At 49.4% G+C, this 127,055-nt stretch overlaps 5 protein-coding genes and 1 long non-coding RNA gene across 15 annotated transcripts; 3 read left to right on the forward strand and 3 right to left on the reverse strand.

Moving 5' to 3' along the window:
• Positions 1-492: 492 nt before the first annotated feature.
• On the forward strand, positions 493-15,770 carry Selenon (selenoprotein N). The gene is made up of 12 exons (XM_041652748.1): positions 493-719; positions 1,125-1,242; positions 4,365-4,498; positions 6,723-6,932; positions 7,115-7,239; positions 7,700-7,837; positions 9,394-9,475; positions 9,624-9,812; positions 10,136-10,241; positions 11,644-11,756; positions 11,844-11,945; positions 13,447-15,770. The coding sequence occupies exons 1-12, from the start codon at positions 537-539 to the stop codon at positions 13,615-13,617; spliced, it is 1,671 nt and encodes a 556-aa protein (XP_041508682.1). The 5' UTR covers positions 493-536; the 3' UTR covers positions 13,618-15,770.
• A 3,395-nt stretch (positions 15,771-19,165) lies between these two features.
• On the forward strand, positions 19,166-30,471 carry Mtfr1l (mitochondrial fission regulator 1 like). 5 transcript variants are annotated; one of them, XM_041652962.1, is made up of 7 exons: positions 19,166-19,249; positions 21,995-22,126; positions 22,508-22,612; positions 24,250-24,359; positions 24,567-24,778; positions 26,022-26,343; positions 29,306-30,471. In XM_041652962.1, exons 2-7 carry the CDS (start codon positions 22,112-22,114, stop codon positions 29,409-29,411), a joined length of 870 nt encoding a protein of 289 aa, XP_041508896.1. In that variant the 5' UTR covers positions 19,166-19,249; positions 21,995-22,111; the 3' UTR covers positions 29,412-30,471. The 5 variants fall into 5 exon arrangements, with proteins under 5 accessions (XP_041508896.1, XP_041508899.1, XP_041508898.1 ...); XM_041652965.1 differs by having other exon boundaries at positions 26,058-26,343; XM_041652964.1 differs by having other exon boundaries at positions 19,207-19,225.
• Positions 30,472-32,011: 1,540 nt separating this feature from the next.
• Positions 32,012-47,064, reverse strand: LOC121448410 (aurora kinase A and ninein interacting protein). Of its 3 annotated transcripts, none has more exons than XM_041652420.1 (3): positions 46,947-47,064; positions 35,064-35,193; positions 32,012-33,918 (listed from the first exon to the last, which is right to left on the reverse strand). In XM_041652420.1, the coding sequence occupies exons 1-3, from the start codon at positions 47,031-47,033 to the stop codon at positions 33,110-33,112; spliced, it is 1,026 nt and encodes a 341-aa protein (XP_041508354.1). In that variant the 5' UTR covers positions 47,034-47,064; the 3' UTR covers positions 32,012-33,109. The 3 variants fall into 3 exon arrangements, with proteins under 3 accessions (XP_041508354.1, XP_041508356.1, XP_041508357.1); XM_041652422.1 differs by having other exon boundaries at positions 33,550-33,634; XM_041652423.1 differs by having other exon boundaries at positions 33,636-33,751.
• A 1,834-nt stretch (positions 47,065-48,898) lies between these two features.
• Paqr7 (progestin and adipoQ receptor family member 7) lies at positions 48,899-59,943 on the reverse strand. 4 transcript variants are annotated; one of them, XM_041653146.1, is made up of 3 exons: positions 59,553-59,943; positions 58,283-58,320; positions 48,899-50,877 (listed from the first exon to the last, which is right to left on the reverse strand). In XM_041653146.1, the coding sequence occupies exon 3, from the start codon at positions 50,854-50,856 to the stop codon at positions 49,819-49,821; it is 1,038 nt and encodes a 345-aa protein (XP_041509080.1). In that variant the 5' UTR covers positions 50,857-50,877; positions 58,283-58,320; positions 59,553-59,943; the 3' UTR covers positions 48,899-49,818. The 4 variants fall into 4 exon arrangements, with proteins under 4 accessions (XP_041509080.1, XP_041509079.1, XP_041509082.1 ...); XM_041653145.1 differs by lacking the exon at positions 58,283-58,320 and having other exon boundaries at positions 59,553-59,935; XM_041653148.1 differs by lacking the exons at positions 58,283-58,320; positions 59,553-59,943 and adding an exon at positions 59,121-59,139.
• A 12,508-nt stretch (positions 59,944-72,451) lies between these two features.
• On the forward strand, positions 72,452-74,310 carry LOC121448887. Its single transcript, XR_005974396.1, has 3 exons — positions 72,452-72,583; positions 73,236-73,378; positions 73,995-74,310. It is a non-coding gene; the product is annotated as an uncharacterized LOC121448887 (long non-coding RNA).
• Positions 74,311-83,891: 9,581 nt separating this feature from the next.
• Stmn1 (stathmin 1) lies at positions 83,892-90,174 on the reverse strand. Its single transcript, XM_041652608.1, has 5 exons — positions 90,083-90,174; positions 88,356-88,421; positions 87,726-87,898; positions 84,724-84,915; positions 83,892-84,394 (listed from the first exon to the last, which is right to left on the reverse strand). Exons 2-5 carry the CDS (start codon positions 88,366-88,368, stop codon positions 84,323-84,325), a joined length of 450 nt encoding a protein of 149 aa, XP_041508542.1. The 5' UTR covers positions 88,369-88,421; positions 90,083-90,174; the 3' UTR covers positions 83,892-84,322.
• Between the last annotated feature and the right edge of the window lie 36,881 nt (positions 90,175-127,055).

The following is a 127,055-nucleotide window of genomic DNA, read 5'->3' on the forward strand; positions in this document are numbered from 1 at the left end:
CAACCTTAAGCTTGTGCCATCTCCCCAGTCCCCGTGAGTCCTCTTGAGCCCCAACGGGTATTTTAGATCATGATTTCAACAGCAGTCTTCAAAAATGGCATCCACGTTTTGCAAAAGTAACGGAAACCTAGATGGAAGGGAGGAAGGAAGGGAAAGACGACCGGGTGTTTGTGCAGGGGTGAGGGTGATCATATTGAAGGCTCGGGAGACAGGAGGACCAATGCAAGTTTAAGGCCAGCTTGAACAGCACAGCAAGTTCCAGGCTAGGCTGAGCTACAGAGTGGAAAGGATATCTAAAATAATTTAATTGTTTTTCCTCCTTTTTTTTTTGTAATGAGAGGTGAGGTAAGGACATAGGGCCCGTGGGCCGGCTGAAACGGCGCCGCGCCCTCCCTCGGGGCCTTCCTCTTCCCCTGGGCAGAGCCCGGCCGGCAGAGTGGGCCCGGCTGACGCCCTCCCTCCCGGCTCCGCCCCGCGCCGTCCGCGCCGCGCGTTCCCCGGTCCCCGCAGCCGCCGAGAGCCCGGGAGCCGCCGCCATGGGCCGGGCCCGCCCCGCGGCGCAGCGCTCGCACAGCCCGGACCCCGCAGCGCAGCCCGCGCCTCCCCGCAGCCGCGCCCGCACCCTGGCGCTGCTCGGAGCCCTGGTGGCCGCTGTGGCCGCCGCCGCCGCTGCCCGGGCCTGCGCGCTCCTAGCCGACGCCCAGGCGGCCGCGCGGCAGGTCGGTGGGGACCGGAGGGGGACGGTGCACGGGGCTGCCTGGGACAGTGGCTGCAGACTGAGGCTGAGAGTGAAGCTCTGCCCCGGACCTGGGAAGGGGGACTGGGAAGGCTGGAGGGGACAGTGGCCGGGACAGGGTAAAGTAGGACCGGGCCTTTGAAAGGGGAGCGAGGGCACCCAGAGTAGACAATGGATGAAGGCGTAGATGTGAGGCAGGGGCCAGCCAGCAGCGACTGGAAAGGGGACAAGGAACTCTGGGGCTGTTGAGCTGGTATTTGGACAAATGAGCTGGCAAGTACGGAGGGGACTCTGGAAGAGGATGGCAGGAGTTCAGGAAGCAGCTGCCTGCTGGGGACTGGGATGGGGAGATTGGGGCCTGTCATCTCAGCCCTTTCCTCCCAAACAGGAATCGGCACTGAAGGTTCTGGGGACAGATGGCCTCTTTCTCTTTTCCTCGCTGGACACGGACCAGGATATGTACATCAGCCCAGAGGAGTTCAAACCCATTGCAGAGAAACTGACAGGTAGCAGAGATGCTCGGCACTCACGGGACGCATACCAGGTCGGGTCCCCCTACAACCTTCCCCACACACACTACTTTGGGTGCACGGGCTGCTTTGGCACCCAAGCCCATTTCGGTCATGATTGTGAATGGTAACACTGGCATTCCTCCACCACTTCCCCGCCACATCATTGGCTTGAAGCACTCTGTGGAGGTTCAGCCTTTACCTCTGGCACAGGCCTGGGGAGATGGACACTGTCCTGCTAGCTCTACTTCAGAAGATGGAGACACCCACTTGCCGGGCTAGAAGGAAGAGAACCAGGTTAGACCTGGCCATCTGATTGTGGGGCCCTGCCCTGGCTTCCGGGGTTGAAGATTCAGAGGGGTTGTGAGCAATGGCCAACGTGCAGATAGTCACAGACAGGACCCACAGCTGTGTCTGCTGCGCTCTTGACTCCCAGATGCCGTGTGATTCCCAGCTCCTGCTAGCCAGGCCTGCCCAGGTGCAACTGTTAATTTTCGTAAAATAAGAGCAGAATAACCTGGATCTCAAGTAAATATAAAGTGCTTGGCCCCTCCCACCCAGGCTGGGGTCGGAGGATAACCTTGGTGCTCCGGCACCTCCCACCTTTTGTTTGAAGCAGACTCTCTCATTAGCACCGGACTCCTCCACTTATGCTAGGCTGGTGGCCAGCAAGTGGCCAGGGGTCCTCTTGTTTCCACCTCCCCTCTCATAGTGCTGGGATTGCAGGCGTGCATGACTCTGCCTGACTTTGCTTGTGAGTCAAGTGCTCTAGTGAGCCTTCTCCCCAGCACACTCCGACACTCGCCCTCCTTCCCCCAGCTTTTGGAGACAGTGGACAGTGAACACACAGCTCTGTTTATATTACTCAATGTTTTACCACTGAACTAAGCAGTATACCCCAGGCAAGCCTCTGGCTTGCAGGCCTCCTGTCTCAGTGTCCCCAGTGCCCTCTTCTATTCTCAAACCTACGATCTTAGGCACCCTGTTGGGCACCAGCTGGTTGTGGAAGCCTGTCAGTGGGCGAGAGTCAGGGGAGGAAGAAACCAATTATTCTCAGGGTCGGGTACCATAGTGCCATCATGGGCCAGATTTTGAGAATGGGTTTGAAGGATGGTCACTTGCTGGTCCAGGGTCCTGGGGTCACTGCTAGAGGAGGACAGTTGGGTGAAAATAAAAATTTTTAAAATTTATTTATGTGTTTGCATGTATGTCTGCATGTATATGCACCATTAGAGTGAAGTACCCTCAGAGGCCAGAAGAGGGCATAAGATCACCAGAAGCTGCAGTTACAGTTGTAAGCCACCATGTGGGTGCTGGGGTTGAACCCAGGTCTTCTGGAAGAGCAGCCAGTTGTTCCTAACCAGCAAGTCATCTCTCCAGCCCCATCTTTTAATTTTGAAATACGATCTCACAAAATTGCCCAGGCTAGTCTTGAACTCTGGATTCTTCTGCCTTAGCTTTCCACATAGCTGGGATTATGGCTGCACCACCATGTCTGGTTATTTTTGTTGTTTTATTTTGAGACAGGATCTCTATAACAGCAACAACAAAGGCTTGAGGTACCAAAGCCCAGTTATTCTTAATAATTACCACTGAAATCGTTGAGTTTGCAAGGCTAATAATAACTAATAATAACCCTACATAGTCCTCCCTTCCTTTCTCTGATGTTCAGAATGCTGTTCTAAATTTCTGCTGGCCAGAAGTGATGGTACACACCCAAAATCCCTGCATTCAGGAGGCAGAGAGGTAACAATACCACAAATTTAAGGCCAGCCTGATCTACATAGCAAGGTCCAGGTCAGCCTAAGACTTTGTCTCAAATTAAAAAAAAAAGTAAGTAAAGGTTTTTCCTGCATTGACTTGCAGATAGAGAAATATCAACAATCATATAAAAAATGTTTATTATTAGTGTGTATATGCACAATCACACGTGTGTGCCACAATACACACCTGGAGGCCAGAGGACAAGTTTTGGATGTCAGTTCTCTTCCCTCCACCTGATTGAGGTAGAGACTCTTTTTTTTTTTTCCTTTTTATGTTTTTTGTTTGTTTGTTTGTGTTTGTTTTTAGAGACAGAGTTTCCCTGTGTAGCCCTGGCTGTCCTGGAACTCACTCTGTAGACCAGGCTGGCCTCTAACTCCCAGAGCTCCACCTGCCTCTGCCTCCCGAGTGCTGGGATTAAAGGTGTGTGTTACCACTGCCTGGCTGAGACCCAGCCCCTCTAGTTTCTGTTGTATAGCACATGTTGCAGGGATAGAGCTCAGGTCAGGCTTATGTGGCCATCTCGCCAGCCCACAAGCCACCTTCTGAACAGGGCTGCTGTGGACTGGGCAGTTTCTTGAGTAACCCCTGGAGGGTCCACTTGGTAGGCAGAGGTGGGCCCTGAGCAGCTGCAATGTGAAGAGGGAGTCTGGATACTTCTGATGACTGTGGTTGCGAGGTACCTAGGCTGTGCCCCATTCAGCCTGGCTAGTCACCAGTGCCACCACTAAGTGCCAGGCATGGTCTCTGTGCCTTCATCCATCCTGGGAGCCTGGAGGATAGAGCTAGCATGCTTCATTCTGTCATTGCTTTGGAAGTCGCTTCCTCCCCTAAACCCTGCATTGTGGCTCCATCCACATGGGGAATATGAGGAGCTTTGCATCTCCTTATGGGAGAGCTGCTCCTCATACAGGGAGGCCAAGCCAGCCAGAAGAGCAGGGAGAGACAGGTCAAGCCTCTGCCCACGGGTTCTCATCCAATGACGTCATACGTCATAGTCTATAGCATGATGGCTTGCTTTTCTTTTGCTAAGATTCCCTTGAATGAGTCCCTCACAGTCCCCTAAGATCCAGAAGAGGGTCATAACTAATCATGAATTCGGAGTGACACAGGCCTGGCTTTGAGTCCTGACTCCCTCCAAAGTGGCGTCATCTCCACGTGCTTGTGGAATGGAATTGCTAATGATAACATCTGCTCCCGGGCTATGCTGGAAATAGGATCCCTGCATGGTGTTTGTCACTTCGGTGACTGTTAGTTCTTAGCCCTGTCCCAAGCCTAGCTCCCTCATCACAGGCATCCTGGGAGAAGTGAGGCCTGGAGCCCTGGGCAAGGTCTCTCTAGTCACCTCTGTCCCATAGGGTCAGTTCCTGTGGCCAGCTATGAGGAGGAGGAGCTGCACCATGATCCCAGCGAGGAGACTCTCACCATAGAAGCCCGATTCCAGCCTCTGCTCACAGAGACCATGACGAAGAGCAAAGATGGCTTCCTAGGGGTGAGTAGGGGCAAGGGAGGGACCCCGGATGTCAAAACTGCCCGTGTGCACTTGCTCCCGAGGACAGGCCTGTGCCCTCTTCCTCACCCTTGCCAGTGTCCCTCAGGGTGCCCATGGCATCCAAAAAGCTGAGCTTGCTTCCCAGCTAGGTCTGGTGGGAGAGCCAGAGGAAGCTGCAGGAGCCCTTCTGTACACAGGGAAGTCTGGGAGAGCTTCCTGGCAAGAATGACATCTGACAGGCTGTGCCCAGGGACAAATGGTGGGCTGGAACAAAGAGTTAGTCACAGAGTCCTGATGATGGGCACTTTCTGTCTGTTCCAACTCCTGGAATGTGGCAGGTTCTCTATCAATGGTGACCTGGATGCACAGTGCAGCATCTGGCGGGGACTGTGGTGAGGACGAGCCCCTGGGGGAGAGAAGGGAGGAGACAGGCACCAGCTCCTTCCCAGCTCCAGGCCCTGAGGACACAGTGAGCTTATTGCAGGGCCATGCCCCGTCCCCACCCCTGCTGGCTGTCACCTGTCTCCTACTAGATCCTCTGGGTTTCCTTCTTAATCATGAGGTGGGGGGGGGGGGTTTGCTTCCCATCTCCCCGTCTGCTGCTCCCTCTGCCAGGAGCAAAGCAACCACCCTCTGTGCCCAGCCCATACCTGCTCAGCAAAGCCCCACTTCTGCATGAGCAAGAGCCTGTGGCAAAAGGTGGCAGGCAGGCAAGAGGGCAGGTGCGGCTGACCCAGGGCCAGTGAGAGGCATGCTCGCTAGTGGGGCAGCAAGAGAAGAAGCTAGATTGCTGAGGGTCTCTGTTTGACCTTTAACCTTTGTTCTGCAGAAACAAAAAACGCTTCAGTGGGTTGGTTGTGAAATCAGGCTGGGGGTGGGGGTGCCAGCAGACCAGTTCCTGGAGTTGGTAGAGGCAGGGGGATGGATGGGGGGTACAGCCTGGAGGGTACAGAAGAGGAAAGAGCATGGTGTGGCTGCTGATGGAAAGTGGGGGACAGAGCAGATGACCGAAACTCCTGGCTGGGGACCAGTGCTCGCTGTGCTCTTTGCCCAAATGGGAGCTGTAAGAAGAGGGAGAATATCACCTCGTGGGACACAGCACACTGAGGTGGCTGGGGCACGTCAGGGGGAGTTCTGTTGGTGGAAACATGGATTCAGCTTTGCTTGGGAGAACGGGAGTGGAGGAGGGATTGGCAGTGATGGCGCTGCTCAGCCGATAGCTCCCAGAGAATGCTGGGAATGGTGGTGGGATAAGAACCAGGGAGACCTCAATACTCAGGGAGGCAGGGCAGTGCCCAACCCTGCCACAGCACAGGACCTTTCCTCTGTCAGTGCCCTGCAGGGTTGGGCAGCCGTGAGCAGGACCAGCGGGCAGGCAACTCAACCCTGGCCCTCCTTTGAGAACCGGCCTGTTAGGTTCCAAGCCTGGCTCTTAACACTGGAGGTAGAGAGGGAGGGAGGGGCCTGCTGCCCAGCAAGGATTGGTAATTTCCCAGTGGTCCAGATCCCCTCTGCGAGAAGGTATGGTGGTCCTCCTGCCCTGGTAATGGTGCCAGAAGGGTAAGACCGTAGACAAGGGGCCACATACCTCCAGGGTCCTGCCTCTGAACTCTGGGCCATGTGTAGATAGCCCTCTGACTGCTGGCTAACCGATTCTGCCCACACATACTCTTCAAGGGGAGGAAACCGGTGAGGAAAGACCTTGTCAGGCTCCGAACATGATGGGTAGGTGACTTGAGGCAGGGCCTTTTTGGGGGGACCCTCCTACTTTCCCAGGGTTCTGCTCTTTAACTCTGGAGTTTTCTGGCGTTTTCTTCACTTCCCTCCATCATCAGACTCAACAGCAAACCCAACCTCTTGTAAGATGTGGTTTGGGCAAAGCAAGGCAGCCTGGGGCAGGGCCTGGCACCCGGGACTGGTTGAAGGCTTATGCAGGGGATCGGGGTCAGACCTGTGTGTGAAGCCAGAACTCAGCCACCTTGGTCAAGGCCAGGTGGCCCCTCCAGCTACTCAGTGGCCCGGCCTGAGTAAGCTGCCCTGGTGTGGCTGGACCTGGAAAACCACTGAAGCCCAGGCAGGGTATGTGTGAGACTCTGGCAAGACAGTGCTAAGATTGTGGCCGTGGCTGAGGTGTGACATTCTGCTCCCTCTGCTGCCCCAGTTGTCTGACTGGGCTTGAGGGACATAGACAGGGCATCCCAGAACGCTGCTCTCCCTGTCCCAGGTCTCCCGCCTCGCTCTGTCCGGCCTCCGCAACTGGACGACTGCAGCCTCCCCAACGGCAGTGTTTGCTGCCCGCCACTTCCGGCCCTTTCTGCCCCCTCCGGGTCAGGAGCTGGGCCAGCCCTGGTGGATTATCCCTGGCGAGCTGAGTGTCTTCACCGGCTATTTGTCCAACAACCGCTTTTACCCACCGCCGCCCAAGGACAAGGAGGTAAGGGTAGTACCAGGAGAGGCAGGCCCTGCCGGCCGAGCTCAGGGGTGGCCCTTCCTCTCTGAACCTGGACCCAAGTACCAGGCATCCCACTCCTTCAGTGCCCCGCCCTCTGGGCGTCAGCTTACAGACCCAGGCGTTAGGGTCCAACAAGCCAGCCAGGGTCTCACTGCCGCCCCCAGGTCATCATCCATCGGCTGTTGAGCATGTTTCACCCACGCCCCTTCGTGAAGACCCGCTTTGCCCCTCAGGGCACCGTGGCCTGCCTAACTGCCATCAGCGACTCCTACTACACAGTGATGTTCCGGTGAGTGTCCCAAAGCTTGGGAGGGTAGGGGAAGGCCCATCCATTGACCACCCCCCAACGTTACTGCCTCCCTCCTTTGTGGACTCAGACTCTCTGAACCTCAGTTTCCTCCTTGGTGGGTCAGGGGAGTAATGACTTTCTCAGAGGGCACACAATTTTGGTAAGAGGTGTCTGGAACTTGCCTAGCCCTGAACTGGACCTGGGTGGTGGCCAGGATGGTATCATCCACACAGAGGGGCACATACACATGCATGCATGCGCACACCTTGGATAAGGAGGAGGGGGAGATGGGGCAAGGCTTCCAGGGAAGGCAGCACAGAGATTGCGTCTTCAAGAACAGCTCCATTTGAAGTGTCTCCCGGTGTCTCCCTATCCCGACCCCACAGGAGTCTGGGCAAGGCTCCCTAGGTTCCGGGCGAGATTGGGGAGGGGTCCAGGCTTAGTAAACCCATTCCCACAGGATCCATGCTGAGTTCCAGCTTAGTGAGCCTCCTGATTTCCCCTTCTGGTTCTCGCCGGGCCAGTTCACCGGCCATATCATCCTGTCCAAAGATGCTACACACATCCGTGACTTCCGGCTGTTCGTGCCCAATCACAGGTAGGAGCTGCCCCCAGCACAGCCTCAGCGCCCTGCTACTACATTCTACCACTACTCCTCTTACCCTGTCCCCTGAGCCCAGACATCAGGGGGCCCAGGGACCCTTGAATCTCGGCCCTTTCCCCTGCCCCCCAGTACCATCGCTTGGGGGACCTGGTTGCTGACTAAGAGGAGGCAGCATGAGGTAGTGAAGTGGTCTTCCTGTCTACTCACAGACATCTCCAGGCATCCCCTCCACCTCTGTGGGAAGCCAGCAGTTTACAGAGCAAGGTCCTAGAGCCCAACAAGACACCTCAAGCCTTCACTGCTGCCCCATAGCCACCAGCAGGCCCTCCCCAGAGCTGGTACTCTCCTAAGACAGCCCAGCCAGCCTATGTATGCCACTGAGGGGAATGCCAGCAGCTGCACAGGGCCCGTGGGAGTCTAGGAAGGCTTCCCAGAGAGGTGACATCTAGTTCAGCCCTATGCCAGCTATTTGCCTGTTCGGGTCAGCCCCATCAGCAGATCAGGGGACTGAGGGGGTGTGTGGAGGGTGGGGGTGGCTTCCAGAGAGTCTTCCCTGATAGCGGGTGGACTATTAACAGGCTCATGAGGACCTGTGCCAGGCTGGGACCTGAGCTGGGAGCCCTGAGGCCCTGATTCAAAACTTGCTTTTGGTAGCAATGGGCTGTGTGGCTGTGAGCAAGGCCCTGGCCCTCTCTGGGCCCATCTCCTCGCCTTCCAGGTAGAAGACTGACTTCTGCCCTGTTTCACCCATGGGGCAGGGGTAACCATGGTTGGGAGAGCCTGAACCCACTGAGAGAAAGAGACAGGACAGAGACATGGTTGTACACCTGCCCTTATGAGTTTTGCCAGGTGGGGCGGAGGCTGGCCTCAGTGTGCCCGTTTTGAGGTCCTGAATAACACAGGAGGTAAATGACCAGGCAGATCCTATTGCTTCTGGGCCTGTGTCTAAGAACCTGGCCACAGGGACAGCCCTGATGGTATTCAGTCACTGCCACAGAAACTATTGCGCGGCAGTCCTGGGGCTCCCCCATGTGGCCGATCTTCAGAATGCATGGACCAAGCCAAACTTCTGATGTCTTCTTGCAGGCAAGAGCCAGCCTGGAAGGTTCTTCCAGGGGCCTCTGCACCAACAGGGTTCTTGACCTGCAGCCTCATCCTGGGTCCTGCAGCGAGACACTGGCCACCTCTCTGCCGCAGATGGGTCATGTGATGAGAGTCCTTTAAACTGTCGAGGCCTGGCTCAGGCTCTACTGTCAAAATCCCAGTGACAGCTCTGGAGTCTCAGTGTCTCCATCTGTTAATAGGACAACTGCGTGCATTAAATTAGATGGCACCAGCCGCACGGTGGTGGCTCATGCTTTTAATCCCAGCACTCAGGAAGCAGAGGCAGGGGATCTCTGTGAGTTCGAGGCCACCCTGGTCTACTGAGCAAGTTCCAGAACAGGCTCCAAAGTTACACAGAGAAACCCTGTCTCAATAAAAGTAGATGGCATCTGATGTGTGACTAACAGGCTGTGGTGGTGATGTTGTTTTACCCTGGCCATCCTCAGGTCCCTGAATGTTGACATGGAGTGGCTGTATGGGGCCAGTGAGACCAGCAACATGGAGGTGGACATCGGCTACATACCCCAGGTGAACACTCAGGTGCCCCTACCCAGATGTGTCCAGCTGCAAGGCTTTGCCCTGAGCCCCGTCTCCCCGCCTCTGCAGAGTAGACCATCCCTGAAGGTTTCTCAGGGCCCCTCTCTGAGACACCCCTCACCACTGACTTCTGGCCCAGATGGAGCTGGAGGCCACGGGCCCCTCGGTGCCCTCTGTGATCCTGGATGAGGATGGCAAGATGATTGACAGCCGCCTGCCCTCGGGAGAACCCCTCCAGTTCGTGTTCGAGGACATCAAGTGGCACCAGGAGCTGAGCTGGGAGGAAGCTGCCCGGCGCCTAGAGGTGGCCATGTACCCTTTCAAGAAGGTGAGACTGGGCGTAAAGGCCAGGGTAAGGCTCCGTGCGGCCAAGGCTGGGAGCTGTAGTCTGGTTAAAGGCACTGTGCTGGAACTGGGGCTCAGGGCCAGCTTGGACGTGGGATTCCTGGGATTCCTGTCTGCTTCTCTAAACTTGAAGAAGGGGTCATGTGACTCAGACACGCCCCTTCACACGCACACACACACATGCACGCGCACACACACGCACACACTCTCCATGTACTCCCCCCACACATGAAAAAATACCTACTTCACAATCACAACCCCAAACAGGACCCCAACCACTCAGTTTCTTTCTTGGTTTGACCACAGGTCAACTACCTGCCATTCACGGAGGCCTTTGACAGGGCCAAGGCTGAGAACAAACTTGTGCATTCCATCTTGCTGTGGGGAGCCCTGGACGACCAGTCCTGCTGAGGTGAGGTAACACCCTGGTCAGCTCTAAGAGAAAGTGGGGGACCTTCGTACCCTGTGGATGGGGCACAAGAGGCTCTGGGACAAACAGATCTTGAAGCCGTAAGGACCTGGGCCACCTAGGAACTGACTCCCAGGGGAGGTTTGCTGTGCTCGGGCTGAGCTTAGAACATGACGCCAAGTGTAGAAGAAAAGGCCAGACAGACGTGTTCATATTCAGCCATTTTAGTTTGGTGACCTTGACCAAGCAACTTCCCCTCCGAGCCCGTTTTCGTCATTGGGTGTTAATGTATCTTATCCTCTGTAAAGTCAAGTCTCCAAGTGAGAGAAAAACAGTGCCAGAAGCTGGGCTTGGGTTTCTTTTCTTTCTTTTTTTAAGATTTTATTTATTTATTTATTATTATTATTATTATTATTTTTTGTTTGTTTGTCAAGACAGGGTTTCTCTGTAGCTTTGGTGCCTGTCCCGGAACTAGCTCTTGTAGACCAGGCTGGCCTCGAACTCACAGAGATCCGCCTGCCTCTGCCTCCCGAGTGCTGGGATTAAAGGCATGCGCCACCACCGCCCAGCCTTATTATGTTTTTTTTAAAATATTTATTTATTATGTATACAATATTCTGTCTGTGTGTATGCCTGCAGGCCAGAAGAGGGCACCAGACCTCATTACAAATGGTTGTGAGCCACCATGTGGTTGCTGGGAATTGAACTCAGGACCTCTGGATGAGTAGCCAGTTTTCTCAAATACTGAGCCATCTCTCCAGCCCAGGTCTTGGGTTTCTTATCCAGAATGTTCACCAAAGACCTTCTGGAAAGTTCTCTGGGTGTCCAACAGTGAGTTCAAAGTGGATTCACAGAAGCGAAGCTGGCGGGGAGGGGGAGTGGTGGTCAGAAGGTTTCCTGGAGAAAGTGACTTTTAAAGTCAGAGACTAGAGGTTTGTCACCTGGCAGGAGGAAGAGGGTTTGGGGTAGAAGGTGTCTGTGTAAAGGCCCTAGAGACAGAACTAAGTGGATTGAGAGGCTTTTGCTGCTAAGAAGATCCCGGCCACCCCAGCCTCAACCCGGGATGCCAGTCTGTTCATGTTAATCCCACCATCCCTTCACTCAGCAACTACTCCTTGGGGGTCTGCTGTTGGCTTTTTATCATTTCTTGAGACAGTAGCCCAAGCTAGCCTATAACTCACTCCTCATGTAGCACAGGCTGGCCTTCAATTCATAGCAATCCTCCTGCCTCAGCGTCCTGTGTGCTAGACTGCAGATATATGCCACCACTCCTGGATAGTATATACTCCTCTAACCTGTTATTTCGTCTGGGTGCAGAGACATTCTGCAGCCCACAGGACTTACCCAAACTGAGATCATTGCTGTAGAAATTAGAGCTGCTCACCCTTGGCCTTACCCCAAACAGGTTCGGGGCGGACTCTCCGGGAGACTGTCCTGGAAAGCCCGCCCATCCTCACGCTCCTCAACGAGAGCTTCATCAGTACCTGGTCCCTGGTAAAGGAACTGGAAGACCTGCAGGTGAACACGGGGTCAGGGGGAGCAGCCTGTGGCGTCCCCAAGACAGCATGAGGCCCAGGTACCAGGAAATAACATTGTTCCCCACAGGTCCAGCAGGAGAACGCACTCCACAGGCAGCTAGCAGGCTTGCACCTGGAGAAGTACAGCTTCCCTGTAGAGATGATGATCTGCCTGCCCAACGGCACTGTGGTGGGTCCCAGGGGACGGAGCAGGGGACAGCGAGCATGGGGGTGGTCTTTTCCTGAGCTCGTCTCAGCTGGTCTGAGGCGATCATCTCCATCACTGGCATAGGGATCCTGGGGTGGGGGTGGGCACATACACAAGGCATTTAATATAGCAATAGAGTCAAGATGTCCCCAAGGGAACCTCGCTGGAGCCAGGGAGGGAGGGTAGAGAGGAATAGAGGAAGGCCTGGCCTGAGCTGACATTCCAGGTCCCCCTCTCCTGTCGGGCTGCTTAGAGGGCCTGGCATCAGGTCACAGCAGCATTGAAAAACTTGTCCATTTTCAGAATAGTAGAGCAAGGCTCCAGCTCTGAGAGCCGCTGTGTTCAGTCTCAGTGCGGCCAGAATGGGAAGACAGGGCTATGGGAGGGTGGTGAGCTGGCCAGCTCTAGGGAGGGTCGTCAGGAGCAGGAGCTGGCTGGATGAAGGGGAAGGACAGTGTGCTTGAGGCTTCTGCTGGTCCAGGCTCAGGTGAGAAGCCCCTGGCAGTGTTGGGGAGCCAGGGAGGAAAGGCCCAGAGGGACAGTTGGGAGCCTACCCTGGGGTCCTGAAGACAAGGAGACAGGATTTTGGGAGACTCTTGACTGACATGCATCTCACACCTCCACTGCTTCGTTTCCTCGTGGCTCACCCGTCTGCTCATTCACTGCACACCCACCCCACCAAGCTCCTCAAAAAGGCATAGACACTGTGGTTGAGGCAGAGAGAATCTAGGGAGGCACACTGAGCACGGAGCACACTGAGCACGGGGCACACTGAGCACGGGGCACACTGAGCATGGGGCACACTAAACACGGGCACACTGAGCATGGGGCACACTAAACACGGGTACTCTGAGCACCAGGCACACTAAACACGGGTACTCTGAGCACCAGGCACACTAAACACGGGCACTCTGAGCACCAGGCACACTAAACACGGGCACTCTGAGCACCAGGCACACTAAACACGGGTACTCTGAGCACCAGGCACACTAAACACGGGTACTCTGAGCACCAGGCACACTAAACACGGGCACTCTGAGCACCAGGCACACTAAACATGGGCACTCTGAGCACCAGGCACACTAAACACGGGCACTCTGAGCACCAGGCACACTAAACACGGGCACACTGAGCACCAGGCACACTAAACACGGGCACACTGAGCACTGAGCACTTGGATAGGTGTTCGGGGTCATGAGGACTGAAGAGAGGCCATTTGTGAGGCATAGTAGAGGAAAGGTGGTATTGGAAGGTGGGTTTTCTGCTTAGTGGGTGAGGTAGGGGGGCACTCCCTCAGTAGAGGGCTACATGTGAGCTGAGGAAAAGGGGAGCAGCCTGGCCTGGGCAGCTCTAGCCAGTGTGATCATCCTCAGTGTGCTAGCCTGTCTGATCTCACCCCAGCGTGAAGCTGGCAGAGGCTGCGATGGCCTGAGCAGATGTGGCCTCGGCCTCTCCAGTCCTCCTCACCCAGCCCTTCCCCCAGGTCCACCACATCAATGCCAACTACTTCCTGGATATCACCTCCATGAAGCCAGAAGACATGGAAAACAACGTCTTCAGCTTCTCCTCGACCTTTGAGGACCCATCCACAGCCACCTACATGCAGTTCCTGAGGGAGGGACTCCGGCGTGGCCTGCCCCTCCTCCAGCCCTAGGGAGCCTAGAGTCCTAGAGAAACTGGACCTGGTGAGAACCCGGCGGACAGATTCCACACACCCTGGAGCCACAATGCCCTCCATCCACTTCACACTGGAAATGGCCTCCTTCACTCCCAGGCTGCCTAGTGAGGTCAAAGGCCAAATGAGGCTGCTCCCTTCACTCAGCCTGAATGAAGGTGGATAGGCAAAGGGCCTGACTGAAGTGTGTAAATGAGCCAAAGGCCTGCTACCACTACCAGTTCTTCCGTTCTCATCGGGATCCCAAAGCTTCAAGTCCCCTAAAACAGGGTCTGGGGTGATCTCCGTGGCCCTTCCACACAGCGATGTAGGTCAGGGCCTTGGTGCTGGGAAGACAGACTGCCCGTTCTTTCTTGGCTCCCCTCTCAAGTCGAAGGAATTCAAGAGGTTGGCCCTGGGTGCCAGGCTGCCAGCCCCATGCCTGTTTGGCGCCTTCTCTCTTGGCCATCCCCCAGGCAACTTTCTGTGCCCAGTGCCCCCAGCTTGGAGTCGTCAGCCGGAGACGGCTGTGGAAGCCTATGTGCAGGGCCCTTCTACAGAAGCAGAGACCATATTGTCACACTGCCCCTTTTCAGAGCGCTTCATGGACCCGATGGCCCGAGCCCAGTCCTCTTTGGGGAGTTGAAGTTCACTGTGAAGTAGGTTGTACGTCATCAATGGGTTCTGGAGTGTGGGGTCCTACTGCCTGCACCTAGCACGGGTTCATGACAGGACCATTGGAGTCCCCATGACACCTCCCACCCTGACCCCTACTCCGTAGAAGTGTAGCCCAGCCAAAGACCACAGCCAGCACCGTCTAGCCCTCAGGGTCCTGCAGACAGACTCATTTGCCATTGGGTGATCACCAGTTCCCCCCAGCTACTCTTAGGGACTCAGTCCACATCCTGAACCACTGACCATGGCCAGTCTTTTTTATACACACAGAAAAGTGTTTTTATATGAATGGTCTCATTTTATATGAACTTTCTCACAGTTTATATTTTTTAAAAATCTGAATGCTGAGGAGAAAGGGGGCAGTGGCTTCCCCCAGCAGCAGCCGCATGATGGCTGGGTCTGAAATCCTGGATGGGTCCAGCCTGATGTCCTCGCAGTTGCACGTGGGGGTGGGAATACACCCATCTTCCTTCTCTTCTACCTTTTTTATAAGTAGTCCTCCCGAGGGTCAGCCTTTCACCAGCTCTGTCCTGCACTGAACACTTGATCTTAATCTCATTAAGGCTTTCTTGACTTCACCCTCTTCCCTGTGTGCCCAGTTCTTTTTCCTGCCCCACCAGGGGCTCAGCCTTCAGCTTGGCAGAGGAGGAAGGCTGGTAGCCGTTCCCTGAGCCCAGACCCCCTGTCTGCTGCTGGAGTCACCCACGGCACCCACCTCAGAGTCTCTGGGATGCCCTGCAGCAACCGCCCCCGCTTTCTCATTTAGTTCTCACAACAGTGAATTAGAAAATCACCCCCATTTTCAGACCAACGTGCTCGCATCTTGGGGAAGCCAAGTGGCTTCTCAGGGTCACTCAGAGCTCTGGAGTTGTGATTTAAATCCATGTGACTCCAGTGGCTGTGTGTTGGTTTGGGGGTGCTTTGTTTGATACCCCTACTCCCCCCCCCCGTGGTGGGAAGGAACTCCTCTAAAATCATGACTCCTGCAGGCGATGGTGGCGCAGGCCTTTAATCCCAGTACTCGGGAGGCAGAGGCAGGCAGATCTCTGTGAGTTCAAGGCTAGCCTAGTCTACAGAGTGAGTTCCAGGACAGGCTCCAAAGCTACACAGAGAAACCCTGTCTCAAAGAAACAAAGAAAATCATGATTCATGATAGGACTGAACAGGGCAGGTGCCAATAGCTCTGCCAGGTTCTGTGTGTGTGTGGGGGGGGGGGGAGTAGGTTCCTCCATAAACCCTCCAGAAAAGGAGGGCACCTGAGTGCTTCACAGTGCCTCTGCCATCTTGTGGGCATGGTGCATGTGTGCCACCCAGCCTCAGAAGGGGCCAGAGTGGATTCCATCCACACTGACTGCTGGGGCTTTCTGGGTCTTCAGCTGATGCCACTGCACATCCCCAGCTGCCTGCGTGTCACCCCTCTGTCTCTCTCTTGCCCCATCCCTAGCATGTCCTGTAATAAAATTGCAGAGTTGAAGGGATCTTGGTGCTTTTCCTTTGAGCAGGATGCTTGCTTTCGACCTTGTGCCGTCTGACTGTTGTTGCCTCTGTCGGGAGATGGGCAAGGATGGGCACATTTGAGCTGGTCTGACTTTGGAGTTCTGTCTGTCAGCAGAGGTCTTGAGCGACTTGCCTAAGGTAAGTCTGTAATAGACAGAATGATCTAAAATATACCAAAGAATCTGGAACTTTGTGTAGAGAGTGGTCCTGAGGTTAAACCCATTGTCTAGAAGCTGAGCCTACGGCAGGCATTAGGTAATTATGGGAGAAAGTGTGCCAGTAGGGGTGGTGGGATAGCTCACTGGGTAAAGCAACCTGAGTTCAGTCTCTGAATCCCACGTGGTGGAAAGAATCAGTTCCTAGTTGTCTTTTGACATCCACATGGGCACCATAGTGCACACACATGGTGGGGAGGGTGTCAGGAGGGGGAGACCTGTAAGAAGGGTTGAGTCAGAAGAGGGCAAGGAAAAAACGCAGAACCAGAGAGTGTCAACACCTAGCCGTCCACAGAGGAGGGCTCTGGGGCAAACCACACTGCAGAGCCAAAGCCGCCTTTTGTGCTTCTGTCACTGACTAGCGCGGCCAAGCGAAGTCAGTGTCCAGATTAGGGTTCGAAAACAGCCACTGACATCTTATGGGGACCAGTGCAAAATGAAGTGCAAGGAAAATGCTAGAAGCATTTAGTTAGATGCTACGCAGTGGTGGCTTTGTCACTAAGAGGCTGTGTGACAGTAATATCTTACAATCAAAGGAACTGAGGAATTCCTGTTACCTGGGACTTGAGTGGTGCCCCATCTGTGTTTTTTTTAATTGATATTTATTGAGCTCTACATTTTTCTCTGCTCCCCTCCCTGCTTCTCCCCTCCCCCACTTCAATTCTCCCCCAAGTTCCCCATGCTCCCAATTTACTCAGGAGATCTTGTCTTTTTCTACTTTTTACTTCCCATGTAAATTATATCTATGTAAGTCTCTCTTCGTGTCCATATTTTTGTCTAAATTCTCTGGGATTGTGGTTTGTATGCTGGTTTTCTTTGCTTTATGTTTAAAAACCACCTATGACTGAGTACATGTGATAATTGTCTTTCTGTGTCTGGGTTACCTCATTCAAAATGTTTTCTAGTTCCATCCATTTTCTTGCAAAATTCAAGCTATTTTTTTCTGCTGTGTAGTACTCCATTGTGTAAATGTACTACATTTTTCTAATCCATTCTTTGATCGAGGGGCATTTAGGTTGTTTCCAGGTTCTGGCTATGACAAACAAAGCTGCTGTGAACATGGTTGAACACATGTCCTTGTCGCACGATTGAGCATCCTTTGGTTATATACCCAAAAGTGGTATTACTGGATCTTGAGAAAGGTTGTTTCCTAATTTTCTGAGAAATCGCCACACTGACATCCAAAGGTGTTGTACCAGCTTGCATTCCCACCAGCAATGCAGAAGTGTTCCCTTTTCCCCACAACCTCTCCAGCGTAAGTTGTCATCAGTGTTTTTGATTTTGGCCATTCTTTCAGGTGTAAGATGGAATCTCAGAGTTGTTTTGATTTGCATTTCTCTGCTGACTAAGGATGTTGAACATTTCCTTAAGAGTCTTTCAGCCATTTTAAATTCTTCTGTTGAGAGTTCTCTGTTTAGGTCTGTACTCCATTTTTATATTGGATTATGTGATCTTTTGGTGTCCAATTTTTTGAGTTCTTTGTATATTTTGGAGATCAGACTTTTGTCTGATGTGGGTTTAGTGAAGATCTTTTCCCATTCTGTAGGCTGTCATTTTGTCTTGTTGACTGTGTCCTTTGCTTTACAGAAGCTTTTCAGTTTCAGGAGGACCCATTTATTGTTTCTCTCAGTGTCTGTGCTGCTGGGGTTATATTTAGGAAGTGGTTCCCTGTGCCAATGTGTTCAAGTGTGGCTTCCCACTTCCTCTTCTATAAGGTTCAGTGTGGCTGGCTTTTTGTTGAGGTCTTTGATCCATTTGGACTTGAGTTTTGTGCATGGTGATAGATATGGGTCTATTTTCATTTTTCTACATATTGATATCCAGTTATGCCAGCACCACTTGTTAAATATGCTTTCTTTTTTCCATTTGATATTTTTTGCTTCTTTATCAAAGATCAGGTGTTCGAAGATGTGTGGATTGATATCCTGGTCTTCTATTGGGTTCCTTTGGTCTTCTTGTCTGTTCTTATGCCAGTACCAGGCTGTTTTCTGTACTGTAGCTCTGTAGTAGAGTTTGAAGTCAGGGATTGTAATGCCTCCAGAAGTTCTTTTATTGCCCAGGATTGTTTTGGCTATCCTGGGTTTTTTGCTTTTCCAAATGAAGTTGAGTACCATTTTTTTGAGGTCTTTGAAGAATTTTGCTGGGCCCCATCTGTGTTTCGATGTAAATGTTTACAGTTGTGCTACAGCTGCCCTGGGATTCGGCACCGCAGCCGAACAGGCTTGCAGCCTGGAGCAATAGGGCTACACCAGTTCCCTTAGGTGTCACACACTACATTACGTAGGTGTGTGAGTACACTCAATAACTCAGTCACCTAAGGACACGTTGCTTGGAGAGTACCCTTTCTTCGGCAACCCATAACTAATTTCAAGAGAACAATAGAGAAACCATGCACGGGCATAGTCAGGCAGGTCTGGGCGTAGTGCCCATTGTGACTGCATCGGACTGTCCGCCCACGAAGCCAACAGATTTGTCCCTGGCAGATGGGGATGGCAGGCTTTGGGACCAAGGGAATGCAACTGGTGAGTCAGGCAAAGCCTTGTACCAACGGCAGAAACTGCAATGTGTCCCGTTAACTGGATGCCATGGAGACCAGAGGAATGAGCTTGTGAGCTTGGAAGAGTCTCATGGTGTCATCAATCCACTCATCTAACCCACAAACTGAATCATGCTGCACGCGTGTGTATGTGTATGCATATGTGTGAGATGCCGAGCTTTTAAACAGAAGAAAGCTACTCCGGAGTCCTGGAGGGCTTGCGTCAAGGGAGAAAGCCATTTTTGATGGGAGCCTGTGTCAGGCAACTACAGAACGGGACGAAGAGCCCAGACTAGTCAGGAATGCCAGAAATGCCAAGACGAGACTTGCAGCAGGAGTAGGCGCGCCACCAACTATTTTAAGTGTTGAGCTGCTACACAGACTACCACTGTCCAGCAGTTGAAACTAAATGTAGAGAGCAACAAGAAAGCAAAGCCCCGCCCCGCGGCTAAAGCTCAGGCTCCGAGCCCTCGGAGCAACCCGCACATGGGGGCGGGCCCTGCAGAGGGGCGTGGCTTCCCGGGTTGCTGTCCACTCAAGAGACTGCATCCGCTCCGGCCCCTTGTTAAGCCCGCCTCTCCAGAGCGTGCGGCATGCTGCGCGGCTGCAAACGATTGCTTCCGGAGGCGGGTCAGCGGAAGTGACGTCTGAGGCTCGGCCGCCTGCTATAGTAGGAGGGGCTGAGGTGAGTCCGGATCCTGAGTCTGAGGTGAGCCCGACGTGGGGCAGCGCCGAAGGGAGGCGGGCGCGGTGGGCGCCGCGGGTCCGCTGCCAGCGCCTCCGTCCGGGCGCAGGGGCAGCGCGTGATTCCTAGTCCCGTGCGCGTTCTCGCGGGAGGCGCCGCTGTCTGCCCCTCCTTGGCGGGGACACTGGTCCCGAGGCGTAGTTGCCGGCCAAGTCCCCCAGCCGTGGGGGTCGACCCCGCCGTTAGCGTGCGACCCCAGGCTTCGCGCCCAGGCCGCGTGGCGTTTCTGGAATCCACACCGGCCCGGAGGCTCCGGCCCGTGGGTCCAAGGGCCACCGGGACGCGCAGTGAGGACTTGGCCGACCTTGGCCTGGGCCGGGCTGCCTTCGCGGGGGGCGGGGGGCGGGGGGCGCGTCGCTGAGGGCGCGAGGCCTTCCCTCCGGCTGGCGTGACACCCTCGCGCACTTGGCCCGGGCGTCCGCTGGGCACCGCTGGACAAAGTTTCTGTCTGACCCGGGAGTACCGGGCCAAGGCCCTCCGTGGAGCAGAGCGGGTCTGCCGAGAGAGGCCGCGCGTCGGGGCGCGTACACTGCCCCTGCGGAAGGGGCTGCGGTGGCGCCAAGGTGCGAAGACCCGGGGCTGTGGAGCGGGCGAGCGGCTAGCGGGCACGCGGGGGGCGGGGCCTCGGAGCTAAGTTGGTGTCGCCGACAACGGTTTCCTAAAGCTGAGCGCTTGCGGTGCCTGGCAGAGGCCGCCCCGGGGGCCGATTGGTTACTTCATTTCTGGTTTGAGCGGCCACGGCGTGCCCTGAGGACCCGCGTGATGCATGAGCACAGCGCTGAGGGACTGGGATGACCTGGATAAGGGTTCTGCCGGGTCCCACGGAGGCAATGGTATGGACCAGGGCTCAGAGAGGGCGTGTTGGGAGCTGATGACTCAAGAGCAGAGGACTAGGAAGGAAGGGTGGCCGCAAAGCATGCACTGGCCAGTGTCAGAGCTTGGTTTGGGGAGCCGGAAGATGGGGTCTGGCTGTTTGGTAGGTCCTGCTGGCAGGAGGGCTGTAGAGTCCAGGAGAGTCAATTTAAACACCAGAGCAATAGAATGAGCAGTTTATTAAAATCTGCCTTCACCTAAGGATTAGATTCAGCTGGAGTCTTTGGAGATGGAGCAAGACATGAGTAGCACAGTTAGATGACATTCAGCAAGAAGTCTGGCACACAGGGACTTTGTGAGCGTCAACAGGGCTGCACATACCAGAACTTAGACCAGAGACTTTGGGCACTGTCTACTGTACAGCCACTGACTGGCCAGACAAGTCCTTTCCTTTCTCTGTGTATATCATGACAGCTGTCCTGGTAGAAGAGGAACTCCAGATCTCCCTTAAGAGATACTTCCCGTCAAGTTCAGCCCATCCCAGTTCAGCACCAGACCTCATTCCCCAGTGACTCCTCACCCAGGCATTGCAAACCCTCATGACAAGACTCCTGTCTGCCTTCTGCAGTGTCTTAGGCTACTCTGTTGTCTTTTACAAGTCCCTCTCTTTCCTACTCTCTCCAAACTCAACATGGGGTCTTGGGCTGTAGTCAACTCAGATACCCACCTGCCTGATGCCCAGCCTTCTTTAGAAAAATGTATATTCTTGGTGTTCGCTAGACATAAAGCTCACTGAACCTCCATGCCAAGGTAGCTGTGAAGAATGCAGTCAGGAGTATTGCTTTGTTTCTTAGAAATGAGTTTTTACAATAAAACTCAGGAGTAACGGTCTTGTTTTAAATTTCAGTAAGCAGTTCACCCACCTACCCCAATTTCACTGACCTTTAGGGTAGCCTAGAATGGCAGTTTTTTTCTCTCTCGCTCGCTCTCTTTTTTTTTTTTTTTTTTTTTTTTGAGACACACTTTCTCTGTAACATCTCTGTCTGTGCTGGAACTCAATCAGTAGACCAGGCTGGCCTTGAACTCAGATCCTCTGCCTCCAGTGCTGAGATTAAAGGCGTGTGCCACTACTGCCCAGCAAGTGGCAGATTTTCTTTTCCCCATTTTACAGATGAAGAAACCAGCGTTAAGAGACAGAGCCATAGAAGACTAAGCTAAAATTTAAAAAAAAAAAAAAAAAAGGCTCGTGAGGCTGGAGGTGTGGTTCTGTGATAGAATGTTTGCAGCTGGGGATAGGGTGCAGCCTTACGGCCACTTTCATCTTCCCCCACAGCCCAGTAGACTGAAATTAGCCTGAGTTGGCTATTGACTCTTTCTTTCCCACTTGCGTTTTCAGGAATAAATTCCTGGGCTTGGATCATACCCAGCTTTTGCTTTCCTTTGAGCTATGTAACTACCGAAGGGTTCTATCTGCATCTTTGAGGCTTTGCTTCAGTTAACCTTAGAGCCTGGAAATTTCCCTGGGTTGGCCAAGCTTTCTCAGCAAACCTGAAACATAACCTGTAAGGATCGGGGTTTAGAAAAGCCAGTGACAAGGCCGGGCGATGGTGGCACACGCCTTTAATCCCAGCACTTGGGAGGCAGAGGCAGGCGGATCTCTGGGAGTTCGAGACCAGCCTGGTCTACAGAGCTAGTTCCAGGACAGGCTCCAAAGCTACAGAGAAGCCCTGTCTCGAAAAACCAAAAAAAAAAAAAAAAGGAAAAGCCAGTGACGAGTAAGGGTAGCCTCCTCTTGGGCTAGTTTTCTTTCTTTAAACATTGGAGGTGGTTTTAGCAGTGACTTTGTAGAGGCTTATTTTGTGACTACCAAGTCCCTACTCTGGGTTTGTTTCACAGGAAAGATCTCATGCTCCCAGGAATGGCCTGATATGAAGGAGTCATACCTCCAGCTTTCCCAAGCTGCCTTGTGGGTGCCTTGTCCTTCAAGTGCAGGAGCTGGCTGAGCTGTCAGGAATGGAAGCCAATGTGGTAAGGAGTCTCAAGGCAGGGGAAGAGCTGAGTACTGAACTTGCTGAAGAACTATACAAGGCCCTGAGAGACCAGTTCATTTTTGCTTTTCACTGAGGACCTAGATTTTGAGGAAGCTGCAGTCCTACTTCCTTTTTGGTACATTTCATGAATCCATGTTTTTACTTTTTGTGCAGAGAAAGGAACATGAGGGAACCAGAACAGTCCATACCCAGAGCTAATTCTGGTTCCTTCTTTGGACCCTCCCAACCACTGACTAACAGCACCAGGTGTAGAAACTGGCCCTTATAATTGACTTGACTCACTTCCAGAAGAGAAAGGAAGGCAAGAACAGTAGTTACTCACTCTGAGGCCTTTGGGTTGTCCGTCTCTCTTCTCTAGACTATCCCAATCTGGCAAAACAAGCCACATGGGGCTGCTCGGAGTGTGGTAAGAAGAATTGGGACCAATCTGCCCCTGAAACCTTGTCCCCGGGCATCCTTTGAGGTAAGTGTACTGGAAGGTGAGGAAAGTAAAGTCTCAAGAGTATGGGAGGTGGATGCTACTTCTGTGCTGCAGCCACCTTGTCAGTTGCCAAGGCTTTTGTCCACTCTCTCATTTCCTAAGTGCGCATATAATAGACCCTGGTCATTGTGCCTTTCTGATTGCATACAGACATGTGACCACAACAGTCAGACTTCGTTTGCTCATAAATTGATAATCTTTCATCTTATCTTTGTTGCTGCTGCTCAGTGACTCAGATTTTATAAGCTTCCAGCGATGCATTTTATCAAAGCAGGCCAGAAAGCTTTTGCTAAACCAAGCCTCCAGATGACTTACATCATAACTCTGAGGCATTTGTGCCCTGGCAGGTCTCTCTTCTCTCTACATGAGTGCTGTGACTCTTGCTTTTCTCACCAGCCCTGTGAGTGGGCCACTTAGCTTCTATTTTTAGTGTTTCTCTGTGGCCTCAAATCCCCATCCTTCTCTTTCTGTCCAAATATGGCCACTGTATTACTGGGCTGTGTTACAGGCTAACCTCTGTGTCTATGGAGGCTTTAGCATCCACTCTACAGCAGAGATCCCTGTCTGCACTAGGTCTCTAAGACCTGCTTCTGTAGTAGAAGGTGATATTCATTAAAGCCAGAAGCCTCCATTAAGAACTCCTGGTGATGCTGGGTGATGTGGCACACACCTTTAATTCCAGCACTTGTAAGGTAGAGGCAAGCCCTGTCTACAGAGTGAGTTCCAGGACAGCCAGGGCTGCACAGAAACCTAGTTTCGGAAGGAAAAGAACTGGTGAGCCACCAGCTCTGTTAGATGGTTAGGGTGGTGAGTGTGGGAAATGGACATGAAAGCATTATGGGCACACAGAGGAGGTAGAAACACGCATGAAAAAACATGGGCCTAGGGAGAAAGAGCAAACATATATATATATATGTATGTATGTATTATGTATATATATGATGACGATAGCTGCAATCTGTGTAGGAACTGAATCCAGGGTTGGTGTTAGGAGGCAGGATTGGGATCAGAAGTGTATAGTTAGAGGACTAGTGTCTCATTACTGAACACTGTCCAGAACTGTCAAAAGAACATGGGAAGGATCTGGATACTCAGAAGCATCAGAAACAAGGGGAAATAAAGTTGTGGAATGTAACACCGTGGAAGTTTTCCCACATTTGACTATACCCATTGTCCAGATGCTGCTGAGCAAAGATAGTTAAGGACACAGGTTCTTCAAAGAAGGACTATATAAGTACTATTAACATTTAGTATTCGGGGCTGGGGAGATGGCTTAGCAGCTGCTCTTCCAGAAAACTTAGGTCTGGTTTCCAGCACCTACATCACAGCTCACAACTACCTATAAATCCAGTTCTAGAAGATCTGACACTTTCTTCTGGCATCTGTTGGTACCAAGCATGCACACAGCACATGGCCATACATGCAGGCAAAACATCCAAACACATTGGGGGTGGAGAGGCTCAGGCCAGTCCCATTAAATAGCCTGATTTGTAACCAAGAAACTTTCTCCTTACTCTAGGAAGCCTTCCTCACTTAGTACTGGATTAGGTGTCCCATTTTGCATTAATCCAATTAGCTGTCATCATGTTGAATAAATGTTGTGTTTTGCTTTCCTACAGACTCTGCCCAACATTTCTGACCTGTGTTTGAGAGATGTACCTCCAGTCCCTACTTTGGCTGACATTGCCTGGATTGCTGCAGATGAAGAGGAGACATATGCTCGGGTCAGGTAGTCGAGGCAGTAGCTGCTCTGCTGGTGATGGGGAGCTTTTTCTACCAGAAATGGCGATCAGCAAGGAGGGTGTTTTTTGAGGCTGAGGCCAACAGGAATGAGAGCTATGGTCTTAGAGGGAAGTGGTAGACCCTGTGGGGTGAAGGAATTTAATCGAGTATAGTGGTCAGCTGTCTGTAGTAAGACTTTTTCCCTCTGGTTCAGGAGTGATACGCGCCCCCTAAGACACACTTGGAAGCCCAGCCCTCTGATTGTCATGCAGCGGAATGCTTCGGTGCCCAATCTGCGTGGGTCTGAGGAGAGGCTCCTGGCCCTGAAGAAGCCAGGCCTACCTGCCCTAAGCCGCACCACTGAGCTGCAGGATGAACTAAGCCACTTGCGCAGCCAGATTGCTAAAATAGTGGCAGCAGATGCAGGTAGGAGCCCCACTGAGGATGTAGCATAGCAGGTTGTCCTTTCCCCTGCCCCTGGTTATTGAGCAAGACAAGGATGAGAAAAATTATAGTCTCTGATTCAGAAAGACTTAGGCCTAGGGCTCTAGAGTTGACCTGAGGCCCAGATATCCTGTAATATTTTTTAGAAGATGTCTTACTAGTCATTTATTGATTGGTTTGATTAGGAACAAAATTTTAAGTTAACCAGTGACACTGAGGAAATTTCTTCTCAAAGCCAAAAACCTAATACCCCTTTTCTAATTGTCATTAATATCACATATCCCATGAACCCAAAGAGCTCACTTTTCAATATAAGCATTCCTTACCAGCACCATGAGACATAGCCCCTTAATTACCTATCTCCCTCTAATTGTCTTTTCTACCAGAGAATACTTCTCTATGCAGCTTTCTGCATGCAATTAAGGCAGAGGCTTAAACAGAAGGAGAGGAGCCTGCCTTAACCAGAGGCATAGACAGTCAATCTCCCCCAAGTGACTCAGACATAGCTCCTAAACACTATCAGCTAGTGGAGCACATACATAAAAGTTGTAGTGTGGGGGGCAGTAAGATGGCTCAGCAGGTAAAGACACTTGCCACCAAGTCTAATTACCTGAGTTCCATCCCTAGGACCCACATGGTAGAGCAAAGAACAGACTCCTGAAAGTTGTCCTCTGACCTACTCTATGGTAAACCTATACCCACCCACATACAATAAATAAATGCAGTATTTTTTTTAAAAAAAATGAGCCATAGAATATGAAAAACTGGTATCATTTCTTAGGAACACTAAAGACAGTTGTCTCAATTAAAACTGGGGAGTTTTGTCTAGAACACTTGAAGCTCATAGCAGAATTCAAACTATCAACTTGAAACACTGTCACAATCGAGAAAATGACAAATGTAGGAACTGCAGGCCTTACTTGGCTTCAGTTTAGAACAGGGCTGCCAACCTGTAGTTCACTGTGCATTGGGAGCATTTAGGACTCATGACTGTGTGTGTGGGACAGGGTTTTCTGTCTTGAACACGACAAGAGCCAGTGCTTCTCTGCCTACCTGAGCCCTCAGTGGGAAGTAGAGTGGGGAAGGCTCCCTTGGGGACACCCTCCCTTAGCACTCTAGGAATGTCATGATGTGGGTTCAGGAAATGAGTGTGCTCTGTGGGTGGTGTTTGTGAGAAGCTTGATGGCAGCCCAGTGTCCATTACATCTATTGTTTTCTCTTTCAGCTTCGTCTTCATTAACGCCAGATTTCTTATCTCCAGGAAGTTCAAATGTCTCTTCTCCTTTACCTTGCTTTGGATCCTCATTCCACTCTACAACTTCCTTTGTCATTAGTGACATCACTGAGGAGACTGAGGGGGAGGTCTCTGAGCTTCCAACAATCCCCCTGCTTTGTTCTGCCAGCCCTGAATGTTGCAAACCAGAACACAAAGCTACCTGCAGTTCATCTGAAGAGGATGACTGCATCTCCCTGTCTAAGGCCAGCAGCTTTGCAGACATGATGGGCATCCTGAAGGATTTTCACCGGATCAAACAGAGCCAAGACCTGTGAGTATCTGATGAGAGCTCAGGTGAGCTTGAGTCAGTTGTGGCTGACGAGGAGTAATTGTTACTACATTCACAGAGCTTGCTGACTGACTAGGGCCTAGTTTGAGGAAAAAGCAAGAGCCTCCAATTGTTCTGTTAAGACTCAGCAGCTAAAGGGCTGTAGAGAGCAAGGCAGTTAAAGAGTACTGACTGCTCTTCCAGAAGACCTAGGTTCAATTCCCAGCTCACAACTGTCTAACTCCAGTTCCAGGGGATCTGGCAGCCTCACACAAGCATACACAGGCAAAATACCAATGCACATTTAAAACAAAACCCACCTCAGTAGCTTTTTAATTTGCATACTGCTAGCTACCATATTTCAACATGCTTTGCCCTTCATAGTTGGGAAACTAGCAGACTTTTTGGTGGAAGAATTTCATAAAGATTTTATTTTTAAATAAAATAGCTTGAGGCTGGGACGATGGCTTAGTGGTTAAGAGCAAGACTGTTCTTGTAGAGGACCCAAATTTGATTCTCAATACCCATAGCACAGCCGTCTGTAATCCAGCTCCAGGGGATCTAACACCCCCGGCTTCTGCAGGCACCTGCACTCATACGATACTCTGTAAGATAAAACCTTCAAGTTCTGGTACTTGAGAACCCAGCAGGGTTTTGGTTTGTTTTTTTTTTGTTTTTTTTTTGTTTTTTTTGAGACAGGGTTTCTTTTTCTGTGTAGCCCTGGCTATCCTTGAACTTGCTACATAGACTAGGCTGGCCTAGAACTCCACCTGACTCCAGAAGTGCTGGGACTCAAGGCATGTGCCCTCACACCCAGCTTGAGAGCAAGGTTTTAAGATTCATAATTAGTTCCTAAATCTGGCTGCACATTAAACTGCTCAGATTTGGAGCTTTGGTTGGTCTTTTCAGTCAAGGTCTTACTGTGAAGCCCTGGCTGGTCTGGTACTCGCTTTGGAGAGTCCTGCCTGTCTCTGCATCCCAAGTACTGGGATCAAAGGCAAGGGTCACTACACCCGGCCCAAATTTGTACACAGCAAACTTACCAAATCAGAATGTCCAGAGAATGGAGCTGTGGTTGCCTTATGCTCAAGTCTAAGGGAATCTGGACAGGCCAAATTGGAAGCAAGGTCATTTTCTTGAGCCCCTCTAGAAGCTTCCTGGTAGAAAAGCTCTAGAACTGCCTGAGGGAGCCTGTAGTTCTCCAAATGTACTCTGAGCCACTCTACAGGAGCTTGTTTTGGGGTGCCTTAGTTGGAGATTGGCCTTGATAGGTAGCCAGTATAGCTGTCCTTGTTAGTGCTGGCCAAGAAACTATCCTAGTCACTGTTCTTCCTATCTGCCCCATAGCGGTTCCTCCATCTCTCGTTTCCCCAAATCCAGCTACTGCCTCACCTCATTTTCGGTTGGCTTTGTACCCTTCCTCTTGTAGTCAGTGTTGTAAAACATGCCCCTTGTCTGTGTCTCTGTAACTCAAGCTGGTCTTGAACTTAGAATCCTTCTGCCTCTGCTCCCTGAGTGCTGGAAATGCAGGTGTTTGTCACCAGGTCACCTTCTGTTACTTGGCTTCTTTATCTTTTTTCCTTAAGACAGGGTTTCTCTGTGTAAAAGTCCTTGCTGTCCTAGAACTTGCTTTGTAGACCAGGCTAGCCTTGAACTCAGTGAGATCCACCTGCCTCTCAAGTGCTGGGATTAAAGGTGTGCACCATAACCTCCCAGCCTGTTACTTGGCTTCTTAGACCAAATCATATCCAAAATTTTTACTAAATCTCTCCCGTGTGTGTACTGGCCTCTAACAGAAGTAACTAAGACTGTCTCAGCCAGGTCAGCTAAAGTTCAGACATGTGAGTCAGAGTCAGTTTTGGTCTTTGTGTATCGCTTCCAAGACCTGTAAAACACCTGCATGAAATGTGTAGAACTTAGTAGCTTCAGACAACTAATTTTTAGAGCATTCAGGACCCTCTTGTGTGATAAAGGTATGCCTACACTAGAGTTGATTTGGTTCCAACAGTTCCTTATAATGTAAATGTTTTGCTATTTTTATCTATTAAGGAAAGATGGTGGTAGATTGTCTTGTCTCCAGAACTAGTAAGGATCAGAATGGCAAAGCCATCAGTCACTTACTGCAGACCCTCTTGAAAATAGATCAGAACTCCAAAAAATTGATGGGCCTTCATTTTACCCTATTTTTGTAGCCATGTAAGAAACAGGCATTCTGGGCTGGAGAGGGTTCTGTGGTTAAGAGCACTGACTTCTCTTCCAGAGAACCCAGGTTCAATTCCCAGCACCCACGTGGCAGTTCTCCAGTTCCAGGGGATCCAACGCCCACATACAAATATGCTCATAAAATAAAATATTAAAAGGAAATCAAGAAACAAGTATTATAGGTGCTAAAGAGATGGCTCTGTGGTTAAGAGCACTGGCTGCTCTTCCAGAGGACTGAGTTCAATTCCCAGCAACCACATGACAGCTCACAACCATGTATAATGGGGTCTGATGCCCTCTTCTGGCATACAGTCTTATGTACATGCAGACAGAGCACTCATACATAAAATACAGTAAAAAAAAAATATACATTCTAGTTAAGAGAAGATGGGGTACAGAAACAGCTGGTTTTAAAGGCCAGAGGTTGACTGTGACTCCATGTCTTTTGTGTGCTGAATCTTCCCATAAGTGTGGGAACATACACTGGCAACTGCTTCACAGAATAGCTGTGAAGATTCAGGAGGTAAAAGGTGCACAGAGAAGTCAGGCGTGGTAGCGCACGCCTTTAATCCCAGCACTTGGGAGGCAGAGGCAGGAAGATCTCTGTGAGTTTGAGGCCAGCCTGGTCTACAGAGAGAGTTCCAAGACAACTAGGGCTGTTACACAGAGAAACCCCATCTCAAAAAAAAAAAAAAATGCACATAGAGCACAACCCAGAACAGAGCAATTACTTCCTAAATAGAAGCTCTTGTTGTGTCTCCAGAAGCCGGAGTTTACTGAAGGAAGAAGACCCTGCTGTGCTTATCTCCGAGGTCCTTAGGAGGAAGTTTGCTCTGAAGGAAGAAGACATTAGTAGAAAAGGAAACTGACAGCACTGACTGCAACCTCAGTCTCATGCTCCTGACTCCTTCAATAGCTGCCTTCCTCGCTGCAGATGTCTCTGCCTCCGTTAGAAGTCTGCAAGTGTCTTGCCAACGAGCTAGGGCTTGGGCTGGAAGAGAAGAGCTGGATTATGTGTTACTTGCACTTAAACCTTGACTGAAGCTAAGGTTTGTGGTTTGAGTTTAGGCATTTGTTACAGGTAATCAATCGGGTAGGGTGGAATGTCTGTTTAAGAGGTGAAGTTTCTTGTTTTTCCTAGTCTCTGCGTGAAAATAGGCCCTAAATGAATGACTCAGTTCACTGCATTAGACTCCATAATTGGTCTACTGGACACTTTGTGCACAGCTGTCACTCTCAGCAGCAGCTTCCTTTCAGCACTACAAGGTTAAGGGGGAGTGGCTGTTTATGTTCACAGGGACGATCTTATGCTGCTCCATCAGAACCCACACCAGTGCCCAGCAGTCACCTTTTCCTCTAGCTATGGCAGTCAGGCCACTGAACCAGCCAATACTTGGCTGCTGCAGGGAGGCCTGGGCTATTTTTTTCTTAAACATTTTATAAAACTACAACCAGATCTACCCTCCAGGGCCTCAGCAGTTCTACTGAGTGAAATTATTTTCTTCCATGGACTTAAGTCTGGGAAGGAGAATTGGGGAGAGAAAAGAGCATACTATCCTTCTAAGACAATAACCGATTTCTCTGGGTTGGGCCAAGATTTTATTTTCTGCATCGTGCATGACTCAGGTGCCCTCAGGGCCCTTTTCTCTAAGAATACTGTGTGTCTGAGTTGAAGTACTACCTGACATTAAATGAAGGATTTGGAGAAATGGTGCATTTTCTTTATCTATCACTGAGTTTTGACCACAGTGGCCTTTGGGGAGGACTCCTGTTAATTGTAAGTTATGTGAGCTTAAACAGGCTCCTTACTTTCTTGCCTTTAGGACAGTGTTTCTCAACCTTCCTAATGCTGTGTCCCTTTAATACAGTTCTTCATGTTGTGGTGACCCCCCCACCATAAAATTATTCTGTTGCTATTTTATACTGTAAGTTTGCTACTGTTATGAATCATAATGTAAATATCTGATATGCAGGACACCTAATACACAATCCCAAAGGGATCGTGACCCACATCGAGAACCACTGCTGTAGGAGGAAGTTTCCTGGGGCTGAAGAAATGACCCAGAGGTCAAGACCATTGGTTGCTCTTCCAAGAACATGGCTGTCAGTCATTTGTTCCTCCGGTCCCAGGGATCTGACACTTCTGGTCTCATAGGTATCAGGCTCACATGAGGTAAACAGACATACATTCAGAGAAAACACCCAGACATTTTATTCTAAAGGGTTTTGTCCTCCTTTTCATAGAAAATTTCCAAAATCTCCTAAGAGTAGTTCCATTATTTAGCATTCTGTGTTTGCACATCCTAGAGGCTATTTACGCCTCGGGTGTCATACCTGTGACACAACGGCTATACGGACAGTGGTGCTCGGAGTAGACTGAACACAGGACAGTGGCACCAGTTACTAAAAAGCTGACTTGGGACCAGATGGTGATGGCACACACCTTTAATCCCAGCACTCAGAAGGCAAATGCCGTTGGAGCTCTGAGTTCGAGGCCAACATGGTCTACAAGTGAGTTCCAGGATACCTTGGCTATATTGGGCTGGCAAAATGACTCAGAAAAAGAAAGTCTTGCCACTCAAGCCTGAGCTTGGAATCATGTAAACGAGATAGGACTCTTGGAAGCTGGTCTCTGGTGTGGCACATGTAATTGCACGTCAGTGTTCCCTTTTCTTTTTGAGCAGGATATGTGGGAGTTTTGCTTTTGTTTTTTGAGACAAGAGTTTCTGTATTTTTTTAAAGACCCCCCCCCCTTTTTTAATTTATTTATTATGTATATAGGGTTCTGGGCACCAGATCTCATTATAGATGGATGTGAGCCATCATGTGGTTGCTGGGAATTGAACTCAGGACCTCCAGAACAGCAGTCAGTTCTCTTAACCTCTGAGCCATCTCTCCAGCCCCCCCCCCTTTTTTTTTCAATTTATTATTTATATAGTGTTCTGGGCACCAGATATCATTATAGATGGGTGTGAGCCATTATGTGGTTGCTGGAAATTGAACTCAGGACCTCTGGAACAACAGTCAGTTCTCTTAACCTCTGAGCCAACTCTCCAGACCTTCTCTGTAGCTTTGGAGCCTGTCCTGGAACTCATTCTGTAGACCAGGCTGACCTTGAACTCACAGAGATCTGCCTGCCTCTGCCTCCCAAGTACTGGGATTAAAGGCATGCACCACCACTGCCCAGCCAGGATGTCTGTTTTAGTTAGGTTCCTTTTTTTATTATTATTTATTATGTGTACAATATTCTGTCTGCATGTATGCCTGAAGGCCAGAAGACCTCATTACAGATGGTTGTGAGCCACCATGTGGTTGCTGGGAATTGAACTCAGGACCTTTGGAAGAGCAGGCAATGCTCTTAACCTCTGAGCCATCTCTCCAGCCCCCTAGTTAGGTTTCTTATTGCTGTGAAGAGACACCATGAACATGGCAACTTTTAAAAATAAAAACATTTAATTGAGGTGGCTTACTTACAGTTTCAGAGGTTCAATCCATTATGATCATGAAGGGGAACTTGGCAGCATGCAGGCAGCTGGAACTGAGAGTTACATCTTGCAACATGAAGTGGTCTGACCACCACTCCAAGGAAAGTTTGAAAACAAGAAACCTCATAGCCCACCCCCACAGTGACACACTTCTTCAATAAGACCATACCTACCCCAACAAGGCCATACCTCCTAATAGTGTCACTCCCTTTGTCGCCATTTTCTTTCAAACCACAGTGTCATTCTAGCTCAGGCTGCTTGAGTATTCCCTAAGTGGCTGTGAGTTGGCCTTGAACTCATGGAAATCCTGTCTCCTAAGTTGTCATACCCAGCTAAAAGTTACTTTTTGAATTATCACTAGATCCAGCTTCACAGTTTTCCAAAAGAAACCTCCCTCTTTTGGGGGGACGGGGCAGGGAGTAATAAAAAAAACTAGGTTATTACGCAGCTCAGATTTGAGAATGGGTAGATAGAGCAAACAACTTGTTTTTAACTGATTTCATTTTATGTCTGTGTACCACATGTATGCTCGGTGCCTGCAGAGGTCATGTGGATGCTGGGAACTGAACCTGGGTCTTTACAGAGGTAGCAAATGCTCAACTGCTGAGCCATCTCTCCAGTTCCAGGTCAACAATGTATATAGTTACCATTAAAAAGAAAAAGGATCATGTGCCCTCCCACCAGCTAGCTCCACACACCTGGGTTGGGGAGGGATACATCTCTTAAAATGCAGTTGGGAATAATGGTCCCAAGCTCATGCTTGTGTGGTCCAGCCAGAAGTGAAAAGAGAACATATCTGTAGGAAGCAAAAACAGCCAGGCCTCTGGAAGAACAGAGTAGCAACTCTGAACTGAGAAGTGATTTCAGTCAACAGTTGGCATCCATCCAATGGAATGCACCAGTCACCTTCCTGAGAGAAAAGCATGTCTACCGCACACTGCTTGCTTTATTTACATGAGCATAATGTTCCATAATGACAACTGCTTCAGCCCACATGGCCTCTCACCTAAACCCTCCTCTCTACCCAGCCCCACTCTTCTTCCCTCCATCTCTGCCACTTCAAGATACACCCACACAAACATTTAAAAGTAGTGTCTGATAACCCGATTACCTTCAGAGTCCTGGGTAAAGAGCAGATTTGGCTGCAGCTGTAACAGAGTAGGCTCTTGTTGGCACTGAGCCTGAGGGCTGTCAGGAAACGGCCCTGAGCCTTGATTCCTATCATTGGTTATATCTTGCAAAGGCATTTTAGTGTTGTGGGCAATGACCTGCTGGCCTTGGGAATCCTCAGTGAAAAGCTGACTCCACGAGTCCCTCTCATTCCTTTCACTATCCCAGGAAAACACAGAAAGAGGGCTTTTTGCCACCAACAGCGGTTTTTTCCTACTCCAGGATTCTAACCTGTAGGTTTGAAGATGCACAGAGGCCTGCCTGTTTTCCTTGGCAGTCCCTTTTTCTCCCAGTTCAGCTTTGTCCAAGGGCTGATAGCATTTACCCGCAGACGGTCTAATGTGGCTTCCCATGCCTGGACAGTTTGTCTTAGATTCATGAAGCCATTCCCTTTTCTTTCTGGCCTCTCTTCGGTCCAGCAAACAACCGTCCATGTCCTGGGTAAAGGAAGAAGTCAGGGAGGCTTCACTTAGTCCAGCGTCCATCAGGATGTCTGGTTGGGGTGAAGATGTTGTAGTCAAAGACGGTGTTTCCAAAATGTGGCAGCTAGAGAACTGGGAAGATGGAGGAGAATGTCCAGCTTCCTGGATGTCTGCAGGAGCTGACGTGGTCAAAGGTAATACCAAGCAATCCCCCAATCCCTGGGTTCTCTTGCATTCTTTGTTGATCTGATTTTCTTTGAGAGATAAAATGCTCTTCTGGTTCCCCCCATTTGCCATTCCTAATGAAACGAAAGATAATTCCACTAAAAAAAATGCCCTGAGCAGGATTTTTTTGTTTTCTGAGACCAGTATCAGCTGCTATTACTGCTGGGCACAGGAGTCCTAGACTCTTGAAATAACTTCATGGCTAATAGTCCTGTTTTCAATCTTGCTTTTCCATGCTGAATGCTCTAAAACTTACGTCATATATTCCCCTACTCAAACGTGGATGCTCCCAGTAACCTCCATCTACCTAATATGTCAAGTGTGGTTTACAGTTAGACCATGGCCAACTTCTCCAACTCAGTTTTTGTTACATGCTTTTTAACACAGGGCAAAATAGTTTTTCTTTTTAAACTTTTTATTTACTATGGTTCCTACTGAACATTGATCCTGCCACTAACACAAATCCAAATATTACCCTTAAGGAAATATTCTCGGCAGATGTTTTGTAAGGTCATAAAATCATTATCAAACTCTATAAAATTTCCTGGTAATATTAGGATGCTAAATCAACCAGTTACAAACTGAAAAACTAGCGTCTAGCTAGTCCATTTCATTAAGTGTAGGATGGATCCTGTTCTCCCTTAAGGATGAATGAAACAGATTCTCATTCTACTCAAATTATATCAAGATACAGTTTTAAAAAGCAGAATGGTAGGTTTTATTTTTGTCCTCTCCTAATAAGTTACACTGCAGAAACTGTTCTGTGAGAACACTCGCTTTTTCTTATAATTCAACAGTATATAAAATAAATACACAAGATTTTGTGCCTGGAGAAAGTTGATTTTGGGGGTACAGAGGAAGCTTTCCTTGTTATGTAAATTAAAAGTGTAAGTTTTATGTGGAGGAGGAATAGTGCACACACATTCTGTTTATACAGAACAATCCTGAGTGACACCGAAGAGTGGGCCCACCCCCTCCACCTGGCTCTGTATGCTCAAGCCTCTGAGCTATCACGTATGCCCCTTCTCACTGCTCTGGACAAATAAGTTAAAATTACACGGAGCAGAACAGAACCAGCAAAGCACACATATAAAAAGCATGTATAATATATTCCTTTTCCAGAGCAACATCTACAGTTCATAAATGTTTCAACATGGAGAAATGAACACACTTATTCTGCTCCTCAGATAATGTAATATTCCCAAGCGGGTCACCATACCTGGTTGCAAGGTGACAAAGGATGCAATACTGGTCTGCCGAGTGCTTCTTCTTTGAATAAAAGAAATATCACATTTTCTCTCTCCAGGAAGCAATGTCAGCATTTTAGTGCCTGGTTTGATTAAATGTGTCTGAGGGAGAAAAATAATTGAACCTATTACTATACCAGTGACTCATATTAGCTCACCCTGTACTCTAGGTAGTTTGTACTGGACATCACCTCCCACTACTTCCTGCCATCTTGAGTGAGGATCCTGACCTCAGAAATCACATATTCCAAGTAGCCCAGTCTTTCTAATTTTCAATACTTTTCAATAAGGCTAACCAAAGAGAATTTATCAAAGTATCCTAAAAATGAGGCACTCTTCTTTAGATTTAGAATAATTCTGTACTGGCAGTCGATACATTTTCAGTGGTTTTCAAATATTCACTTAATGGTTCAGAACATGGCCACGGAACCAGTCTAACCCTTCATGGTCAAAAGTCCTAAAGAAACTCAGAAGAAACAAACATAAAGGTGACATGACAAACCTATAGCCATCATTGGAGTACTTAAGGAAAAATTCAAAGCATCCACTAAAATCAGGAGAAAGTCAAAGGTGTCTGTCTACTTTTTCTACTCTGAACCAGTGTTAGCAGTCGTAGCTAGAGAATTAAAAAAGCAAATGGAAGGGGCACACATAGGAAACACCAAAGATCCCTTCTCGTAAATGATAATCTGTACATAGAGGCTCTACACACTACCAGAAAACCTTAAGAACTGATAAATACTTTCAGCAAGGCGTCAAGATACATTAGCATACATCCATCTGTAGCCTTCCTATATACCAATAACAAGTATGCCAAGGAAGAAAGCATATCCAAAATTACCTCAGGAAAGAATACCTTGGCATAAACTTAACCAAATAATTGAAAAATCTCTATAATTATAATGGAAACTTTAATAAAACACTCAGAGAAAAGATCTTCCATGCTCATAACTTCCAAGAACTGATACTGTGAAAATGGCTACCTTTACCTTGGTCATTAATACTGTCCATTTGACAAGAGTTAAAACAGCCTAGGAGGCAAGCTTCTGGGGCGCACTGGGAAGGAATTATTTAGATTAGGTTCGCTTCTGGCCATGCGGGATTATTTTAAATTAACTGAGGTGGGAGGACTCACTCTTAAATAGGCAGCGCCATGCAGAAAAAGGAGAAAGCTGGCTGAGCCACCAGCAGCCATTCTCTGCTAACTGCAGGTGCAAGGCGACCAAATGACCATCACAGGTACTATCCCCTCCAACGTGAGCCAAAATTAACCCACAGGAAACTTACCAATCTACAAATCCCATGCCACCCCCATCAAAACACCAACATCATTCTTCACAGAATAGGAGAAAACCTTAAAATTCATTTGGAATCACTAAAGACTCTGGATAGCCAAAGCAATCCTGAGTAAAAAGAATGCAGGAGATCTTGCCACACCCGATTCCAAGTTATGCTTCAGAGCTATAGTAATAAAGAGCATGGTACTTGCACAAAAACACACATGTAGATCAACAGACGAGAATAAAACATTAACACAAGCAGCTACAGTCATTATATATATATATATATATATATATATATATGAGAGAGATCAAAAAATACTGACTGGAGTCTCTAATAACAAGGTGCTGGGGAAAGCTGTAAAACAATGAAACTAGGCCCATCTCTCAACACAAGCCAACTTCAAGCTGATCAAAGATCTTAATGAAAGAATTAGAACTGCTCATGGAAAAAGTAGAGAAAATACACTTTTTCTGAGTATAACTCCAGTTGTTCAGAATATAGAACCAATTAACAAATAGAACCTCCTCAAATTAAAAAGCTTCTTTATAGTAAACAGTTCATTGAAAGAGACGGTCTACAGAAAAGGAGAAAAATTTTGCCATATATATATATAACATTACTAATATCTATAATACATTAAGAGCTCCAACAACTAAACAAAAAAATAAACCCAATCAATAAATATACACTAAGGAGAGGCTACAGACATGGCTTGGCAGTTAAGAGCACATATTGCTCTTGCAGAGGACTAGAATTTGATTTCCAGTACCCACATCAGGCAGTTCCCATCAGCCTATAACTCCAGCTCCAGGAAATCTGACACTCTCTAGCCTCTCTGGGTATCTGCATTCACAAGCACATATCCACACACAGACACAGTTTTAAACAGAGGCAGGAAGATTTCTATGAGTGTGAGTCCTGAGTAGTCTACAGAGCGAGTTCCAGGGCAGTCAGGACTACAGAGAAAGACCCTACCTTAAAAATAAATAAACAATAAAATTAAAATGTGTGAAGGAACTGTGAATAGTTCTCAAATGAATATAAAAATATTCAATGTTGGGCTGGAGAGATGGCTCAGTGGTTAAGAGCATTGCCTGCTCTTCCAAAAGTCCTGAGTTCAATTCCCAGAATTCCCGGCAACCACATGGTGGCTCACAACCATCTGTAATGAGGTCTGGTGCCCTCTTCTGGCCTGCAGACATACACACAAACAGAATATTGTATAATAAATAAATTAAAAAAATATTCAATGTCTTTAGTGGTTAGAGAAATACAAATTAAAACTACTCTGATGCTGGGCGGTGGTGGTGCACTCCTTTAATCTCAGCACTCAGGAGGCAGAGCCAACCAGATCTGAGTTCAAGGCCAGTCTAGTCTAGAGAATGAATTCCAGGACAGCCAGGACTACACAGAGAAACGTTGTCTCAAAATAAATAAACGACTCTGATATTCCATCTAACCCTTTTCAGCTATCAAGAACATAAATGAGGGGCTTATCTTAGTTATGTTTCGATTACTGCAATGAAACACCATGACCAAAAAAACTTGGGGAGAAATGAGTTCATGTCTTATACTTCCACATTGTTGTTCATCACCAAAATCAGCCAGAACAGGAAGTCAAGCAGGGCAGGAACCCGGAGACAGGAGCTGATGCAGAGGCCACGGAGGAGTGCTGCTTACTGGCTTGCTCTACATGGCTTGCTGAGCCTGCTTTCTTATAGATGGCAGAACCATTAGCCCAGGGATGTTACTACTCACAATGGGCTGGGTCCTGCCCTCAACAATCACTAATGAAGAAAATGCCTTACAGCTCCATCTTATGGAGGCAGTTTTTCAGTTGAGGCTCCTTCCTCTCTGTTGACTGTAGCTTGTGTCAAGTTGACATAAACCAGCCAGTACAGGGCTGGAGAGATGGCTCCAGCAACTAAGAGCATTGGCTGCTACTCTTCCAGAGGACCCAGGTCCAATTCCCAGCACCAATATTCCTGGCAGCTAACAATGGTCTAGAAGCCCAGTTCCAGGAGATCTCAGACAAGAACTCTTCTTGTCTGAGGGCCCCAGGCATGAACCCAGTACACAGTCACATGTGTAGGCAAAACACCCATACTCATAAAATAAAACTTAAAGGGAAAAAATGACAACAAATGTGGGTAAAAAGGAACCCTTATTCACTGTTGGTGGGTGTGTAACGCAATGCAGCCACTGTGGAAATCAGTGTGGACCTTTCTCAAAAAAATCCAGAACCAGAACTAGCATGTGACTCACCTCTTCCACTCCTGAGCATATGCCCCGTGGTTAGAACCTATTGCAGCCATACTTGCTCATCCATGTTTATTGCTGTTCGATTCCCAACACCAAGGAGACGTTATCAACCCAGAGGTTCATCAACAGGTGAGAACGGGTAATGAAAATGTGGTATACATACATAATAGAATTATTCAACCTTAAAAAAATGAAATTATGCAATTTTCAAGAAAATGAATAGAACTGGGAAACTTACATTGTGAGGCAACAAAGCCTCAGAAATACAAATACAGCCTGTGCTCTCATGAAGGCAGACTTAAATTCTAATTTGTACAAATTCACACCGGTGTGGGGGCTGAGAGAGTATAAATTCCAGGAAACTAGAAAAGGGCCTATGGAAGGAGAAAACACAAACTAAGAAGCAGTGAGGGTGATAAAATGTGTATGGTAGTGAAAATACTGAGGGCAGAAGGGTTGGCCCAGGAAAGAGATGTAGAACCAAAAAAAAAAAAAAACAAACACACCTGCTGCTTTGCATGCTAAAAAAAAAAGTAGTAAAATACAAGCCATGAAACAGCACCAACGCTGCACGGCAGACTTCCCTAGCTTTCTGTTTGGAAGCACTTTCCAGGTCAATGTGTACCTATGCTGAGCACTGCGGTCTTCGTGAGCTAAGTCAACATGAGATTGGGACTTGGGGAAGCTGAGGTAAGATCTGCAGTTCAGAGATGACTTCCAGACATCTACAGAGATCCTGTCAGTCTCTGCTCAGGCTACACTTGTATTTGAGAAACAGCCAGCTCAAACTGCAGGCTGAATGATTCCCAGAGCTCACACAAGACCAAGACACTGGAGTTCTCACAACCCAGGGAAAACAGTCACGAGTTTCCATGTCATATGTTCTATGCTAACATGACCATCCTATTTTTACGTGAAAGAGGTCCTTATTGTTTCACCTTGAATATGGGGGAAATCCTGTGACTATCCTGAACCTCCAAACAAGAATGCACGCACTTCTGCCTTGCTCCCTGGAGATGCTCACTCTTGGAACCTAGCCAACACATTTGAAGACGCCCACACTGGCATATGGGTCTTCAGTTTTATAGGAACACACACATCTTAAATATGTGAAATATTGTGAATGATATTTGAGTGTCTACATGCAAGATGCTGAAATGAAAACAAAACAGACTCTGCCCTGGACAAGTTTGGAGCTTTGAAGAGAAAACAAGCTATTAATAAATAGTTACTACATATATGCTAAATCCTATAAAGAAAACTACAGGTCAGAAAATTGTAAGCCCTCAAATTGGCAAGACATCTGAGAATAAAGCTTTTTACAGCCAGGCTCGGTAGCGCAAGCCTTCAAGTTCAGCACTCAGCAGGCAGAAGCAGGCAAGGCCAGCCTAGTCTACATAGTGAGTTCCAGGCCAGCCAGGGCTACACAGTGTAATAAATGGCTACATATAAACAAACAAAGTGTTTTGCTAGGGTGGTCATTAGTTACTTTTCTAATGCTGTGCTAAAACATCATGCCAAGGACTTTGTACGGAGGGTTAAGGGTCTGTCATGGCCAAGTGTGGCAGCTGGAATGATCCCTTCCTAGCTGAGGGATCACATCTTGAACTGCAAGCATGAGGCAGAGAGCACAAGTTAGAAATGACGCCCGTCCTTAAATTCTCAAAGCTTGCCTCCACTGACACACTTCCTCTAAAATAAGGCCACAGCTCCTAAGCCTCCCAAAACAGTACCAACCTAGGACCAAGTATTCAAATGGCCAAGACTATGGGAATATCTCGTCTAAACCGCGGGTCATCTTTGGTAGGCACTAAAGGAAATTCAAAGTGCTGGCAGACAATGACACTGTCAGCTCTAGCTGTCTGAGAATACCTATGGACTTGGGGAGCGACTGAGCACTCTCAGAACAGAGAGCGACTCAGGTACAAAGTCCTTGGCTGATTCTCGTATCTGAACATAAAGACAGATACTATGTCTATGTGTACTCTGTACTGCTGAAGAAAGCCTGCCTATGAGCCAGGCTTGGTGGTACGTGCCTGTAATTCCAGAACTTGGGAGGTAGAGACAGAAGGATCATTAGTTCAAGATCATTCTCTTTAATACAGCAAGTAAGTGGAGGTCTGTCAGCATGGGATGTGTGTGTGTTGATTTTATTCTTTGATGAGTATGGGTGTGCATGACCATAATCCCAAGGCAGGACAGAGGACTCATGCCTTTTACACAGTCCAGGACATTATTCAAACAAGTTTTACTTGGAGAGTTTCAATTGGTGCGCTTAAAGTAAGCAGGTGTGAGTTCTAGAAAGTGGTATGGTTAGTACCAGTCAGTGTCAGGTAGGGGAGATCAGCAAAGCCCGTCAGACAGGCCACATCTAGCTGTCCCTCAGGGAACTGGTCACCAGCAAAGAGCTGTATAGGGCAGGAAACGGGATCTACCACACGGAGGAACTCCGAGGTCCTAGGTTAGAGTACGAGCTTGAGACCTGTTATAGTCAATGGCCTCTGCTGCCGGCATGAGAATATTAACTTCTAATTAAAATGGGTGCCAGAATGACATAGAGCATGAGCTCCCACAAGCGCTGCCATCTTGGACTCTGCCACCATTAAGCCTTTCCATTCAATGAGATAAGCTTTGTCTTTCTATCAGGAAGAAATGAGGCAGTGTCAGAAAGGGGAGCGTTAACCACTCCCACAATCACGCTCCTGGAGCTCTCCAGATGATTTCTATCCCCAAAAGCTCAGTCCTCCCACTCATTCCGCAGAGTGAAAGAGTAAGACACTAGAACAGGAGCAGAGAACACAAAGCTGGACCGATGTGTTCACTCAGCAGACAACTGTTTACTGAGCAGAACTGCTTGGCAGACCACCTGCTGGACATCCGTGCGGATGGAGAGAGATGCACCAGAGGACGGGTTAAATACACAGCATGTTGTGTGTCTGATGAACAGTGCTATGGTGAAAAGTAAAGACAGTGAGGGAGTGTGTGGTTTCGGCACCAAGGCTCCTACTTTATGGTGGCTAAGAAGAACTCACTGATCTGAGCACACACAGAATAGAGCAATGGAACCTTCTAATCCCTCCACACAGGCAGAGAAGTGCAAAAGCACCAGGCAGAGGTACCCGGAGAACAGCAAGGTCAGTACGGCTGAAGCGGACAGAATGAGGCAGAGACATGGACCAGGTGAAAGCTGAACGGCGTGAGAGCACACACACTGAAACGGCGCTCGAGGGACTGAAAGGAGCGTCTGGTTGTTATGGGGGATGGAGTAAATTAAACTGAGCGAATGGTCATTCTGGAGCATGTGAGAGACAGGGTAAGAAATCTGACTATAAACTTGGCATTGGGGCATCCTCTCATAATCCCACTATGTGGGAAGCTGAGACTGGAAGATTTTGAGTTTGGGAACATAGTGGGTCCTTGTCTGAAGAGAGGAGGGGGACAGAACTGAGGATATAGTAGGTGGTAGAGAGAGGCTCAGACACAGTGAGGCCCTATGTTCAATCCAAGGACAAAATGATAGGATGGGAGGAGGACCGGAGGGAAGAACTCTAACTCCATCTGACAGCCCAGCAGAGAATGTGCTGGCTGGATAAATGCTAATGGAGCTGCCGAAATCAGGGCAGCGGTCAGTGCTCCACCGCGCTGGCCTAGAAACCGATGGCGACTCAGCCAAAATGGTATGCTCACAATTCCATTTCTCCTGATCATGTCCTTTAATTATAATGACATTTAAATGTAACACAATGGAGCTGGCAAATATATTAATCATCTTAAATTTGTGTTATCTCTAACATGTAGGAAAAACCCTTTTCCCTAAGGCTCACTAGGGTGTGTTCACATGTACACAGTGGATCATACACACACACACATGCATACAAACGACAAAAAAGGCTGGGAAAGCAGCTTAGTGGCAGAGCACTTGCCTGGCATGTGCGAGGCCCTAGATTCAATCCCTAGTGCTGCAAGGAGGCAGTGGATATTTTCCAGTTTTTACATAGAAGAAGCACAGTTAAATATAAAACTTAGAAGTTACATCAATTAGCCTTTTGAGGTATCATACTGTCATAACTTGTAGGGCTATGTGGAAAGCTCTCTGTACCTAGCAGGAGGTGGGCAGCTGTGACCGTGTGAGGAAATCCCTCATACTCGAGGTTTTGCTTTCTGTGTCTCAGTATCTACAGCAACTCAAGCCTAACATATTAATGGAAGTCACAGAAATAAAAAGTTTTAATTTGAATTATTCTCAGCATGGTAGTAAATTTCTACACCATCCTACTGCAGCAGGATGTGAAACATCTTTCTCCACTGTATTTACACCATATATTCTACTTTCCCCATGAGAACCGAGAGACCGCGTTTGCGCACCTCTTATAACAGCATTTGTTAGAGCTACTTTTTTTCTATTATTGTTCTGCAGAAGGTTAAAACTTGAGGGCTAGGGATGGATTTCAGTGGGTAGAGTGGTTATCTAGCATACATAAAGCACCAAATTTGATCCCTAGCACCCTATAAAATTGGGCATAACAGCACAGGCTTAAAATTCAGCACCCAGGAGACAGAGATGGGTGATCAGAAGTTTAGGTCATCCTTGACCTTGTATGAGCTCAAGGCCAACCTGTACTATGTGAAACCCTTTCTTCATAAGGGCTGTAGAGTCAACAGTGTTTGCTGGTCCAAAGGATCCAAGTTTGGTTCTAGTACCTACAATCAGGCAGTTCACAATTGCCTTTGACTCCATTTCCAGGGGACCTCTGGCCTTCACAGGCACGTGCATCCATGTGCACACACCCCAACACAGGCACGCACACCTACACATAACTAGAGAACAAGAAATCTCGCCCTTCATAGTGACACACACTTTTAATTCCAGGACTTGGGAGAGACCAGCCTCATCTATATAGTGAGTTCCAGGGCAGTCAGGGCTACAGCGAAACTCTCTCTCAAAATAATAACCCAGCACTCACTCAGGAGACAGAGGCAGGTGGAGTTCTATGAATTTGAGGGCATATAGCATATATAGGGTTCAGTACAGAGGTTTCAAACACCCACTAGATTAGGGGGACATATATACACATGTCTTGAAGGATATCAACCTGTTAACTGTAGCTACCACCAATGAGGCCTTTTGTTTTTAAAACAATTCAGTATTATTTGTCTGGTTTTATTTTAATAAGTATGTATGGGTGTCTGTCAAGTAGCCTAGTGGCCTTGAACTCTTTTGAATTTGCCTATCCCCATTTCCTACATGCTGGGGTTACAGGCCTGTGCTACCATGCCTGACTAAATACTTTTTTAAATTTAAAAAGAAAAAAAAAAAAGAAAGAAAGAAAACAACTATCTGCTGTACCAAAATCTAGGTGGAGAGGCCAACACTGCATGTCTGTGGTGGTGAGAACAGGTAAGACACAAACCCACTCTAAACATAGGCTGAAGGATGTGCTTCCCTCATTCGCTCCAAAATGAAAGTCAGCTTTGTTCAGAGACCAAGAGGGGTGAGGCAGGTTTTCCAAAGCATTGGCCAGTAGCTTTGCTCTGTGACCTCCCTGCTCACTGCTCTAGAAAAGGCAGGTTTCAGTATTCTGTTAGAGATGCCGTGGTGCTCTTCTCTGCTATCTGCAGTGTTTTATGAGAATGTAGAAGGAAGAAAACATTCCCAACACTAAGTGTGTGGCTTTTTCCTCACAGCCTAGAAAACAATCCAGGCAGCAGACACCAGCCAAGTGTCCTCTACCGCAATTCTCATCCTGACACCATTCCCACAGATGATGTCAGATCCCACAGGCTGAGTCAGGCCCCAAAAAGCTACCCCATTTAGATGCCAATCCCAAGCCCAGGGTTGTTTTCCTGTGCTATGCATTGCACAAACCACAGTCATTTGCTCTGGAGAAGCTCACAGAGCCTAGAGAAATACTAGCATCTCCTGTTTTCTTTAAATATTACCAAGGGCTCCATGTGATAGCATAAACTGTCATCTCAGCAGGAGGGAGGCAGGAGGACCAAGGAAAGTTAAAGGCCAGTCTGGTCTACATGGGGAGCTCCAGGACAATCTGTGCTACATAAAAAGAAAACAAACAAAAATAGTAATAATTCCACAGGATACCAAAGAAAACATATATATATGGTGTAGATGGTGAGGGAAAAGGATGTATAACATCTCGTCACAGAAATGGCTTTTAGGTTTGATGTGGGATGTCCTTCTGTATATGTGTTGCTTTTATTGGTTGATGGTAAAGCTATTTCAGCCAATGGCTTGGCACAGTAAAGCCAGGTGGGAAATCCCAGCACAGATGTAGAGAGTAGGCAGAGTCAAGGAGATGCCATGTAGCTGTTGAAGGAGAAGTACACCACCGGAACCTTACTGGTAAGCCACAGCCTCATGGCGATACACAGATTAATAGAAATGGGTTAATTTAAGATATAAGAGTTAGCTAGGAATACACTTGAGCTATTGTCCAAACAGTATTTAATTAATATAGTTTCTGTGATTATTCGGGTCTGGGAAGCCAGGAAACAAATACGCAGTCTCTGTTTCCATGGGTTTTATGTTTGTTTTATTATTTCCCAAGATAGTTTCACTGAATAGTCCAAGCTGACCTGGAAATCACCCATTCAAAGATGGCCTCAACACGCAATCCTCTTGCCTCCAGCTTCTGGGTCACATGCCATCAAACCTAGCTCATAAGCTGTTTGAAATAGCAAAAGATGGAAGACAACTTTTCATCAATTAGGGACTACTGAAAAGATACAGGAAGACACATTAGACACAGGGAGTCACATTAGACACAGACACACACGCGTACACAGTGCTATGGACACTGGCCACATGGAGTTCATAGACTGAAGCATTAACTCCCAATGAGATGGTACCTTTGGGAAGTAATTAGTATTGGATGAGGCCAAGTGGGTCTCTCACGACACTAGAGAGCCTGCTGTTTCTTTCTCCATGCATGTCCCCACACAGGCATGCACCACATTGTCACCTCAGCACACTGCAAGAATCCTCACCAGAGGAGTATGATGGCACCCTGCTCTCAAGACTCGCAATCCTTAGAACTGAGAAAACCAATTCTGCTGTTTAAACCATCTAGACTACGGTATTTTCTTATGGCATCCTGGGCTTACTAAAGTAATATCACTGCATACAATGAATGGCATTTGATATCTGTAATATTACAAAGGCACAAGGCAGCTCTATGAAAACATTCATGAAGCAAAAAGTAAAGACAAAGTTACATGCTGCAGATGTGGCTCAGTGGTTAAGAGAGCTTGATGCTCTTCCACAGGCCCCAAGTTCAGTTCCCAGCACCCACAAAACTCCAGCTCACTTCCAAGGTCATCCATTCAGGCATTTATGCATAAACGAAAAGTTTTTAAAATCTTAACACACACACACACAGGCTAGAGAGATGGCTCAGTGGTTAAGAGCACTGGCTGCTCTTCCAAAGGACCCAGGTTCAATTCCCAGCACCAACACGGCAGCTCACAACTGTCTTCTAACTCCAGTTCCAGGGCACCTGAATCCTTCAAACCAATGCACATAAAATGAATTTAAATAAACTATTTTATAAAAAAAGATGCATTTGCTTGTTGCAGACACAGAAATCCCGGAAAACTACAGTAATTCCAGAGCAAGGCAATACTAGGCCTCATTGTGCGTATCGCACCTTTAACTTGCAGAGTGCATCAATAGATTACCTGTCACTGTACACGCTACACCTTTAAATTTCAGAGCGCATCAATAGAGTACCTATCACTGTACACGCTACGCCTTTAAATTTCAGAGCGCGTCAATAGAATACCGATTCCAAAAATGTTCTTAAGAGGGGAAAAATGGCCTTTAACAGTCCCAAGTCAGCAGTAATCTTTCTGATTCCACGTCCTGCCTGGTTATATGGACCAGCTGTATCACAAAAAGTAACATTACCTGAAACCTGGCATAACGGCCAGCAGGAAATGCTAAACAACTATCTCACACGTGTTGGTAATGACCTAATCAGGCGAACCTGGAGGAAAAGATCAATGACACCGGCAACGCATATTAAATGCCCACTAGAGTCGCCAGCACCCCAGGGATGCCCGTTTAATCTTGAGCCAGATCCTCGCCTGCATTTTCGATGTTCTGGCAGGCTGGGGAGAACACACCCTGTGGGTGACCCTAGTTGAGCCTCTCCCAGGATGCCATAGGACGTCTTAGGCGCCGGCTTAGGCCGCGCGCAGCCCGTGGCCCCGAAATCGTCCTCCCTCCAGGCCAGCCCCCTCCCGTCGGGCGTCCCCAAAGCCCGCGTGCCGCTTCAACCACTGCGGCCCACCTGCACCTTCCGCCTCTTCAGCGCCGCCGCGTCCAGCCACACGCCACACGCCTCCTCCTTCTTCTCCTCGGGCCCTCTGCGTCCCATGGCGGCCACAAACGCGCGCCCCTGCAGCCGCCGTTTGCGCCGACGCGCGTTTGGATCTCGCGCCGCTGCGGGAGGCGGGGCCCCGCCGCGGCCGCCAAGACGTAGGCCCCGCCCCCGACCACGCCCAGTGCCCGAGAGAGACTCCTTTTCCCGCCTTATTATCCACGCCTGTGTGGACCCTGGAGCACAGAGAGGTCTAGAAAGCCCTCTGCGTGCGTGGGTCGCCACCGCGTTTGGTTTGGCAGCACTGCGCATTTTTCATATATTTTTTCATATATATGTATGTATATGTATATATAAACTATATATATTTCATATATTTGTATGTACACCTATTACACATATGTGTATATATATATTTTTTTTTAATTATATATAGGTGTGTGTGTGTGTCTACGGGGGGCAGAACAGTCAGATCTCTTTAGCTGCCATATGGGTACTGGGATTCAAACCCCGGTCCTCTGGGAGAGCATCCAGTGCTCTTAACCGCTGAGCCATCTCTCCAGCCCCAAACTGCACTGTTTGCCTACTCAGAGCCTCCTCTCCCACAAAGGAAGCCGTGGAACCAGGCTGTGGACCCCACTCCAAACCTTCCGGCCCCAGCGCTGACCAACTACTCAAGGTTGCCACTAACTGGCATGTAAGAGTCACTGAGCTACTACACGGAAGATTTTTGAAAGCATGAAATAAAAATTGAAATCAAGGAGTAAGGATTTGATAGGGTGCTTGTCACGCATGGTGGAAGGGTGTTAATGCCAGCCCTTGGGAAGCAGAGGCAGGTTTCTGTGAGTTCAAAGCAAAACTAAGTATAAGTTTGTTACAATTATGTGTAATTATATGTAGGGGGATGTACAAGTGAGTGATGGTTCCTTCAGAGGCATCGTACCCTTTGGGCTGGAGGTCCTGGAGATTGTGAGCCACCCAACGTGTGTGGGAAATCTAACTCAGATCTTCTGGAAGGGCAGTCCACACTCTTAACCACCAAGCATCTCTCCAGGCTCAGGTGTATATCTCTTATAAATTTTATACATGTCATTTCATATACATTTTCACACGTGTAAGTTTCCTGTGTTGTCTATGAAGAGCCCCGGAATGTGTTGTCGGTGGAAGGATATGTCCTAGCTGATTATTCATTTGCCGTGCTGGGGATTGAGCTACAATCAGCTCGATCACCAGTCCTCTCTGAGACAGGGTCTTTCGGCTTCCCAGGCTGCCATTCTATCACTGAGCCTTGTCCTCAGCCCTTAGATTTTAAACACAGTTTAACTACCTCTAAAATTTAGTTAATTTTAAAACTGCTCTTTAATCCCTCAAAATGCCAAATATGTATATACTTCATACACAATTTTATCCTCAGATAAACATAAAACTCCCTGCTCCACAACAACCCCTCAGCACCCTGCTGCTTCAAAAGAAAAAAAAAAACTCCTTTAGGTGCTGGACAGATTGCTCAGCAGTTAAGAGTGCTCTTCCAGAGGATAGGGGGGATAGGGGTTCAGTTCCCAGCACCTACATGGCAGCTCACAACTGTCTGTAACTCCAAGAGCTAATGCCCTCCCACAAAAACCTTTTTTTTTTTTTTTTTTGGTTGAGACAGGGTTTCACTGTAGCTATTGAGCCTGTCCTGGAACTAGCTCCTGTAGACCAGGCTGGCCTCGAACTCAGAGATCCGCCTGCCTCTGCCTCCCAAGTGCTGGGATTAAAGGCGTGTGCTACCACTGCCCGGCATAGAATTTTTTAAAAAAGAGGCATAAGATGTGTTCACTGAAAACAACTCTAAATACAAACAAAATAAAACAAGAAACCTCCTTGTGAATGGGGCCCCCTCCCTGGAGCAGGAGTCAAAAACAGAGGAAGCTGTTGTCGTAGTCGCTTTATTGAATCTAGAACATATCAGGGACCAGACTCCAGCCTTACCTCCAGCCCCACTGAACCCCTGTTCTGCGTCTCTGGGTCTGGGCCCAGGTGTCCACTTCTTCCTGGAATGCCCGTCTAAGCTCAGGGAGCAGACTCCCCACTCTCCCCAGCCCAGGATTCTGAATGCCCAAGGCAGTACTATGGTTAGCCTGGCTTCGGAGCTTCCTTTGACAGCTCCTTAAGGCGCTAAGAGCCTGGAGTCCTGGGAAACAGAGCTAAGGAGACAGAACTCGGAATCCCATCCGAGAACTGTGGGAGAGAAGCTGGGAAGAGCGTACAGGACCCACAGGCCAATGCTGGATGCGAGGCTTAAGGCTGGGGCTGTGATGAACAGATGTGGGCAGCGGAGGGGATCTTTTGTCTTTGGAGACTCTCTGGAGCCCAGGGATCCAGGCTCGGGTGAAGAGGACAGGAAGATTAAAATGCTACCCATCTTTTGGCCTGTTTCTTTCTCCTCCACCAACGAAATGTGGTAGAAGGTGCCCCCCCCCCTTTAGGTTCAAATCTGACACTGGCCTAAGTTTCATCTCCCACCCAACAACCTGGAAACCCCAAACCAGGGTGCTGACCAAAGCTGAACCCCAACCGTTAATCCGTGAGAGGAGGCAAGGAAGGGACAGTCAGGAAGATCTACTCCCTTTTCTCTTTCACTCCCAGGGCAGGGAACTGGCCAGGGGGACTCTATACCAGTCAATCTCCGGATCCAAGGACTGGTTAGCGCCACCTTCGCCATTGAGCTTGTAGGCAGGGAGTCATGGCCTGCCAGATAGGAAAAACTTTACCAGACCTTGTCCCCATCTGGAGCCAAGTCCAGGCCCTTGTCCCTAGCGCCTTCTCTCGCCCTGCCAGCTCCCGCCCACGCTGCTTTTCACTTAGTCTTCTGATGGAGTTTGCACCGCACCAGCTGGCTGAGGAGCAGGGCTGTGAGAATGCTGCTCCCCGCGGTGAGCAGGAAGAGGCCAGAGAAGTTGTGGGGCCAACGGGCATGCAGAGGCTCATAGATGGGCCTCCGGGCCTGATAGTCCAGAGTCACCGCCTCTAGCTGGGCCAGTGTGCACAGCACCAAAAAGACGTGGAAAACTTGGTGTCCCTGCCCAAAGATGTGGCAGCTGCCGGGGAACCAACTCTCGGGCATGACAGTGGAGAAAAACGCAGCGGCCAGAAGAAAGAAAACCACCTGGCACTTGTGATAGAGAAGTGCGGGGTCCTCCTCGGCAGGGAGAGGGGACACTATGATGCGGTGCACCACGGGGCTGATGTCCAGCGCATACGCCAGCGCTGAGGGCACCTCCTGGAAAATGCGGCCCAGCAGGCCTGGTTTCTGGCTGTACTTGTTGTAGCAGGAGCCCGCACAGGAAAGCCAGGCCAAGAAGGCAGCCATGGGCAGGAAGATGGCCTGTACCTGGGCATGCCAGGTGGGCTCGATGGCATAGTAGAAGTGAACCAGGGCACTGCCAAACTGGTACACGGCTACGCCCACGTAGTCCAGGAAGAAGAAGCTGTAGTGCCAAAACTCCGACTTGGCCTGCAGGAGGTGCGCCAGGGCGCTGAAGGAGAGGTAAGTGAAGGAGGCCAGGACGATGATGAAGAGGGGCCGGGCGTGCGGGTCTTCCCGGAAGTCCGCACTCCGCACCAGCATGACCAGGCGCAGCAGCAGCGCCAGCGCCGCCAGCAGGTGGGTCCACACGTTCACAGCCTCGTTGTGCCGCTGGAAGAGTGTGCGGAAGTAGAAACACCAGGTCTGATGCAGCGGCCGGTAGCCAGCATAGATGTACGGCTTCCAGAAGAGAGGCGGCACCTCAGCCCGGTCCACCGTGAACACGGGCTCTGGCTGCAGGGGCTTCTGGCCCATGTGCCACAGGCTGGACAGCAGGTGGTTGAACTTCTGGGCTACTGCCATCGCCATGCCTGCGTCCTAGGCAGGGAACTTAGAGAGGGCAATGCAAAGTCAGAGTTCCTGTGTCTCCACCTGGGGCTCTGATGCCCCGGACTTCCTCCCTTCTCCCATACCCTGTCTTTAGGCTGAGTCTGAGACCAAAGAGACCCTTAAAAAAGGCAAGCTGTCGCCGGGCGGTTGTGGCACATGCCTTTAATCCTAGCACTCGGGATGCAGAGGCAGGCGGATCTCTGTTAGTTCGAGGTCAGCCTGGTCTACAGAGCTAGTTCCAGGACAGGCTCCAAAGCCACAGAGCAACCCTGTCTAGAAAAACCAAAAGAAAAGGCAAGCTCTCTCCCCTGGCATTCAAAACAGGGCCTGACATAAGTGCCCAGTTGAACCAGTCTAGGGCAAATCATGAGTGTGAACAGCTGTCTTCTAAAGGACATCGACCTTGAAGAACCGTTGTGGAAGGCGGTGATTGTCTTCCATGATTTACAGAATCGTTTTTCTGAAGGGGACACTACAGCCTTTGCATGACTTTGGTCACAAGACGCTTCTGGCACACAAAGCTCTTGGATGACTGTGTGCTGCAAATGGTACCCAATAAAGCGCTAAAGCAGCAGTGACATGCTCTCCTTCAGAAAAGCATATGAATTAGACCAGGGACCTGGGTATGAGGAAATACTTTACCCAAAAAACAACCTTGTGTGACAGTCAGTAAATACGCTTTTGTACGGCTGTCTGGGGCTCAGCTCATCGGAGGCTGCACCTTCCTGCTGAGTTCTTTCCTCTACCGACTCAGGCATTACAGGACCCCCGACACTCAGGACCCATGGAAGGGCCTCCTTCCATTGCATCACTCGTAAGGCTCCCTGCCGCAGTCACTTCCCTTTCAGCCCAGTTGCCACACAGCAGCCCAGCTGTTTTCTCTGCTTGAGCAAAGAGGAGAAGGGACAGGCTCTCTTGGTCTGTGAGTTTGTGCCACCGTCCATGTTCACTCCGGGTGACAATGACCATATTATCAGACCCAACTACCTCTTCCCACTACCAGGGACACCACTGACCACTCCCACTCCCACCCCATGTGATCTGCCCTTACTTCCTCCCCCAGCCTCACTACCTAGCCACAGCGTTCTTCGGTCCTTGTCGCAGCCACACCAGACTCCGGCAGCAACAACTTTGCACAAGCTGTTACCCTCTCCCGAGTCTCCTCCCCATCTCCATCTGGCCTACTAGGCAAACTCCTATTCACTCCTCAAAACCTATTTCTTAGCCAGGCAGTGGTGATGTACGAATTTAATCCCAGCACTTGGGAGGCAGAGGCAGGTGATATCTCTGTGAGTTTGAGGCCACCCTGGTCTACAAGAGTTAGTTCCAGGACAGGTTCCAAAGCTACAGTGAAACCCTGTCTTGAAAAACAAACGAAAGAAAGAAAGAAAGAAAGAAAGAAAAAAAGAAAGAAAAAAAGAAAGAAAGAAAAGGAGAAAACACACTAATACCAGCACTCCTTTCTTTCTGTTTCTTGACTGCAGCTACAATGTGGCCAGCTCTAGAGAATCACCCCTGAAGCCCCTGCCGCCATGCCTTCTGGACCATGATGGACTGTAATCCCCTCAGACTGTGAGCCAAAATAAACCCTTCCTCACTTTGGGTGCTTTTGTTAAGTATTCTGTCACACAGAGAAGAAAAAGTAACTAATATCTAAGACATGGTGACAGGGGCTGTTTTTCAATCTTTTTATAAGCACAGCATATTTGCCTGGCACCTGCTGCTTCATGCAGGCTTAACATTTGTGCTGGCTGGTTTTATGTCCACTTGATACAAGCTAGAATCACGAGAGAAGAGGGAGGGAGCCTTGGCTAGGGAAATGCCTCTATAAGATTGGGATGTAGGCAAGCCTATAGGGCATTTTCTTAAGTAGCGATCAGTGGGGGAGGAACCAGTCCATGAGGGTGGTGCCACCCCTGAGCTGGTGGTCCTGGGGTCTATAAAAATGCAGGCTGAGCAAGCCATGTGGAGCAAGCCAGTAGGCAGTACTCCTCCGAGGCCTCTGTATCAGCTCCTGCCTTCAGGTTCCTGTCCTGCTTGAGTTTCTGTTCTGACTTCCTTCGATGATGAACTACAATGTGTGATGTGGAAGCATAAGCCAAATAAACCCTTTCCTCCCCATTTGCTTAGGCCATGGTGTTCACCACAGCATGGTAACTCTGACTAAGACGTCATCATTGATTAACTCAAGCGTCTCTTGGTATCTGCCAGACAACTCCCTCAACAAGCTTTCTAGACTCAGCATGCAGGAGTTCTGTCCACGGATTATCAGATGTCTGGCAAGGCCACCTTTGTCCCAGCCATCGTATATGCAGGCGCTTATGTTCTCATAGCCTCTCTGCCACTGCCCCCCAACCGCCCAAAGGACACTTGCACAACTCAAGAGCTTGTATAGGTGACATCAGAACCTGCCCCAAGCCTGCTCTCCCTCCCTAAACCCCACTCTCTATGCTTCTTCTAGAGTTTGATGATCAGGAGGCAGAAACAGGTGGATCTCTGTAAGTTCAAGGCTAGCCTGGTCTACAGAGCAAGTTCCAGACAGCCAGGGCTACACAGAGAAACCCTGTCTTGAAAAACAAAACAACAACAAAAATTTCGATCAGTCACCCACCACTACACATGGTGGCTCCTCAGCCATGGAGAGCACGGAGCCTCTTGGGCTCCTTCGTCCCAGAGAGCCTGACTCGGGGCGGACTCAGGAAGCAGGTCCTTTAGATGGGCTATTAACAGGAACTATTAACAGTATCCACCCAAGGCTTCTTCCTTATCCCAAGAGACTGGACTTCAGCCAAAACAATTTGGCCTCTGTTCATGTCCACGATTTTGTCTGCAGAGGCAGACTGGCCTCAGAATACATCTTGGGTGGCTCACAAGGAAACTAGACCTTGGCGTTCCCTTCTAGACACAGCCGCACAGCAAGGCTTCTGTTCTACCAGGGGAACAGTGAAGCCAGAGGGAGCCCATGTGATCCCTGTGATCTTTTAAGTCCACTCCCAGGCTCCATCTCCCACTCCTGGGACTTCTCAAGGCACAAGAACATAGCAGAGGCTCTGGGAAGTTCTATGGCAAAGTGTCCTTAGCTTTGTTGAACCTATGTGTGCCAAGTTTACATGACTTAGGCTTCCGCCCCCAGTCATGAGTACATGAGAAAGACGGCTGAAGACAAATGTTTATTGTGACCAATTTTTTTTTCCTGTTTTTCAAGACAGAGTTTCACTGTGTAGCCCTGGCTGTCCTGGAACTCGCTCAGTAGATAAGGCTAGCCTCAGACTCACTGAGATCTTGCCTACCTCTCGAGTGCCGCCCTGCATAGTCAATTCTGGTAATGTCTCTTGGACCTCGTACGTCCATTTGGTGCTCAGATGGTGCAATCTAAGGGATAAAGAGATTCTTACTCAAGGGAGGGTGGGGAGGGAAGATGCATGCCTGTGGGACCCAGTGCTCTGCCTGCAAACCTGGACACTTATCAGCTCCTCTGCTGCTGGCCTGCCTCCCGTGACACCCGCCTGCACCTCCAGAACGGACTTGAATCAGACATTCGGGGCTTGTGTAAATAATGTTCTTAGGCTTCTAGTCTCCCTCAGTCCTACCCTCTCGATCTGCACCAGGGAAGCTATTCCTCAGGAGAGGGACAATACCAACACACAACCCCCATGTGCCTAGACATGGCAGGCCCTGAACACAGAACCCAGAGGCAACATTCTAGGGGGATAGAGGTCTCATGGCTTGATTTCCCTTAGGACCCTGGCAGGCACTACTCCTTATAAATAGATCTATTTTCAGAATTAGGCCCTGTCCTCTTTAATCTATAGATAGAGACCTCAGATCCAGAAGAAAGGAGGAAGCAAGGGCAGAGGTCAAGCTAGGGCCACATGGGAAGGGGTGATGGGGAGAGATCCTATAGCATCCAGAGTGATCTGCCAATCAGGCAGCCAGGCCTTGCCTATCCTGGACAGCCAGCCCAGCAAACTGCAACCCCAACCCCCACTCACTAGGCCCCTCAAATTGCACTGGGTACCTGGGGGTGTTTCTCTGGAGCCTGAGGCCAATGACATCTCTGTGGAACTGCACAAGATCACCAGATGCCCAGTGCTAAATGGCACTTGCACAGGTGAGGGACACTAGGGGTGGAACCTGGAAGTGTCCTGTGTGATGTCTCGGGAGGGTGGGACTGACTCTCTCCTCTCTCTCTCTCCTCCCTTTCTTTCTGACCCCCACATTAGTAAAATCCAGGCTCGGTCACAAACAACACCTCAGTGGCAGAAGTGTACTGCTGTCTGGAAAGCTGTGACGTACCCAGATCATACCTAAAAGGAAGAGCCAAGCCAGCTGGTACCAAGTGGCTGGGGTCTGGAGATGGATATCAGGTGCACCTGGTGGGTTCCTACTCCGAATTCATAGGAATCAAAAGAAAAGATAAGAATAAGAGAGTAAGCGAGCCCTGAAGGGAGGCGCACGCCTTTGGTCCCAGCACTCAGGGGGCAGAGGCAGGTGGATTTTTGAGTTCCAGGCCAGCCTGGTCTACAGAGAAAGTTCAGGACAGCCAGGGCTACACAGAGAAACCTTGCCTTGTGGTAAGGTGTGGGGACGAGGGGGAAGTAAGCGGTCACTTTCTTAGAAAGACTTGTTGGGAGATGAACTTTAGGGACAATCAAATCTGATGCTAGACCCCATAAAACACAAGCTCCATGATCTTGGGCCACTGACTGACCCTCTGGTTCTTAGCTCTCCTGCGGGAATGACAAAATCACACACCTTGCAGATTGCTGCAGAAATTTAAAGGACGGGAACTAAATTCGAATACCGTTTAGGGACTGGGACAACCGCTGTTTTTATAAATACCAGTAGAATGGTTAGAGAAATCCCAGCCTCAGATTAGCCTGATGGGTTCTTCAAAAATCTGTCCCTGGAATCAAGTGTGGCCTGGCGGGTGGCGTGAGGCCCAAGGTCCCACCCCAGCACAACAAAAACGAAAACCTTCCATCCAAGCCAACAGATCTGGGTGGAGTTGGGGATGGGGTAGGGGGGTTTAGGGGGCTGGGGGTTGGAGGGAACACAGATGGACGGACAGAAATCTGGTGTGGTGGCATCCACCCATAATCTCAGCACTTGGGAGGAGGAGGCAGGAGGATCAGAAGTTGAAGGTCATCCTTGGCTATGTCACAAGAACAAGGCCAACCTGGGCTGCATGAGATCGTCTTGGGGAGGGGTGGATAACTGTCCCCTGAAACATTTACCTGATCCTTGGGGACATATTCAAGGACTAGGCCCATCTCCTTGGCATGCAAAGGTCCACTGTTACTTTGTGGACCCTGACGACTCAGCACATTCTCTTAAAGTCGATTTTATCTTGCCATGAAGAGCAAAGTTTAACCTCATTAGATAAAGAGAATAAAGAAAGCCAGGATCCAGAAATGACACCGTGTACAAACGTCATCTCTCTCCCTTCCTCCACTCTTTCTTTTTCCTGATTCCCTCCTTTCGTCTTTTTGTGTGGCTTTGTACACGCGTGTGCATGCCTATGTGTTACAGGTTTGTACACGCTTGTGCATGCCCAGGTGTTACAGGCTATACATGTGTGTGCATGCCCAGGTGTTACAGGCTATACACGTGTGTGCATGCCCAGGTGTTACAGGCTATACACGTGTGTGCATATCCATGTGTTACAGGCTATACACGTGTGTGCATGCCCAGGTGTTACAGGCTATACACGTGTGTGCATGCCCAGGTGTTACAGGCTATACACATGTGTGCATGTCTATGTGTTACAGGCTTGTACACGTTAGTGCATGCCCATGTGTTACAGGCTTGTACACGTATGTGCATGCCCATGTGTTACAGGCTTGTACACGTATGTGCATGCCCATGTGTTACAGGCTATACACGTGTGTGCATGCCTGTGTGTTACAGGCTTCCATGTGGGTACTGGAGATCCAAACTCAGGCCCTCAGGCTTACCCAGCAACCACTCTACTGGCTCCGCCCTCTTTGTCCTTTCAGACAGGATCTCACCATGTTGCTCAGACTGGCCTTCATGACTCCCCTGCCTCTGCCTCCTGAGTGCTAGGATTACAGGTTTGCACCACCATGCCCACCTAATTTTCCATGTTTCTATGAACTTGTTAAAAATAAATAAATAGGGCTGGAGAGATGGCTCAGAGGTCAAGAGCACTGGCTGCTGCTCTTCCACAGGTCCTGAGTTCAATTCCCAGCAACCACAATGTGGCTCACGTCCATCTGTAATGGGGTCTGGTGCCCTCTGCTGGTATGCAGGCAGAACACTGTATACATAATATAAATAAATAAATATTTAAAAAGATTTTAAAGTAAATAAATAAATAACTCAGTTGGGCATGGTGGCGCATGCCTTTAATTCCAGTACTTGGAAGGCAGAGGCAGGTGGATCTCTGAGTTTGAGGCCAGCCCGGTCTACAGAGTGAGTTCCAGGACAACCAGGGCTACACAGAGGAACCGTGTCTCAAAAACAAAACAATAAAAAAATAATCCTAGCAATTGGGAGGAGAAGCAGGAGTACTGAGAGTTCCAAACCAACCTGGCCTACATATAAAACCCTGCCTCAAAAATAATTTAACAGGGCTGGAGAGATGGCTCAGAGGTTATGAGCATGGCTGCTCTTCCAGAGGTCCTGAGTTCAACTCCCAGCAACCACATGGTGGCTCACAGCCATCTGTAATGAGATCTGGTGCCCTCTTCTGGTCCGCAGTCATATATGAAGACAGAACACTGTATTCATAATAAATAAATAAATATTTTTTTAAAAAAACTTTGTCTTGATGGGCCTTCCATTTCAAAGCTTTAAAAAAATAATTTAACACCTACTTGGGGGCAGAAGGTGCATGTGGTAGCCACCAAAGATAAAGACTAGCAATCAGAAGTCTAGCCAGAGTTAACACTGGGAGTGTGGGAGGCAACGCCCCCAGAGGGGTCCTGAGGGGAAGACTAGCCGTGGAGGACCCCAAATGCTTGTCCTTAGGTGTTCTATCACTTAGCTACAGTAGCCAGCTTCCCATATGGTTCTGCACAACTTCAACCCCCAGGTCCACCTGGTGTTCCAGGCCCAGAGGCAAGACAGCACCCATGCTTGTCTAACACCAATGCTAACTCCAGAAGCAGAGCTCCCGGCAACTCCTGGGCACCCAGTGTATGGATGTAGCTGGGACCAGCGCTGGCAGGCCTTCAGGTCTCTCAGCAACCAAGTCACCTCCCTCTCTGCAAAACGATTCTCCAATTCAGCTCAACCAGTTTAAAGAAAAAGTCCCCCACCCCCCACCCCGTGGCTTCCAGGGTGGAACAAAAACCGTCTGTGTTTGTAACTGCTGTGGGCCTCTATTTGTAGTCAGAAATGTGACCAGAATGGAATGAGTAATTTTTAAGAAAATTCTTACCCGGAGCTCAGACACCCCACTGCTCCAAGGAGAGTATCCTGAAAAGGAGAGACAGCCCAGAGAGGTTGGGCCAGCTAGCTGCAGTCACCAGTACAGGACACAGGACAGGAACCTGAACTGCACCACTGACCAGCAAGGGTTATCTGTGACAGGGGTGGAGGCTGGAAAGGGAACTCTTTCACCAGGGGCGGGGACCTGAGGTACACAGTCCTCCTGACAGGAGCTTCTACACTGTGCTCCTGATATCCAACAAGTACAGGCCAGCCTGGAGAATCCACCAAACCTCACAGCACAGGCCTGAGGCAGACTCGGAGTCTGCAGGGATTGCTAGGGGAAAACCTCCCAGGGTAGTGCTGTGGATGGGATGATGGGTTCTTGTCCCTGTCCTTCTCTAGGGCAATCTGGCTTTCCAGACATTCAGGGAGGGGTCCAATACTGTGACCTGGTGGCCCTCCCACCTCCCTAGAACTTTCCTCAGGGTTCCCCACAGGATCTGCACCCCACCCCACCCACACACATCACACACACACACACACACACACACACACACACACACACACACGTGTCCCTTCCTGCCCCATTATCTCCTTCCTTCTAGAGTGAGGTTGTGATCATGCAGACCCCGCCTCTTGCCTATCTTCCCGCAGACCCCTCCTCTTGCCTACCTCCCTGCAGACCCCTCCCCTTGCCTACCTTCCCGCAGACCCCTCCTCTTGCCTACCTCCCTGCAGACCCCTCCCCTTGCCTACCTTCCCGCAGACCCCTCCCCTTGCCTACCTCCCTGCAGACCCCTCCCCTTGCCTACCTTCCCGCAGACCCCTCCCCTCCCCTTGCCTACCTTCCCGCAGACTATTTTGAAGTATTCCCTCCATCCTGCCTGCTCATAGACCATGCTCCGGTCCTGGTCCTCCTTCCCCCCTCGACACGCTGCCTCTGGTCCCCCCCCCCCCATACTTCTGCTTTCCGCCCCAAACTACAGTGTTCCCCACTATTCCTCTGTCCCTCCCGGAGGATGACCTCGGACTCTGCTTCTTCCTGTCCCCTCCTTGCTGCTGATTCCCGTGGTGGCCTCTCCCGACCCTACTGCGAGGTGCTCCCCTACTTGACTGTCAGGGTCCAGTTGTTCTCGACCTCTACCTCCCCTTCCTCTACTTCCGCCACTGGGCACCGCTCACATGTGGAGCTAGGAGCACAGCCCCCCAACCCCCATGCCCGGAGGAGGACCTCTCTACTCCCATCCCAGCCCCGGGATCTCCAGGCACAGCCTTACCTGTGGCCTGAGAAGAGGAGAGAGCTGTCTGCTGCGTCCTGGCGTTGGAGTCGCAGATAAGGGGGCGGCCACACCCCAAGCGCGGAGGGCGGCGCTGGGCACCAGGGACTTAGCCGCCTCCGCCACCCTGCAGCCTCCCGACTGGCGTTATGCAAGCTCGGGCTGCAGGAGGAGTCACTCCCGGCAGCATCCCAGGACTTCCTGTGGACACAGTACAGTCTGAAATAGGAGGTCCAGAGATCCTAGGCTCGGCAATGGGGCTACAAACTCCTGCTGAAGTTGGTCCACTTCCGCGAAGTGCAGGCTTCAGTCTGGTAGTAGTTGCAAGAGCTTGACATGAGATGAGTGTCCCAGCCAGTGCTCTGAGCTCAACCCAAGTCGCTCATTTCTCCCGGGGCTGCTGTAGTCCAGATCTACCTGGGGAGCTGCTCTCTGGCTTATCGAGGTCTCATCCCATGACCTCGGATAATTCCCCTGTCCTGGTTTGTCTAGACCTCTAGTGTCAAAACAGCCACTCCCTATTGTCACCTCTCCCTCCAGGTGTGGGCACATCCCTGAGCATTTTTTAAAGGCAGGGTAAATACTGGCTCACAGTGCCTCACGTACCACCTCCTGTGATGCGCAGAGACCCCGGAGTACCGAACAAAAATGGAGACCCAGACTGGATTTTGAAGACTGGGTCTCTGCTCTTAGCAAACTCTGGAGTCAGGTGCCCCGGGGCACACTAACAGGCTTGGAGCCTGGTGCTACCCAGCTAACCACGTGATCTTGGACAACCTTGCTCTCTGGTCTCAGTATTAGGGAGACGACAGTACTACCTAGCAAGACTGTTAGGGTTAGGTCAAAGGGCATGGGGTCCTGGGAAACTGCAGAATGCGTATTCACTCTGAACCGTGACGAAGCATATGACCTTAATGGAATAGTATGAAACCGGCCACTCCTTCAACAAGTTCAGACAAAATCCCCAATTTCCTAAATCCGTGGGACAAGGTGCCAGGCCTGCCAGCCCAGCTACTCAGAAGGCTGAGGTAGTAGGATTGTTTGAGCCCAGAAGTTCAAAGCCAGCCTGAGCAGCACAAAGCAACCCTGTCTCCAAAGGATGAATAAAAACTAAAGACATGCTGGGCATCGTGATGCATGACTTTAGTCCCAGCACTTGGGAGGCAGAGGTGTTGGGGGGGTCTCTGAGTTCAAGGCCAGCCGGGTTTACGTAGTACGTTCTAGGATAGCCAGGGCTACTCAGAGAAACCCTGTCTTGAAAAACCAACCAAGCAAGCAAACAACAAAAACAACAAAAACGCATGAATTCAGCTTCCATTTTTGGAAGGAAGGCCAAGCTCCGCTTGCTTTTATTTTTTGTTATGTTTGGGTTTGGGTTTTGTTGTTGTGTTTCTTTGCTCATTTGTATGTTTTTAAAGACAGAATGTCATGCAGTTCCTGCCTGGAACTCACTATGTAGCAAAGGCTGGCCTTAAATTCCTGATCCCCCTGACTCCTCCTCCCAAGTGCTGAGCCTGCAGGCGCCACCACATCCCCCCCCTCCCCCCAGCTTGTTTTCAAATCCACAGTTTACACTTAATGTGCTTGGCACATGACAAGCAATGAGCCAAACAGTTGCTATGGGGACCTCTCTTGCTCCAAACAATCCTGCGAAACAGGTACTATGTTTAACCCATGCACACAGGGAAGTGAGCTCGGAGGGGTGACCAGGGCCTTTTCGATGATCCGTTTAAACCTCTAGCATTCCTTTGAGGTGAATGTGGCAACCACTACTCTATGGATAGGAAAATTGAGGCCTAGAGCCGGGAAAGATGTGTCCCAGCTCAGGCAGCTTAGATGTGTCTGGCCCAGGCTCTGGGAAACGGCCCGGAGAAGTCATTCAGGCACTACCCACCCCTCCACTGTGGATATCTGAGAGCCCAGTAATTCCGTAAGGACAGTGGTGGTCAGCCACGGACCCCCATTGCCTGCCGACCCCATGCAGAGTCCGTCACATATGCTGTTCATCTGTAGCATGTTCTGTCATTGTATTTGTCTGTGGCTAAGGAAATAGCTTCCAGTGTGCTACCGGCCAAGGCCACCCAGGCGCCTAGCACTGGGCCCGAATCCAGGTCAGCTCTTATCTGTGGCACAGGGCTGGTATGAAGGAGTAACCCTGGGTGCTTCCTTCACGTGTCCTGCTATGCAGCAACTCCTGTCCCCAGCCCAGGCAGCAGGAAAACAGCACTGGGGACACCACCTCCCACAGTTCAGGCCACTGAGCGAGACAAGGACTCAATGTTCCAGAGACACAGACGGAACCCCCAGAATCCTTTGATGTTGTCCAATTGTCTCAGATACTAGGAACAAGGTCTTCAGTGAGGTTGGACTCCTGGGCCAGTGTCTCTTAAGCCTCTGGCAGAAGTCAAGAGGCCTCAGAAGCCAGGCTGTGAACCGGAAGTTATTAGGAAAGGCCTTCAAGGTCTCATGGTAAGAAAAAGGGACACCAGCAAGGTCACGCATTCATGATCTCTGCAAGGCACCAGCTGGGCACATACCCTCTCTGGTTACTTCTCCGAGAGAGAGACAGAGAGAGAGAGAGAGAGAGAGAGAGAGAGAAAGTTGTGGATGTCAGAGCACAAAGTATGAGACCATTCCCTTCTCCCACCACCTGAGTCCCAGAAATTGAATTCGTGTCCATCAGGCTAAGCAACAGGTGCCTCCGCCCACCGAGCCTCCCTGCCGCGGGTGCCTCGGCCCACCGGACCTTCCTGCCTGCCCAAATGTCTATTATCTCACACTTCACTTCCCCACCAACTTTTGCTCAAAATGAGAAACAAAAAAGTAGCCCTGGAAGGTTGAGGTTGGGCTCCATTGAAGGCTTCCTGGCCTCACATACAGCAAAGCTAGTATTGAAACCCTGGGGTCTAGATGAAGACTTCGGTTGCAGCCAGGCTTGGGGTAGAATGACTTTCCAGGTTGTGGGTCCTCCTGGGACCAGTACCCCAGAATGAAGACCCTCAGGCCCTCAGGAGCAAAGAGGACTTCCAGCAGAAGAAAGAGGAAGTCCAAAGGCCAACAAGACTGAGGACGGTGACTGATGGACCATGGCCTGGGAGCTGGGAGCTGGGAGTAAGGTGGAGCTTCTAGGGTACTGAAGGGAGAGACATGACAGAATTCTGGAGAGTGGGAAAGGACGGGGCCAGGGCTTCAACAAGCCAGGTGTCTCCTGTGACAACATGGCTTGGCATCTTGCCTGAGAATTCCAAAGAAAAATGGCCCAGCAAAGGCCTCAAAGTGGAGGGTGTGCATCTCTATGGAGACGGGCCGGGTATGTGTGCATCTCTATGGAGACGGGCCGGGTGTGTGTGCATCTCTATGGAGACGGGCCGGGTGTGTGTGCATCTCTATGGAGACGGGCCGGGTGTGTGTGCTTCCTGAGACACTGGACAGAGCCAGCTGCAGGAACACCTCCCCAGGTACCCTGAGCCTGGGCTGGGCCCCTCAGGATGGCTGGGAAAGGGAGTGGCCCCAGACAACCTGCTGGCAGAGATTCTCCTTGGCAGGGATCTTCATGTGGCGAGCCTACAGTGAGTCTCCAGTGTGGCAGACACAGGCCAGACCCATCTCTGCTTCAGCCTCAGCAGTGGAGGACTCTACCACGCCCACTGACTCCTCCACTTTCCTGCCTTGGGGACTGTTGGCTAGCGCAGACATTTGGCACCCTGGGGACACATTGCTGTCTGGGAGCTTTTGTACAGACCGGGCCTCCTGTCCAAACGGAGCTGTGGGCTGAGAGCAAGGTGGGGCTTCTGGGGACTGCGGGGAGAGACGTGACAGGACTCTGGAGAGAGTAGGATAGGACGGGACAGGGGCTTCAGCATCTTGCCTGTTTTAGAGAACCTGGGTCAATTCTCAGCACCCACAGAGCAGATGTACGGTCTGTTAACTTCAGTTTCAGGGAGATCTGACGCCCTCTTGTGGCCTCCTTGGGTACTGCATGCAAATGATTTGCAAACAGATGCAAACAAAACACATAAATTTTAGTTCCAGGCTAGCCAGGGTTACATAGTGAGATCTTGTCTCAGAAATAAAATCGGTAGTTTTTTCTTCCTGATAAAGTAATTGGGAGCATTTTTCTTAAAAATCTGAGTGTCAAGTTACAGGAAGTGTGAAGGATTTTGGCCGTGAAACCAGAACCAGTCCACAAGAAGTATCCCTTAAAGGTACTGGGGTCCTGAAGGCATAGGAAATCATTTTCTCTAGAACTAGGGGTCCCACCTTGTTGGGTGTGCTGTCCCTTTATGTATATTCGTCCCTAATCACTTTATTTACACGAATGACTAAATCCCCTTTAGTGTTTGGAGCTCTGTCCCTCACACTCTGTAGTGTGCACACCACACACTCATGCCCACTCTGAGTGATCCCCTCCACCCCCGGGTTTAATTCCTGCCTCATTTCCCAGACGTCTCCTTGCCTCTGATCTTTGGTTACAAACAACACTACACTGGCTGACCTTTCACCTACATCGTTTTTTGCTTAGACAGGATGTCTGTGGGGCAAAGTCCTAGACACAGAAGTGTTGAGTCCAAGAGAAATGGTTTGGGGAGCCACGGTGTAGAGCAGAGAACCTGGCCTCAAAACTTGCAAAGGGGCCGTCTGGTTCTGTTAGTGCACCACCTCCTCTCCCCTTTAGCTTGTGCAACTGGGTCTGCATCAAACTCCATGGGAAGGGTCTGGAAAGATGGCACAGCAGTTAAGGCTTGGTGCCCATGAGGACAGAAGAAAGCACCGAATCCCTGGGGAACAGAGTTACAGACGTACAGAAGGATGTGAGCCACCGAGTGGGTGCAGAGAATCAACCAGAATTTCCTGCAAGAGCAGCAAATGCTTTTAACCCAGACCCATCTTTCCTTTTCTCTCTCTCTCTCTCTCTCTCTCTCTCTCTCTCTCTTCCTCCCTCCCTCCCTCCCTCCCTCCCTCCCTCTCTCTCTCTCTTGAAACAGGATCTAGCTTGAAACTCACTCTATAGATCAGGCTGGCCTGAGCTCACAAAGGTCCGCCTGCCTCTGCCTCCTTAGTGCTGGAACTAAAAGTGTGTGTCACCATGTCCTGCTGAAGATTTCTCATTTTTCAGTGTGTGTGTGTGTGTGTGTGTGCTTGTGTGTGTGTGTAAATGCACACGCAGATATCCTAGAAGGCCAGCCTCTTCTAATCTAATCTAATCTAGAGCTGGAATTATGAGGAATCATGAGCCCCTTAGCCACCAACATGGGGGCTAAGTCAGGTCCTCTGGAGGAGCAGCAAAGGTGTTAACCCTTGAGCCACCTCTCTGGCCCCCAAGGACAAGCTGGGTTGTAAAGCAGCAACCCCCAACTGCAGAGTCTGTGTGCTGTGGGCCTTGTATTCTCTTTCCAAGTGTCCCCTTTGAGCCCAGGGAAGACTAAATAGCAAAACCATATAAATGTATTAACATGAAAACAGGGGAATAGCAGCGGTGGTGCATGTCTTTAATCCCAGCACTCAGGAGGCAGAGGCAGGCGGATCTCTGTGAGTTCGAGGTCTACAGAGTGAGTTCCAGGACAGCCAGGGCCACACAGAGAAACCCTGTCTCAAAAAAAACTCAAAAATAAATAAATAAAAAAATAAGTAAATGAGGACAGAAATGAACTTCCACAATAATTCTTGAGCTCTGAATGACCCAAGACAATGTTTTCTGACAAGCAAAACCCACCTGGGTGTGGCTCCTGGCTTTGGGCTTGTTTTCTGGATAGGCGAGAGGATCTTAGGGTGTGGATGGAAGTTGACTTCAGCAATCTGGTCTACGTGTGGTCCAGGGAATCCCCTCACCGTTTGTGTGAGGAGCAAGGGAAGTCAGGAAGACTGGATCGTAAGGTGGTTTTAAAGGCCTTCCATCACCTTTAGATGGATTTCTAAAGCAGCTATATTTGGAGAAGCACTGCTCTTTTTGCTGTGACATCATCCATCAGATGTCCCAGAGAGTTGGTCAAACCGAGTTGCACAGTCTCATTAACTTTTGCAGGAGAAGAAGGACGCACAGTGGGCGGAGAAATACATAGGAGCAGCCATGACTTAGTGACTAGCACTCAGGGACAGCGGGACTCGGTCAGGCTCCCTCTCCTACCTGGAAAAGGCCCTCCCTCTCCTACCTGGAAAAGGCCCTCTGACGTACATGGTCAGGCAAGCACCTTGCCTCTCAACTACAAACCTAGCCCTAAACAAACAGAATACTTCCCAGCCTCAATGCCTGGTTTCCTGAGGCCTCTCAGAGTTTATATCAGGCCCTGGGCTCTGAACTCACTGCTTTCCTGTTTGGAACTAAAAGTCCCAGGATCTTTCTTTCACAGACTAGCAAAGACTGGGCAGACCCTTTTTTTTTTTGTTTGTTTGTTTTTTGTTTTTTGTTTTTTTGTTTTTTTCGAGACAGGGTTTCTCTGTGGCTTTGGAGCCTGTCCTGGAACTAGCTCTCTAGACCAGGCTGGTCTCGAACTCACAGAGATCCGCCTACCTCTGCCTCCCGAATGCTGGGATTAAAGGCGTGCGCCACCATCGCCCGGCTCTGGGCAGACCCTTTGACCAGCGGCGGCTTTCAGCTGAAGAAACAGGGTCCAGAATACAGAGGGCTGGGCCAGCACCCAGGTACCTTGGTGGCAGTCTCACCAGAATGCAGTAAAGACTGGCTTTCTTTGGGGACTACCAAGGAACCCACTGAATGAAAACAATCTGACTTGGTGCAGGCAGTTCCTTGCTTGGTTCCTAGAGCCCCTGGGACTCTCCTAGAACCCTTTGGCCTGGGGTAGGATGGTCCTGAACCTGTCTATAGTCCAAGACTTCTAGGCATGGAAGGTGGGTCCTCTTCACTGTTTTCCTCTCTCTCAAGCTTTGCCTGTTTTGCTCTGGAATAGCTGGGGCAGAAGGGAATATGTCAACTGCCCGCTCCCTTCCTCCTCCTAGCTTTATCGGAACAGGGTCTCCCTCTGTAGGAGCACTGGTAGCTTAATACTGCTTCTGTTGACCAGGATGGTCGTGAACTTACCACAAGCCTCCTGCCTCTGTCTCCTGAGTACTAAATTTTTTTTTATTTTGGTTTTTCGAGACAGGGTTTCTCTGTGGTTTTGGAGCCTGTCCTGAAACTAGCTCTTATAGACCAGGCTGGTCTCGAACTCACAGAGATCCGCCTGCCTCTGCCTCCCAAGTGCTGGGATTAAAGGCATGCGCCACCACCGCCCGGCCTGAGTACTAAATTTACAGTTGTGGGTCCCGCCCCCCCCCCCCCAGCACCAGTAACTGCCTTCACTCTACTGATAGAGCAACATCACCCAGTCCCTCAGCTTCTTCTGTTACTAAGCAGGGTCAAATGTAGCCCAGGCTGGCCTGGGATGCTCTAAGTAGCTAAGAACAACCGTGCACATCTGGTCCCCCTGATGCCAACCCCCAAGTCCCGGGATTACCAACGTGAGCCACTGTCTCATCCTGCCATCATTTCCACACCTTGCTTGCCAAGGCAGTTTTGTAAGAGGAAAAGGCAAGATGTAGGAAAGGCTTCCTTGACCTGTAAGTGGGCCTCGCTGTCTCTGGATCGAACTGACCCCAGGGCTGCTCCTGTGTGCTCTTTACCCCTCAGCGTCTGCATTTATATCCAGCTGCCGCAGGAGAACCTTGCGTGGGCATGGTGCTTCAGATGATAAAAAGCCTCAGACATAATCACTTTTCTTCTGAAGGTTCTGCTGGCCAGCAGCGGAAGCTGAAGACAAGAGTCAAGGGAATCAAGAGTCAAGTTCCTCCTCGGGAACTTGTCACTTCAGGTCAAGCTGACATGGCCCGAAGCCCAGGCACCTTCTTCCATAGATACTGATGGAGAACCCTGCCCCTCCTTACTGTTCCAGGGACACAGGTCCTCACAGGAGAGACTGTCCCCACCCTCCTGGTACACACACTATAATTTGTGGGTTGGGATATACATAGGGGTCTATATAAATACCATGAGTTTTAAAATTCAGTATAGGAAATATAGGGAGAAGCCAGGCAGTATGCCTTTAATCCCAGCAGTCCAGAGGCAGGCAGATCTCCGAGTTCAAGGCCAGCCTAGTCTACAGAGTGAGTTCCAAGACAGCCAGGGCTACCCTCTATGAAGATAGCGGGGAGAGATAGAGATGCTGGGCAGGAGTGGCTGTTTTTGAAGGCTCTCACCTCTCTCTACCAAGAGGGACAGAATGCACAGTCCCCACCACAGCTCAGAACTGCCTGTGCCCTTTGCACATGCTCGGTGGGATTGCTAGTCCTCCTCGGGAACCCTCCATCAGCCCCGCCCCACCCCACCCACAGATGGGTAACTGAGGCACAGCCACCAGAACTGGTTGGTACTCAAACTCAAATATACCTGTCCTCAAGGTCCTTCTTGTCTTTCATCTTTGACATTCAGGATCCTCTGGCCCAGGCTCTTCTTTAGCCCCGAGGTCACTGGCATCATCACCAGTAAACATTTAAGCACCTAGTGCCAGAGGTACAGGTCACCTCAGGTCACCTAGATGGCCTGGAGGGCTGGGCAAAGAGCACAAGCAGAGATGGGATGTTTCAGGTAAGGTCTGAACGGAGGCCAGGCCGGAATGTAAAGGTCCAGAAAATAACCCTGGGAACAAGTGAATCCTCAGGTCATCTCCTGGAGGCCAAGGATGAGGAGCCACTAATTCGGGCTCTGACTGTAGAGTGGAACCACCTCAGGCCAGCTCTAGATGTTTCAAGTCTAATCACAATGAGAATCTGGGCACCCCACTCTGTGGGCACCCCACTCTGTTTGTGTTTTAGCAATGGGGTCTCAAGTAGCCCAGGATGGCCGTGAACTATGTACCAAAGGGTGATGATCTTGAACTTCTAGTCCTCTCTGAGTGCTTGGATTACAGGCATGCATTTTTGGTTTTTTGAGACACGGTTTCTCTGTAGCTTTGGAGCCTGTCCTGGACCTAGCTCTTATAGATCAGGCTGGCCTCAAACTCACAGAGATCTGCCTGCCTCTGCCTCCCGAGTGCTGGGATTAAAGGAATGCACCACCACTACCTGGCTACTTTTTAAAAATTTATTTCAAGCCGGGCGATGGTGGCGCACGCCTTTAATCCCAGCACTCGGGAGGCAGAGGCAGGCGGATCTCTGTGAGTTCGAGGCCAGCCTGGTCTACAAGAGCTAGTTCCAGGACAGGAACCAAAAGCTACGGAGAAACCCTGTCTCGAAAACTCAAAAAAAAAAATTTATTTCAAGAGTTTTGCCTTCTTGGGCAGTGACACATGCCTTTAATCCTGGCACTTGATAGGCAGAGGCAGGCGGATCTCAGTGAGTTTGAAGCCAGCCTGGTCTGCAAAGCGAGTTCTAGGACAGCCAGGGCTGTTATATAGAGAAACCCTGCCTGAGGGGGGAGTTTTGACTGCATGTATGTATGTGTACTATATGATGCTTGGGCATTGATCCACTGAAACGGGAGTTACAGACGATTGCAAACCATCATCTGTACCATATGATGGGTACCGGAGCACCCAGGTCCTCTGCAAACGCTCTTAATCTGCAAGTGCTCTTAATCACAGAACTATTACACACACACACACACACACACACACACACACACATGCTCCTCAAGTTTTTAAGCATAGCAGTTCGTGAAAGGGACAGGGTATAGAGAGGAGGGACAAGCAGCTTTTGATGTCTAAGGAGCAACGGTGTAGCCCTGGGGAACCTGAGGTTCTAAGGCAGAGAGAGCTTGAGTTCCAGACTAGGGACTGGCGTTTATAGTAGGTGTATGGGGAAAGATAAACTGAGCGCAGGACAGAGGGAGACAAGGATAGTAAAGCGAAACCCTGCCTGGACCATGATGTAAATAGAGTCTGTCTGTGTTCATTTTTGTTGTTAGTGTGGGCAACTTGCCGTTTCTCTGGACCTCAGTTTCTTACGAGGAGCCAGCTTCTAATCGTTCATGCTTGAACCCACGGGTCAGCACTGGCCTCGACCTTGGCCAGGGAAGCTCTTCTCTGCAGTGGGCAGCAGAGACTCACAACCTGCCAGTGTTGAGTGTAGGACCCTCACCCCTTATTCTCAAAGGGGCGAGAAGAAATTTCCTAGCAGAATGTTTTCCCAGGAAGATAGTGGCCTTCCCCTCTCCCACCAGGGAGATTCCGAGCAGAAGGTCACTTAGCCCAGCCAGCCAGTCACCTGGTAATAACAAAAAAACAAGAAGAAAGCTGACTTAGCAGAATGGGAGGGAGCAAAAGTCCTTGCACCTGTGCCAAAGCAGCTTCAAAAAGCCTCTTTGTAGTTATGCCTTTAAAAGCTTACCCCACAGAGGAGATACAACTCCCCTCTACCTCACTGCAGCGGGGTCAGAATTGGGTTCCAAACATGTTTGTATTATGCTAATTAAACCTTGCTTATTACAGTCTGGTCCTCTCTGATCGTCTCTCTCTGGGGGTCGTAATCTGGGCACAACATTGAGTAAGTGACAGTTGATCATTCAGTCACACATGGGACATTTGTATCACCACCACTGCCTCCATTAAGGCTCAGGGGACATCTCAGGGTCAGACAGGGTGGAAAGAGACAGAAGCTGGGAGGGTGCTGTGACGAGCTGTCTACTGGACATGGTCTGGCCGCTGTCATCAGGGGGGCTGTGACAAGCTGTCTTCTGGACGTGGTCTGGCTGCTGTGCTCAGCAGCCCCCTGCAGCTGTGGTTATCCATACAATGTCAGGGTTTGGTGGCTGGCCTAGACCCTCAATTATTTCTCTACCAGACCCCAACATAAACTTTCTCTCTCTGGACCGGCGTGGAGGACATGGGAATAAAGACATGACTCACACGGTTTCATCAGGAGGGAGATTTTCAGTGGTCCCTCATGAAGTCCTGAGTTCACATCCTGAAGAATTTCCTCTCATTTATTCTCCAAACAGCCTCTTTAGCATTCTGTCTCCTAGGTAACCAGGTGAATGGCCTTTTGTCATGTCCACAACTACCTGTCTGCTCTGTATGCTATTACAAAGAAAGGAGCAAAACATCCTGACCTTTTGTTAGGTTAGCGAGAGCCTGCCTGGCAGGATACATGACCCGTCTCAGGTGTGGCCTATGGCTTGATGGCTTGGCTGCCATGCCATATTGAAATATGGGCCTACAGTACAAGGTTAACTCAACGTGGACCAAGCAGGACCAAGAGGACTCAGTGCGCTACTGTATCTTTAAGGGGGGGGGGGGTGGGCAGAGGCAGGTAGATCTCTGGGAGTTCTGGACCGGATCCTATCTGGGGGGAGAAAGAGAGAACAAGAAGGCAGAAGATGTGATGGAGAGGGTAAGAGAGCAGGGCTGGCATGGATATAATCAAAATACATTACTTATAGACATGGAATTGCCAAAGAATAGATGAAAGATGCCTGCTTTGTCTTAATGGAACAGACTGAATTAGACCCCTTCGATCCTAACTAGATAGGCTGGACCCTCCAGTGCAATAGGCCCAGTTGGAGGACCACAGGCGGGCGGACTCCACCCACTCTCCAAGCCTGGCCGAGGTACACAGGCATCAGTGAGCATCCCCACATGACCCTGCCAGACTACTCACTCTACAGCAGGACACAGTGTGGCTGTGGAAATTTCCACTCGGTCCCTCTAGCCCAGCAGGGAAATAAGGCTGTCCTTTTAGCTTCTGAGTGGAAATTTCCACACACACAGACACAAATATGCACATACAGAGAGGGGAGGGGTGGGAAGAGAGAGAGAGAGAGAGGAAGGGAGGAAAGGAGAGAGTGGCAGGAGATTCAGTGACAAGGAGCTAAAGACAGACAGTGATGCTCACAGCGGGAGGAGATGTGGGACAGCTTCCGGTTCCTGCTACATGGAAGATAGTCAGGGGTCCAGGTATCTATCTTCCTTCTAGAAACACTGAGTACGCTATCTGATACATATTAGAGCTCACTCCAGTTACCAGGGACACAGTTGCTAACAGAACAGACATCTCTACCTTCCTGAAGGATATCACAGGGGAGGGGGGTACTTAAGTTTCTCATTACTGCAACAAGAATCCTGACCAAAAAAAAAAAAAAAAAAAAAAAGGCTGCTTATGGGAGGAACATCTATTCTGCTTACAGTTACAGGGACACAGCACAGCGTGGCAGCAAAGGCTCGGAGGCAGGAGCAGCTGACTGTGTTGCTCCAGTCAAGAAGCAGAAAGTAGCTGGGCTTGGTTGTGCACCCAGCACTTGGGAGGCAGAGACAGGTGGGTCGATGAGTTTGAGGCCAGGCTGCTCTACAGAGCCAGTTCCAGGACAGCCAGGGCTACACAGACAAATCCTTGCCTCAAAAAAGTCAAAAAAGAAGAAGGAGGAGGAAGAGAAGGAGGAGAAGGAGGAGGAGGAGAAGGAGGAGGAGGAGGAGGAGGAGGAGGAGGAGGAGGAGGAGGAGGAGAAAGAGGAGAAAGAGGAGGAGGAGGAGGAGGAGAAAAAAAGAAGGAGGAGGAGGAGGAGGAAGAAACACGAAGCAACGGCTGTGCTTGGCTCTCTGTCTTCTACAGTCTGGGTCTGGGTCAGCAGTCGGTAGGATGGTACAGTTCACATTTCTTTTTTTGAGTCCCACCCCGCAGTCCACACTTAAATGGAACTTCCCACCTCAATTCACCCAGTCTAGATAATTTCTTGTAGCTATGCTTAATGGGTATTCACCCAGCCCATGACCTTGGGCTATCAGGCCTGGTAGAGGCAGAGTTTCTTGTTTGCTGACTTGACGCCTTTAAAAAACAGAGACAGGCACTGGCTCACAGGTCAGGTCCGCTGGTTCCATTCACGTCAGAGCAGAAAACCTCAGCGGCTCTCTACCTTGTTGTTATTCATGAGTGTTCCCTACTAAATCTTTGATATCCTTTATCAGGCTCTCGTGGATCACATACCTCTGCCTACAGCTATGTCTAGAGATTTCTCTGTTCAGTAAATCTGGATCCTGTCAAGTGACAGTCAGTATTAACTGTGGAGCAGCGGGGATCCACATAAATACTGTGAACGAAAGCACTGCAAGGTAGGGGACAAAGATGGATGCTGGGGTCGGCAGTGGCTGTGTTAGAGAAAGTCATGTGTGTAATAGCAAGGGAATAGCAGGTGCAAAGGCCCTGAGGCAGGGGAGGGCAGCAGAGGAAGAGCTTGGGATGCTGGGAACCCGCCAGCCTTGTTATGGACGGGATTTCCCACTTGGTGTCATGGAGACCCCATGGGAGGTGTTTTTAGCAGAGGAGTGGCAATGATCTTGGGAGGCTTCTGAAAGGCTTCTTCCCTTCCCGTGAGGCCACCGTAAGTGTGTCAGTCAGTTGGGAAGGGATTCCTGGGAGATCTAGTGACCACCACACTTAAGAGATGTGAGCGCCCGGCGCAGGTCCCTGCTCACCCTCCTCTCTATGACTCAGTTTCTGATGGGATGGGAGAAAGCAGCATTGACTGGCCAACTCAGGGCCCTCGGCCCCGGAGAGCAGCCCTCATCCTTGTCACAGCCCTGGGCCTTCTAAGGTGGGAGCCTGGCAAGATCATGTTGGCAGATGACGAGTCTCAGGTGACAATATCGCACTGCAGGACCAAGCTGGGCATGACTCTGAGACAAGCCACATGGCTGCTCGCCTCCTTGGCCCTTCTTGATGCAGCTGTGGGAGAGCTGAATGTTCTTTCTTTGTGGAACCCAGGCCCTCCGACACCCTGGGGAAACACTCAGCCACACCCCAACCTGGAAGCTCTTCCTAGCAGAACCTTCCTGAGCTGCCTCTCATGCCAAGTCAGCAAAGTCCAGAGGCCAACGGGGGACGTGACCCTCAGGCATGGGCACCAGGTACCCACCTCCAGAGAGCTGCCAGCCATGCCGGTGGTATGGACAGATGCAGCAGGGACGGGTGCCACCCTGGCATGGTGCATGCAGGGTTTGGCACCTGCAGGCCCTGGGTCAGCCTCTGAGGGTTGGATTCTGGCAGAGCTTTAGGAAGCAGATGTCAGTTCCTCGAGGCAGCATGACACCTGGGTGTCCGGTGACGTAAGGTGCTGTGTTAGCCAGCACAGTGAGCCAGCCAGGAACCCTGATCAACAGATTCCCAAGGTCTTTCCTGCCCTACGCTAACCGCCTGTATATCTTACTTGTGTTACCATGTCCCATAGCCAGCTTTGTCTACATCACGTCAGAGACAAGCCTGGCAATTTATTTGATTTCAATGGAACCTTGGGGTGGGGAACTTGGCTTTATAGGATCTCAAGACTACCCATGGGGCATACTCTGTACAGCGCAAAGGCAGAACCAGCGGGCTAGTGTGGAGGCTGCTGCAGCAACCCTGGTAACAACAGTGGGGGCCAGGCAGGGCATGGAGAAGAGGCAGGCGGTGCTGGTTTGTGTCCAAGCACATGGATGGCTTGTCCTTCCACTGCCAGCTCACTTACTTGTCTCCTCTGCCCTGCAGGACACATGACAGGCACTCCATAGTCACCACTGCTATCGGACGTTCTTTGTGAGTATCCAGACGGCTCCAACCAGGCCACACTGCTCCTGTCCACCACGGTTCTCAGAGCCTGCCTAACCGTGGCATAGGTGCGGCTTGTGACCTCCCCAGCCCCCCCCCACACACACACACTGCCACATCTCCAGCTGGGCCTTCTACATGCAACCTTGGGTGCAACTTCTCGGGTATTATCCACTTAAACAGATCTCTTAAAGTTTGGGGCTAGAGAGATGGCTCAGAGGTTAAGAGAACTGACTGCTGTTCCGGAGGTCCTGAGTTCAATTCCCAGCAACCACATGATGGCTCACACCCATCTATAATGAGATCTGGTACCCAGAACCCTATATACATAATAAATAAATTTAAAAAAAAGTTTGTGCGTGTATGTGCAGTCGTGCACGGATGTACACCACGTGTGTGCAGGTGCCATGGAGAACAGACGGCTTATGTGTAGGATCCCTTGGAACTGGAGTTGAGGGCAGATGAGTCACTGTGTTAGGTGCTGGGAACTGAACCTGGTTCCTCCCCAAGAGCAGCAAGTGATGGTAACTGCTGAGCCACCTTTCCAGCCCTGGGCGCCTTCTATTTTTTTTCCTTGAATAGCCCCTCATTGACCTGGAACTCACTAAGTAGGCCACATTAGCTGACACTGAGCATCCGGGACCCTCCTGCCTTCGCCTCACCAGCTCTAGAATAATCCACACACCACCGCACTCTCTTCACATGGGTTCTGAGAATAGAATTCGTGTTTGCACGGCATGCACTTGGCTGTATCATCTCCGTTACACTTTTTCTGCTAACTGTACTCAATCCCCTCTTCTCTTGCGGGACTCAGCTGCTCTCTTCTCCAGAAAGCTCGCCTGCTAGTTGCACATTTCTGGGCTGGCATCAGTCCCACCAATGACCCCACCAGCCCCTGTCATACCATGAGGTTCGTCCACGGTCTGCACCCGGACGGATCATGTGTGCTGTCCTGGGGCTTGTCCTCCATTCCTAGCACCCAGCACGCAGTAATCGTCTTTAAAAGCACATACATGAGTGAAGGGTGCAAGACCCTTTCGGGTGCCTGATCACCAAGGGCGGGTGACAAGAGACGATGTGTTCCCTGGGAACAGAAGAGGCCCAGAAAAAGGTGGCAGGTAGATGGAGTGCAGCTTCTGGAATCAAAAGCTCTGGGTTTGAATTCAGCACAGTCGTTATTAGCCACATGACTGACCTTCTCCATCTTCTTATGAAATGGGGACAAGGACACCGCCCTCAGAGAGAACATGGTGCGGTAATTGGCTCATGCAGAACGTTAGGAGAAATGCTGGTGATTCAGATTGCCTCAGGTCGTGTGTGGGTAAGGACTGTGAGAGCAGGTGTGCCCCACCCCACTCCAGCACCCAAGGAACGTCGAAGTTCAGTGGTGCCGAAATCTGGTCTGTCTTCCAGATTCCACCAGAGGGCGCACTTCTTAAGGCTGGAGTTCTGTCTACTGCATCATTGCTAATTCTCAGCCCCAGGGATAGTGTCTGCTACATAGTTCTGCAAATATTATTTTTCTTTTGGATTTGGGGATTGAACCAAGGCCTTATGCATTCTAAGCACATACTCAAACACCACCCCAGCTCTTAATATTTTTTGAATGACTGAGTAGATAATTTGATACAAGTAGGGAGCCCCTGTGCTGCTGCTGCTTCCTCCTCCTCCTCCTCCTCCTCCTCCTCCTCCTCCTCCTCCTCCTTCTTCTCCTTCTCCTTCTCCTTCCTCTTCCTCTTCCTTTTCTTCTTCCTCCTCCACCTCCTCCTTCTTCTTGTATATGTGGTACGCTATGTGTTCATGTGAATACAGACATGCGTGTGTTTGGGTATACATGCATGTGTGTACACATTCAAGTGGAGGCTAGAAGGACAGGAGGACTGGGTGTCTTCAATTGATCTCCATATTATTATATTTATTTTTATTAGAGATAGAGTCTCACTATGTAGCCCTGGCTGGCCTAGAACTCACTATGTAAACCAGGTTGGACTTGGACACACAAAGATTCTCCTGCCTCTACCTCCTAAGTGCTTAAAGACTTGCACCACCATGGCCATCCCACCTAACTTTTTTGATACAAGTTCTTTCGTTAAACTCAGCTCATTAGCTGGGCAGCAGTGGCGCACGCCTTTAGTCCAGCCCTTGGGAGGCAGAGGCAGGCAATCCTTGAGTTCGAGGCCAGCCTGGTCTATAGAGTGAGTTCCAAGATAGCCAGGGCTAGGGCTACATAGAAACCCTATCTCAAAAAACTAAAAACCAAAAGAAAAGCAAAAAACAACAACAAACAAAAACCCAGCTCATCTATTGACTATACCGACCAGCCAGGGAGCTCTAGGGAGTCGGTCTCCCCCTCCCCTTTAACCTCGCAGCACTGGGGTCACAGATGTGCCCCATGCCTGACTTTCAGTGTTGGTGCTGGGACTTGCTACCATGCCACCCCAGCTCCAGATCCAATGACGCTCTCATCCACATCACACTCAGCCTGAATCTACTAACACTGACTTCATTCAACAACAACGACCAGTCAACCAGGAGCCTAAATAGGCAACTGGATTAATTTGCCTCCTGCCACAGAACCCAGCTGGTGAGTCCTAGATAACGAGGCAGCTAAATGATGTCACCAAGACCTTAGGTCTTTCTGTCCCCTGATTCAGTCACTTTATCATGGAACTTTACCTTCTTGGTCACAAGACGATTGTTGCACTCCAAGCATTATGTCTTGGTTCCAGGTAGGGCATGAGGACGGCAGAAAGCGGGGGGGGGGGGGGGTATGGGGAGGGGGTATGGGGGGGGGGGCTAGACCAGGCTTGGGAAAAGCCATGCTCATTATCAGAAAAGAATGTATCCCGGGGAAGCAACTGGCAAGCCCACTACAATGGCCAGATGGAGCCCCAGCTTCTCTCCCCAGCATGCTCCCCACTGGCTCCTGGTTGGATTTTGTTTGTGGGTTTTTTGCAGCAGGGTCTCCTGTAACGCAGCCTGACCATAACTGTAACTCTTTGATCTTCAGACGCTCCCTTCTGCACACATACACACCCCCTGTGTTGCTGCCGCTGCCAGCTTATACAACACTGGGGATCGAACCCAGGGCCTTCGTGCGCTAGAAAAACACTCTACCAAGTTGTATCGCCAACTCTTACTGGCTTTTTCATGACAGCAACAGCGCCTCCCTCCAGTCCCTCCTGTCCCCAGGTGTAAGGCCAGGACCATCTCCAGGCCTATGGCTATGATAATCTTGGCATCCGGTCAGTTCAGCCTAGATCTGCCCTGTGTTGTCCAGGCTGCCCTCCCTCTTTCCCTTCCCTCTCCCCCCTCTACCGTCTGTTTCCCTCACAGTGGCAAGATCTTATGCACAAAGTACGGTCACATCATTCACCGTTGAAGCTCCCAAAGGCTCTCTTCACTCAGACTGTCCCAGATCCCCTGGCCATGGACTGCAGGCTGCTGACTGGCCGCCCTCCCTCAGAGTCCCCTCTTTCACTTTGCCCAGTCACCTGGCTCCCTCCTCACACCTGCTGGTTTCTGCTGGGGGGGGGCTTTGCACTCACTGGCTCCTCTCCCCACCACCAGGAAGGCTCCCCCCTCCAGGAAGGCTCTCCCCTCCAGGAAGGCTCCCCCCTCCAGGAAGGCTCCCCACTCTAGGAAGGCTCCCCGCTCCAGGAAGGCTCCCCCCTCCAGGGAGGCTCCCCCCTTCAGGGAGGGCTCCCCCCTTCAGGGAGGCTCTCCCCTCCAGGAAGGCTCCCCACTCCAGGAAGGCTCCCCCCTTCAGGGAGGCTCCCCCCTTCAGGGAGGGGTCCGGGCCCTTCTCTCCTGCCATCTTCCTCCTCATCCTCCCCACTGCACTCACCGAAAGCACTTCTGTCAGCCTTCCTCACCTGAGCATAAACCAGGAGGCCTCGCTCTCCCACAACTATAATGCCAGGGCCTAGAGTAATAAGGTGCCCCCATCGCCACCCAAGCCCTGCCTGCCCTGCCCAGGTGGTCCTGCAACAGGGGCAGAATGAGGGATATCTGAGAAAAGAGGACTGCAGTGGTAATTGGCCGGGGAGGGGGGGGGCAGGAGCAGAGGAGACGGTAAACACGGGTACCAACCACATCTGACATACTGAATCTGAACCAGAAAGGGACCCGGGAAATAAACTCAGAGCCTGAGCATATGACTCCAACCTTCAATGCCCTGTAAACCATGAGATGGGGTGAGAGAGGATTCACATCACAAGGCCGTTTCAAACATTAAGACAGCATGTGTTGGCTGAGCATGGTAGCACATGCGCGCCTTCAATCCCAGCACTTGTAAGGCAGGAGGATCACTGTGAGTTTGAGGCCAGCCTGATCTACAGACTGAGTTCCAGGACAGTTAGGAATGTCTCAAAAAAAGGAACAAAACTAAACAAAACAAAACAAAAACCCAAAAAAAAACCCAAACCTTAAATATTATGAATATGTAAATCAGTAAGAGCTCAGAGAACCTGATGTCATAAAAAGAAAGAAGAGAAAGAAAAACAAACACGCATATAGCACAGGCTCACAGGGTCAGTGGGGTCAGGTGGACTGGAGCTCATCCTCTCAGAGGAGACATGGAGCGCTCAAGGGTCAACCCCTCCCTCCAAACTGGCTTTGAGTACTCCTATTCTAACTCACTCTGTAGACCAGGCTGGCCTTGAACTCATAGAGACCAGCCTGCCTCTGCTTCCTGAGTGCTAGGATGAAAGGGTGTGCAACCACAAAACCAGCCTTACAAATATTTTAAGTCTCAGGGAGAGCAGAGACTCCCAGAGGCTAGACAGAGGTTCAGATGAGTCCAGAAAGCCTGATGCAGAGAGATGAGCCTCTGAGCCTGTGCAGTGGGCTGTGAGCCTGTTTTCCGTGACGAAGGCAAGGGCCTTCCCATCATGGGCAGGCCGAGAAGACCCATGAAGCTGTGGATCAGTCACTGGTGTGGGGGGGCAGGCAGGTCCTGGGTGTCACCTCCTTAAACTTCCACCCAGCTCCTCCCACCCAGCTGAGGGGATTATGATGCCCGAAGCCCATACAGTTGTTAGACCAGACCTTGAATCTCACTGTCTGTGACTCAAAGACAATTTGTTTGGCTGCTGTATGGAAATTGAAAGATCTCTGAGAGACGTTTGCTAACTGGCTAAGATGAGAAGTCCTTTCTGCAGCCCAAGGTTTCTCTAAGAGGGCAGACTCCACCAAACCCCGGGGGCTTACCAGCAGAGGCCAAGGTAGGGACTGAAGGAAAATGGGCGCCACCTGAGGCAGAAGGAAATCCTGCAGCCGCAAAAGCCTCAAGACAGGTGTCTCCCCAGTCTAAGATGAGCCAAGACAGCCTGCAGCCTTAGACGGAACACCCCAATGGCCGCTCATCCACACTTGTGCCCCAGGAGTACAGCGCAGGACTTAGGAGTCCCCACTTTGGGTTTTGAGACAGGGTCTCCCAGGCCAGCGGCCGCAGGCCTCCTGCAGGTGAGGGCTTGTGCGGGCCAGTAAGTACACCTGGAGGAGGGGGCTGTGGTGCGCGATTCCTGCCGCCAGGGGGCAGCAGCCACTAGGAGCTGGCTGTGGGTGGGGCTGTAAGCCAAAGCTAAGCGTTTTATTCAAGAAGCCTAAATCAGATTCTTCTGTGGAAATGTCGGTTAATTCAATCATTTAAGACACAGCATGGGCCAGGAACATGCCTGCGGACCGTTGCTGGCAGCAGGCCACCAACCTGTCAGCTTTTGCCTTTGGGGGTAGGAGGATTCCAATTACTAGTTGGGCACCTCTGCACCTAGTTGGCAGAGCTGAGGCAGAGGCAGCTTTTTGCCTCCAGAAAATTCAACCGATTCTCCATGGAGTCCACAGGACAAAGCGGGTGAGCTGAGGTGGACTGTGGGAATCATTAATTGAGCAATTTTTTATTTTTACATTTATTTCCTTGGTGTATTTGTAGGTTCTGGGGACTGAACTCAAATAAAAAAAAATAATTTTAGAAAAACGTTTATTTACCTAGCTCACTGGCCCCTTCAGCACTTCTTAAACTAACATCTCACTATAAGCCAGGTTTGAAGACTCAGTGGGACTCGGGAGGAAGGCCCTTGCTTGTGTCCCAGCTGGATACATGAAGGGGATAGGTACACTTGTTAGGTGCACGGTCACAGAGGCTGTTAGATCCGACCCTACCACTTTGGACAAGTGACCTCATCTGAGGGTTATGCGGGGGGATTTGATGAGCTCACGCAAATGATTATTTACTGTAAAGTACAAAAATCTATGAGAGCTTCGGGAGGCGCCAAGCTCAGCAAGGAGAGCCCTCCAGCCCCCAAGCACAGTGACTACCTGGGCTTTTTGTCAGTGGGGAGAGTAAGGGGACGGCAGGGGCTGAAGTTCTGACCCAGAAGCCCCTTTATCCCCTGAAGTCAATCATCCTCTCATTTGCCATCTGCAGAGATGACAGTCACAGGGCATCTGGCTCTTTCCAGATTGTGTGTGTGTGCGTGTGTGTGTGTGTGTGTGTGTGTGTGTGTGTGTGTGCTCGTGTGTAGGTGTAGGGCCAAGGTCAGTCTTGGGTGTTCCTCCTCAGGAGCCGTCCACCTTGGGATTTGAGACAGGGTCTCCCACTGAACCTGGAGCTCTTTGATTAGGACAGACCTAGCTTGTGTCTTCCCTTGTAACCATCTTGTCTCTTGGATTTAGGGGTCAAAGACGTGGGTATAACCCAGTCATGTTGGCAAGGGCCTACCCAAAGTGCTACCTTTTGGAGCCCATCAAACCCTACAAGTAAGCTTTTAAAATCTACATGTGTGTCTGAGTCTAAAACTCCTTCCTGTGCCTTTTAAAATATTTTTTTTTTTCTGAGATAGGGTGTCATGTATCTCAGGCTGGCTTCAACCTCATTATACAGCAAAAGATGCCCTTGAACTTCTGATCCTCCTGCCTCTACCTTCCCGGTACTAAGATTACATGTGCGGACTACCACACTGATTGCTATGGTCCTGGGGGAGGAACCCAGGGTTTCAAGCGTCCGAGGCCAGCGCTCTGCCAACTAACCCCACCCCCAAGCTCTGCTACCTCTAACATGCAGAACTCAGGCTTCCACTGAGAGTGGCCCTAGCCACAAGGATGCCCAGGCCTCGGTGGGCACGTGAGTAGAAGCAGCTGTCAGGAGACCCCTCACCAGCAGCTTCTGGGACTCAGGTCCAGCTACTGGAGGGGTCACACTCTCTGGTCACAGCAAGCTGGCAGTCTGCCAGCCAGAAAGCCAGTCTTGGACCTGGCAGGTAACTTCCAGGGCACCTATCCTAACCTGCACCCAAACAGGAAAGCACCTCCGCGCAGACAGGGCTTGTCTTCTGATTATTCTGAATTTGAGTTGTGAAGGCAGCTACGCCGCAGGATACTTACCTGGAAAGGTCAGCCAGTACTGGGGACCACAGCTCCCCACTGTGAGAACTCGCAGAAGGCAGGGGGCCCTGTCTGAGGTGCAGGGATTAACAGACCCTCTTTCCGCACATGCCAGAGTAACAAGAGGGTTGGGAATTGCCTTTAGGGGTGTGGCCCTGGCTGCTTTTAGAGCTTTCTCCTGGTGGAGTCTGGAAGCAAGGGTAGGATAGTGGGCCATCCCAGGCTAGAGGACACTGGGCCGCCAGGTTCCCCACCCCCACCCCCCTTCAGGCAGCCCAGGGCCTGAGGCGGACTCTTACAGGTTCAGGTGGGACCTGTGACCTGCTTCTGACCTTTCAATCCTCCCCCAGTCATTTACAGGACAATGTAATGATGGTGTAGAGCTGGTGGAGGCTCTGGTGACCCTCCACAGGCTCCAACAGTTGCTGTCCTTTCCAGCGTTAGCTAAGGAGTGCTTTTTCTCTTCCATTTCCCGGGTTCACCTGCACAGTCCAGTTGGCTCTTCACTGTAAGACTCAGGAACCCATTTCTCATTTATCTGTCTATTTTGGTTTTTCCAAGACAGTTTCACCACCTATCGGTCATCTACCTACCTACCTACCTACCTATCTATCTATCTATCTATCTATCTATCTATCATCTTTGTTTTTCATTGTGTAGCTCTGGCTGGCCTTGAGCTCACAGAGATCTGCCTGCCTCTGCCTCCCGAGTGCAGGGATTAAAGGGATATGCCACCACCGCCCTACTACATGGACCCCTTTAGAACCCTCCAGCGCCCCCAACCATGGGCTCATCTCAATCTAGTCACTCCCCTGTATTTTCTTTCTTAAAGATCCATGCCTTTAAATCCAGCACTTGGCACTTGGCCCTTTGGGTGAGAGGCAGGCTCCTGAGGCAGCTAAGCACCCAGGCCTAGGAAAAAGCCCTGACCCCTCTGTGTGGCATCCTGTGACCCCCTTGCACAGCTTTTTAAAAGGCACATTAACAAGATCATGACCCCCATGACACTTTTTCCCACAGGGATACTGGCAGTCACAGCCAGCAGTCTTGTCCCAGGCATGAGAAACGGGCCCAGGAGTAAATGCTTCCCCTAAGGTCAGGGCTCCTGGTTTTATGTTTAGATGCAACCCTGCAGCTCCCTGGAACAATGCTGTCAAGCTGAGTGCGCACTGTGGTCCTGGGGCCACTGGCTTGCTGTTAACTGGGGTACGTCCTTCAGACCCAAGTAACCCCTTTGCTTTTTCCAGACTACTCCCTTTTCTGCTATCTTTCCAATAAAAGTGGTAGCATCTGTAGGTCACAGACATTCCTGCTAATTCCTTCCTCCAGGCTGCCTCTGAATTCCACCTGCTCAGTCCTGACCGGCTTGTCTAGGCCAGCCTTCAGAACCTCTCTGTGGGGTACCTCGGCACTTATGCAGCCACACCCGACTTTGTTTCTTAGAACTGTGATGGTCTGCCTTCTGCACAATTTGAAAGTCAATTTGAGGCACACCAACACCGCATAACCATGCCCAGCTCAAGAGCAGAAATGGATCACTCAATGCTGGAAACAACAGTCATGATTATAAATCAGTGTGCCAAATATACAGCTGTTCTAACCATCTCCACAGTCAAACCCCATCCCCCAACCGACTCTAAGACAGGAGGCCCTGTGGCTCTTGCTCATATTTGGGGAAACACGGTGAAGTCGGGGTTGCAGAGGCACAGTGCAGTCTCGGGGAGCTCCACTTCTTTGTTTAGAGTGGGGGCTTGCTTTGTAGCCTAGGCTGGCCTTCAGTTCCACAATACCCTCTCGTCTCTGCTTCCCAAGTGTTGAAATTACAGGCATAAGCCATTAAGCCTGGTCCCAAGGCACTGTTAGCCCTCCTGCAGGCAGGCTTACTGTGGATGCTTCGCTTCTAAGAGCTTTTATGCCATGAGGCAGCTAGAGTGTATGTAATTAAAGCTATTTCCCAAAGGGGATGGGAAAACTGCCCAGGCTTTCCCTGACCTGAGGGGCGGTGTGGTGTGCTGACAGTAGCGACACAAGGTGTCTGCCTCGATGGTCCTTTCCACTCTATAGAGGTCACAACACAGCTCGCAGGTTTCATGAGTATTCGGAATTTCAAGACCTCACTGAGAAGGAGCATTAGCTGATACCTCTACCCCCAACTGTCCTGTTAAGCAGAGAAACCATCAAACACCCTAAGACCTTAAGGTCACCACAAAACTGTGCTCTAGAACACACCATTTGTGCCTGTACTCTTCCTTTTTAAGGGGAACAAAACACTGCTTGTTTGCACATAAACATCTGAAAGAAAATAACAGCTGATCCGGGTGAGGCACCACACAAAGCCGTGATTGTGGAAGGACAATTCAGAGACGGGGAGCAGAGAAGCCTCTGTCTGCAGCAGCTGCCGTGTGCAGCAGTCACAACGGGTCACTACCTGGAGAGAAAGGAGTCACCGCCACCAACAGCACTGTGCAGTTTATTAACCATTCAAGTACAGTAGCATCTGATAAGATTGGGACAGAATTGGGATCGCAGGTGTGAACAGATATCAGCATCTAACAGGTCGGAAGAAGCCACTACACTCCTCACAAACGTCTTCCACAGAGGCAATACAGTACTAGCCATTAACCCAGCACACCGAGTGTGCTCAAGTGGAAAAGATGCAACGAGAAAAATAGCTACGTTAGAAAGACCAACACTTTAAAAAAGAGTAAAACACTTTCAGTTTCTCCCCTTGAGCCCCTAAAACATCTCACGGTCTGGATCTACCTATACGGTCCTACATCAGCTTCTAGAATATTTGTCAGGAGGGAAAAGTAAAATGACACTGGCCAGTACAGTCTTTGGATATTTAGGAAGGGGTCGGGGAGAAAGTCAGTTCTCAAAACAAATTAGTCAGCCTCAGTCTCATCCGCAGGGTCTTTGGATTCTTTGTTCTTCCGCACCTCTTCAACGTGCTTGTCCTAGAAGAAACTGTGTGTAAGTGTCATCTGTCAAACAAATCATTTGCTGAGCCCTGTCCTGCCCACCCGGAGGTGCAACACAGCCTCAGTCACTAACAGGCCCTGAGAATCCCAAGGCATCATCATCTTCAAACCTGCTGGGCCTCTTGGGATGACAACAGTTAAACCTCTAACTGCTCTTCCAAGGAATACAAAATCATGCTGAGAAGTCTAGAACATTCTATCTTAAGATGAACTTCCTTCTTACTGAATGTGATGACAAAAAGGAACCAGTTTTATTTTATCAAGACAGTTCAAGCTCCTAACTCCTCTATAAAGGCGACACCAACCTTCTCTCGCAAACGCTCCAGCTTGGCAGCCATCTGCGCCTCCCGGTTCTCTTTGTTAGCTTCCATCTTGTGGGTCAGCTTCTCCTCTGCCATCTTGCTGAAGTTGTTGTTCTCCTCGATGGCTTTCTGCAGCACCTCCTTCTCGTGCTCCCGCTTCTCGGCGAGCTGCTTCAGGACTTCTGCCTCATGAGACTGCAAAAGAGTTCAACAGCCCTCAGAAGTGCCTCTGGCATTAGCTAGAACTGCAACAGAGACTATCCTCAGGGGACAGGAAGAAGGAAGGGACCCTGGAACTAATGCAAGTGAGGAGCTGAAGTATCTTCTGAAACAGTGAAAAATTGCCTTTGTTTTCTAACCAATGTTTGTATTTACTTTGGAAAGCTGTTCAGGTTTTTGTTTTTGAGACAAGCTCTCATGTAGCCTAGGTTAGCCTGGAACTCTATATAGCAAGGGCTCACAGGGACCTATGATCCTCCTGTGTTTACTTCCTGGCGTTGGGATTATAGCCATATACCGCACCAACCTAACTTGTCTAGATTTTATAAGGAAATCCTTCTACGATGTGAAGTACTTAGAGGACTTGAGCAATCTACTTAGGAATGGCACTTTAATGAATTTCTGCTATTTAACTCCAAAGGTTATGGAAAGAAAAGGGCATTGTCAGCTGGCCGTGGTGGTACACACCTTTAATCCCAGCTCTCACAGACAAGAGGCAGGTGGATCTCTGAATCTGAGGCCAGCTTCGTCTAAAGAGCAAGTTCCAAGATAGCCGTGGCTACACACAGAATCCCTGTCAAACTTTTAGCAGCGGCTAATGAACAGAGTCAGACATATTTTGAAGAATGAATTTGCAGGGTCTGAGCACAGGGCATTCGCCACTGGTTTTGCCCATTGTCTTCCACAGCACCTTTGTCCAGATGGGAGGTGCACTACTTAGGCCGTCACTTAGTACGGGGCTACTGCGCACAAGGCCCAGCTTTCCTGTCTAGTCTCTGGTCATACTGCTTCCTCCTACTCCAACCTACATAAAGAGCAGGCAGTTGGCACAGCAGGGTAAATGCTGTCAGCTTTTCATTTGCTTTTTGGAACAAGGTCTCAGACTTTAGGCTGGCCTTGAACTCACAACCTCCCACCTCTGCCTCCCAAGTGCCAAGATGACTTCATGCATGCCACGTAAGCACTCTACCAGGTGAGCCCACCCCACAGCCAGGCTGAATTCCAACTGGGTAGGTAGCAAAGGATGATCTTTAACTTCTGGCCCTCCTGCCCACACTTCCCAAGTACTAGGACTGTAGCTACACCCAGCTAACACCCCATTCTCCCTGCAGACAGTAAGTGCTGACAGCAGGATTCAAGAACTGAAAAGGACATGTGCTCTGGCAGATAAACGTATATGTACATGTTAGACCACAAATTATCCTGGGGTGCTCATGTGGGATTGGCTATTACTTTACACTTTACCATTTTGTGCCTTAGTTTCCCCAACTTAAAATTTTATCCACTCACCTAAATCATAGCTGCTGGGGAGATTTAATGGAAATTTATGTAAAATTCCTTACTGCAGCAGGCCTGGTGCCTGTGGCCAGAAGAGGGCACTGGTCTCCTAGAACTTGAGTTAGGACTGCTGTATGCTCCAGGCAGCTGTACTGGTAATGGAACCTGGGTCCTCTGCAAGAGCAGCAAGGGTTTTAACTGCTGAGCCATCTCTCTAGCTCCTATCTAAAGTCCTTAATAAGAATCCTGCTGAGGGGCTGGAGAGATGGCTCAGTGGTTAAGAGCACTGACTGTTCTTCCAGAGGTCCTGAGTTCAATTCCCAGCAACCACATGGTGGCTCACAACCATCTGTAAAGAGGTCTGGTGCCCTCTTCCGGCACCAGAATATTGTATATAATAAATAAATAAATAAATATTTAAAAAAAAAAGAAAGCTTGGCTTTAGCTTAAAAAAAAGAATCCTGCTGAGTGGATATTTCTGGAAAATGAATTGATCATCTTAAATTTCCAGTTATAATTTCATTTCTCAACTCTTTTATAATCATATTAACAACTGTTAAATTTTCTCACTATGTTATGTGTATGGTCTGTGTGAATATATGCACATGTGCATGTCAGGCCTTCAGAGGCCAGAAGGCGGCATCAGATCCCTTAGAACTAGAGTTCCAGGCAGTTGTGAGCCACCCAACCTGGGTGTTAGGAGTCACGTTCTGGTCCTCTTCAAGAACAAGCACTATCCACAGCTGGGCCACGACCAGCCTCTCATTGGGTCTTATTTACTTCACGTGCATGGTTGTTTGGTTTGCACATCTATGAGTGCACTACTTGTATGTGTGGTGGCCATGAAGACCAGAAGGCACTGGATGCCCTGGAAATGGAGCTATGAATGTGGGTGCTGGGAAACACACACACACACACACACACACACACACACACACACACACACAGGGAAGGATAGCAGTGCTCCTAACTGCTGAGCTACTCCTCCAGGCCTCACTGGGATTCAAAGATGGTCCTTGATAGCGGAATTGTTTAGAATGAGAAAGAGTTACAATGCCACATCCCTGGAAGTTTGAAGTTTTTATTGCATTGCTCCTAAAAAGCAAAACTAAGGAAACAAAGGATTACCTGCCAACAAATGCCCTGCATTTTAAAGAGGAAAAGCATGAGCTTCCCACAACACAGTCTTAGGTGGAATTCTGCTTCCAGCACTCAGGAATAGGACTTTAGGAAAATGACTTAATATCACCATTTTCCAGTATGTTAGCTGAGACAGTTCCCACCAAGGAGGCTCCATTTGTTAGAGAAAGCTTGAGTCAAGGAGCTGGCTCCTGACAGGAGCTCGTTAAGCGATGGCTGCTGCTTTCTTCCAACCATCGCTGGCACAGGACCTTCCCTACTTACGACCACAGGACAGCTACAATTCTTTCTTCCTTTCTCTGAAAATGAAGCCAGTTGGCCTCATCACACTAATAAGCACACTGTCTCCTGCAAATGGTCCGCTTTACCTTGCGCCGTTCTTCTGCAGCTTCTAATTTCTTCTGGATTTCCTCCAGGGAAAGATCCTTCTTCTTTGGGGGGGAAAGGGGGAAATCGGGGACGGATTCTTTTGACCGAGGGCTGAGAATCAGCTCAAAAGCCTGGCCAGAAGCACGCTTCTCCAGTTCTTTCACCTGAATATCTGGAGTTGATCAGATTTATGATAAATGAGGAAAACCCAGTTTGCTTATTAAAATAAAGAATTCTATAATTTTCTAAAAACCAACAATTTAATAAACAGTATTAAGGCTAGGCTGTAGGTAAGAAATCAAATAACATCTCAAAAAAAAAAAAAAAGCTCAACATTTGGGCTAACAAATACCATTGAGGAGGAATTAGTATTTGATAACCATTTTATTAAACAAAGAATGAAGTAAACCTCACAATTTGCTTTGGACCAAGTCAATTTATCTAATTATAAATGATGATGAGCTTTCCATATATTTATCCAAATGATAAAATTCTTTAATTGCCTTTTTTATTGTAAATTCAGTTTTGAAAAGAACACAAATGCCCAATAAAAAGCCTAAGACCTGCACCACTTCCAATTCTAAAGCAGTGAGCCCGTCCGTTTCAGCTTTTCTCAATCAATTACCTACCAGACGATGCCATGTCGAACAGAAGACTGGCCGTGCACCCTCTACAATCCACTGGTAAAGAGAGCCCTGAAAATTATTTTCAAAGCACGCAATCAATTTCTCTGTATTTCTCTATGTGAGCAGCACAAAGGAACCTCAAATCACACCCATGACAATGTCAGGAAAATCGTTAGGTGGAATCAAGTGACATCATAAAAAAAAATCATCTAGAAACACCGAAACATATCGGAAAATTTAAACTGAATAATATTGGCAGCAGAAAATTAAATGATGTTCTTAAAAGAAAAAAAAAACCTGTAATCTTAAAATCGAGGTTCAGTCACAGGGTTGAAGGATTCCTTCCCATAACCTCAATTTTTTTCCATCCAACGTAAGATTCAACCCAACAATGAGATCGGAGCCATCTTAATTCTGTGTACAACTCATTGTGCAATTGAAATACCCACCCTTGCTTTGTCTGTGTCTGCCATGGTGGAGAACACCCAAGCTAGCAGCCAATGGTATTCAAGTCCCATTGTTCCTAGGGTTTAAGCTACTCGCCTAACAGTGGGAAAATGAAGTTTTATGAACCTCTAGGCTTCTTTTGACAGCAGGGTCTAGCTATCTAGCCCAGGCTGGCCTTGAAATTGCAATCCTCTTGCCTCAGCCTCCCCAGTGTAGAAGGGTGGGGTTTAGCCCAGTGGGTTAGCAGAGGCTTAACATTTGCAAAGCCCTGGGTTCGAGGACCACGTGAAGGGGATTGGGGACATTATTCTGAGTGTTGAATTAGATATACGCCACCACACCCGTCTTAGGTTTGTCTCCTTTGCTGTCCTATGTCGCAAAAAAAAAAATTTCGACTTGTCGATTATTTTCTAAAGAGATTTCCACTCTTTTAGGCTCGAAGCGTATGATTAAAGGTTCCAAATGCTAGACATTGAATTCCAAGGCACCGAAAAAAAATCTAGCTGTAGCACAGCACCCAACACAGCACCTACCCAGCATGGGCGTGGTCCTAGCCCGGGCGGGCAGGCTTGAGGCCCGGGCCAATCAGAACCCGCCCCACGCTCCGGCCCCTGGCCCCGCCCCTCTGCTCCCCGCGCCTTTTCGAATCTCCGCGAACCTCTCCACACTCGGGAGCCCGCGCGCGTGGGCAGCGACAGGATGGGCGGGGCTAACGGTTCTCCGGGGGTGGCCCCGCCCCTCTCAGGCTGGCAGCGCGCGGCCGTCTCCCTCCCCACCAACTCCCGCCAAAAATACCTCGCGGCTACGCAGCCCTGGGATGGCTGCAGCGGGATCGGTCGCACCACCTCCGCCCCCCGCCCCCCAGCTCGAGTCCCCAGAGCTGCCCGCGACCTCCACCACCGAGCCCCAGGAGCCCGGGCGGGCGCCGCCCCTCAAGAGCACGGGCGCCCGCAGCCTTGCTCTCCATCAGACAATGGGGACCCCTGAAGAGCCGCGCCCACCTGGCGGTAGAAGCAGGGACGGCCCGCGCCCTTATTGTCTCCACGCTCGCACCCGGGGTTGAACCCCACAGCTGGCCGCGCCCCCTCCCCACCAAGCTGCGTCTCCAGGGACCAGGGACAAAAGCCGAGACTCCGCCAGAGCCTCACACAAAAGACGAACGCCCCCCGCCCGCCAGGTCTCGGGGCCCCCTCCTCTCCAAGCGTCCCCCATTGGCGGCCCGCTGCCTTCCTGGATGGTCCCTATTCAGCTATCTCCGCTGCCTAAGCCAAGCCAGCACCCACCTGCTCGCTCCGAGCCGCCTGGCCACACTCTGAGCACCAACAGACCTGGGCGCGCACAAAAGCGCCAAACAGGGGCACGTGATCTAGCCGCGGGGCTCCGCATTGGCTGAGTCTGACGGCACGTGCCGGTCCCACGCCCAGGCCTGGAGTGCCCCGCCCCTCTGAAGCGGCGCATCTTGGGAAATGTAGTCCAGGCCAGTGGGGCAGGAGGACAATGCAAGGGGTGGGGTACTCCGGAGGGGGCTTCTCCCAGGTGTGAACCCCGGCTGGACCCCGGGTCTCTGCGCGGAAAAGCACTTGGCTGTGGTCGCAGGACTAAATCGGCTACGGGACTACATCTCCAGGAAAAGAGCAGGGCGAGGCACGGCGCAAGGGAGGGGTCGGTCCTAACCTACTTTGGTCTTATAGACCTTGACCGTCTGCACTCCTTCTGCTGACCCGCACGAGTCAGGTTCGCTTCCTAGGCAGTGTCCCTTTTGATGCCACACCCCGCCCAAGACAGTGTGCCTCTCCGCCCTCCTGCATGGTCCTCTGCCCTTGGCGTCCTACCACGGACACACGCCAGATTGTCACCTGTGATGCAACATCGCAGTCGCTAACCCATTTCGTGCTGACAGGTCACGGGCGTGGTCCTTTCCTCGTCTATTTGCATTCTCCCCCTTCCTCAGCTTCCCGAGCTGGAAACAGTGGGATCTACGCAGGGCTGCGTGAGGCTCTGGAATCTGATCTTGGGTCGAACAAAGCCACTAAGCTTTAAAGGCAGACTCCATCTGCCCTGCCAAAGCCTTGCGGTGACAGGAAAGGGAAGAGCGATGGCAGTTCGAGATACACCGTCTGCAGTAAAGGGCTGCTTTTGTTCTGAAAGCACGTGCTCCCCGAAGCGGGGCTGGGCTCTCTTTTGAGAATGTAAACAAAAGGAGCCACAAGGTCACAGTTCCCTCTGGCCTGGATAAAGCGGAACTATAACAGAGACACAAAGGAAATTAGCCTGACCCTGTCTCCCTTAAACCCCTTCTCTCCTCTGACCAAAGCTGTGTCCCCATGCGGTGGTCATTTCCCCAAGGCACCTGCTCAGAAACGCTATACAAAAGGGATACTATTTTATTAATGGGTTTGGTCTCCCGAAAACCAAACCACACATAAAACGACCTCCGTGGAACCACGGTTCTAATTTTAAACAAATCCTACATCTGGCTAACCAATAGAAAAGTACCCGAGGAAAAAAAAAACACACAATAGGTGCACAGGACAATGAAAACTGTAATACCCAGGCAGCAGACAAGGCACAAAGCAAGCAACAGGCAGAGTACTGTTGCCTGAAATATGCTTAAAGAGGCACATTTTCCAACAATTGCTCTTGTGTAGGGTCAGTCTCTCTCTGCCCCCACCCCAGCCGGTCTGAATGGTTCTTGCTTAGGGTGTGAGCTGCGGGAGCCGATTCTGCTAGCCGAAAGGCTTCTCTCTTTCACAAACATAGCCTCAGAACAGCCAGGTGCTTCAGTTTTCTGAATGGATCTCAGAAACCATTTAAACACTAGACCGGAACGAGGCTACGTCCTTTCTGAACATTGACCGCAGGGGTAACACGAATGAGCAAAGACCTCCAATGCCAAGAGGTCTGGGACCTCCTGAGCCGGCACTTCGTCTTCAAGTCTTTGTACTGGATCTGGAGATGTGCGTGGCAGATCCCACCCATGTGGTGCATTTTCTTCCCCAAATACAATTGCCACCCCAAAATCTCATATTTCTATTAATGTTGTGACAGGGAAAAATTAATCCTTCAAAACACTGATTATTTTAAAGCATTGATACCATCCCACCCTACCCCACCCCCAAACCTTTCTCCCCAGAGCAGATGTCTATTTCTATGGAAACCACAGCTAGGCAAGAAGTAGATGTTAGAACTCATGGAGATTTTTCATCCTTTTTAGCGATGCCTCTGGGCTTCTGGATTTGTTGTTGGGTGCCTGCTTGTGTTGGCAGGTGGGACAAGACTTGCGATTCTCAGGGCTGCTTAGGAAGATGGGGGTGGGGCTAAGTTTCCTCCTGGAATGACCCTGTGCATAGATAGCAAGGTGCTTGCCTGTGCCGCGGCAAGGTGCGGTTCTTTAGGATGGATTGGGGTTGCTTCTCTGGAAGCCAGTTGTCCCCAGCGTTCACGGCTGGTCTCCAGGACTGGAAAGGGTAGCCAGCGGCTTTGCGGCTCCACTGTGGAAAGGGCCCCAACCTCCCTCTCCCCTAACACGAGCAAGATCTCCGCCCTCTCCAAGAGGCAGCGAGGGGTTAATGTTTCCGTCTCCGAGCTGCCTGTCTTTGCCTTTGAGAATTATTTTTTGCTTCTGCTCAGATGGTTCGGTAGGCTTGTGCTGGGGCCGGCTGTGACTGTGGATTAGCACAAAGTGAAGTCTAGATATGGCAGCTGTCCAGCATATTTGATCTGCGTAGACAGCCAAAGGAGAGTACTTCAGGCTTCAAAGCCCAGAAAGGATGTCTACACTGATGAAAACGTACCGGGCTGTTGTCAGATCTCAGTTACTCCCAGAGAGGCGACAGCCTTTGTTCATTGTTGCTTCTGAGGCCATAGAGGTTGTCTCCCACATAGGCGCCTCTGAGGTCCACCGCTGCTCCTGGGGCCTGTCTTCAGCCAGGGGGTGTCACAGGAGAAGTCAGTTTTATTGTTGAAGCGTCTTTGTTTCCTTTGTTCCCAGGCTCTGATGTGCCTGTTTCTGTTCAAACCCTATCTTTGGGCATAGTTCACACATCTGTCTCCCTTAATGGGTAGAGGCAATGTCATGTCTCGTCTGAGTGTCCAGTACGGGGGGCTTCATACATGGTGAGGGCCTAGAGGTTTGTAGAGGAGAGGTGGAAGAGCTCTCTCTCACACTCAACTTCCTGCACTGAGCTGTTAGAGCCTCCCTTACAGGAGTGGGGTCTGTGAGGATGCACCGACAGCCCTGAGCACAGAGCCGCGTTCAGCCTTGGTGCTGAGCATGCATTAACCAACATTCTATAGTGAAGTTCCTTAATTGCGAAAAGTTGTTGAATGAATGAATTAATTAATTAATATTAGACTTTTATCCTTAGGATTGCTATTGTCCTTACTGAGTTAAATCTTCCCATGAAATTATTTTATTTCTTTTTTTTAGACTTTATTTTATGTGCATTGGCGTCAGAGTCCCTTAGAACTGGAGTTACAGACGGTTGTGAGCTGCCATGAGGGTGCTGGGAATTGAACCCTGGTCCTCTGGAAGGGCAGCCAGTGCTCTTAACTGTTGAGCCATCTTTCCGGCCCCAGAATTATTTTGTTTCTAAAGCTATTTTCTCTTGTGGTCCTAGGGAACAACCAGGGCCATCCACGCGCATGCTAGGTGTTTCGGTGAGGAAACGAAATGTTCCCCTAAAGGGTCCTGTGTTGACTGCTGGGTCTCCGATTGCAGCAGTGTTCAGAGGCGGGGCCACTGTAAAGCAACTGCAATGAATTCATAGCTTAATGACTTCCTGGAGGCACCAGAAACTTTAGGATGTGGGCTTTGGTTGGAGGGAGTAGGTCTCAGTAGGTATGCCTTTGAAGGGGGTGTTTGTGTTTGCCCCAGCCCCTCCCTACCCACTCCTTGGGGACACTGGAGTATGTGTCTGCCTCCATGAGAGGCACTTTTGTCTCCCACCTCCCCTCTACCCCAGAGTCGATGGAGCCCCTGAGCAGGGAGCAAAACCTCTGACGCTCTGAGACCAAATCCACCTTTCTTTCTTCAAGGTGACTTTCTCAGATGTTTTGCCATAGGAATGGAAAACTAAGACATCAAGGGACCGTCTATTTGACTTCATCTTGGGAGGTTGAGCACTGGACCAGCCAGCATCTTCAACATACACTGCTAAGCTACAATCTCAGCCTCTCACTAGGGGATTTGATTTAATCAGTCAATCCTTTGCATTGCTGGGAATCAAACCTAGGGCCTTCTGCAAGCTAGGCGAGCAATGAACACCCCTGCTTTCCCATGGGGGGAGAGAGAAAGAGAGAGTGTGTGAACTGTGTATGTGTGCGTGTGTGAGTGTGCATGTGTGTGTGTGTGTGTGTGTGTGTGTGTGCGCGCACTCTATTTTTCTCCCCTTTCTTATCTTGGGGCACAGGCTCTCACTGTATATGGGAAATATTAGCTTTTCTGACTGGTCAGTGAGCTGTATAGATCTGTCAATCTCTGTCCATCAGTGCTGGGCTACACACACACACACACACACACACACACACAGCTCCTTATGTGGGTACTGGGGACTCCTTGTACCCAAGCACTCTTACCCACTAAGCTGTCTATCTGTTCAGCTCCCCATAGAATATGTTTTTTTTTAAATTCAATTAATTTCACATGTTTCCTAGAAAACATTCATATGATTTAAAAAATAAGACAGTCATGCAAGGGCACATAGCTATAATCCCAGCCCTCGGTGCAGAGGCAGGGCTATTGCAAATGGGCTACATACTGAGACCCTGCTTAAAGAAAAACGGGGTGGCGGGGAGTTGGAGAGATGACTACAGTTAAGAGCACTGACTGCTTTTCCAAAGGACCTGGGTTCAGTTCCCAGCACCCACATGGCAGCTCACAACCATTTATAATTACAGTTCCAGGAGTCATAGGCCCTCTTCTGGCTGCCAAGGCATTAAAAGAAGGTGGTGCACAGATAAACACGCAGACAAAACAGTCACATATAAAAAGTTTTAAGGCGGGGAGCTGCTGAGAGGGCTCAGTAGATAAAGTTACTTGCCCTCAATCAAGTCTGAGTTCAATTCCCAGAACCAACACAATAGAAATAACTGACTCTCAACACTGGGTCCTCGGACACCCACATATGTGCTGTACGGCATACCCACACACGTACACACATGGACGTGAACACATGCACGTGCTCACAAAATAAATGGCATACATTTTTAAGTATAAAACTCCCTTCAAGGACAAGAGAGTTCCAGGACAGCGAGGTCTACATAGAGAGATCCTGTCTCAAAAAAAATTAATTAATTAAAATATCCCTCCTACTTTATTGATCTCTATCTGCCAATTTCTCCACCTTCCTCTCTGGCCACAGTGATCATTACTTCAGCGTTCTGTGTGTCACAAGCGTCTTTGTAATGACAGAAGCAGATTTGTTGATACGTGCTCCTGACTGTTTTTACATGTGGCCAGGACTCTTCTGTGTTTAACTGTTTAGTTCTCTCTTAACAACATATGCCAGGGGCTTTCCACTGTTCCTACATCTAGCTTGCCTTTTTCTGCTATCCACAGTACGACTATTCCATGACTGAGTTCAACCGCACTCACTCCATAGCCCCCAGGTCATCCCCCAGCAACTTGCTCTTTCAAACAGTTCTGAGGTAAATGACCCAGTACACCTGACACTTCCCATGTAGGTGAGCCTATCTGCAAGCCACACTCCTAGACACGGAATTGCAACATCAAAGAACCAGCCCGTTTGGAATTTGGGTAGTGCCAAATTGCCTGCCACGAGTGTGGTACCAATTCAGCACGTACCGTGTGGTGGTTTAATTCATTTTTCTCAGTTCATTCAAGAGCGGTTTGAAGGGCTTTGTCTCTGGAAATCTCCGGCTCTGGGGAAAGCAGGGGGAGGAGAAAAGCCACTGAAGACGTGGCTGTCAGTTCCTTGAGTATATTAATAACCCGTATAAAGGCTCAGAGAGAAGCAGCCGAGCTCAGCACAACTCGCTGCACCAGAGTGATTGTCTCAGGTCTTGTGCAAGGGTCTGCAGGTGTCACTCAGAGGGTGGAAGCTGTTTGAAGGCAGGGTGTGTTTCATTGTTATTCTCTGTACCCCCCCCCCGCCCCATGCACGCATGTCTGGCACAGCTATTACTTGGTTAATTTCAAACTACATCTACCCTGAAATTTTTTCTGATCCTGAAATATTAGGATTATTAACAGTGACTTTTCTTGGTGATAACTTACAAGCATTACTGTCAAGTGTGGAGATGTGTCTACGCTATGTGTGTGCACAGAAAAGTTAAGATAAAGATATCACTGTCCCATGTTCTTCGTTAGATTTGCTTTTTTTTCTTTTTTGGGGGGGCGGGGAGGGTGCTTGAGACAGGTTTCTCTTTGTGTAGCCCTGGCTGTCCTGGAACTTCCTCTGTAGACCAGGCTAGCCTTGAACTCATAGAGATTTGCCTGCCTTTATCTCCCTGGGATTAAATGCATGCACCGTCACGATTGGCTCTTTATTTGTTTTTTGATGTTTTGAGACAGAGGTTTCCTGTGTGGCTCAGGTTGTCTCAAACCCACAGTCCTCCTACTTTAGCCTCCTGAGTGCCGGATTTCCAGTGTGCACCCCCACACCTGACTCTTCCCCCATGTTATAAACCTCATCTGTGTTTATGGAAGGTTCTGCCTTCTAATGATTGCTTTTATGGAGTGACTCTCTAATTTTCTCCTGAGCTCACTATCCTGAGGCCAAAGAGAGGAACTCAGTGGCCTGGACACCCTGTTTTTTAGGTCACCTTCCAGAAACCCCCTGCCAAAATGATGGTGTATGTATGCCAGCTCCTTCCTCTCAGGCCCAAGCTTCCTACTTGTGAATACACCCAAACCCAAGGAGAATTCTTGCAGCCTATGGTCCAGGGATGCACATGGGGGCTGGGAATGGGAAATGAAGGGTCTGGCTTCACACGTATGCGGTGCTTCAGGGAATCCAAGAATTTTCAACTTGGGGTTGGGGAGATGGTTCAGTCAGCAAAGTGCCTGCTGCACAGGCGTGAGGACCTGGATTTGGATGCCCAGAACCCATGTGAAAAGTCAGTCACAGGGGGGCAGGCCTGTAATGGGATACTAGGTTGGCTGTGGGCAGATTCCTAAAGTCCACTGGCCAGCTAATCTCATCAGCTTCCTGAGCCTCAGGGTCACTGAGAGACCCTTTAAAAAATAAAGACTTCGGGCTAGTGAGATGGCTCAGGCAGACAGACAGACACAGTCCACACACACACACACACACACACACACACACACACACAGAGAGAGAGAGAGAGAGAGAGAGAGAGAGAGAGAGTAAAAATGGAGATATAGCTCAGCAGTATACTTTTCCAGAGGACCCAGGTTCGATTCCCAGCACCCACAAGACAGCTCACAACCATCTATAACTCCAATATCAGGGAATCTGACACCTTTTCCTGACTTTCTCAGGCACCAGGCACACAAAAGGTGTACAGCTATACATGCCAACAGCACACACACACACATAAAATAAATAATTTTTAAAAGCCAAATTAAAAAATAGTCAGCCAGGCAGTGGTGGTGTGCACCTTTTATCCTAGCACAGGGGAGGCAGAGGCAGGCGGCTCTCTGAGTTCAAGGACAGTCTGGTCTACAGAGCGAGTGCCAGGACAGCCAGGGTTTGGAAAGATTGCTCAGTGGTTAGCACATCTACTGCTCTTACAGAAAACCCAGCAGTTCACAATAACCCCCTCAAACATTTCTCAACAGCTTATAACTCCATCTACAGGAGATCTAGCGTCCTCTTCTGGCCTCCAAGGTACTTGCACTAGTGTGCACATAACCATCCAAAAAAATGTTGAGCATGATCAAGGCGCTGTGCATGGTAGCATATGTCTTTAGACCTGGTACTTGGGAGGCAGAGTTAGGTGGAGAGTGAGTTCAAGGCCAGCCTGGGCTTTTTTTTTTTTTTTTTTTTTTGGCGGTGGGGGGGGGTTGTTGGTTTGTTTGTTTGTTTCGAGACAGGGTTCTTCTGTGTAGCCCTGGCTGTCCTGGAACTCAATCTGTAGACCATGCTGGCCTCGAACTTACAAATATCTGCTTGATTCCTGAGTGCTAGGATTGAAGGTGTGTGTCATCACAGCCAAACTGGAGGCTAGCCTGGTTAACAAAGCCAATTTCATGATAGTTTAGGCTACATAGAGAAATCTGTCTCAAAGAACTGAGAGAGAGAGAAAGAGAGAGAGAGAGAGAGAGAGAGAGAGAGAGAGAGATTGAACAAGGTAAGACACCTGACTCTACATACAAGCATTTACATAAGTACATATATCATATACAAATATACAACAAACACACTCTACACATGTACGTGCAATTCAATTTTTTTAAAGAAAGAGTTCTCAACTCAAATATGTATGTCTAGGCTGTATAACAATGGAAGAATAGAGCATGCATTTTTAAAAACTGGTTTGTGGGCTTGATCTGTAGCTGAAATACTAGAACATAAGATGTGTGGGCTTCTCTCTTCTACTCCTGGCTCAGCGTCAGATCTGCAGAGCTTACATCACCGGTCCAACTAGGCCACTCGGAAGCAACAGAGCTTCTTCATCTAGTCTGGCTCTGTCTCTGCAATCTGAGCAACCACTCACCCTGCATTCTCTTCACAGCTACTCCTGTTCTTTACAGATGAGGGCTGTGGTCAGAGCACTGAAGACATCTGCCCAGAGAGACCCAAAGTGTCACAGAGGGACTTGTCATCCTGTGCTTTGTCCATTGGTGCAGGCCCCATTCAGCACATCTGTGTGAATTCCAGGTGTGACTCCCCCATCTCACCACTGGGGTGGTGTCAGGACCACATGGACTAGTAGACGACACATATCCGAAGTAGGACATTCACATTAGTGCACAGCTGTTAACTAAACAGCTGGCTAACTGCCTCCTCCATCCTCACATTGGCTTGTTTGCTTGCTTGCTTGGTTAGTTGGTTTGGGTTTGGTTTTTCGAGACAGGGTTTCTCTGTATAGTCCTAGCTGTCCTGGAACTCACTTTGTAGACCAGGCTGGTCTCAATGCACAGAGATCTTCCTGCCTCTGTCTTCCAAGAGCTGGGGTTAAAGGAGTGGCCCAACCACCAGGCCTTTTTTCTTTCTGTTCCAAGATCTTAGGACTCCAGCTTGCATGGGGAGTCTTGTTTCCTTAGTTGATGTTGTTTCTTTATTGAGGTGGCTGGGGTGATTGCTTTCTACTGCTTTCCCCACCCAGTCTTTTCTGGATGGTCAAAATGCAAACAAGAAATAAATAGTGTGAACTGGGTGTGGTGTCTGTGCCTATAATCCCTGCCCTCGGGAAACCCCAGGCAGTAAGATTATCCAAGGATAGCCTGGCCTACATAGTGAATCCCAGGCCAATCTGAGGTATAGAGTGAGACCCTGTCTCCAACTCAGAGGGAGAGCAAGAGATCCAGAGAGGGAAGAGAAGGTACGGGGTAGGGAGATGGAAGATGGACGCCCCCACCTCTGCTGGGTTTCTGCGGCTTCAGGGGAATAATTTGACTGGTCCTCCTCATGAGACTGGGAGAATAATTTTATCCTATCCTGTGCCATCAAATTTCATTTGTATGTATGTATGTATGTATTTGAGAGATGGTCTTATGTAGCCTAGGCTGACCTTGAATTTCTTTTTTTTTAATATTTATTTATTTATTATGTATACAATATTCTGTCTATGTGTATGCCTGCAGGCCAGAAGAGGGCACCAGACCTCATTACAGATGGTTGTGAGCCACCATGTGGTTGCTGGGAATTGAACTCAGGACCTTTGGAAGAGCAGGCAATGCTCTTAACCTCTGAGCCATCTCTCCAGCCCTGACCTTGAATTTCTAATCCTAACCCTGTATGCCCAATGCTAGGATTATGTATGTCCCCACACTTGGAAATTTTCCATTTTGGATCTAGTCTATTTATTTTTATTTCTTTGTTTACTTTTGAGACAGGGTCTCCTGGATCACAGTCTGGCCTTGAGTCACTATGTGGATGCAGATAACTGCTTTTCCAATCCTCCTGCCTCTACCTTCTGAGTGCTAGGATTACAGGCATGTGCATATATTGTCACTCCTGGTTTACGTGGTGCAGGGGATAGAAACCAGGGCTTGGGCACGCTGGGCAAAGTGCTCCCCAAGTGAGCTACACCGCCAGGCCCTTGGCTACTTCCCCAATGAGCTCTTATGGGCAGAGGAGAATCGCTAGTTTCTTTGGATTCGTTATATTTCAGGGCTATCCCGTAGCCTCCCACAGGAAACATTCCCAGTCCCTACAGGCTTCCTGAACAATCAACATTGTCAGGAGTCAGCAAGTCGAGGGGACTGAGGTTACAGCTGTCCCCAGAAGTTAAAGGAGGCTGCTGAAATCACATGCCCTCCAGGCGGAGTGGAAGTCCACACTGAGTGGAATTCAAGCTAGAAAGTCGTGGAGGTGGCTGGAGTCAGGCAGAGAAGCAGAGATGCTGAGTAATAAGAAGAAATAGCAGGTATTTCCTCCAAGGGCCTCTCCTAGTGGATCTCTGGCCTCCATCCGCAGACAACAGTGACTCCCTCAGGCCCATCACTCCACCAGATTAGGGCACTGCGCCAGCTAAGATCCCCACAGAGGGACAGGGACAGAGCAGTCCAGCAGGAGGCCAGGGCAAGTGGGAGGACACAGCCTGTGAATGTGATGGCGATGTGGATGGGTTAGCCCCTGTCTGGGCTGCCTTAACAAAGTGTCTCAAATTGGACGGCTTCAGTAAATGTGCTGTCTCAACTTTCTAGGGCTGGCAGCCTGAGGTCATGGTGTCACGGGATTGGCTCCTTCCAAGGTGGGATCTATTCCAAACTTCTTTGGGCTTCTGGTACACACCGAGTTCTCCTTCGGTCGTTGCCTCATTTTCCCACCTGCACTGTCTGCCTCTGAGTCCACAAATGCCCTACTTATCCCGACACCAGTAGTACTGGATTGGTGCCCAGCTTGATGACCTCATCCTAATTTGGTCATTTACCAAGACTCAACTTCCAAATAAGGTCACGAGGATGGGGGATGGGAGATTCAGGACTTTTACATTTTTTAGGAGGCCAGGATTCAGTTCAGAATGGAATACTCTACTCAGTTTCAATAATGCCTAGCCTAGAACCATGTGAGTCAAGAAATACCTTCTGATATTTAAGTATTGACATCTAGTCAGCTCTAAATAAACTTTCCAGTTGAAAATGAGTCAGCCTTCGCCGCTAATGTCCCACGGGTCTTTCTAAGCTTTGGTAATCACCTGGTGCCCATGAGATAGATCAAAGCACAAGATACCATCCATAGCCTGTAATGGGTCTTTTCCTGTCCCGCCAGTCAGCTAACAATGATGCAGAGACTTCTTATTAATTATGAAAGCTCAGCCTATAGCTTAGGCTTGCTCCTAACTAGCTCTTATTACTCAAATTAACCCATTTATATTAACCTACATTCTATCACATGGTGTTACCTTTCTTCCATCTTGAACTTCCTGTTACCTGTCCATGTCTCCGGCATGCCTAGATTCCTCCTCCTCTTCCTTTCTCTCCCTGGAAATCCTGCCTTTGTCTCCTGCCTAACAATTGGCCGTTCAGCTTTTTATTACACTAATCACAGCAAATACATCTTCACACAGTGTACAAATATCCTACAGCAATAGTCCAACTGTTGCTCATCTCGAGGGTCCTTCCCTATGGCTCCATTACACCCTCAGCCAGTACAACCCTGCCAGAGTATTTACTGTCTCCCAGCCATGACAGGGTACAGCTGTACCTTGTACCCCTCTGTGCCTTGGCACGTCTTTCTGCTGGTCTTGCTCTGTCATCTCCAGCCTACGGAGTATTTCCTGGCCATCTTTGAAATGCTTTCTTGTTGTCGTTAGTTTTCTAAAGCCTTCCCCGGCTACCCCATCCCTCAGAGTTAGCCTCTTCCTTCTGTAGGTCTCTACCATTCCCCGAAGATTCTCTGTCACACCACACAGTCTGTTTGCAGTTACTTGATTGTGCTTCTGCCTTCGGCTTGGACCAGGACCAGGCATGTTTGATGGGATAAGAACGATGCCATGGGAAAGTAGAACAGGGGGAGGACTTGCAGGTCATGTGTGTGCTTACAGGTGAGAACCAGAAGCACAGATGAGCCAAGATTGACCCAGTGCAGGTTCCCTGGTCTTCCCCTCCATGCTTTCTCCTCCTCCTTCAACTCAGTACCCTCTCTCAAACTGCTCTCCAGGCCTGCTGCCATGATCTCTTCCTGGACAGAGCACTGATCTTCCCCTCACCCCTGAGATAAGGGTCCAGGGAGATCCTACTACAGGAAAGATTTTCTTATACATCATTTTAAAATTTTATTTTATGTGTGGGAGCATTTTGTCTGCTCTCCACAGGAACTCACAGACTTGCACACACCAGCACTTCTATGACCACGTACATGCACACATACACACAAAATGGAAATATCCATATTTAAAAGGCAGTGAATTTTTTTTTTTTTTTTTTGGTTTTTCGAAACAGGGTTTCTCTGTGGCTTTGGAGCCTGTCCTGGAACTAGCTCTGTAGACCAGGCTGGTCTCGAACTCACAGAGATCCGCCTGCCTCTGCCTCCCGAGTGCTGGGATTAAAGGCGTGCGCCACCATCGCCCGGCAAGGCATTGAATTTTGAATGATGTTCGTATGTCTTTCTTTGTGAAGGATTTCACAAAGGTTTCCGAAGGGAGCAATTTGTTTAGAAATTGCATTTGATTTATTTTGTGGCATAAAAAAAATAGTGAAAGAATATGGACTCTGAAACCACAGTCTATAAGTTCAAGTCCTGGTACGGCTTCTTAACAGGAGCAAATCTCTCTGATGTATCAGATAAGCATCGGAGAACTCATCCCAGAGACTGAGTTTCGAAGCGGCTGATCTCTCTGTGCCCATTCGACAGATAAGGAACCTGTGAGATGTCGGAGGTGTCTTTGGAAGGCAAATCTCAAGGAGGCCACAGTAGATAAACCATCAGCTCTGAGCACTGAGAACAGCCAGCCTCACCCAAGCAGGGGAGCCCTCTAGGGCAGTGGTTCTCAACCCTCCTAATGCTGTGACCCTTTAACACAGCTCCTCATGTTGTGGTGACCCCCAACCATAAAACTACTTCATAACTGTAATTTTGCTGCTGTTGTGAATAGCAATATAAACACCTGTGTTTTCTAGTGGTCTTAGGTGACCCCTGTGAAAGGGTTGTTTGACCCCCAAAGGAGTTGTGACCCACAGGTTGAAAACTGCTTGTCTAAGGGAAGGGACATCTGAAAGAGACGGGAAGGAAGTTTGCAGGCAGAGAAAGGGGAGAGGGTGCTGGAAACAGGAAACAGTAAGCCTGGCATGGCTGGGGGAAGCTGGGAGTGTCTCCTGGATGGCAAACCCACAGGGGTCATGTGGAAGGGAGTTGCCACTGGACTTGAAACCAGGGAGGGGTCTGGGGTAGCAGAGCAAGCTCTGTGGGTAGAGTGGGGGTACAGGTACTTTAGAGGCGATTGCTTAGAATCACAGGACAACGGACTCTTTGAGCCAAGGGATTTGGGGAGTCAGGCAGCCTTGACTCTTTCCTTCTGCTAGTGTTTAAAAACTAATGTGAGGGCTGGAGAGATGGCTCAGAGGTTAAGAGCATCGCCTGCTCTTCCAAAGGTCCTGAGTTCAATTCCCAGCAACCACATGGTGGCTCACAACCATCTGTAATGAGGTCTGGTGCCCTCTTTTGGCTTTCAGGCATACATGCAGACAGAATATTGTATACACAATAAATAAATATTTAAAAAAAAAACTAATGTGAGGAGCCAGGCAATGGTGGCACACGCCTTTAATCCCAGCACTCAGGAGGCCAAGGCAGGCAGATCTCTGTGAGTTCGAGGCCAGCCTGTTCTACAAGAGCTAGTTCCAGGACAGGCTCCAAAGCTACTAAAGGAAACCCTGTCTTGAAAAGCCAACCAAACAAACAAACAAAACTAATGTGAGGGCTGGGATGGGGTGTAGCACATTGGTGGAACATGTGCAAAGTGATTTGACACCCCAACACACACACACACACACATACACACACACTAAAACAAACAAAAACAGTACAAATAAGGAAATTTTTTAAAAATTTAATCTACTGCCTGGGATTAGTTGTATTTGTCGTAAGTATTTTCTTTCTAAAATTATTTTTAAAATATTTGTGTACGGGTAGTTGTTTGCTTGTTTGTTTTGCTTTTGAGACAGGGTCTCTGTGCAACCTTGGCTGTTCCAGAACTGGAACTCTGTATGTAGTAGGAAGTGCGGGCTACGTTCCTGGCGCCTAGCCGCCCGCACGGCTACCTTTATATCCGAAATAATTACACGGAAACTGTATTCTTTTAAACACTGCTTGTCCCATTAGCTCTAGCCTCTTACTGGCTAGCTCTCACATCTAGATTAACCCATTTCTAATAATCTGTGTACCACCACAAGGTGGTAGCTTACCGGTAAAATCCTAACCTGCGTCTGTGTCGGGTGGGAGAATCATGGCGACTGACTGACTCAGCTTCTTTCTCCCAGCATTCTGTTCTGTCTACCCCGCCTACCTAATTTTCTGTCCTATTAAAGGGCCAAGGCAGTCTCTTTATTTAACCAATGAAATTAACACAAAACAGAAGACTCTCCCTCCCATCATCTGTAGACCAGGCTGGCCTTGAACTCACAGAGAGCCACCTACCTGCCTTTGCTTCCCAAGGGCTGGGATTTAAGACTTGTGCAGTGCGGCATCACCACCCAGCCTGTGAGTATGGGGGGGGGGGCATCCGGACCACGGTGCGTGTGTAAGACAACCCACTCAGCCCTCTTTTTCTACTCTGTGAGTCCCAGGGATTGAACTCAGGTCATCAGGCTTGGCAGCAAGCATCTTTAGCTACTGAGCCATCTCAACAGCGGCTGAGTGTTTTCTCACAAATGTACAACTTAGAATGCCTGAAGTGATCTGTGAATGACTTGCCCTTCGAAGATATTTATATGATGTGCAAGAGCTGGAACCCAGGACCTGGCATGCTGGGAAACTCTCTACCACTGAGCTCCACCCCAGCCCCTGAACCCTCCTCTCCACTCACCAACTGCAATCGCTGTCCTCTCCCCAGAGACAGTCACTGTTAGGAGTCCATTTGTCTCTCATCCTTTCTTTTTAAAAATAATATTTATGTGTTTGAATATAATTATAAAAAACTCCAGAGTTTTGTTTACTACGTTGCAAAAATTATATTACATTGTGTGCTTTATTCTGTATTCATTCTTTTACTCTTATTTAATATATTTTAAGCTCTACGTACCTCTTTGCACATAGCTAGTTTACTGCTTCCAGCTTCCTCTAGTGACCCATAATCCTCACAGACTCCCTCTTGCTTACACATTCCGTAATGCTGGCCCTTGAACTATAGCAAAGGTTTGCTTTTAGATACAATCTAAAGAGGACAAACGCCCTTTGCTAGGCTAAAAGGAAAAATAGAATGACAGGCGCGTCTGTGAACATTTTTAGTTTTATTAGGTGAAGACAAATTGGGTTAGTCTATTCTCCTCTCCCCGCTCACCTCACCCGTACCTCCCCTGGTCTAGCTTTAATCCTTCCCTTCCCTTGCGCAGATGAAAAGACTGAGACGTGGGGGCTGAGTCACGCGCTGTCTGGGGCAGAACGTAGACTAAGCCTCATGGTCAGTGCTCCCCCAACCCTCCCCCCCCCAAACAGGTGGGGCCACGTGAGGAGCACGACGCGGTCGGCGTCTGCTTTCCCTGGAAAATCAAGTCGGTAGAGAAAGGAAAGGGAGGGTGGGGGAGGGCACCGCTATGATGCTCCTACATGGTGATGACACCACGAGTGGAAATTTTTTGCAAAACCGCCCAGAAAATGGCTTCGCCCCTTTCGTTGGAGCTGCTCCCAAGCCACCTGCAGCGCACACAGCTGCACACTGGCGTTGTCCTTGGCTGGTCGCGGGCGGGGAGGGGGTGGGGCCGTGGCGTCTCCGCTGCTGACTTGTGTGCGCTGCAGCTGGGTGCTGGGGGCCGGAGCACGAGGCTCAGTGGACTCCGGCGAAGCCCGCGGGGGCGTCCTGAATGCGGGCGCAGGTGCGAGCGCGGCTGCAGCGCCCAGCGCCCAGCACGGGCCAGGGACGTTTTGGCGACCCGGTCAGCCCTGCGGAGTCCCGCCGCAGCTCTCTGGCCCCGGGGCGGGGGTCTGCGCCGTTCACCCCCGGGACTGGGGACCATCTTTCCGCCCCCTGCAGTGCCGCAAAGGCCAGCGCCAGCCTTTGAAAGAACAAAGCCGCGGCCCCGCCCAGCAGCCTTTTCTCAGCCGGGAACCCTCCTTTCCTCAGGTCTTAGGCTCGACCCCGGCAGCTGCCACCTTTTTGAGACCCTGCGGGGTGGGGTGCGGGGGGCGGGGGCAGCTCGTTACCGAGTGCCTGTCACTCCCTCCGCCGAACAGTTCTAAGGCAGAACGGGCTCACAGGGAGTCCTGTGCCAAGGTCACAGGGAAAAAGTGGTAAAACTGGGGTAAGGAAATTCCCAGATCACGATTTTGAAATGTTTGTTTGCTTTGGGGTTTTGCAGACACGATCTTTATTAGCTGAGGCTGGCTTTGAACTCCTTGTTTCTCCTGCCTCCAATTCCAAGTGCTGGGATTACAAGTCTGTATCAATGTATTTTAAGATTTAAGAACTGACCAATTAAAAAAAAGATTTAAAAGATCAATTTCAAAAGACAACTGAGGACAGACATTGTGCAAATAGCCAACCTGTTTCACTTCGAGTGGGAGGCGGGAGGGAGCCAGTGAGAGCAAACAGGTGTCTCCCAGCCGGCCGTTTCTATGAAGAGCTGCTAGCCTTGACCACTGCCTCTGATAATGAAATGGTCACTTATAAAGGAACAAGCAACCGCTACCGTAGGTCTGTAAGAGGCCAATCTCTGGGACACGGTTCCACCTACAGGAATCTATTGTTCAGACGTGTGTGGAATGCTTTATGAACAATGATACTCATTATTACACTGGCCCGATACTTAAAGATGGAAAAAAAAAACCTAAACGACGTCAATAGAATTGATTAATTTAATTAGGATACATCCATCTAAATGAAGTCTATGCAATGTTTTTCAGAAAAATCAGGCGGTTTTCATAAAAAGACCAACCAATAATTTATGTGAAAAAATGTAAGATCATGTCTCTGATACGCTTGATCACTTCTGTATGCAAAAGTAGGGTGTGTTTAAAGTTTCCCCATTAAAAACCAAACACAAAGCTGGGTGTGGCGGTACATGCCTGTGAATCACAGGGCTTGGTAGGTTGAGGCAGGAGGATTGCAAGTCGCAGGCCAGCCTGGGCTACACAATGTGACTCTCACAAACAAAAACATACCAAGTAGATATCAATCACCTATAGGGAAGAAACATGCTGAGAGCCAGTAGGAGGAAGAGGTTCTTTTCATTCCTCCGTTCCTTTGGAATTCTGTGTCATGTGCACACATTAGCGATGCAAAATTCAACTTACAAAATAGATTTGCTAAAATCTCTGGTTTTGGGACCGGTACTCCTTTGGAGAGTGTTGCTTAAGAAAATCATTGGCAATACCATGGCTGGCTGATATCCATGGGATGCCTGCCTGTATCTGAAGAGAAACAGTGGAAGATGAGGAAGAAGGTGGGGGAGAGGCTGGAAAACTTCAGTTAGAATGTAAAATCAAGAAAATAAAGGGGAAAAAAAGAAAATCATTGGAATTAGGACATAGAGTAAAACAATCATTGAGATCACGTGGTAGGAAAAAAATGTGGGCAAGTTAAAGACCAACAATGGAGAAACAGGATTTAAAAACTAAGGTCTGTTCATATAATAGCCATTATAATATCACAAAAGATTGTTTTACAAATACTTTAGTGATGCAGGGAAATGCTCAAAAGGTTTAGAACGGCTGATTCAAAAATGATACAGTCTGGTTGGCCCGCTGTACCAATAACAACATAAACAATAGGGCAGAGAGGTGGATCAATGGTAAGGGAGGTGCTTGCCCCAGGAGCCTGGGGACCCAAGTTTGATCCCTGGAACCCAGGAAAGGTGTAAGGAGAAAATCAACTCTATACTACCCAGTTGTATGCGCGCGCGCACACACACACACACACACACACAGAGAGAGAGAGAGAGAGAGAGAGAGAGAGAGAGAGAGAGAGAGAGAGAGATAACTAAAAATAAATAATTGGAAGCAAAACATGCCCCAAATTTTGTAAACAGTTGTGACTGCTGGATAAAAAGATTGAGTGATTTTTTTTCCCCTCCCTGCATGATTTTAAAAAAAAAAAAAAAAAACTTTCCCAATGGACAGCTTTGTCTGGGATAATTAAAAAACAGAACCAAAAAGCTTAAAAATAAGTCCCCATGGTATTTAGGAAAATTAGATACACAGACATGTTACCCCAGCAATTCCACATCTCGAAATAACTTACCCCTCCACACACAAGCAGCTGTATGTGCGCCCAAAGCATTATGATTCGCATTAACAAAAGACTATGAATAGCGTGTGACTCTCGCGCTGGTGCAAACAAATCGCCCTGCTCTGTAATGGAGCGTGTGGGGCGGCGGCGGCGGCAGGACGCTAATGTGAGAAAAATTACAGGGACAAAGCAATGTGATGGCTTCATTTATGCTTGAGAAAGAAAAACGGAGATTCTAGGAGGACAAGAAACTGTTACTTTCGGGAGAAAGGAGGGGCTCAACAAAGGCCACTTTATCTCTGGTGTTTGCGTCTTTTATAAAAAGGGGTTCTAGGCCTGGCTGGGCCGACAGCATGACTCAGTACGTTAAGGCAAAGGCACTCGTGACCAAACTTTGATGGCCTGAGTTCTAGCCCTGGGGACCCACATGGTAGAAAGAGAAAACCAATTTCTACAAGTTTTCCTTTGACTTCTGCACACATGCTGTGACACACACACACACACACACACCACGTATGTAGGCACATGGAGTATTTTTTAATTAAAAAGGTGCTCTGGTATCCTTTGTGTAATTTATAAATAGTAGTATTATGGGGTGGGAGTGAGCACACAGCTGGAAGACTGCACAAGAGAATTTATTATGATTTGAAGTGATGGTTCGTTTTCTCATTGCCTTTGTGTTCCTTGGCGCAGGCTTTTTTTTCTTACATAACACCCGGCCCTGTCTACACTACCTTCATGATTCAAAACCGCTGCCCGCTGCCCAGGAAGCCCAGGCTCTGTCCTCTCGTGCTCCTCCACTCTCTTCTCTTACATAAGGACCCTGCTCACATGCACAGTGCAGGAGCTTAAAGCCCCAGATAACACCAACCCCACATCTCTTTTCACAGAAGACGAAAGCTAGATGCTGGCAGTCGTGCTGGGAAAGAGGACCGACGACCTGGATTCCAGGCCCCTCCCATCTTCAGTTTCCCCCGAGATAACCTGTTGGGGTGGTGGGGAGCTCTGGCCTGCAAGGTCCTAGCCTGAAGGATGCCTGCCAGGCAGCAAATTAATGATATCAGTGTAGCATCAAATGAGGGGACAATAAACCCTGTCTCTTGCCATTTGCCTCGGAGCTTGGCTTCAGCTCGCTCCCTACCCAGACAATGGCTGTTCACAGACTCTTGGACCAGCCAGGGAGAGTGACAGAAAGCTGGGCAAACTGGCCCCTGGTGGCTGACACACTGGGATTCACCTCTAAGGACGTGGTCCCTCAGGGGAAGTGTCTCAGAAACCCTCCCAGGGCCCCAGGCGTCAGCCCTAGAAGGTCTGTTTGCGCCAAAAGCTGAACAGAAGGCAACGGGTATCCTGGGGTGGGTGTTGGCCTAGAGGCAAAAAAAAAAAAAAAAAAAAAATGGGGTTTATCTTATCTCATGTTTTGTGACTTGGCTACTGTGGATATCCGGGGAGCCTGAGAGCTGGGGACTGACAGGGGCCTCTGCATCCAGGAAGAAAGGGGGGTATGCACCCCTCCCCCACCGCGGTTGTCTTCAGATCCTAGATGTAGAAGCTGCAGTTTCTTCTACCCTAGCAGCTGCTGCCTGTCTGTCTCCATGGCAACCAGGCCAAAAGACTAATTTGCCAGGGTCCCAGCTCTGGAGCTTACCTTGGAGCTGGGTTTTCAACTTGTCTTTCTAGAAGCCAGGCCATTGCTATTCCCTGGAGTCTCTGTCACCATCGTCCCTGTCCCTGCACTGTGTGGGAACAGCAGGCTCAGTGCCAGTCAGAAAGACACTCCCTGAATCCCTCCTCAGGAAACACAAAGAATGTGGTACCCACCGGTTCTCTAATCACCAATGATTTGTGTTTCTAAGACCACCAGCCTCCCCCTCTATGCTCTGGGCTACTGAGTGGGATCTGTAAGCACACACGACTTAGGGGACAGGCCATATGCCAGGGACACCCAATGGCACCCTTTCCTTTCCCTCAGACTCCTCTGTGCTCTTCCTGGTCTAGGGATGGATCCGGAAGTCTTGCTGTGGCCTGTCTGGTTTTAGGAAGACGAGACAGAAATAAAAATAGACCTGGGCCACCTGCCCCAGATGTCATCGAAGGACAGGCAGTCGGAGATTTACGTATTTCCTCCTTGGACGCGGTATAACGTCATCCTCTACCGGGGCCATTTTCAGTCACACAGCCATGTTCCCGAGGAACGACTTTGGGCTCCTAGTTTTCCTGCCTTAGCCTCCCAAGCACTGAGATAGTGAGCCTATGCGATCATGCCCAGCCCTCCCTGCCTTCTTCTAGGCTTTACAACTTCCTGAACACGGCAAGGAAAATGGAACCTCTTTCTAAAAGGCCTTTCATCAACAGCTGGGTAGCCTGGGCTATACAGCAAGATCCTGTCTTAAAATAGACAGGTTTCTGTTAGGTTGGGAGGGGTCAGGACCTGGCCTGCTGGGATTTGAAGTCCAGACCAGGCCTGGGGGCTGGGACCTACGCTCCCAACCTAACAGTTTCATATCTACGAGTCCTAATTATTGTTTAGGTCTGTTCCCTCCTCCCTTTGGGGTCCTGAGAGCCTGTGGGTGTCCTTGGTCCCTGAGAAAGTAACAGTGTCTGGTACAGGGGCAGGATTCTCTCAGTGCTTTTCCAGTCAGGTGGGAATGAATGAGTGGAAAGAGGGAGGAGGCGGTTGGTGCCTCCAGCTCCCATTTTGTTGTTTGTTTTTTTATTTTTTATTTTTTATGTACAATGGTGTTCAGCCATGGGTGTCATATTCCCTGGAATCACAGACAGTTGCGAGCTGTCATGTGGGTGCTGGGAATTGAAACCATGTCCTCTGGAAGAGCAGCCAGTGCTCTTAACCACTGAGCCATCTCCCCAGCCCCTTCCAGCTCCCATTTGAATGAAGATGCTCAGAATTGTGCCTTGAGGTTGTGCAGTGCTTTCAATGTTTCCAAAATGCTTTGGACTTTGCAAGTGTCTTTTGCCTCTCATCACACCCAAGAGGCACACAAAGAAGTATCAGATTCTGCCTATTTCCATAGCTGGAACACAGGGCTGGAACACAGCTCAGGCTGAGGCTGAGGCACCCGCAGTTCCAGCCTGACTCTCGACTCTTACCCTTCCTGTCTTCCCAGTTCCCCATGTTGCTCCTGGTGGTGCTCCAGCTGCAGAATAGGTCTCTCAGTCCTGTTCTCGGATGTCTTTCCTTGGCGCCAGCGTTTGCAGTGGCGGGTTTCGGGGGACCTCTGTTCACAGGTGCTAACTGAAAAGGGAAACTCATAATGATTAAAATAATGAGGCAGTTGAAAGTCACCTCCGGCCCGAGCTGTCCTCAGGGAAGCCTGGCATCCTAATCTAGACTTGGCCGCTGACTCCCTCAGAGTGTGTGTGATGGGCTTCAGGCAGGAGGTGGGGGTGGGGGGAGGGTGTGCGGGCGACGGGGTGGGGTGGAGTGGGGTGGGGAAGCTCGTTTACTTCTGAAGTGATGACATCGAGGCTGACCCTGCTGGGGGGAAGAGAGGACATAGGCCAGGACAGGAGATTGGAGATGAGAAAGCAAGAATTTCAGGCTGCCTATAAACATGACATCATTCCTTTCGGGAATCAAGACTCATCTCTCTGCCTTGGCTTGGGGATTGAACCCAGAGCCTTGCACTAACCCACCTAGTCTAAGAGTCTCTCTCTCTCTCTCTCTCTCTCTCTCTCTCTCTCTCTCTCGTGTGTTTCTGTGTGTGTAGGCCAGAACACATCCTCAGGGGTCCCTTGGGCACCTTATTTGAGAGACCAAGTCTGTCACTGGTCTGGAACTGGCCAAGTAGGCTAAGCGACTGGCCAGTGAGCCCTGGGGACCCATCTAGCGACGCTGCTACAATATTAGGATGATCAGCACACACCACTTCACCTGGTATCTGGACATCAAACGCAGGGACTCATGGTTGTTAGGAAACAACCTTACCCACAGAGCCATCTTCCCACCCCCAAGAATCTCTCCCCAACCTACCCCTTGTTTTGTTTTGTTTTTTTGGTACAGAGTCTTACTACGTAGCCTTAACTGGCCTCGAATTCAAGGCTGGCCTTGAATTCACAGGGGCCCACCTGCCTCTACCTCCGAAGTGCTGGGATTAAAGGTGTGCACCACCACGCCCAACCTAGGAGTCTCTTTTTAACGTGGGAATATGAGCCTGCCTTCAGAGAGCCGCGTCTTCACTGTTTACTCGTTTTCCTCTTTCAAAGAGAGGAAGCCTGAAGTCTGGGGAGTGGGATGTCGGAGTTCAGTGGTGTAACCCTGAAGTGGTGTAACCCCTCACCCAGGAAAGAGGGAAGGGAGAAGGAAAAGAGAAATGCCAGTGGCAGCCCGACAGGCAGCTTCAGCCTCCTGGCTCTGTGGGTGCGAGAATCCTCCCTTGGAAGAAAGACAGTCGTGGGGGGCTGAGGAGGGGTCCTTTATCGCCTCTTCCTTCAGGTTCAGACATGGACTGCTAAAGCAGATGCTATCATCTAAGGATTCATGGGCTGAGCCAAGATAAAAATGGTATTTAGCAGAAGAGAGAAAAATGAATTCAATTCCCAGTCCAGTTATGAGTTAGATGCAGCCGTGGGCAGAATAGCAATGAGCTCTTTATTTTGAGCAAGTGGTAGGAAGATGAAAATAGATCAAGTGTTGAAGCAATCCAGGCTTTTTTTTTTTTTCAACCAGTGGATTTAAGACCACTCCTTTATTGGGAGGAGAGAGAAATATGGTCTTTGAGAATGAACCCTGGGGACGACAGGGTGGCGTAGAGGTAAAGGGGCTTGCTGCCCAGGTTGACAGCCTGAGTTGGATCCCTGGTGCCCACATGAAGGGAAGAGAGAACTGACTCCCCCAAGTTGTCCCCTGACCTACAAGTGCATGCCATGGCAGATGCATGCCCTCTCATAGACATAAATAAGTAAATAAATAAATAAACTTAAAAACTTAAACCAAGCCGGGCGGTGGTGGCGCACGCCTTTAATCCCAGCACTCGGGAGGCAGAGGCAGGCGGATCTCTGTGAGTTCGAGACCAGCCTGGTCTACAAGAGCTAGTTCCAGGACAGGCTCCAAAACCACAGAGAAACCCTGTCTCGAAAAACCAAAAAAAAAAAAAACTTAAACCAAAAAACTAATCTCCTCTGTGTAGAGAAGAGCTTTCGCAGTCCTTTCTCGAGAAGACTTGGTTTTTTTTCTTTCTTTTCCTCCTTCCTTCCTTTCTTACTTTCTTTCTGAGACAGGGTTTCCCTTTGTAACAACCCTTGCTCTGTAGACCAGGCTGGCCTTGAACTCACAGAGATCCACCTGCCTCTGCCTTTCCAGTGCTGGGATTAAAGGTGTGCACAACTATGTCCCGGCAAGACTTAGTTTGCATCTTGGGGATGACTTCTAGAAGGACAGGAACAAGAATAGGGCACAGGCGACTGGACAGCGGGCCAGGTGGTTAGGCTCAGCGTCGGGGCAGAACCGCTCCACAAAGCCATGTGGCCTGGGTTGCCTGCATGTTGTCAATGTTTCCTCCTGCCCCTTCATCTAGGAAGATAAAAGACTAAAGAAGGCTTGCTCACAGCACAAACACTGACTAGTCCAGACAAGAGATGTACAAAGTCACTTGAGTGAGATGTTTCTTCAGTTTGCCCAGGCTCAGCCTCAGTGGGAATTAGATAAGATCATACTTGGAAAAGCCTTGCCCATGGCAAAGCTTGGCACGGTGGAGATGAAGGAGGAGAGCGGCTCACACTACCCACTACCAAATAAAAAAATATATCTTTTTAAAACACTACAAATTCTCTGCAAAATACACATTTGACCAGGTAGTGTTTGGCAAGCAGTTCTGAGAGTGTTAAGTCTTTTGGAGTTGGGGACCAGTGCTAGGAGACAGACTGAAAAACTTTATCGCTAAACATTCACATGTCTAGAGGAACGAAGCGTTTATGGAACAGGAGTTAGCAAACCGCAGAAGCCCAGGAATGCTAACGGGCAAATATAGGCTGCCCCCGTTCAAGTCCTGCAGAGAGAGTGGTACCCTGGCCCCCAAGCCCCTGTATCTGTCTCTGGCAGCCATGACTTGGGACTACCGTGGACATATTCAGTAGAGTCTTTGCCTGGTGTCTCTCCCTTCTCTTCTTGTATGCATATATATTTATGCATGTGTGTGTGTGCTGATGCATGTGAACATATGTGCATGTGTGTGTGTGTGCTGATGCATGCGAACATACGTGCATGTGTCTGCGGAAGCCAGAGGTCAACTTCAGGTGTTTCTCGGATGCCATCCCTCTTGTCTTTTAAGATGGGGGTCTTTCAGGAGGACCAATGGAACCGAATCAAAGACCCAGATATTATACACACCTATGAACACCTGATTTTTGACAAAGAAGCCAAAAGAAAATCTACATGAGAAGTAGAAAAAGACAAGATCTCCTGAGTAAACTCAGACATTGATGAGTTGCCATGTGGTTGTTGGGAATTGAACTCAGGACCTCTAGGAAGAGCAGCCAGTGCTCTTAACCATTGAGCCATCACTCCAGCCCATTTTGCAATTTTCTATACTGAACCTGATGTGTATGAGTGTCCTCCCGTAAGATCCACATGTGAGGCTAGAGACATAGCTTGGTCAAGTGGTGTGGTTGCCTAGCATGCTTGGGCCTCTGGGTTTCATCCCCAGCACTACATAAACTGAGCCCTGTCGTGTGACCCAGTGCTCAGGAAGTGGGAGCAGGAGGGTCAGAACTTCAAAGTCGTTCTTGGCTGCATAGCAAGTTCAAGGCCAGCCAGGGCTGCATGAGACCCTGTCCTCGCCCACCACCCCCCAAGGCACATGTTGAAACTATAACCTGTGATACAATGATACTGGGGATGGGGGCTTTGGAAGGCAATTTGGGAAAGAAGAGATCATGGGAGTGGACGCCATGATTGATTAATGTCTTTGTAGGAAGAGGACGGGACAGGAGGTGAAGATCAGTGGAAAGGAAGAAAAAGCTGTCCTGTCCTTCCACCACGTGAGAGACACCAAACGGGAGCACAATGGTGGCCAGGCAAAGTGGGAAACCCACTAGGAACCAACCCATCTAGTGTCTTTTTTTGTTGTTTTTGTTTTGTTTTTTTTGAGATCGGATTTTTCTGTGTAGCTCTGGCTGTCCTGGAACTCACTAAGTAGACCAGGTTGGCCTTGAACTCAGAGATCTGCCTGCCTCTGCCTCCCGAGTGCTGGGATTAAAGGCACGTGCCACCATACTTGGCTTCAAGTAGCATTAAACTTGGCCTTCCCAGTCTCGCAGGTAGTGGACCTAAGAGGCTGTTTCTGCCTCCTAGCCTGTTTTATCATTGTCACTGCAGCCTGTGCTGAAGAGACAGCATCTGTTTCTCACAAATGAAGAGGTGGGGTGGGAGGTGTAAAACACAAGGGGGCAAATGAGGCCCAGAGAAATTCAAACCCAAAACAAGTCAAAATAGGGATTTCAGGCAGAGACCCAAAATGAAGAAGGGATGGCTCCCTGGGGCTTTTCTGCAGGGACCTGGGGGGCTCTGACCTTTCTCTGGTTTAGAGTGGGGTCTTCCAAGCTCTGCAGCTCCAGGCTGTGACCCGGGTAGAGCAGGTGAAACTATTCCCCTGCCTCAGCTGTTTTTCACACAGGGAGTCTGGAGCACCATGACAGGGCCGGGGGCTGGAAGTCCTTGTCTACCCTCACTGGCCAAACCTGCAACCCAGGGAGGAATGGAATGCGGTGTGTGGGAGACCAGAGAAGGGCGGAGCATTTGCTCAGGGAGTAGATGAGGGTAGAGTCAGCCTGGAATCCGCCCTGCTCAAGACTGTGCCCTAGCACATAAGAGCCTTGGCCTGGGAGTTACCTCAGGAATCCCAGTCAAACTGTGCCTCACAGAAAGGCAGCTGGGGTGGGGGTGGGACAGGGAAACCAAGGGATACAGGGGACATTTTGATTCCAGAGGTGTTTTGCTATCAAAGCGTTGAATAGAATAGAAAACCAGGTTGTTTCTGCAAGAGCCGGCCCTTGCTTGCTTTCTAAGGCTACCCCAGCCTGAGTACCATTTTGTCACCACTGACCTTCCTGACTGTGACCAGGCCTCTGACCCCCAGCCCCCAATGGATCATTCCTGGTTTCCAGAGCTGAAAACTGGGGCAGGCTGAGGTTCAGAGGGGAAGTGGGGATGTTTGCTTTGTAGGTATCATCACTTCAGGGTAAAAGTTAGAGACATATTAGTTCAGGGACTGGAGAGAAAGAAGGCTTGCTGCTCTTCAGAGGACCTGGGTTCAGTTCCTAGTACCCATGCTGTACCTCCAAATGCAGGAGAATCTGACACCCCTTTTTCTGGCCTCTGAAGGCTCCAGCATGCACACGCACACGCAGAGACTCATAAGTAAAAATGATAGAAATAAAATCTTTTAAAAAATGCATGACTATCTGGTCTTCTAAATGAACGCCCTGGTTGGACACAGAGGCATGCCAGTATGTCCATGATTGAACGCCCGCTAGGGAGCATGAGAGGGCATGGAAGGTGAAGGCGCTGGAAGGTTTTCTTTTCTTTTTCTTTTGGTTTTCGAGACAGGGTTTCTCTGTGTAACAGCCCTGGCTGTCCTGGAACTCGCTCTGTAGACGAGGCTGGCCTCAAACTCACTGAGATCCTCCTGCCTCTGCCTCCCAAGTGCTGGGATTAAAAGAGTGTGCCACCACCACCCAGAGAAGGTTTTCTACACGGAGAGATTTAGGAAAGCTCCCAAGTGAAGAGGTCAGAGGTCTGAGGAGGGAAGCCGCAGGAATGGCACACCTGACGATCCTTGTGAGGTCACGTGTGGTCTTTCTGGAATCCTTTCCTTTGGCATGCGCTCTGTCCTTCTGCCTTCCTTTATGGTCTGGCATGCAAACAGCGCAATGTAGACTCTCAGGTGTAAGAGGCAAGTGAAGACACAGGCCTAGCCAGTCTCAGGACCCACCTCCTGTTCACAGGGAGGGTCTAAGAGGGAGACACACGCCCCAAGCAGCACCAGTTTGCACCTCAAGATCTTCCAGGATTGTGGTCTGACTGTAAAGTGTCCCCCCTGCCCGCCTTATGTGTTTAAGCACTTGGTTCCTAGCTAGTGGTTCTTAGCCACTTGGTTCCTGCCTCCAGTGTTTGGAGGATAGTGGAAACTTCTAGATGTAGGGCCTACCTGACAGAAGTGAATCCCTAGGGGCTTGGGCTTGAACTGGTAACACCTGCTACCAGTTCAAGCCCAAGCTTTCTCTGTTTCTCTCTCTGTCTCTCTCTCTGTTTCTCTCTCTGTGTTTCTCTCTCTGTGTTTCTCTCTCTGTGTTTCTCTCTCTCTCTCTCTCTCTCTCTCTCTCTCTCTCTCTCTCTCTCTTTGCTTCCAGATTCACCCCAGCGATGAAGGAGCCATCCTGAAAAGCCCCACTCCCTAGCCGCCATGCCCTCCCTGCCATGATGGACTCGCTGTGTAGCCAAGGACCACCCTGGACTCTGATCTGAGCTCAGAATTGGGTCTTAAGTTAGTTTTCTAAGGATGAACAGCTAGTAGTGGGCGCCCAGGGTGACCGCGTCTCTGCCCGCAGTGCTCTCGGAAGCAGTACCTGTTTATTGGGCACCGCGTCCCCTGCTCTCCATCGGCTGTCTCATTTGTGCTGGGTGGGTCTCTTTCCACAAAGTGAACACCACTTAATCCACTTCTGTTGCCTAGCACCGCCCTGGTACAGTCTGAGCATCCTGGTTCTCATCCACACCTGCACCCATGAGCCTTCATGGCTAAAGCCTCTGATTCTTCTTCTTTTCTCCTCTTTTTCCATCTTTTTCATATGTACATGGGTGATATGTATGTGTGCACATGCATGTTTTTGCATGTGTCGGGTACACATCTGTGCAAATACAGCAGAGACTTGGGATTGATGGCCAAGGCTTACCTTTGATAAGGCTTCACTGAGGCAGGATCTCTCAATCAAACCCAGAGCTCACTGATTCAGTCTGGCTAGCCAGCTAGTTCCAGAGAGCCCACATCTCTGCCTTCTTAGGCTGGAACTGCAGGTGGCTACCACACCTTCCCAGCATTTACGTGGTTCTCTAGGTCCCTGAACTCCAGCCCTCCTGCTTCTACAGCAAGTGCTTGAGCCTCTGAGCCACCAGCCCAGGCTGGATTCCTTACTATTATTATTATTTTAAGATTAGAGAGAGAACACTATATTTCCTTTAAGGTCGACCGTCCTGCCTCAGCGAAGCCAGACAGCCTTGCAGGTAGGGGAGAGGACACAGAAGCCCATGTGACTGCAAACAGCATCAGCCCACAGAGAGCCAGAGGCGCCGGAGGATGAGGCTGTGGGTTAGTCACTGTCTGCTCCACTTCCCAGGAGACCCTGGTGATCAGGGACTGCAGGATGATGAAAGGGAGAGAGGCGATGTCAGAGGACAAAGTGGGAGATCTGAGTCGCCCAGCCAAGAGAAAAGACAGCAAGAAGGGCCATGTCTCCAGTGAGCAGGGGCTGGGTGTCAGGGTCGGAACATGAATCCAAGGCTCAGGGTGTCTGGGCTCTGGCTCTAGTCCTGGCTGTCAAAGCGAACAGACATAAAGCAGTGTAGTCTTTGACAAGTTGTTTCAATTCTCGAATCCTCAATTTCTACATCTAAAAAAATTAAGGTGTGGGGGGGGCCAACCAGTGTATACAAAGAAATGTACATGATGCGGGCAGTGGGAGCAAGAATTTGTAATCCCAGCACCTGGGAGGTGTAGGCTAGAGGACCAGGAGGTAGCCAACCTCAGCAACACAGTAAGTCTGAGGATAGCCTGGGCTATGTAAGATCTTGTCTACAAACAAACAAACAAACAAACAGGGAGGGACAGCCTGGCCTGAAATAGCTTAAGTGTTTGCCCTTCCAGTATGGGAACCTGAGTTTGATCCCCAGAAACCATACCATAAACAGGTAAGGCCAGGGGTGGTGGCAGGCTTGTAATCCCTGTGCTGACAGACAGACCCTGGGACTCACTGTCATCCAGTTTTGCCTACTTGAACAGTTCTAGGCCAGTGAGAGGCTCCAGCTAAAACCGAAACCTGACCCGATGTCCTCTGGCTTCACACACACACACACACACACACACACACACACACACACACACACACGTCCTAAGTAAAATTAAATAAATAACCAGGCATGGTGGTGGCCCTCCTTAGCCCCAGCACTCTGCTCAGAGGCTGTGGCACGCACTCTGTGAGTGAGTCCCAGGCCAGCCGGGGCCACACAGTGAGACCACACATGTAAGCTCCTTTTCTGTTGCTGCCACAAAACACCATGACCCACTCAAGGCAAAGGGAGTTCATCTTGCCCTGAGCTCCAGAGGATAAGAGGCCATCATGGCAGGCGGAGGCATGGCAGCAAGAGGCAGGTGTGGCAGCAGGAACGAGAAGCTAAGAGGTTGCATCTTCTCTTCCTAGCTCTGGGGACGAAGGGACAGGCAGAAGCCAGGGCTCCCTGGCCAGTCAGACTAGCCTACTAGTCAAGTCTCAGGCTGGTAAGGAACCCTGTCTGGAAGGGAAGTGGGGGAGGGGAGGGAGAGAGGGAGGGAGGGAGGGAGGGCAGATGATTAGATGGTGACTGTGGAAAAACACCGGATGCGCTTTCTCCTGCTCTCCCTCCTCCTCCTCCCCTCCCCCCATCTGGATCCAGGTACTGACTGGATGGACGCAGGTACAGGCTGGGCACTGGCCTGTGGGATGAAGGCCTGGCCACAGCGCAGTAGACCCTCTCTGGCTTCTTAGGAAGCCTCCACATGCTTCTTCATCCGTGTGGCCCTGGCTGTCTTGGCACTCGCTCTGTAGACCAGGCTGGCCTCGAATTCACAAGAGTTCTGTCTGCCCCTGCAGGAGATTCCGAATGCTGGGATTAAAGGCATGTACCGGCCAGGTGGTGGTGGCACATGCCTTTAATCCCAGCACTAGAGAGGAATATAAAACGGGAGGAGACGGCTCTCAGACACAGTCTTATTCTGAGATTCCTGGAGGCAGGATCGCCATTTCAGATTGAGGTAGAGGTAAGAGCCAGTGGCTGTGTGGTTTGCCTTTCTGACCTTCAGGTTGAACCCCAGTTTCTGTCTCTGGGTTTTTATTAATCGTGCTACATGGAGCTGCTTGATTTCACAGACCCTTGGGGCTTGTGCATGCTAATCAAACACTCTACCAACCGAGTCACATACTCATCCTGAGATTCTAACCCGAGTCTGCCAACTACCTGCCGAATATCTGTGACCTCTGGTGTCTTCATGGACCACATTAGCCAATTTCCCATCCAGTTCTAAAATGCCATGGTTCTGAGTTCTTAGCTAGGATTTATTTTTATTCCCTAAAACAGGCCAATCTGCCTAAGTCACTTCAAGGGGACCCTGACCTTGGCTGAGTGTCTGCATGACATCCCATCCATCCGGACTCCACCTTGGGTCCTCGGGGACCAGCATCTCCAGATCCCTGAATGGATCCGAGGCATCTCTATACATGGTCCCCAAATGAGTCTGATGCACGCGTAGAAATACCAACTGTGGGATCACTAATTTCCAAGAGCCTAGGTAGTGTTTCTCTCATTGTGGCTCTGTGAGTTATGGAGACACTATTTTTACATCAGGCGGATGGAAGGATGGATGCGTGATGGGTGGATGGATGACAGAAGAACGGATGACACTTGTCTTTTACATCTCTCAAAGTTCATGTTTTACTGCTGAGACCAACAGTGTGCTGGTGTTCAGCAGAAACAGGTCTTTATATGAGCAGACTAGGTTCCTCTGCTGGAATGGGGAACAGCAACCATATTCCACAACCAGAAAAGAGGATTGTGATCTGTGAGTCTACCCCTAAATAAATAACCTTTTATTGTACTCAATTCTGAGCTAATGTGGGATTTCTTTTTTAGCGTCTTTCATCTGGCACCCTATGTTGGGTGCTGATTTGTTATGGGGGCTGCTGTACAACCCAGCCACCCAGAACCAAAATAAGCACACAGAAACTATATCATTTAAAACACTGTTTGGCCCATTAGCTCTAGTTTCTTTTTGGCTAACTCTTACATACTAATTTAACCCATTTTTATAACCTGTGTATTGTCACATGGCTGTGGCTTACCAGCTGAAGTTCCGTCTGGCTTCGGCAGGGCTCCATGGCTTCTCTCTGACTCCACCCCTTTTCCTCCCAGCATTTAGTTTTTTCCACCTAGCCAAGTTCTGCCCTGCTATAGGTTCAAAGCAGTTTCTTTATTAACCAATGATATTCACAGCATACAAAAGGGAATCCCACATCCCTAGGTATCACTAGGTAGTGTGTTTAAGAGAAGAGAACTGACAGAGGGTCAGAACGCTTATCTCTCTTTATCTAGCTATGTGTATGGTGTATGTGTGTTTGCATGTGTGCAAATATGTGCATGCCAATGTGTGTATGCATAAACAAGCCGGAGGTTGACACAGTGTCTTTTCTCTATTGATCTCCACCTGAGTGTTTGAGACAGTGTCTCTCCTTGAGCCTGGAAGCTCACATGGTGGCTAGACCAGCTGGCCAGTGAGCCTGGGATCCACCTGCCTCTGCTTCAGGACTGGGGTTACAGGCATCGTGTGCCACTACAGATGTGCGGCGCTACAGATGTTCACGCACCGCTACAGCGTGCCACTACAGACCTGCACAGCTACATTTGTGCTATGCGCAGCTACATTTGGCTTTTACGTGGGTGCTGGGGATTCAAACTCAGGACCTCGTGCTCCCACAGCAGATACTTCACTGACACAGCCTAAGAACCTCTTTGTTTTTTGTGAGATGGCAAAGATTAGGAACGAAAGCACTGGCTTTGGAGTCTATATTCTAGGTTCAAATCCTGGTCCCATCACCCAGATGCTGGTGACTTGGCTGGTCCAGTAAATCTCCAAGCCTCACCTTCTCAACCCAGGCAATGGGAATAACACGAACTGCCTTATGGGAATGAGGGGAGGATGAGAAGATGCAGAGTGCAGAGAGCACTTAGCACAGTACCTGGCGCAGAAGTGAGGTGCTTACTAAGTAGTAGCGCATTCAGCAAATGCAAAATATGGCACGTCTTGGCATTGACAGCCAGGTTAGTGTCTGCCTGTCCGCCTAGTGCTCTGTAGACAACAAAGGCCATTCCACCTTACATTTAGCTATCCAATCCCAGCAAAAGCACCCTGAGGTGGGCAAGACCCGAAAGAGTGACCTCACTTTACTGGAAAAGAAACAAAAGCTCAGGTGGGTCCATTGGCTCAAGATCCAAGAGCGAAAGAAAGTGTCTGTGTCTGGATTCAGTCTTGGGCATGATTCCGTGAAGACGAGTGATTACACACGCACACCGGGCAAGCTGAGTGTCTCGGGGCCATCTGGCTTCGCAGCTCGAGGAGGGCTGTGTTTCCACGCGGCTTTTTTTAGATGAGAGCAAGATGGGAAAGAGGAGCTGGCAAAGTGTCCGCCCCCCCCCCCCCCCCCCCCTTTCAAGACTGGTGTGATTTGTGCTCAGCTCTGCCCTCCTTCTCATTCCCAAATGCGCCTTGTCTGTGGCTTCCTGACATCCTCTGAAGCTGCCCTTGGCTGACTGGTCGCTGGCTCTGCCCTGGCCCCACAGCTGCTGGAGACATCAGAGAACTGGGCCAGCATCAGCTGGTCACAAGTCTGGGTAGGGAACGAGAAGCTGATGGGGGTAGAGGGCAGGATTCCTGCTTCCCATGTCAGTCAACTAAATGCTCTTTCCATCCAACAGATGGGCCCCGGAACCACGTAATAAAGTATAACATCCAATACGGCACAGACCGCAGCTCTCCCGGGAGCAGCCTGCCGAGAGATCAAATGTTAACTGAATGCAATCAAGACATTTCATTGAAGAGGAAGGCTGGCTGGAAGTGGTAGACCAGACTGAAGCATTAGTGGTATCGAGACGTGCAGAAAGGGGAAGACCCTTAAAGTCAGCAAAGCACTCTGAGGAAGGCCAGAGAAGGGAAAGATGTGGGAAGAATGGGCAGCTCCTGGGGCAGAGCAGACGCGGAGGAAGTTAGATTTGATTTTATGGGGCAGGGAGCATCCTGTGAACTGACAGACGGGACTAAAGGGGCCTCAGACGCCGGCCAACTCAACAACTGCTACCCTACATCCCTGTTCACAGAGAGAAACGCTGAGGCCAACAGAGAAGCATGCATGCAAGGGACAGTGGGCCACAAGGAACTGGACAAGAACCCAGGGATCTGGGGAGGGGCTCATGAGAGCCCAGACCCCCACAAAAATCTGGTGAAGACATTTCCTTCAGTAATACAGTCACCGGTAGGTTGTCCATGCTCTTTGAAATGATTCATCCTCACCAATGCTTCCAAGGGATCCTCAGTGAAATCACTGGGACAGGACACACACACGCAGGCACACATGTGCACACACACACGTAGACACACATGCACAGACACACGCAGGCACACATGCACACACACACGCAGGCATACATGCACACACAACACACACGCAGGCACACATGCACACACACACGCAGGCACACATGCACACACACACGCAGGCATACATGCACACACACACAAGCGGGCACACATGCACACACGCACACACACACGCAGGCACACATGCACACACACACGCAGGCACACATGCACACACAACACACACACACGCAGGCACACACGCACACACACACGCAGGCGCACATGCACACACGCACACACACACGCAGGCGCACATGCACACACACACGTAGACACACATGCACACACATGTAGACACACATGCACACACACGCAGGCACACATGCACACACACAGGCACACATGCACATAGACACACATGCACACACACGCAGGCACACATGCACACACACATAGACACACATGCACACACACACGCAGGCATACATGCACACACGCAGGCACACACACACGCAGGCACACATGCACACACACACGCAGACACACATGCACACACACACGTAGACACACATGCACACACACGTAGACACACATGCACACACACGTAGACACACATGCACACACACACGTAGACACACATGCACACACACACATGCACACACACGCATGTCTTTCAGGAAAGTAAAGGTATCCAGTTAAGGAATCTGAAGACCACTGGACAAATGAGACATCTGGAAAAAAAAACAACAAATCATCCAGAAAAAAATGTCACAAGAAATAGAGTAAATTGGCCTATTGGTATACGCATTTCCAACAGGATAAAATTTCATAAATCTTCCCAAATGTTTGTGTCTGCTATTCTTTTCTGTTTTTCTTTTTAAAATTTCAATTATTATATTAATATGTATAATATACATAATTATTAACTTAATAATCATGTATACAATGTTTTATATACCAGAAGAAGATACGAGATCTCATTTCAGATGGCTGTGAGCCACCATATTGTTGCTGGGACTTGAACTCAGGACCTCTGGACGAGCAGCCAGTGCTCTTAACCTCTGAGCCATCTCGCCGTCCATTTCTGCTATTCTCTACACACATACACTGCAAATGTTCGCTTTGTAGTCCCAGTCCAGTTAAAGATTAAAGCTGGCTTTGGAGCTGGAGTGTGGCTCCCTCCTTCTCTAAACACAAGCATGCTTATTAAATTAAAATTCAAAATCTCTGTCTCATGTCAGAAGAGTCACCTGATATGGGACAGAAAAAAACCCAAATATTTAAGGACTATTTTATTGCCACTAATCTCATAATCTTTTGGTTTTATATTGACTCTTTAAAAGCTTTTCTTAAGGTCTAAATATTACGTCAAAATTTATAAGATTAATATACATATTTAAACTTTTTATCATGCTATAAGTGGTCATATAGAGTACTAATTCTAGAAGAAGGTCTCATCTACCTTCCTGTACATGATTTCAGGTTTGAGTCTCTATCAGTTTTCTGCAGTGAACCATGAGCACGCATAACAGCGACCTTTGAAGTCTCCAAAAAGAAGATGGGGCCCCACAACAACAATTCCTCCAGGACTATGATGATAACACCACTAAGCTGAAAAACACCACCTAAAGATAGGTTTTGGACTACAGACTTCTCAGAAAAACTTCAAGGTGGCTAGCTGAGATGATCCAGCCTCACAGACTACTCTAGCCAGGACTTGAGACAAGGCCTGCACCTTCCCCATTCTGCAGAGACTGGACAACAGATGATAAAGCTATCTCTCCCAGGACTTGACAATTAACCCAAATCTTTCTTTTCAGGGTCCCCTAAAGATACCTTAGGCCCCAGACAGCAGGAAGTAAACTTAAGAACACAACACCCACATTCCCAAGAGTGGGGTGGGTGGTTTTTGGTTGTTCAGTAGGTTATGGATATCTGTCATTGTTGGGGGTTGGTTACAAGTTGTTATTGGTTACAGTCAGGAGGAAAGTTAAACAAAGATTAGATTTAGAGTTCTTATTTTGAAAAAAAAAGTGAGGCCATAGATATGATAGGATATAAGGTAAATTATTTTTTTAATTGATTTTATTGAGCTATACATTTTCCTCTGCTTACCTCCCTTTCCTCTCCCCTCCCTTTCTACCCTCTCCCATGGTTCCCATGCTCCCAGTTTAGTCAGGGGATTTTGTCTTTTTCTACTTCCCATGCAGATTAGATCCATGTATGTCTCTCTTAGGGTCCTCATTATTATCTAGGTTCTCTGGGATTGTGAATTGTAGGCTGGTTTTCTTTGCTTTATGTCTAAAAGCCACTTATAAGTGAGTACACATGATGTTTGTCTTTCTGGGTCTGAGTTACCTCACTCAATAAAATGTTTTCTAGATCCATCCATTTGCCTGCAAATCTCAAGATGTCATTATTTTTTCTGTAAATGTACCACATTTTCCTTTAAAAGGTAGATTATTAAGTCTACTTTTAAACCACAAAAGCAACTACTAAGTTTTCAATATTTTACATTGGCTTGGATTTTTTTGTATATTGATACGAAGTTGACATTATTTTTGTTAGAACATACTTTACATACATTTCTGATCTTGTTCAATGTATGGTATCTATGCAACTCATTTAACAATGTAATGCAAATGAAAGGTATTATTACCAACTATTTAAGATAATAAGGAAATGCAGGTTAGCAATTAGTCACCTATTAAAATTGAACTGTGAAGGAGAGCATGATGAGGTGACTCAGTTGTCATTTTCAAGCTGGGCCTTGCTCTCAAGGACACAGGGCACTTGACACACTCATCCCAACTTCAAGCCTGCAGACAAAAATTAACCAGCCTCTTTCCCCAGCTCCCTTTAAGATGCCAGGTTCTCCCCTGGGCCAGTCTCTGTGATCCCATCCTTCCATGCAACACTTAAAGATTTGTTTATGGGAGAGGGTTGAAGGGGGGGGGGAGAGGCAGAGAGGGGAGCAGAGAAAAATGTAGAGCTCAATAAAAAATTTAAAAAAGATTTATTTACTTACTTTAACGTACAGTCATTTGCATGAGTTTTTGTGCATCGGGTGCATGCAGGGATCATCAGAGGTCAGAAGAGGGCTTCAGGTCTTCAGGAACCAGGGCTATCGGCAGCTGTGAGTTGTCATACTGATGCTGGGAACTGAACCCTGGACCTCTGTAAAAGCATTAGATTCTCCTATCCGCAGATGCAGCTTTCCTGCCCACCATTGATGTTTAGGACCTTTGCCTGTGTTTACAACCATTGGGTGTGAAATTAAAACCCCAATCAGAATCATTAGTGTGGACTACTAGGTGATCAGAGGCCTGCAGGATCACAACCTTGGTCAGAGGCCTGCAGGGTTGCAACTGTGCTGTGAATTTCGGTT

The sequence above is a fragment of the Microtus oregoni genome, unplaced genomic scaffold (genome assembly GCF_018167655.1).
Source record: "Microtus oregoni isolate MIOR12 unplaced genomic scaffold, Mior012 000005F_ref0000423, whole genome shotgun sequence".
NCBI classification, from domain to species: domain Eukaryota; kingdom Metazoa; phylum Chordata; class Mammalia; order Rodentia; family Cricetidae; genus Microtus; species Microtus oregoni.

Excerpts from the sequence above, each read along its gene's own strand:
- Mtfr1l (XM_041652962.1), top strand. Across the intron at positions 24,360-24,566 it reads GAGACATATGCTCGGGTCAG|GAGTGATACGCGCCCCCTAA; the intron begins GTAGTCGAGGCA and ends CCTCTGGTTCAG. Across the intron at positions 24,779-26,021 it reads AATAGTGGCAGCAGATGCAG|CTTCGTCTTCATTAACGCCA; the intron begins GTAGGAGCCCCA and ends TTTCTCTTTCAG.
- Paqr7 (XM_041653146.1), bottom strand. The coding sequence starts at position 50,856 with ATGGCGATGGCAGTAGCCCAGAAGTTCAACCACCTGCTGTCCAGCCTG.
- Stmn1 (XM_041652608.1), bottom strand. Across the intron at positions 84,916-87,725 it reads CTGCAGAAGAACGGCGCAAG|TCTCATGAGGCAGAAGTCCT; the intron begins GTAAAGCGGACC and ends ACTCTTTTGCAG. Across the intron at positions 84,395-84,723 it reads TGGAGCGTTTGCGAGAGAAG|GACAAGCACGTTGAAGAGGT; the intron begins GTTGGTGTCGCC and ends AGTTTCTTCTAG.
- LOC121448410 (XM_041652420.1), bottom strand. The coding sequence starts at position 47,033 with ATGGGACGCAGAGGGCCCGAGGAGAAGAAGGAGGAGGCGTGTGGCGTG. Across the intron at positions 35,194-46,946 it reads TGAAGAGGCGGAAGGTGCAG|ACACATTTAATCAAACCAGG; the intron begins GTGGGCCGCAGT and ends TTTCTCCCTCAG. Across the intron at positions 33,919-35,063 it reads CTTTGTCACCTTGCAACCAG|GAATGGCAAATGGGGGGAAC; the intron begins GTATGGTGACCC and ends TCGTTTCATTAG.